Source organism: Engraulis encrasicolus, chromosome 9 (assembly GCF_034702125.1).
Source record: "Engraulis encrasicolus isolate BLACKSEA-1 chromosome 9, IST_EnEncr_1.0, whole genome shotgun sequence".
Taxonomy (NCBI): Eukaryota; Metazoa; Chordata; class Actinopteri; order Clupeiformes; family Engraulidae; genus Engraulis; species Engraulis encrasicolus.
In genome coordinates, this window is record NC_085865.1 from 14,048,279 (window position 1) to 14,190,778 (window position 142,500).

Consider the following 142,500-nt stretch of genomic DNA (forward strand, 5'->3'; position numbering starts at 1 on the left):
AAAACAAACTTTACCTCCAAAGTGTAGATGTTCATCACGACTACAGCACAATTGTGACTCGAGGTACACATGGGCTGACATTTTGCTTGACAGCGTTGCCTGTGGACGAGGTTTCAGGATGGTGTGTAATTGACGTGCTCGTGGTGTTGTCAGCTGCTCAGTGTCTTATGATTGTGGTCGTGTGTCTTTGTGTCTTTGCTCCACAGAGCCGGCCGCAGCTCCACCACCGCCTCCCCCGCCTGCTGCCAGTAAGAACGGGAAGAAGTCAGAGGGGAACTCCATCTTCAGCTGGATCTTTATCTTGGCCCTTCTGGGCGTCTGGACTGGGGTCGGAGTGGTTTGGTTCGACCTTGTTGACTACGACACGGTTGTAGGTATGCCTCATTTCACCAGATCATGTCATTTCATGACGCTCTTCACCCAGCAAACAGACCAGCGTGAAGCAAAAAAGTCCATTCTTAGGAGCTTGTTTCAGTTTGTTGTAATTCACAGGCAGATATTCTAAATGATATAATTATGTCTTGGCTTTGTCAAGATATTTCAGTGAAGCTGGTAATTGTTTTGCTTTTGACTTGTGACCTTTTGACCTTTTCTAACTCTTGGTTCAGGGCGAAACTTTATGTACATGTAAATGCAGTCTCAAGTTCCTGTTAAAATGTTCAATGTCTTAAAATAGTGATTATTCCCTGTATTGATTTTAGGGGAAATCTTATTTATTTCTGAGATAAATATAACTATTGACAAACTATTTATGTCTGGAAAAGCCCAATGCAAATGACTGATGTTTTGGTTTGGAGCTCTATTTATAGTAGGTGGTATTCAAGCAAGGACACCCCATTCACTCAAAAGCTTAAAATAACTTGTTGGACTGGGTGACTTTCTCATGTGTCAAGTACAGCATATCAAACTACACCACCATACGTTTATTACATTCAATATTAAGCTTGTTTAATCCTAAAGCGTATTCAGTTTCTTTAAGCGACAGCCCAGTAGCCTGGAGCGCCAGACTAAAATATGAAAATTTGAGTCTGGAATCACTTGGGTTAGATAGCTGAGGGTGATACTAAACTGTGGGTGGTACTAAACCGTTGTTGTTAATAATGTTGTAATGTGGCAATCTTAAAAGGATCAGGGCTAGACCACCTCACCATTCAAAAATATTACTGCTTGCTAGGCAGGTTCATGTAGTTTGCTAGTCTATCAGTTACACTTAATGCCTTGCCGTCATATGTGCATGTACATTAGGATCTCTTTTGTGCTTCTCCATAGGTTCACTTTCCCCTTACGATGTTGATGGAGATGGACGTGTGGGTCTCGAGGACGCCAAAGTATTACTTGGTCAGTTATCTGTCTTTCTTTCTCTCCTTCATTCTCTCTTTCCTTCTTTCCTCCTCTAACTCTTCCCTTCATCTTTCATACCATAGTCTAAAATCGTTGTCAGTCTGTCCACCTCTTTCATCAACTGAAACACTATAGAGCTGTTAATATGTACACAAACTGAATTGCAGCTAAGCAAACTTGTCACCTGCTCGCAAGGCCTTATACTTATAGTCAACGCTAACTGCTACGCTGCTTCCTGTTAATTGTTTTTGTGTCCAACAGATATAAGAGCAGCAAGGATTAGCTGTAGAAGTGTTTTCATCAATCTTTCTCATTTTGTTCACATGTCTGCATTTCTCTAATGTTTACATTCAAAGCAGACAATCCATGTTGCTCTTGTAACATGTTGTCCCATGTTTGCTCCCCCCATCCAGCATCAACCTTCTCCAATGTCCTCTCCTCTTCTGTCTGTCCAATGTGCCATCTCCCCTCTCACCTCTCCCCTACTCGCTTCCTTTGTCCTTTCCTCTTCCCCCCCCCTCCTTTGCTATTCCTGTGCTTGTAGGCTTGACCGATGAAGGCGATGATGTTTTAGCTGAGGATGGCTTATTGCACAGCATCTCGCTGTTTCTCTCCATAGACATTGGTGTTGCCACAGCGACAGTGGAGGATGGAGTGACAGTGAGGGTAGCAGAGAAGGGTGCGGGTATGTCAGGAGTGCCCAGGGTTTGGCTATTGACAAGGGGGAGGGGGTGGGGGAGAGGGCAGGAGCAGCTTTGTTAGCATGGCAAACAATTGATGTGAAAGGGACATTATTTATTGATATTTGCTTAATATTTGCCAGTATGTTGCACAGATTGTCAGTCATTTCACCTGCAGTAATCCCCAAAAAACACTGGCACAGACACAAACAGTATCTCACAAAAGTGATTACACCTTTCACAAATTGAAGAAAAAACAATAGCTACTCCACATTTTTTTCAAGGGACAGTACTACAGGACTGAGAGTTTCCCATTGTTTCAGTAATCAATGTAGTAGTGCCATGAAAGATCAGCAATACATTTTCCTGATGGCATGCAGTCCAAGAAGATGAATATCTGAAACCACGTCCTGTGTTAGTACAAGAATGTTTGTGTACCACTGACAGTGTTTTAGGTGCTGTTTCCACGTAGCTGGATATTTTTATATGTGGATATTTTTTTCTCCTGCTTGTATTGGCTTTGCATTGGTTTTGGCCTTCCGTTTCCACGTAGCAGATATTTAAAAATCCAGGTATAAAAAGCAGGAGAAAAAAATATCCTGTTTGGGGGGCTGAAACGCATTTGTTACAATGGAGGATTTTTTTATCCACATGTTGCGTTTACACCTAGCAGGAGAAAAAAATACCCTGCTAAAAAAATATCCTGCTACGTGGAAACAGCACCTTAGACCCGTGGAAATATATGGCACATTTCTTTATCTTTATCAATATGTTTAGTTTAACTGCAGATTTGAGTCTGGTCATGCAATTTCAATCTTCTGTGCTTGTTACACAATTTGAGTTTGATATGGATAGGGTGTACTCGATTTTGTGAGATCCTGTATGTCCACAACATACATGTAACTCGCAACACATCTCACCATGAGTATAAATTGGCCTTTAGGAGAATGTTGGAGTGCCTTTTTGAAATGGTTGTAAATGGGCACACCTACGTGTACGGGATATCTAAATTCCCAAAGGACAATCAACTACATGACCTTAGCTGATCTATTGATGTATACAGATTTTTTTCCTCCTAGTATTTAATTGCGTTCTATGTATGCAATAGCAAATCTTTGGATAGTACCAGAGCATGCCAAAATGTAGATTTACTCAGGATGGAAACATTTCCACACCCTTTAGTACTATCAGGTAGCCATTTCGTTTCCCAGACTGTTACGTTTTTGTCTGGCAGGGGTGTAAACATATCCGTAAGCTCATTGTTCATGCAACAGTACTCTGCTGGAGAGGTCAAACGGGCATCCTATTACTTTGCATATGTTCCGTGGCCAAAGGGCAGTGGGGTGTTACTGCAATCACCATCTCATTTTCCCTTTTATACAGGATGGCTGCACTGCAACTTTCTATGTTGTTTTTAATCTTCTCTTTTTCTCTCTCAAACTCAAAATGGCAGACAAGAAAAAGGCAATCAATGTGGCTATTCCCAAAAAAGAAAAGACAGTGAGACTGCAAGGTATTTGTGTGTCTTCTTAGCTTTTGAGTTGGTTAATTTGTGAGAGGAGTGATGCATGGGGCTTCTTCAGAGGCTTTATGGCTTATCTGAGTTGCATTCAATGTCATGTAAAGACAGAATAAAGCACAGAATAAACTTGAAGTAAGGCGACATTCTGCATGGAACTTTATGCATTGGTTTAGCTTCCTCTACCTATAAGAGATACTTCAATAGCTGTTTGGCCTTTGTTGACTTGTATTTTAATGCTTTTTACGGTATGTTTGCAAGCTATTATCTTCAACAAAAGAGTCTGGATACAGCTGTAAGCGATACATGATTTCATTTAAGATAAACTTATCAACTTGAAGGCTACTTTCAATCTATGGTCCCACTGATTTGGTTTTTAGGCCAACCTTTTGATTTGCTTTTTTTTCAAGAAGGTGTCTGGGTTGACTTTTATGCAAGTCTTTTACGTAGTACTCACGGTTCCTAATGACTGCACAGGAAGCATAGATGAACAATACTTCTATATTTGTATGTCTTTTCATGTGTGCATACTATGGTCATAATCTTTTGCATCTGAATGCATTTCTTTTATTTTCCAACTCTCTTAATAAGCGCCCCCTGAGAAAACGGTAGAGGCTATTAAAAAAGAGAAGAAACCGAAAGAGAAAGGTATATTTTCATCTGCGTGTCATACTTAAAAGTGGCTATGAGGTTGTGAATGTGTAGTGATGAGCCGCCCCTGTTGTCTTTTCTATGCTAAGAAACTATTGCTGAGGACTCGCCTGACCTTGACCTTGAAGGTATTTTTGCATCCGTTACAGAAAATATTGACTTTTCCCGAAACTGCATAGAAACTGTGAATGCATGGTCTTGTCTACAAATTTCGACTGCAGTACCGTTCTCACCTTGGTTGTTGCAAGATTTGGTCTTGGTTATTCAAGTTGATTGCTATAAAATGATGTGCATTTGAGTTTGAGAGACACTAACAGAAAATGTTCTGTTTTGGACTAAAGCAGGCTATGACACCATCAGGGTAATATCAAGAGGGCCTTCCTGCCACTTTTAACATGCAGCTCCATTGCTCTCGCTACCCTTGACTTGTCAGTTCCAATGAGCTGTTTTTTTGGTACAGTTCCTTCCAGTGGTGTAGTCTACTTTTTTATGGTAGGTATACTGTATATTTGAGCATTTTTTGAAGTGGGTATACTGTATGTATTTGTGCTATTCAAAACAATGGATCAATCAATTTAAGTGGGTATACTGAAATCCCTGAAATTTAGAAGTGGGTATACTCCGTATACCCGCGTTCTACATAGACTACACCACTGGTTCCTTCCGAGATCCTGGCTATTCTAAAGGGGACATTGTTTGCTTACATTACAATGTCTTGACATACTACAAATATCATCCCCAAAGTTATGCAACATCAGCAGATACCTTACAATATAACAGTAACCTTTTGGGGTGATCTTTGGAGTATGTCAAGATGCTTTTTAGATGCGTTCACGCATCTTTATATGAGGCTTTGTCCGTCCGTTGGTCCGTCCGCCGTGACTCGTTTTCCCAATCATTGCTGCTTCAAACTGCTTCAAAGTGATAATAAACAACTGAATTATGATTGTTTTGCTCTTCTTGAACTCTTGGGATCATATCTGTCCGTAGCATTTTTTGGACGGATCGTTGTCCGCCTGTCGGACTTGTTAAAAATGTAAACAAACCATGCCCCCATTAGAATGACCAGGATCTTGGAAAGGGTTGAACCAAATTGTCATTGGGTGGTAACGTGAGCAGAACAACTGCATGTTGTTGAAATTGGCTGGAAATCGCCTTTGAATGATTGTTCCTGTGGTGTGTCTTGATCACTAGAAGGATATTAGTTCATATCTCTGGTGTAGCCCATTCAGTCAAAATGAATGCTACTTCATGTGTGACTTTGCCGTGTTGTTGTCGTTCTTTTTGTCGATCTGTATCTTTCCAGCATGCTTTTCACAGACTTGGTAAGCTGTAAACATCCATTTCACTTGTGTTGTGAAATTGAAGCTTGTACAGTTGCACTGATATGAAAGAGAGGTCTGTAGGTGTAGCTATGATGGTCTGTAAAGAGCGTTCTCTCTCCAACAAACTTCTCGCAGTTGCCTTTTCTGTTTGAATGAATAACATCACTTGAATCGAACCAATGAGATGGATTGTATTTCATGTGAAATGCTGTTAGCACATTCCCTTTTCTGTGCCGTTACAGCAGCATTTGGTGAGCTTTGCACTGGTTAGCCTACACCTCTTCTACCGGTCACTAAGGGTATTTTCACACCTAGACCTCCGAGTCCTCAGTCCTCTCTAAGTGGACCAGAAAACGAACTGACAGCAAAAGCACTCAGTTCTGTTTTTGTTCATATAGTGAATGTATTACAAAAAAACGGCTGCTCTTTCTGGTTCCGTTAAGCTTTTATAGTGTGTCAGTCCTCTTTTTGGTGTAGTAGATAGTTCGTTTAATTTAATGGTCTGAAGAGTGAGCTCTGTATTTAATATACTTGTGCCAGAGTAGTTGACGAATTCAGCAGCAAATATATAATGGTATCAGATATGTTCTGTCAGTGCAGATGTCTCTGTGTGGAGTGTTGCGCTTTTTCGCATGTCATAAATGAATGAGCTGAGATACCTAAAAGTGGGCTAATCCACATTGTTTGAGCGCTAACTAATACCTACTGTATATACAGTGCCCTCCATAATTACTGGCACCCCTGGTTGAGATGTGTTAAAAGCCTTAAAATAAATTCAGTGTTTATTGGAGAAGAATACTGTCACACTGAAAATTGTAGGAAAATGTAGCCTTCAACTCAAATGAATTGTAAGAAAATAAAAAAAATCCCTGACTAAAAAATATTTATTTTTCATTAAATCACCTGTTCCACAATTATTGGCACCCTTAACAATTCCCAGGAAATAAATATAATTGAAGCATTTCTGTCATTTCTACAGTAGTTTACAAAGTTTACCAGAGTATGTAGGAACATTTAATTAGTAATTCATCACTTCCTGTTTCCCTGGGGTATAACTATGACGTGACACCGAGGCCATTTCTCTTATCCACTCTTAAACATGGGAAAGACAAAGGAACACAGCATACAAGTGAGGCAGATGTGCGTCGACCTTCACAGGTCAGGCAGAGGCTACAAGAAGATTGCCACTCAACTGCAGCTGCCCATATCTACTGTGAGAGGAATAATTAAGAAGTTCAAAACAACTGGAACAGTGGTAAACAAGCCTGGACGAGGACCCAAGTTTATTTTGCCACCACGCACAGTGAGGAGGATGGTAAGAGAAATCAAAATATCTCCAAAGCTCACTGTTACAGAATTACAACAAATGGTAGCATCCTGGGGTCACAAAGTCTCCAAATCAACCATCAGGCGCTGTCTACACGCCAACAAGCTGTTTGGGAGGCATGCACGGAGAAAACCTTTCCTCACCCACAATCATAAACGCAAACGTCTGGAGTTCGCCAAGCGGTATTGGGGCTTCAACTGGGACCGTGTGCTTTGGTCAGATGAGACCAAGATTGAGCTTTTTGGCAACAAACACTCTAAGTGGGTCTGGCGTGCCACGAAAGATGCGCATGCTGAAAAGCACCTCATACCCACTGTGAAGTATGGGGGTGGGTCAGTGATGCTGTGGGGCTGTTTCGCTTCCAAAGGCCCTGGGAAGCTTGTTAGGGTGCATGGCATCATGAATGCTTTGAAATACCAGGACATTTTAAATCAAACTCTGTTGCCCTCTGCCAAAATGCTGAAGATGGGTCGTCACTGGGTCTTTCAGCAAGACAATGACCCTAAACATATGGCCAAATCTACACAGAAATGGTTAACCAGACACAAAATCAAGCTCCTCCCATGGCCATCTCAGTCCCCAGACCTCAACCCCATTGAGAACCTGTGGGGTGAGCTGAAGAGGAGAGTACAGAGGAGAGGACCCAAGTCTCTGGATGATTTAGAGAGATTCTGCAAAGAGGAATGGCTGAAGATCCCTCTTTCTGTCTTTTCCCATCTTGTGAAACATTATAGGAGAAGCTTAGGTGCTGTTTTGTTGGCAAAAGGGGGTTGTACAAAATATTAACAACAGGGGTGCTAATAATTGTGACACACATTATTTGATGTCAAATAATTATTTCTTTATGTGGGATTTTTTCCCCACTGAATAAATGCACTTGTATTGAAGGTTGGATTTTTCTCTTTTTTTCCATTAAGGTCCCATATTATTTAGAGAAAAATAATAATAATTGGAAGCTAAAAAACACATCTCAACCAGGGGTGCCAATAATAATGGAGGGCACTGTATAGCCCATAACCTGATGTCATTTAACATTATTTATAGTTTGAATCCATTAAGGTTTATACCCATTTAGTAATTAATATGTCTCTCAATTCTCACATAAATAATGCATTTTATTTAACTAATTAGAGCTGTATAGAAATGGCCGTAATAAGGCACTTTTACCCTTTACAGATGAAAATCTCAGTCTGCCAGCCTACAGAGCCAAAGGTAGTACTTGCACTCTGTGAATTGATGTGTGAAATGCATGGTATTGCTGCATAATTGTGATTTAATTTGAGGCTGTTGTTTTTCCTCAGTCCAAAAGAAATGTAGTGTGTGCTTTTGTGTGGTGCCTCTAGAATGTAGCCTTGAGTTTCTAACCCAATCAGTCCCTTTGTGGTAGCTATTTATGCATCCATTGTATTCGACATTCATTATAGATGGCATAGCTGACAAGCTAACAAGAAGATCCTTTGCCTAAATAATTGCCTGTTTTGGATGTTTCCACGAATAGTCTTTGTTAGTTGTGTTTTACCCATCTCTCTTGATTGGTAGCTATTACAATGCGCATGCGAGTTCTGTTAAGAGGCCTGTTTGCGGAATTGCTATAAAAACATTTTTGAGCTCTAAACATGTCTAGAGAGCATGCTGATGTCAACCATGCTAATGTCACCCAGTTCAGTTGACAACTGTGAAATCAGTGTTTCCTTGTTCTCAGAACGTATAACCAAAAACCTTGGGCGTAAACTGAAGTCCGCACTAAAGGAGCAGCTAAGAATGATTCACGAGAAGATCGAAGCTAAAAAAATTGCTAAAATGGCTCTAGCTGAAGTACGCACCATATTGGCCCAAGAGGAGGAAGAGAGACTCGCAGCTCGAGCTCTAGAGCTGAAGACACAAGAAGCTGTCCTGAAAGAAAAGGAAGGAAAAGAGAAGGCGGAGAAGGAGAAATCTGAAAAGGAAAAAGTGGCCAAGGAGGCTGCAGAGAAAGAAAGGTTAGCTAAGGAGAATGCAGAGAAAGAGAGGTTAGAGAAGGAGAAGGCTGAAAAAGAGCAAGCAGAAAAAGAAAAGATTGCTAAAGAGAAGGCCGAGAAAGAGAGACTTGCTAAAGAGGAAGCAGAAAGAGAGAGATTAGCTAAAGAGAAAGCTGAAGAGGAGCGCTTAGCTAAAGAAGAGGCGGAAAAGGCGAGATTAGCTAAGGAGAAAGCAGAAAAGGAGAGACTGGCGAAAGAGGAGGCTGAAAAAGAAAGGCTTGCCAAAGAGAAAGCTGAAAAGGAGCGTTTAGCTAAAGAACAGGCAGAGAAAGAGAGAATTGCCAAAGAACAAGCAGAGAAAGAACGGTTAGCAAAGGAGAAGGCTGAAAAGGAGAGATTGTTAAAAGAACAAGAAGAGAAAGAAAGGTTGGCTAAGGAGAAAGCTGAAAAGGAGCGCTTAGCTAAAGAACAAGCTGAGAAAGAGAGAATGGCAAAAGAGAAAGCAGAAAAAGAGCGCTTAGCCAAAGAGCAGGCTGAAAAAGAAAGGATAGCTAAGGAAAAGGCGGAAAAAGAGAGACTTGCAAAAGAGCAAGCAGAGAAAGAAAAACTTGCCAAAGAAAAGGCTGAAAAGGAGAGACTAGCCAAAGAACAGGCAGAGAAAGAAAAACTAGCAAAAGAGAAAGCTGAGAAAGAACGCTTAGCTAAAGAACAAGCAGAGAAGGAAAGGCTAGCCAAGGATAAAGCTGAAAAGGAAAAACCTGCTAAAGAATCAGCGGAGAAGGAAGGGCTAGCCAAGGAGAAAGCTGAAAAGGAAAAACTTGCTAAAGAACTAGCAGAGAAGGAAAGGCAAGCAAAGGAGAAAGCAGAAAAAGAAAGACTAACAAAAGAACAAGCAGAAAAAGAGAGGATAGCCAAGGAGAAGGCAGAAAAGGAGAGACTAGCCAAAGAACAGGCAGAGAAAGAAAGGCTTGCGAAGGAGAAGGCAGAAAAAGAGAGACTAGCTAAGGAAAAGGCAGAAAAAGAGAAAATCGCTAAAGAACAAGCAGAGAAAGAGCGGCAAGCAAAGGAGAAAGCAGAAAAAGAGAGGATAGCCAAGGAGAAGGCAGAAAAGGATAGACTAGCCAAAGAACAGGCAGAGAAAGAAAGGCTTGCGAAGGAGAAGGCAGAAAAAGAGAGACTAGCTAAGGAAAAGGCAGAGAAGGAGAGACTAGCCAAAGAACAAGCAGAGAAAGAGAGGCTAGCTAAGGAAAAGGCAGAAAAAGAGAGGATAGCCAAAGAGAAGGCAGAGAAGGAGAGGCTAGCTAAGGAAAAGGCAGAAAAAGAGAGAATATCCAAAGAACAAGCAGAGAAAGAGAGACTAGCTAAGGAAAAAGCAGAAAAAGAGAGACTAGCTCAGGAAAAGGCAGAAAAAGAGAGACTAGCTCAGGAAAAGGCAGAAAAAGAGAGACTAGCCAAAGAGAAGGCAGAGAAGGAGAGGCTAGCTAAAGAACAAGCAGAGATGGAAAAACTTGCAAAGAAGGCAGAGAAGGAGAAATTAGTGAAGGAAAAGGCAAGCAAAGACAAAGCTGAGAAGGAAAAACCTGCTGAAGAGAAGGTGGGCAAAAAATCAGATAAGGACAAGGCAGAGAAAGACAAAAATAAAGACGATCATAAAGGAAACGAAAAGAAGGGGAAGGGTGCCAAGGAAGAAAAGCTTAATGTGCGCGATCTTTTGAAACCATCCAAAAAATCTGAAAGCAAAAAATAGGCCCTTGGAGAGAACAATCGAACCTTCACAGAGCTAGCCTATCTAATGATGGTGGAACTGGGCCAAGGGGCAGTATGGGATACCACAGACCCTTGAAATGTTCTTTTATCTTCTTGGGAGGTTTTTAAGTTATTGGTTTGTTCGTAGCCTATCATGAAAAATTGAAAAATGAACGTAAAAAGGTGAATTTTACCTCACATCTACACATCATAGCTTTTTCTTTTGATACTCCAGGCTTTCTCATAGCTGATACTATGACTTGATCAACACAGCGGAATGACTTAAGAATATCATAATGTTCTGCTGTTGACCTGGTCTCCTAGTGGAAATATGAACACACATTTGCCTCTAGAGGAGAGGCTGCATCAAACTTAATAGTCTTTACACATTTGGTGAATCATCACATGTAGTGGGTCATACGTGCATGGCTCATGGGGATGATATCTGTTGTGAGGAGTGTAAACAGTGGAGTGCCACAATATGTAGGCCTACATTTTCAATAGTTGTCCAGTAGCTGTTCAAATAGCCTATTAAGGTAGTTGTAGCCCTTGTAAAAAAATGTGTGAACATTTGGGCCTGTTCAGATTAAATTAATTTATTAGTGTGTGTCATCTGTAATCTTTTATTGGATGGTGCATTTGTACAAATTTTGGATAGCATTTTTTGAAAGCTACCTAGAGACTGCCGTACTTCTCAGCCATTTGGAGTTGAGTGTGTTAATGATATCACTGTATTGTGATTACAAACAAACAAACTTAATCTTTCTCACCGTGCCTCTTTGTAGTACAGTGAAGTCTTTTTGATTTAGGGGTTTTCATGAGCATGTTATGTGTGGAAAAAGTTAATTCCACCACAGTAGCTGACATGATTGACTCTGTCAGGTAATTGGGTGTTTTTACTGACATACAGTGTTGTAAATTGTGTCTGTAATAGTGTACATATTACTTCTTTTTTTAGCAATCTGAATTCCTCTTGAGTAACTTACTTCACGATAAAGGTTAAGGCTTCACCATATCAGATAGTTGTGAAACCAAACGGCAGTGGTAGGAAGTATGGCAGTGTCAGCAGTGTAAATACAGTATGATATGAATGTGACTTGTGGAGTGAATCTCATTGCAGCTTAAATTGACATTGGGATTTTAGAGAGTTCTAAGTTCTTGGACAATTTTATCAAATATGTGTTATTTTTTCTGAGAGATTATATAATATAATATAAACAAATGACTTTAAGGTATTCCTTTGAATGCAAATTAAACTCTGCAGTTGGCCTATTTGCCAGCTAAGAATGGAATAAATGTCACAATGTGCTGAGCCTTGTGGTATCAGACCACTGTATAAAGTAATGAACATGATGGAAATGCATTTTTTAAAGGAGAACTTGGAAAGACTTGTGAATTCAATTAGATGATTCTTGAATGATTGTGGTCCTCATTTTTAATAAGAAGGTAGAGAATGCGCGCACATCAGTGGCACAGGTGCTGGACAAAATAAAGTACTGTAACTGAAGTAAATGATAGAAGTCCGCAACACTGTTGATGCCCCCAGTGATTTATTTGCACGATGTTTCGGACCTTAGTCCTTTTTCATTTTTAATGAAACTTATGGAAACAAAACCTTGCTTTACACCTTAATGCCACATCACATTCTACTTTCATAATAATATACATTTATACTATAAACTCTACACATCATAGTTTACATACAATATGTCAAACATTTTATTTTTCATTTTGACATTAAATTTCATTTGAAATGTACTGTGCTTCATATAACCTGATTGCTCAGGACGGTATTTATAAAACATTTTTTTTCAGTATGAGTTACTTGGAGTAGAGTTAGGCGTCCTCTCTTTGGTTATTGATCTTGAAGAATCCTGTGCCATGTCATGAGTGTTGTACTTCATTTCAAAAGCAATCTGGTGCTACATCTTAATGTTTTCAGGGGGATGTACATACGTCCCATTTTTATATCGTGTTGAGCTTTAGCCACCTCTGTCCTTTGAGCCACTTTATGAGCATGTCTCCCTTGAATATCTTTTCATGTTCATACCTTTTTCATTTTCATTTTCTTTTCCCACTTTTCTTTTTTCTTTCTTTTCATTTTGTCTTATTATTACCTTATGTGTGTGTTTGTCAATAGACCAATGATACACAACATGTCACATGATCTGAAAACAAGACTCAGTCTGCAGATATTTGATTTAAATGTATGTAATGCAATAAAAAGAAACGTCTTGACAATGTACTGTACTATGCAGATTCTTTATTTTCCCTCCTACTGTTAATGCAAACTTGGCACTCACAATCTACATCACACATTCACCCATGAACAGGTTTGAAAGAGAAACCAACTGCCAGCGAGCCATCACAACACATGCCAGTAACAGGTAACCAATTCATACATTTTCCATGATCTCTCCAGTTTGGGTATACTATAGCATACTGTTTAAAGGTGCACTGTAATATTTTTAGTAATATAATTTTTTTTCATTAAAGGGACACTGTGTGAGATTTTTAGTTGTTTATTTCCAGAATTCATGCTGCCCATTCACTAATGTTGCCTATTTCATGAATACTTCACCACCATCAAATTCTAAGTATTCATTATGACCGGAAAATGTGCACTTTTCATACATGAAAAGGGGGATCTTCTCCATGGTCCGCCATTTTGAATTTCCAAAAATAGCAATTTTTAGCTGCAAAAATGACTACTTGGACCATACTAGAAAATATTTGTTAATTACTTAGTAAACTTTCATGTAAAGATCAAAGTTGGCAATAGGCAGCCCAGTTTCAATGAGCAGTATAGTTGCAGTACCTTTTTTGACCATTTCCTGCACAGTGTCCCGTTAATACTTACCACCACCATCAAATTCAAGTATCAAGTATTCATTATGACCAGTGATGGGGAAGTTACTTTTTAAAAGTAGTGTGTGCTCGTTACTCGTTACCTATTCAAAAAAGTAGTGCCTTACTTTACTTAGTTACCCCTTGTGGAAAGTAACTTAATGCGTTACTCGTTACTTTTGCGTTACATTCAGAGGCAATAATGAACCCAACAAAGAGGACACATAGATAGGAGAACACCAGGTTTTGTCAACAAGAAAATGGCACATTTTGATGCCATGTTGATTAAATGCAAAAGCCAATAATAAATTGTCAAGTTGCTCATAACTTTGTTTGCAGTCTTATGAGGGTCTTTGCATTCCAAACGAACTATTTGGGGACTGTTTAAAAGTGTGAAAAGTTTATTAAGCAATTCGTTTTTAATAGGCTACCAATAGTTAGCTGCCAGCAGAGCTCAAACACAGTTTGCCTTCATTTGTGTTAGCAACTAGCTACAGCTACTGCTAAACCAATTCGAAGTCCTAACACACTGTTTGCAATCAAATGTGGACCATTACTTTCAAAAACGATGCATAGAGAACTTTGTGAATAATGTATTTACAGGCTCTGATACAGTCCTTCCCTTGTAGTCTACCTCACAACCTCTAATGCCAGCGTCGTAGGTGCTTCTGTCCGGAGCCTGCAGTGACTGACACAATGAGGGAGAAACTGCCTGAGGGGGCGGGGCACGGCACGCTTGTTCCTAGCGTCTGTGGCGCGATTTCAAAATAAGTGCAGACAGCGCGATCGGACAAAAAAAGTAACGTTTTGCCATATTTAACAAAGAACGGCGTTACGTTACCTAATTTCCCAGTAGTAACGCGTTACACTACTATTTTACGAAAAAAGTAGTTACACTACTGTAACGCGTTACTTTGTAACGCGTTACACCCAACACTGAGCATGACTGGGAAAACTGCATTTTTCATACGTACTGTATTTTGGTCATACTAGTAACTTCAGTTTACTTCAGGAATATTAATGAAAATCTTGGCAATAGGCAGCACATTTTCAATGAACAGCATAGTTGTAATACCTACTCTGGCCACAATCCTATGCATCTTAAAGGAAATGTTGGTAACACTTCCAAATAAGAATAATAATTCCAAATAAAACAACTCTAATATAATGGTCCCAAACACCAATATCTATCTATTAATTAACCATTAGTTATCCTCAGCCAACTCTAATATAAGGGTCCAAAACCCCAATATTTCTGTATTATTTATCCATTAGTTATGCCTTACTTTTGTATTAAGTAAGTGTTAATTTTGGTCCTTAGTTAAGTATGACCTGATAGCTACTTAACTATTAACTGTGCCCTTACTTATCTATTAGTTAAATGATAATATGATATTAACTTGTAACGCAAGGTAATAGTTGTCTAATAGTTAAGTAACTGCTTACTAATGTTAAACATATGCATTAATAACAATTAATATGTGTCTATTGTGGCATTAAGTAATGATTATTAACCCTAACTTAAGTATTAGGTTTCAGCTACTTTACTGTTAATTATGGCCCCTTATTTGGAAGTGTTACCGAAATGTTTCTAGCATGAAAGAGAATAGTGTCTAAAATATAGTAAGTAGACCCTCAGAAGCATACACCAGATAAGCTGGCATTGTAATGTTTTAGTGAAAATTGGCCATTTAAAATTACAGTCGAACTTTTAAATGCACTGTATTGTAAATAACATATCTATTATTCAGACACATCCAGTGAAGAGAATGTTATATCAGGTTTAAAGACTGAAGCCGAACACGCTCGAGCAGAAACAGAATTTAGCAACCCACCGTCATCAAATGAAGGTATGCTATTACCATTGGTCATTTAATTCAGTGGTTCCCAAACTTGCTCTGCTGCGACCCAATTTACGCTAGGACCTAAGAATATGTTTGTGACACGCACACAGTGGTCCCAACACCCAGTTTGGGAACCACTGACTTCATTCATCATGCAGTACTAGGTAGTCTGTTGTTGGGCTTCTGAACAACATGAGTGACCTGTGTGTTTATGTTTTTTTTGGATGACATGATAGACTCATTGGACATTGATGAAGGTTTGACAGGTAAGAAACAATGTACAAATAATGCACAACAACTTGACATGAGAACATCCCATTTTGTAGAAAGTGGCTTTCACTTGCACTATTTTACTAAAATATGCAGTTCACAATACACTATAGTAAATTCAAAACACAGTAAATTAAAAAAAAAGACACTTGCATGAGATATTCTAAGACCATAATTGAATAATGCCTTGAAACACCCCTCCTCCCCGTCATACTTGACTGCAGGTTAAATCGATCAAACATGTTAAATCGATCAAACATTTGTTACTTCTATGCCTTCAAAGAGTTCCTCCCTTTATTTTGTAGCTGATGATGCCACCTCTCATTTGGACCGGGAATTTATACCATTTGGTAATATGTATATTCATTATGGTATTTATAATATCCCATTAGACTAAGAGAATTAAATATCTGTGTTTGACTGAACCCTTTGATGGATTAAAACGGATGGATAATGTGTGTCTGTGTCGTGCGTGCCTGTGTGCATGCATGCATACGTGTGTGCATCAGTGTTCTCTGGTGGACCCCCAACGATTTTATAAACTTAACTCTGTGTGTGTGTGTGTGTGTGTGCGCGCGTGTGTGTGTTGTGCATGCATAAGTGTGTGCATTAATGTCAGACGTGTGTGGCCTTGCCTTGTGGCCTTCCAAGGACTTTTACAAACTTTAGTGTGTGTGTGTGTGTGTGCGTGCGTGTAATTGATTATTAATTAATGTATTTCAATCAAACATCAGACTGTTTTGCTCCCATCCGAGGATTTTTCTAAACTAGCTCTTTATTCTGTCTCCACAGATTCTACAGAGATTAATTTTGATAGTGTAAGACAAGGTCAGTATGCATGTCACAGGCTTCCTGTTTTAACACCAGAGAGTGATGAAACATCTGTCAGAAAGTGTATTGACTTAAGCTGTCATTGACATCTGCTTTTAATACATTGATGGTAATGTCATAAGGCCTACAGTAATGTTGAGCGCCATTCCAGTTAGTATAGACACTGTTGTTAGATGTCTATTGACACTGTAATGTACTGTGCAGGAGCAGTAACCCAATCAAGTTCACACCTGCTCAAATAAACAAAAGAACAGCTACTGCCTGTGTATTATTGATGTCATTCTATTTTTATGTTTCTTCTTCTAGATGACAAGAGCCTTAACACCATTGACACTACAGGAGGTAGGACTATGTAAAAAAGAAACAAAAAGAAGGCTGACATTGGTGTTGGAATGAGCTATTTTAGACAGTGTCACCTCTGGCAGGCTAGGCTGCAGCCATATCTTCCCTGTGCATTAGTCTGGCCCTGGGCCTAATGTGTCCCCTGAAATAAGCTCAGTAATTTTCCACCTATGCCTCATCCTTAATGCTCTTCTGATAGTATTGTATGTATGTCTGTTTTTATATTCTTTCACATGTCTGTTTGTGTCTTCTTTCTTAAACAAGTTTTTGTCATTTTTTATGTGTACGCCATTCATCACCAAAATCAACCACACATTTTAAACAGTTGTATGTATTTTGACTTCCTCTCACTTACATTTGGTTAAAGCTTCTCAGTCAGAGGAACTCAAACACAAAAACAACTCAATTTCAATGTTTAATAAATTATTATCAATTAAGTCATACTTTGCATGCAAGCCGCACACATTTTTACAATATGGCCATTATTTTTGAACAAAAAACATCGTCTTATGTTTGGTAGATCTTTTAGTAGCACACCTGTATGTTCAGCTCACTCCTTTGCTGTTCATTCATTTGCTGTCACATGTGATGTAGAGAAGCTGCACTCTCGAGTGTCATTCTTGTATTTCATTTTAGTGTGTTAGCATGACAGACAGATGTTTCGGACGAAACGTCTGTCTGTCATGCTAACCCACTAAAATGAAATACAAGAATTAAACTCGAGAGTAACGTTTTTTTTTGTACAAAAAAATGTACAAATCTGTTCACTTGCACTGTCCTGAAGACCTTGTAAGACACAGTTTGGAGTTGAGGGCTCCTGAAAAGAGACTGTCAGTGTCATGTGATGCTCATAGTAGATGCTGGAATGTCTTGTGTTTCCACAGAGCTGGTGGTGGAGGCAGGCCCAGAGGAAACAGGTCAGTGTGTGTGGAATGGATACTGTGTCCAATGTGGGGTGTGGTGACTAGTGTGCAGCACAGTAGCTATTGTTTGGCCCCTTGCTGAAAGTGGCCTTGGTTTTCAAGCATGAGCTTGTCCAACTAGTGTCTCTGCTTTTCTTTAGGTCACAGCGATTCAACTGTGCTTTACAGTGCTCAGTTTGGCGATCAGCAAATTGAAGAGGCAGGTCTGTATAAGAGCAAACATGCATGCACGCACACTATTGATAAAATAAAGCTATGCCCCTATTGGTCACAGAAGAACTAATGTGGACATACTGTATTACACATTTAGAAATGGACTATTGTATTATCTTAAAAGTCCCTTTACATCATTGGAATATTAACATATAGTACAGTACACAACTGATTTACTCATTACAGTTTAAAACATCACATTTGGGCCCTACCGCCGCCTATGCCAGTGACCCAGGTTCGATTCCAGCCATCATTTGTTGATCCTCCCCCATCTCCCTCCCACTCAGTTTCTGTCGCCTCTCATACTGTCCTATCAAAATCAAGGCAAAATGCACCTAAAAAACCCCAATGCATTTGGTCTTAAGTTTTATTTTTTCCCCCCAACATTTTTTATCCTTTTTCTGATGACTTTTACATGACTGAAACAAAAGAAAACAAGACTAGATTCAACAGTTAAGCATAATGTACCTAATACATCTAAAAATACATCTGATCCAACAAAGTATGGGGAATAGTGCTGATATGAACACTGCTTATACTGTGTCAAGCCGCTCAGCCATAATCATTTGCGTCTTTCACTTTTTTTCTTTTACCATTTACACCATCAGCAGACCCACCTGCTGCTGAGACTGCTCAGGAAGAAACTGGCACAACAGCGCCCCCTGAGCCGGCCCAGGAGCCCCGCACTGCAGAGGATCTACTAGAGGAAGCCCCAGCAAACACAGAGTCCAAACCAGAGACGTCTGAATCTGCCACACAGCCAGAGCCTACAGAGCCAGAGCCAGAAGAGTCTGCAGCCGCCCAAGAAACTCAACCTAAACCAGAAACCCCAGAAGCTCCAGCTGCATCAGAAGCTCCGCAGGACAACACTCAGTCAAACACAGCTGAGGAAACTACAGGTAAAAAAAAACACTCGAGGCTTGGTGTACATTTTAGCAGTGTGCAATGAAAATGAGTACAATACCTCAATACCTAAGAGTTCTGATGCCTTCGTGCCATCAGAAGGGCGGCGAGGCCAGACAGCATTTCCAAACTACTCCTCTAATGGTTTCTCAAATTTTACACAGTTAAAAAGAAGAAACCCAAGATGCTGAACAAGTTTGACAAAACTATTAAGGCTGAGATTGATGCAGCAGAAAAACTACGCAAAAAGGTAATACGTTGTTCCTACATTTTTGTTATGATGTTGATTTTTTTATGTCAGAATCAAAAATCACATTTACTCCTCTAATCAATATAATTCATTCTTAGTAGCTATTGTATATTGTATATTTGTCAAGTAATTCATATTTTATGTTTCTGTGCTTCTGTATCTCCGCCCTTGTTTCTGTGAAGGGAAAAGCCGAGGAGGCCTTGAGAGCATTTGAAGGACTTGTGCAGAAGCACCCTCACAGCCCCAGGAGTCGCTATGGAAAAGCACAGGTGACACAATTTTCTGGATTTTCTGGATCTTTTTAGTGATGGTGGTAGTGTTGAAATCTGTTTTGCATGTGAATATGAACATCAGTGTTATGTTTTTGGATGTTTCCAACATGCATTGTATGATCATATATTATATAGTACCATTTGTATGTATCTTGTCCTGTATAGTGCATCTTATCTATTGTTTATCAATGTGTGTAATATATTGCACTGCCTTGAGCCCAAGCTGTTTAAGGTAAATATCCATACATGCCACAGCTGGTCTTAAAGGGGTATGCCACTATTTTGGGGCTTAATACAGTTAAAATCGTTGGCTGGGGTTTATAAAGGTGATAAAGTGTCTTATTTCAGGCATGAAAATCCCTCACCTTTCGGCGAAATTCGCCGTTTTGAAATCAAAATGGGTCATTTCTGTGAATCGTGTAGATCCGAGGAGAAAATTTTAAAGGGGGGGTGTGGGTCGAGCGAGGAGAAAAGTGTAGCGCCAACTTACTGTATCAATCTGTAGCGCTCTACCGCAGAAAACTTTATAGGCCTACAGTTTCAAGAGAGATTCCACAACTGACATTGACGTTTGGCCAATCACAGCATTTGTTGCTGTCGGCACAGCCAATAACGTGAACGAGCTCAATCTAAGTCCCGCCCTTCATACTTATATTTGAAAGCGTTTTATTAAACAGGTGCCACTTTGGTCTGCGGGGCTGGCGTGGTTGTATCAAATATCTTTCTTTTTAGTTCTAGAACATCTCTGATTAAGAAAATGTCCAAATGATCTGTCTCAGATAGTCTACACGTTTCCCAGAGAGGTAGCTATTTGAGATCATGATTCTTGTTATGAGAACATCAAGACGCAAGCATTTCGATGAGAAGTGAGTGGATGTAGTTAGCCACAGTGGTTAAGCTGTTTTCCTAATAATTTGAAACCGCATTTGCCCTGCCCACGTGAAAAAGTATTTATTCTCAAAAGAGCTCCGTTAATGAAAGCTTGGGAAGGCTTACGGCACGTTTTCCTGACGGCTATTTTAACGGGTCTGTGCGCTACGAAATGGCGAAATAGTAGGCGCTACGGCCGGGGAAGAAGCGCATATACGCGAGGCATCCAACATCATGCTTCGAATGCTGCGGCTCCTTATAGCACGCACGAGAGAGAGGAAGAGGGAGAAAGATCGAAATTAGTCAATCGTTTGACACGGGACAAATTGTTTTAGGAATCATGCCAAGTTTTTTGTAATCCCTTGGTAGCCTACATCTAAATGACATTAAAAAGCTAGTGGAACACGGTCAAACAGTTTTTTGTTCACGGTCAAAGTTGGAGCTTTCCTATTATTATTTTTTATAGGGAAACAGATATACTAGGCGAATGGACTAACATTTCAGTAGTTTATCCAAACTGAAAAGATTTTTTGTATTACTTGTACAAGTTGTCTGAAATATGATGATTAACTGTTCAAACGAGATCACAACCAGACAAGTGTTGAGGGGACATTTGATAGTGTTGAGAGGAGGGGGTGCTTAGTTGCCATTGGGGGGCATTAGTCTATTTTATTTTTAAGGGGGGCATTGGCAGGGTTTTAATGAGGTCAAGGGGGAATTTATTTTTTTTAAAAGGCTGAGAACCAAAATCCATTGTATCCATCTATCCATCTATCTATCTATCTATCTATCTATCTATCTATCTATCTATCTATCTATCTATCTATCTATCCCCCTCATCAGACATGACAGCATGACAATCATGAAGTAACGAAGATGGTTGGCAGTTCTTCTTATGTTCACTGTCCCTGGGTCGCTACAGTATGCTCAAAATTCATAATCTAAAGACGGCTTTAGCTAAATATTCTCCCATGGGAGACCATGCCCCCAGACCCCCCTAGTATGACTCTTATAGCCTACAACACTATCCCCCAAAAATGCCACTGCACACCAGCACATGCGCGCGCACCGCTGCAGCACACGCGCCGCTCCCTGCCACCGCGCCACGGCGCACCTTTCTCACCTTTTTCACCCCTGACCTGTTTTCATGCCTGTATTTTTCATGTTAAGCGTTGTCTTGCTTTAAGACAAGTTGTAGCATTGTAGCATGCTACACGGATCCATTGACTTTCACTAGCTTAGCAACATATTCCCTCTTTTAACTTGTCTTAAAGCAAGACAACGCTTAACATGAAAAATAAGACACTTTACCACCTTTATAAACCCCAGCCAACGATTTTAACTGTATTAAGCCCCAAAATAGTGGCATACCCCTTTAAAGGTTACTACACACAGATGTGTTTCCTGGTCTTAAAGATAAAATGCCATTTGTAATGTTACGCAATGTGATGTATTCTAAAAAGTAATAACTAATAATTACTGGCCCGACAAAAGTACATTAAGTTTTGTAGCCAGATATGTCTATTACTGGTCATAATGAATACATAGAAATTGATGGATGGTATTCATGAAAAATATTACATTTGTAAATGGACAGCATAAATTCTGGAAATAAACTACTTAAGAAGTGGCATACTCTACTTTTGGTAACACTTTACTTAAAGCCAACATTATAAGCGCATTTATAACAAATTATAACGCACATTATAATTACTTACAACGTAATATGACTACACTCATAATGCTCCATGATGCTTTATATTAACAGTTATGAATAATTATGAATCTAGCCTATAATGCTTTATAAATCCAAGGGTGTCATGAGTGCTCATGACTGGCTATAAACTACAGGCTGCCTGATTGGGCTTATAGTACAAACCCCAACTCCGATGAAGTTGGGACGTTTGGTAAACAGTGAATAAAATCAAAATGCTATCATTTTCAAAACATTCAATCTATTCATTAGATGGAGAATAGTGAAAAGACAACATATTAAGTGTTAAAACCGAGAAAAAATATTGTTTTGGGGGACATATGTACTCATTTCTAATTTGATAAATCCAACACTTCTCAAAAGAGTTGGGACGGGGACAATAAATGGCAGCAAATGTCGAGGAAGACTAAAAACAAAACAAAAGACAACGCTTAACAGTTAAATACATTAACCAATGAGATGATTTTATATAAAACACAGTGTTAATCCCTATCTTGGACATGATTTCACCAGCTTAAATGGTGGGTGTATTCCTTGTCATGTTTTGCAGTGTTTTCCTTTCTGTAGTGCTTACAGTGTGACAGGTCTTGACCAAAAACCCACCATTTTATCACCTGCTGGTCCTTATGATGGAGCCAAACTGTTAAAACATAGTAGAGAATGCAATTTGACCTTACTATGAGGCAGTAATCGAAGATCTCCCTTCAAAATATAATGCATGAGTGGCTTTTCATGCTGTTTAAAACCCATTTATACCATTCAGCACTGTATTTAACTCTACAGATGAGTGAGAACATCTTAACCAATGCACTACTGCACCCGCATGCCATCATGGAGGCTGACTTTTGAAGCTAGCACTAACACAAGTTGGATGGTCCATTTTCACTGTAGCACAGGATGTGCAATGCTCTATTATTGTCAAAAAGAATGGACTTCTACAACTTCTGCTGACTTCTGTAAGCAAAGGACAGTTTCCCATGTCTTCTGGGTTTATTTCAAGTGAGCTCAGGTGCTTAGGAGAATGTTACACCCCTGTATCATTTGCACGCATTAAGCATTCTTAATATGGTCAATTTTCAATAGCTCTAGCACTCCAGGAATTAGAGTGAGACTACAGCCAATATATATTTCATGATGTCATGAACCTATACAATGATTTTAGTAACAAAAATATGTCTTATATACACTCAATCGTGGTAAATCAAAGGGAATTCAAAAATGTATGTAATAACTATGGTAATTATTCCCTTTCCATCTTTAATTCTGAGTGACTCGGCCTCTCTGTGATGATCTTATACCTGGACACCTATATTGTCCGTCAGTACAATTCATTTTGAAATGTTCTTCTTTGTTGTTTTATCTTATTTGGATGTTTACTAACTTTCACTGATCCCCGTCCCAACTCTTTTGAGACGTGTTGGATTTATCAAATTAGAAATGAGTACATATGTCCCCCAAAACAATATTTTTTCTCGGTTTTAACACTTAATATGTTGTCTTTTCACTATTCTCCATCTAATGAATAGATTGAATGTTTTGAAAATGATAGCATTTTGATTTTATTCACTGTTTACCAAACGTCCCAACTTCATCGGAGTTGGGGTTTGTACATTATGAGTACCTATACCCCTCTATTCACAGACCTGGATGATAAACTGTCATAAGGGCTCATACGATGCTATAATGTTTCATGTGAGATCATAAGTCGTCAATGTGTGCTGTAAGTAAAGTGAAGTTCATATGGATGCATCTATAATGCACTGTATAATGCACATCTATAATGCATCATAATGTACTGTAAGCCCCATCAGGCAGCCTGTAGTTTATATCCAGTCATGGGCACTCATAATACCCTTGGATTTGTAAAGTATTATAAACTAGATTCATGGTTATTCATTACTGTTAACATAAAGCATCATGAAACATCATCGGTGTAGTCGTAATGCGTTGTAAGTAATTATAATGTGCATTATAATTTGTTATAAATGTGCTCATAATGCGCTATAGATATGGGCTTCATAGAAAGTGTTACCCTACTTTTTAATAAGCTTTCTCTACCATAGCACTGATAAGAGGAGTATGGGAACATCATGTTTCTTTATGCTTGTGTAGTTAGAGGAGAAGCTGCCTTTTCTAAACGGTATTTGCAGGTATATGGCTGGTATTTGAGTGTGCCTTATCATTTGAATGTATTCAGCAGCTTTTTACACTTATATGGATATTTTTGAAAATGTCTTGGTTTTGGCCTCTTATTTACACGTAAACAGAGTTTTACAATGCACATTAGTTATTGAGTTTTCATTATTATCCACATGTCTCGTTTACACACAAACTAATAAAAAATATCTGCATTTAGAAATGTCCACATATGTGTATGCAGCACCTAATAATTGTTTATGTGTGTATGTCTGTTTGTGAAGTCAGAGGATGACCTAGCTGAGAAGATGCGTAGCAACGAGATGCTGTTGAAGGCTGTGAACACCTATAAGGAGGCCGCAGAACTGCCAGACGCACCTGCCGGCCTCATCAAAGCTGCTCTCAAGAGAAGGGCCGACAGACAGCAGTTCCTGGGTATGTACACAATACACACACACACACACACACACACACACACACACACACACACACACACACACACACACACACACACACACACACACACACTGCAAACTGCAAATAGTTTGAGTCAGAATAATTGGTAAAACCTGCGATGTGACATTTTCTATGTCGATTAAAATACAAATACAAGACCCTTAGCTTTAATTTTCTCATTTATTGTATATATGTATAACGTTTTTGTGAGGTCTTCTATCCACTCATGAGTGAGTCGTTTGTCTACCGTATGGTTGTAGGTCGGATGCGTAGTTCGATGGCTACACTGCAGCTGCTGGTCCAAACCTTCCCTGAAGACATTGCTCTAAAGAACGACCTGGGAGTGGCCCATCTGTTGATAGGTGACAACCAGGCTGCCAAAACAGTTTACGAAGAGGTGAGGAAAACTTAAGTTCAGGGTTCCCACGGGTCATGGAATTTCTGGAATATCATGGAATTTCATAAAAGTTTTTCCAGTCATGCAAAGTCATGAAATTTTAAGATTTTGCATGCACAGTCATGGAATATCATGGATTTTTTTTTAAGTTGTGTAGAACCAAAAACATTTGGTGTGTACCATTGTTTCTTACTGGTTATACTAGAACGCTTCGCGAAAGACGGTTTGGTTTCACACTGTAAAGTGCAACATTCTAGAATGAAATGAGCCCACTTCGTCGGCTCTGGTGAAGATAATCTTCAGTTTTCACACTTTTTAAAACTGTTTAATGCCATTTCTTTTTACGGAAGTGGTCATGGAAATTCTGTGTTTTGGGTCTGGAAAGTCATGGAAAATCATGGAATTTCATATCTGAATTAGAGTGGGAACCCTGTAAGTTATTAAACCTTAAATTGGACTGTGTGTTTATAATACTGTAAGAATAGGCCTATTATGAGTTGTGTGGAACCTGGATTCAGAAGTCACATTGTAAATAGTACATACAATAGCAGGTTCTACCTATGATTCACTGGTTAACTGGTATATCTGATGGTAAGCTAATTAGAATGAATGAATTCATTTAGTAAAAGGAATACACAATACCGTTAGGTGCAAGACGAAAGTTCATGGATAACTGCATTGGAAAACAAGGTCCACAGTCAGACCTACGTCACATGAAAACTCTCTCTCTCTCTCTTTTTGATGGACCGGACCACTGACAGAGATGTCACAGAGATGCAGAACACAACTAACAATGCACTACCTTTCTTTCTGTTGCAGGTTTTGGCTGTAGCACCAAGTGATGGATTTGCAAAAGTACACTACGGCTTCATCCTGAAATCAGAGAACAGGATAGAGGAGAGCATTCCTTACCTGCGGGTAACTAACACACACACACACACACACACACACACACACACACACACACACACACACACACACACACACACACACACACACACACACACACACACACACACACACACACACAGTGAGACCCATGTCTCGTGTCACACAGAGGAGGGTCTGGCACAATTATTATATATTCACACACACTTTCTCCTTCTTACGCACAGGCACACACACACACACACACACACACACACACACACACACACACACACACACACACACACACACACACACACACACACACTCCTCTTTCTCTCTCTCTCTCTCTCTCTCTCTCTCTCTCTCTCTCTCTCTCTCTCTCTCTCTCTCTCTCTCTCTCTCTTTCTCTCTCATATCCATTCTTTCTCACCCATGTGTTCATCTCTCCAGGACGGTCTGCTGTCAGGTGCTGAGGGAACAGATGACGGGAGGTTCTACTTTCACCTGGGCGACGCTCTGCAAAGAGTTGGGGACCAGAGTGTGAGTGCACTATTCACTAAGTTGGAGTGTAGTCACAATCACGTGTCTGCTATGTAGAACCTGTGCTAGCTGAAAGTTTATCTCCCATGTTAAAATGGCGGTGCTCGTGGCCATGCAATGTCATGTGAAAAGTGTAAGTAAAGTTGCCTGTCTCTTGTCCGATCTGCACTTCCTCGCAGCTTCGTGAGCTCCACTACGGTGTGTGTTTGGAGCACCACCAGGGGGCTCCAAAGCTAAAAACACACACAGAGGTCTGGTAGAAACCAGGCTATAGACCCCTTTACAGTTTGTAAACAGGTATGACGTAATTTGGCTGCGTGCGCACCGCCGCCTCAAAACCGTCCAAGCTCCGTTCACTTGTACAGAGACTCGACAGGTGTTTTTTCCGAAACAAGATAACGGATGCTCGCAATAATCTCAGATATGCAGTGGGCACCACGGACACGGGTATTCCTGGCGATGTCATCAGTCCAGTCAGTAGTTTAATGTCTTGTAAAAACAAACATCTCCTATGCTTCTGGAACAGCCTCTTCCCTCTCAAAATAGCATAACAAGTGTACTTTTCAGAATCTCTTTTTTATCAATGTACACGCTTCAGAACGACAGTTTTTCTCTCTTTAGTGTCTGCAATGTCACCCAGTATTACGTACAGAATCACCACTCCCGATTTCACCCATGCCTGCAGTTCTCCTAGTGGCCGCTGTCAAGATACGGCTCTGAGCGCAGCAGCCCGTTCTATCTGAATGGAGTCTGCACTCCCCGTAGAGTGCAGTACCACCCAGAAAAGTGGAGTCTCTCATAATATCCTTCCAATATCTCTGGTGTGTTTGAGTCAACGATGCGCACGCATTCATGAGCTCGTCGACTCTGAACGGGTCTATAAGTAAAGTAGGAATAATGGCAAATTGGAGTTTAAGAACGCTTCACCCCGCCATGCTCTACAGCAAGAGACGGGTAGAATGTTTTAAGTATGTATCCAATTTTTCATCCAATTGTTCACTTTTCAAAAGCCCCTCCTCCCCGTTTTCCCCCATGTCAGCATGGTGGAATGTTGACATGACATTCACACGAAATGTCCCGGATGTCTGACATAGTGAATATAGGCCAGAAAATACTGTACATACAAAATACAACTTTCTCTAAAGCACATTTTGGTAATCATTTTTCTAACAGCCCATTTATAGAATATCTATACAGTACACTATGGCGATATCATTTTTAACTCTCATTGCACTGTACCTTAACACTAATGCCCAGTGCTTAGCCATAGTGTTTCTTCTCATAATGTTGAGACAAATACCATAAAAGAAAGTGTGACCAATGTGTGAGATGGTAAATTGACATATTTTACATTGGGGTGTTTTTCCTACACTCACAAAGATAACCAGATAATTTCACAGGTCTTTGTGATGAACTGCCACAATGCCAAATAACTGTGTGCCAACTATGCCCTGAAGCAAGTACATGGCCTAAAAATGGAAGGGCATGCTGTAGCTTAAATAGATTGTGGAGAAAGCGTTTTATTATAGCTGCCCGGACACCTCCAAATGATCTTGCACAAATAATATGCCTAAGTGGGATACATTATAGTCAACAACAACTGGATTATGTGTGTGCATGTGTAGTTTGACTTTTTACAGACTTGCCTCTTCAGTCTATTGGTCACCAAAGTGTGTGTCTGTGTGTGTGTCTGTGTGTGTCTGTGTCTGTGTCTGTGTGTGTGTGTGTGTGTGTGTGTGTGTGTGTGTGTGTGTGTGTGTCTGTGTGTGTCTGTGTCTGTGTCTGTGTCTGTGTCTGTGTCTGTGTGTCTGTGTCTGTGTCTGTGTCTGTGTCTGTGTCTGTGTCTGTGTGTCTGTGTGTCTGTGTGTCTGTGTGTCTGTGTGTCTGTGTGTGTGTGTGTGTGTGTGTGTGTGTGTGTGTGTCTGTGTGTGCGCCTACTGCAGGCCTATGAGTGGTATGAGCGGGGCCATAAGCACGGCCACTTTGCCTCTGTGTGGCAGCGCTCTCTGTACAATGTGAAAGGACTACGAGCCCAACCCTGGTGGACACCCAGAGAGACCGGCTACACTGATCTGGTCAAGGTAACTTAGGGCTTACACGTATTTGCTGCTAATTTTTAAAAATGTATATTATATTATCTTTATTTGTTAATGTAGATTTTTTAAAAAGCAATCCGAACTGTGCATCAATTATTAGGCCTTTTCATTTTCTTAAAGTCTGTGTAGAGTTGAGGGGAGTTTTGAGTGTTGAATAAATGAATGGCTTTCTACAACTATGTAGTGTTGAAATCAAATGGTGGATAGTGGAATTGCAGGTTGACTGAATAGATAACTGGCTGGAAGACTACAGTATCCGCAAAAAGGGGTCCATTTTACGAGGTGCATGTCTGATAAAGAGATATATTGCCAATTTACTTAGCCTCACTGTGCTTTTATTTATAGGAGTTACATGATGAAAGGTGGGTTTCACAGCAGAGAACTATATAAGGTTGCACTTGAAAAAGGACGAACGTCCGAAATGTTGTGCAAATAAAACAACTGGGAGCATTAACAGTGTTGCGGACTTCTATCATTTACTTCAGTTACTTTATTTTGTCCAGCACCTGTGCCACTGATGTGCGTGCATTCTCTACCTTCTTGAACTATAAATACATATCATTGGACTGTAACCAAAGTGTGTGCGTGCGTGTGTGTGCGCGCGCGTGCGTGCGTGCGCGCGCGCGCGCGGGTGTGTAAGAGAGCGAGAGGCGGACAAAGAGACAGAAAAAGAAAATGGTGCATGTAAGTATAACTCTGTTTACACGTGTGTGTGCGTGTGCGTGCACGTCCATGCCTGTGTGCCTGCGTGACTGTGTTTAGATGCTGGAGCGTAACTGGCTGACCATCAGGGACGAGGCTTTGTCAGTGATGAATGCCAGCAGTGGCCTCTTTGTAGCCGAGGATGAGAACCTGAGGGAGAAGGGGGACTGGGGCCAGTTCACTCTGTGGCAACAAGGTAACACTCACTCCAATTCACACACACATACACAGCACACCCAAAAAAACGCTGTAGACTTCAGACTTCAGATGGGGCCCGTCGACTCACTCTTTGCCAAAAACACACAACTGCATCATAACAACATTGCTATGACAATGCAAAGAGTCTTAAGTAACCGATTAAGACTTGGTCATTACCATTTTGGTGATATGGTAATAGCAGAGGCTATGTGCTAAGGGGTTAAGATAAATTGTTTGGAACTAGAGAATCTTGTTTGATTCACCGATGCACACATACACAGATGTACAGTAACATTTCCAATGCTTTTTCACCGGTAGTTTTTCGTCCAGACACAACTATAAAATTGACAACTGTATTATCCAACTACACTTCTACAACAAAATACTACAAAATTCTTCAACATCAAAAATTCTGAGGTGCGCTCACACCCCAAAAAGCAATGGCCGCAGGTGCTCGATATAAAAGAAAGGTTGGGAGAACTGACGAAGACCTTGCAGGTCGAAACATTGTGCCAGCTTATCACATATTAGATCACGACAAGGGAGCTTCTGTGGTGTGCGGATATTTCTTCCCTTTTTGTTCTTAAAACTTCCTCACATCTTCTGCTGTCCCCTCAGGCCGCAAGGTTGCTGCTTCCTGCCGCAGTGTTCCGAAGACGTGTGCTTTACTTGAACGCTATCCAGAAGCCACCGGCTGTAAAAGAGGCCAGGTGAGATGTTAAATGGAGAAGCACATACTGTACACCTCCTTTTTCACATCACAACACCTTTTCATTAACTACTTTAGTTAAAGTGTACTTTATTGTCCCTGGAGGGGAAATTTGTCTTGGGCTTCAACAATCACTGCAAAACATACAGTACTCACTCACATACCCATACAACATAACATAGAGAACACAAAAAACATACTTTCATTAAACATGGCTAAAAAAACATGCTTTCATTAAACATGGCTAAAATAACGTATGTGGTACTGTACCACATTGTCACTTGTGAGATTTTTATATGGCTAGTCTTAGAGCTAGACTTCTTTATTGTCCATTAAACTTGCATACATTTATTTTAGGTATTTGGCACAAAAGACAAACAAAAAGCAAATGCACATCACAGACAAGTGTGCTGTACTTAACTTTTCCAAAACCACTATTCTGCATTACTTCCCCTCCATCTCCACTGCTGCCCGTATGCAGATCAAGTTCTCTGTGATGCAGCCCGGTACTCACGTGTGGCCCCACACCGGCCCCACCAACTGCCGGCTTCGCATGCACCTGGGCCTCGTTATTCCCGCAGACGGCTGTCGCATCCGCTGCACAGATCAGATCAGGTCAGTCCACTGCTGTAACGTAGTGCACTACAGAGCAGGGGTGGGGTTGCAGGTATGACATCACGTTGGGGGAACTCCCCCAGCATTCTAAGGTTCTACATAGACTCCTAAAAGCCTGCGGAACCCCCAACGTGATGTCATAATAGTACATTTTCTTAGAATGGTTAACCTGCAACCCCACCTACACACAGTCAATTTCATATCAAGTGGGCGGAACCGCTAACATTAACAGATTTCAGCTTCATATCTGAATCACTTTACTAGTTAATCTATTTGAGGTGGATGGCTGGGTATATCAAGAACATTGACTGTAAATGGTGAACAGAAAAGGCAAATTTGTCTCAATTAATGAAAAACGTAAACCTCAGACACCTGTAGCAACTTGATATTGATCACGAGATCTGCTTCTTTCCAGGAACTGGGAGGAGGGCAAGGTGCTGATCTTTGACGACTCGTTTGAGCACGAGGTGTGGCAAGACGCAGACCGCTATCGGCTCATCTTCATTGTGGACGTGTGGCACCCGGAGCTCAGCCAGACGCAGAGACAGACGCTGTCGCCCATTTAGACTTAAAAAAGAAAATCACAAGAGGACTCTTGCTCCATAATCTGCTAGGGGCTTGGTGAACCACAAACTGTCATCACATATGCACCATGTGAAAAGTAATTTTTGCAACTCCTGACAGGGAATTGGCTACACACACTTTACAAAAAAGTCCTGCATAGAATAACTTTAAAAAAAAAATGAGGCCAGAACATGCAAATCAGGGTTATGCTTCACAAGTCCATGTATGCTAAGAACATTTATGGCATTGCTAAGTGAAACCAGCATCACAGGATGCAGAATGGAAGGGGTGAAAGTTTAGGGGGGGATGAGCAGGGCATTTGGCCCTGGGCTCAGGGGCCTCTCTTGTTGTTGGTGGGGGCCGTATTATGACTTTGGTAGGCCGTATGGGGGGGGGGGGGGGGGGCTATCAGTGTTTTGCCCTGGGGCCCTGCGTGTAATTGTTCTGCCACTCAAGAGTGGGTCGCCTCATTTTTTTCAACTGACTTCTATGCAGCACTTTCTTAAACAGTGACAGATTTCTGATTTTGGGAGATTCTTTTTCTCGTTATCTTAATGCCTGTGGTACTGATGTGAATGTAAATATTACAATAAGCTTAATGAAGAACAGTGTACAGTAGTTGTACCTCATTAGGGCTTCAGATCAATTTCAACAATTCACCAAAAAAAAAGAAAATGTGAAACATTCCCGTTTCAATCCTGTGGTTAGAGGGTAAGAATTCACCATTCCATTTTGCTGAACTGCAAACTTTGAGTTACGCATTACACTACAAGAATAGTTTTTACATAGGCCAACTAGTTTTTGTTCTATTATCAGCTATTAGGAATAGGTGTTTTTGTGAATTCCAAAGTTTTCCCAGACGTTACTGAGAGCCTACATGAATATTTTTTTATTGACGAAAACAAAATGCTACTTCTGAAGGTGACCTTGTTATGATGTGAGTGTGCTATGCACTTTTGTGTCTGTGAGTGTGTATGTCACTGAGTGTATGGATTTTGAGCCTAGTCTGTAGTTGCGTGTGTGTGTGTGTGTGTGGACGTGTGTGCATCTTTGTGTGTTTATCTGTGTTTGAATGTGCAACTTAATTGAAGGATGGTAAGTTGTAAAATACCATCATGTCAATCCTCACTGAACTGTATGCCTGAATTCAAAGCTAAACAACAAATGTTTTAAAAACGTACTCTGGGGCTGAGTTGAACAAACCATGTCATGCATCAAGAGAGATGGTGCCAAGTAAATCATAAATCTCCGAATAGAAGATGCTTTTGGCTTTATTATTACGGAAGGAAAAGTAATTTGGCTCTTCTATTAGGAGGTTTACCATGTACTCGGAGGGGGTATTGAAGGAAGAAATCAAAACCAGCTTGCTGGAATCCCCCCATAACTTCCTCATAGAAATAACACTAAGCTTTTGTGTTGCGTTTGTGTGTATGTTCGGGTCTGGCCACCAGGGTGCCCAAACCAAATGCTGCTTCCTCACCCCTTAAAGAGACCCTGCCACAGACCCAATTATGTCTGTTCATAGGGCACATATTTAGGGTGCAAACCATTTCCCCAAATACACCTTTTCCCCAAATACACCTTTTCCCCAAATACACCATTTCCCCAAATACACCATTTCCCCAAATACACCTTCGTCTGTCAAAACACAGACACATGTCCTCATGTGCAGCAAGACTATTACAGTTTTTCTCAATTGGTTTTGTACATTTCTCACAACAGAATAATGATTCTCAAAAGTCTTTGTTCAATTGTGACTTCCTGGTGTTACCTGTGCACATGGTCAAATCAGTTTCTCATTGTTTTCGGCATATAGCAAATGCTCTCGTCCACCATGCCATGGCTGTGTACAATTCTCAGTGATTTCTTACATTATCAATTGCTTTTGTCATATCACTCAAAAAGCTTTGTCACTGAATGCATGAAACTATCTCAATCTTATCTGATCAATGTAATATTAAACTGAATTTGCAACATTTCCCATCCAATCTAAACAACATTTCGCTTCAGAAAAGATCCTCAAGAGTGTACTATTCAATTGACACCATTGTCAATTGACGAAATTGATTTGACTAGCTTGTCCATACACTATGACACAATGACTAACCATTCTGCTGGCGCTGATACGTTCATTGACACAAAAACTTGGTTTTTGAAAGACAAATAAGGGTTTTGAGCAAGAGACTCGGTTTTGCAGGTTATCCACCGTGTTTTGCCATTTGTTGAAGCTGTTTTGAGAATGAATATTATGTTTTGCAAATTGCGAGAGAGATTCGAGAAATGTACAAAACCAATTGAGAAATACTGTAACATGCATCATGTACATATTTTGAATGTTATATGAATATCCAATTTAAAACTGACTAAAACTGACCCAGGTTGACTTAGCAAAAGGTTGGAGGACAGAGGAAAGGATGAGTTTGGGGAAATGCTTTGCATGCATGAGTTACTGCTATTGGAGTTTTGTATTGTTCAAAGCAGATGATGTATCCCCTAGTAAATATTGGTTGAACCAAAATGTTATCATGGTTGTCCAATAGCACTGTGCATCCTTCCCTGCTGTAGGTCCATCATGTGTTAATGCACCACATTCTTCTTTAGAAGTTAGGGTTTACTGAAGAAGATTATTATAAATTAATGTATTGCCACGTCTAGGTGACCGAGTACGGTCGGTGGCAATACAAGGCCAAAATATGTAGCTAATTACATTAATTAATTAATTAATGTAACAGTAGCTAACTGTTGCTGACTGAATGGGGCATAATGAGTAACTTTCAGTTTTACTTTCCTATGCCCTGCGCAGTTGGTTTTAACTACTAGTTTTTCTGTCTTACATGACTTGTTTTTGTTCTTTTCCCCTATCATTCCTACCGACAACATTCGAACAACAGGGCTGATTCCCATCAGACTTATCCTGAAAATGAACAGGTCTTCCTGATGACTGTTACCTGCTAGTAGTGAGATCCTTGTTTGTAACCTGATGGCTAGAAGTTTATCCTTTATTGCAGTGGTTCCCAACCTTTTTCTTCAGGGACCCATGTTTTTACTATTGTAAGCTTTGGTGACCCAGCGCCCGCATGAGAGGAAGTCACTTGATACGCTCTGTCTCCTCACTCATTTTAGTCATCATTTTATTCCTCAATTCGTCTTTGTTCAAAGACAGAATAAATGTTTAATGCACTTAAATTTTGTTGCTTCTATGCATTTGTCATTTATTCAACATGGGCTACATATGGTATTAAAATGAAACCCCTTAAAACTCAAGAGGGCTTCGCGACCCCCCGTGGATCTTTGGCGACCCATAGGTTGGGTCCCGACCCATAGGTTGGGAACCACTGCTTTATTGTATCTGGAAAACCTTTTCCTGTCAGTGAACAACAGAAAGTGCCTCTCAGGATTATTGAGCTGCTGTAATAAACTTGCCAACTTGTCTCCTTTGGTTCTTTGCTGCTGCACGGGACATTCATGAATGATTGCCTATTGCCTTTTTTTTCTTCTCAGTAAAACCATATCAACACTGTCACACATTTATTCTCTGGACACCCTCTTTGGAGTTTAACGCATGAGCAATGTTTGGGCCAACATTTAGGTACATCATTCTTCTAGTTTCAATTTTTAAATAGTTCGGTGTACTGATCCACCTCAACAAATTACTATATGGTGAAAAAGGTTATGTTCATTAACCGATTAAGTCATTCACTTAATTATCTGTTTTACATTTGATTATTGTTTATAGTAGATTAACAGTGTTGGACACCATATTGATGTGCAATATTGTAATTTATTGAGATGCACCGGCAGTGTTTATAAAAGGCGCCTTTGTGTAGTTTTAATGTAAAGGAGTATAGACTCATTCATGTATTACAGTATAATGTGTCTGATGACTGAATCAGATCAGACCTGCTGCTGCAGGGGTCACTTGACATCTACACTGCCCTACAAAGCAAAAAGGCAGTAACTGCGCAGAGCTCCAAACTGAGTAAAATGACTTTTAAATGATATTGCAATCCAGTCTAAGTAGTTTTGGTGACATAATTGACAATCGGCAGTTTTGTTACCTCACATTACCACCTTTTGTGCAGATGAATCATTTTATTTAAATTTAAACTTTGATATATATGTCATTTAAGTCATAGTAACTAATGTTCCACAACAACGCAGTTAGGCTACTGCCTTTTTGCTTTGTAGGGCAGTACAGTACCAGAGAGAGTAGAGAGAGAGAGGTTCCATTGGCCCATTGTTTCCGGGTTCTATTATTGGGGGGGAATTCCCCCTTTAGGCAGACCTAGGCAGACCTGAGGACTGTTCTATTCAATGCTAGGAGCATTATGACACGCCCCTTTAGGCAGACCGGAACCTGGTCATTTTAGGTGCCCATAGCAACCTATTATGTTGGCATATCTCTATACTTAAAGAATCTCTGACAGTACTCTTTGGGACATCTCCGGTCTGTGTTTTTGAAGTGACTGAATACACACCAGCTGTTATGCTGCATGCCATTGGAGGCATTGGCATTTGTGACGCTCACAACACAGGATACTGTACTCTGACCTTCCTCACATTGGATCCTACCCAGTTACAGTTGTCACGGCAGTAGTTTCTTTTCATTTGGACAGTTTGTCAGTTTAGAAATGTGTTCTGCCTGAATCTTAACCTCATCCAATTAAACAGAAGCATTATAATCTGAATATATGAATATTAAAAGGTTTATTTTAGTCCACCTGAAAACTATTAAGTGTTTGGCATCAGGGTGCTTCACCTTCCCTGCTGTAAATTGCCTTTGGGTTGGTCTCTCATGTTAACACACATGTTGTTTGTGAGTAACAAAAATAACACCTTAACAGAGGCAGTAAATGACCCATATGACACAAATAAAACGCAATGAACAATACAATTGAAAATGGACATGACTTTATATCACACACTGTACTTTATAAGACAAATATGACAGAACAACGAAAAATTGTGTTCTTTGTGACCAGCATAGTCAGAATTTAATGCACAAAATACAGACCGGCTATGGCCACCTAACCAAGCATTTCATAAGTTATAAAGTTCCTTAAAAAGTGAAGTGACACACACACGTGATTTTCAACAAAGATGAAAATCACACACAAACACACACCTTGTCAAATAGAAAAATAAAAATCAATTTTCATTAAATAATGAATTCTGAAGGAATCAAATCATTATCAAGCCCACATTGTCAAACCCACCCTAAATACACAGATTGAAAATACACAAAGACAATTCGAATAAAAAACATGGTACAAATGCAAAGGAAAATATCCCTTTGTGACATACAATCAGTAGCACAACCCAGCAAGGCACTAGAGAATATTTTTGAATCTGATATGATTGAGTTATGAAGAAAATAAAATGTTATTGACAAAACTTAAGTGCGGATCACTGAGGCAAAGAGCCCTGGTGCGTGTAACATGAAGCCAATTGGGGGGCACTGTGGCAGAGCACGCTGCTAAACCCCCCCATGTTAGGGCTTGCATGCCCATAGAGACCCAGGTTCGAATCCAGCTTGGGTCATGTCCCAACCCTGCCCCATCCCTCTCTCGCAAGTCACTTAATGTCATAATCTCCGCTTATTAAAAATAAATAAATGAAGCCAATTAACTCTGTCTGCAAAGATGATGCAAGTACTTGCTGAATCAAAACATCTTTAAACAGGTCAGTTAGGCATACTACCACATTCCTTAGTCTGGGCCTTCCTGAAACCAACTCAGAGGTCACAGAAGGTGCTCCATGTTGTTTGTTGTATTGATTTTTTTGTCAGTGCAGAGGTATACTCTAGTGCAAGAATATATCGTTGCTGTCCAGCAGAAACCTTGTATCTCAACTATTTTTGTTATTATTATTTTATATTCACTTTTTTGTTCATTATAAAATATAAATCCCATTCGCTTAAATCCCATTCACTAAATCAGTACTACTGGCCAGTCTCCATAAGTACAGGTCCTTCTCAAATAATTAGCATATTGTGTTAAAAATGGGAAAATAAATTACTTTAACACAATATGCTAATTATTTGAGAAGGACCTGTATATGTGCATGATAAATTATTTAGTAGCCAACTTTTAATGTTGAAATAATTATTTGATTAGAAAATAGTGATTACTAAAATAAAAAGTAAAAAAAGACAATGAAAAGTGACGATAAATAATTCTCAATCTTTCAGAATATATTATACAGGCTGACAGGTTGAGAGGGATGACCCTGAATTGTCAAGTGGTACTTTTTTTTCTACCTGGACTGTAAACTGGCCTTAAAGTTCCTACTCAAAGAAGTAGATCTGTTGGAAGGTGGAGGCCACTCCAGGGAACACAGGGTTGTAGTTGTAGATCAGGTGTCTCTCTTCCTCATCTAAGCTGGCAAATGAATGAAAATTCTTCTTTGCTGAATGAGAGAGAGAGAGGGGGAGAGATGTATCTGTTAGATTTTTCAGTCCATGCTTTAACTTGGAATTGAATTCTCTTGTTAGAATAGTAATGGATTTATCACAAACAAAAAAACACCAACACAGCTCCAACACTCCCTCATGCAACTGATTGTGTGATTTGAAAGGAGATTGGCTAATTCAGGGAGACACATGTGCTGTGTGAAAAAGCAGAAAAAAATGCATTGCCAACTCATTGTCATTGTGAAACCCTCACCCGTGCAAGGGGCAGCCCCCAATGGTGCCCGAAAGGGAGCAGTGCAGTGGGGCGGTACCATGCTCAGGGTACCTCAGTCATGGAGGAGGATGGGGGAGAGCACTGGTTAATTACTTCCCCCACCAACCTGGCGGGTCGGGAGTCAAACCGGCCACCTTTGGGCTACAAGTCTAATGCCCTAACCGCTTACCCATGACTGCAGGGGCAGTGATCTCTCAGTCTCTTAGAACCTGCTTACACGTACTATGTGGATATTTTTGAAAATGTGTTGACTTTGGCCTCTCGTTTACATGTAAGCAAAGGTTTAGAAAGTACATTTAAAACTCACCTGTCACAATGGAGTTTTTAAGTTTTTAGTTTTACATGTAAATTCATTTTTTTAAATCTTCATTTAAAAATGTCCGCATATGTGTAACTAGCACCTTAGCTATTGAATATGAAGTGGCAACAGCATAGTACCCTCATTGACGAAGAAGTTTGCCATGTAGAAGGTGGTTTGAATAGCAGACGGTGTGTGGGTGTAATACGGTTTGCTCCACTCAAAGGCATTCTTCTCTGGGTGCCACTGCGTTGCATACACAGGGTAACTGTAGGCTGTTCAGAGAGACATTTATATTATTATATATCAATGAAAGCATTAAACACATTAGACCAACAGATACAGTAGACACAGCATTTGACAAAAGTGATCTGACTGGTAAATCAGCATTGATGCATCAGTAGATACTCAATGAAATGCAGCATTAGAGATTTACCCAGGTATTTTGGTAACAGTGGTAAGTAAAACATGATGCCCCGGTGAATTTCATAAATAAGGATTGATTGACAAGGGTGGTGCACACACCATTCTCTCTCTATCTCCCTCGCTCTCACTCTCTCATTGATTCACTCACACACTCACACACCCGTCCTCTTACCCTCCATGGTCGACACAAACTCGGTTTCTCCATCAGTGTTAGTGCTCAGAATTTTGTAGAATTTCTTTAAGGCCTCATTCCTTAGAAAATTCTGAAAACAAGACAAATTGAATAACTAAAAACCATTGTAGTGGTTGATAATGTTAAGCATTGGGCTATTGTGCAGTGGAATTGCCTTATAATGTTCTAAACAGAGGGATAAAAATATAAAGCTGCCATGTATTTCTCCAATTTTCACTAATTAGCAGTTCTACTGCAGGTCTATAATAATGTGACTGCTCATTGGTTAATTGACATCATCAGATGGTTCAAAATGGCTATCAGGTATATTGTGTTTATACTCTCTGAAGTGGAGAGTGCCAGCTCTGTTGGTAACACTTTTTTGTAAATGAGTGGGAAATGTTATATTAATATTTTTTTTGTAAATGAGTGGGAAATGTTATACAGTATTAATATTTTATATCAATTATTTACAGTTTTTTCTAAATTAATACAAAAACATTTTAAAATGTTTGTGTTGTGTCCTCAAGTGCCACTAGGTGGCAAACGCGGCACCTAAAGGACTGTTCAGTGACATTGAACCTCAGAAGAAGACTCTTCACTACAGATACCGGTCACGGACCTTACGTGCTCCTGCTGTTCTATAACTTTGCAATTATTTAAGTAAAGTTTATATTTTATACATTACGCCTCTTCCTTCCTACTCACAAAAACACAACAGTTTGTAAAATCTTGAACATATTATTTGTAATAAACTTTGAAAAATGTTTTGTTCATCATTAGTTAAGTATTTATAATGTTTTTTTTATGCATCCATTATTATAAAGCGTTCACCGCTCTGTTCTGGACTTTCAGACCTCTACAGAGATGCTCCAGGTATGGGAATTCTCAGTGATGTTTTCGGATGCCAGAGCTTCCATCAAACTTGGTGGAAACGATCGGAATAGTCTGCTTTCGGCTGCATCTGCACAGAATATTTCACAAGATGGTGCATGCCCTTTAAATTCCACTGTAGAAATAACCATTTCATAGCTGCCTTGACAATATTATGCAAAAAAGGAATATATCTTAAGAAATAAATGATCTGATTACACTTTGTCATATCTTTATCACTGTTAATCTACGTACATTAAGTTTTAGCCTGAGAAAGTTTGGTACTGGCACTGATAGCAGCTGAAGATATGCTGCAGAATATGTGTGTGCATGCACTTTTTGTGCATGAATGCGTTGCCGTGAGAATTTTATGTTAATTTGGTGCACTGTAGACTAGAGCACAGAACTCGCGCGCGTACGCTGCAATATTGACAAAAGCGCGAGGGGTGATCTTCCGAACTTCCATGTTTTCACTTCTATCTGCCCCCCAGATGATACCTCCAGTATCATGCAAAGTGCTCCAGAGGTCCTGAAGCAAGTACAGTATATGTGCACTCGGCCGCATGCAGTTTTATGCATAGTTTTAGGCACACAGGAAGCCTTAGTGTCATTGCTATTGTTGGCATTTGTTTAGTCAAACTTTTGCCGATAAGCCATTTGCTTGTCATGTCTAACGTCTGACTCATTTTACATTTTCCAGCCACATTTATTTGGACTATAGGCTGGACTTTATGTACTATAGGACTATAAGCACTTAAAGGTATTTTTTTGTGGGGGAAGAGGGAAAGCATGTCCCTTTTACCTCTAATGCACTTTACTTGGGAATCTGTTATTATTACTGAGTGTTGTATGCCATATACAATTTTGTTGCCTTTTTGACAATGACAAATAAACTCTTTAATCTTGACTTACCCTTTGTGAACTTCAGTGGCAGAGAAACCCCAGTAGTGTTGGTGTGAGACAGAAGGTCCTCGCCACACGTCAGGAGCAGCAGCTGTTCAAAGCCCAGACATGTCCCCCACACTGGGAAGTAGTCTCCCTGGGACGCAGCCTGGTTAGAAGATAATGACTTATTTTTCGTAAAAGCAGACACAACATGGGTAGGAGTATGGCCAGAAATGGTATGACAATCAAAAAGGTGAAATACTTCAGCAGCAGTATGATGAGAAATCAGTGTTTCAATTTCACACAGTTCATTTTCTTTCCTAGGATGCTGCCTAGGTTTAAATTCAATTTTGTGACAATGACATTTTCTTGAGTATGGCTTCACATTTTACTTTTCTTAAGGATAGAGTATGTCATTTAGTAGTTTATTTCCAGAACTTATGCTGCCCATTCACAAATGTTATCTTTTTTTGCAAATATTAGCCACCACAAGTATTCATTATGACTTGGACATTTACACTTTTCTACATTAATAGGTGGATTTTCTTCATGTCCACCGTTTTGAATGAACAGTAAGAGACATATTTGAGAGCAAAAATGAATGTACTTTGATCAGACCAGTAAATGTTAACTACTTCATGAAATAAACATTCATGAAAATATAAAATTTGTGAATAAGCAGTATACATAATTGTATCTTGTATCTACAATTGTGTCTTTCATTGGGCCAAATCTTAGCGGAGGTGTCAAAAGTAAAAGTAAAAGTAAATTCATGGTACCAGTCAAGCACAAGCACATGTGTATTACATAGCTGTTACACCATTTTACTGCATTACACCCAATGAGATCGATAGACTGTGTTACTGGAAAAACACATAAAACTTAACAAGGACCAACCACAAACTTGATCCAACCAGTGCCGAGTCGCCTGATCATAAGACAAGTACACAGGCCAACTGCTTACTCAGATAACTTTTGACACCCCTGAATGTTAGTAAGCTGCCATTGTAACAACAGTATGAACAACAGTGGTGAGGGGAGGTCTAAATTACCTCCGCCAAGGATGTCAAACTCAGGCCCGGGGGCCAAATTTGGCCCGCAGAGCCATTTTATTTGGCCAACAAGATCATTTCAAATGTGTATAACAGTTGGCCCACATACACTATAACTGTATAGAGTATTAAGATTTGAACATGAAAATTCTTATATCACAGGAATATGAGTGGGCCCAGGCCATTGAAACAACTCACACTCAAATGCAATAGAATATGCAGACACATTTGAACTATGATGGGAATCTGTTTAGACATCAATTTAAACATTTTTTTTTTTTTTAACAAAAATGGACTAAAAATGCTGGAGTTTGGCCCGCGACTTCGCTTCAGATTATGATTTTGGCCCTCGGTCAATTTGAGTTTGACACCCCTGACCTACGCCAAGGAGGTTATGTTTTCGGTCACGTTGGTTTGTCTGTCTGTCTGTCTGCCTGTCAGCAGGATAACTACAACAAATTGTATGAAACTCTGTGGAGTTGTTGGTAATGACCCAAGGAACAAGTGATTAAATTCTAGTGGTGATCCGGATCACGAACCGCAACCAGAACCCCGGAACCCCAAGTGACCGCAAATTGAATTGCGGACAGGGCGAATTTTGACATTGCAGTTTCTAACTCCACAAAAAGAATGCAGAAAGTCTTAAAATAAAACTAGGGTGTAAATGTTACGATAGGAGAGGTCAGGGAAAAGTCAGTGCACTCAGATTAGACACAACACGACCATTATAACACATCTCCCTCAGCCCCAGGTGAGGAACAGCATTGACTTTTTGGGGCTGAGACCGCCCATATAAGCAGGTGGAGGTGAACTCTGGGGGTTGAGGATCACGCCGGGAACAGCAGGGTGAGAGCCTGCCAGTGAGCGACGTGACCTCTTGCACTTGGACAACTTTGGATAGTTCTGTTATTGCTGTAGGGTCAAAGACGTCCAAAAAGGAACTGTCATTCAGTGTAACAAATACCTTCTGCTGACTGTAACTGTAAGAAACATGTCTCTTTTTATTTTATTTTTTTCCAGTGAATTCATGAAAGCCTCGGCTGTCATCCATTCACTTGAAACAATTTAAAAATCATGTTTTTTTACAGTTACAGCCAGCAGAAGGTATCCGTTACACTGAATGACCGTTTCTTTTTGGACGTCTTTGACCCTGTATTACGAACACGGTCGCATGAAGAAAAGGAGACCTACTCCTATTGCCTGAACGGACGATGGGAAACGCATGGCTTGCAGTGGTCGGCAAGCAAGAGCTAGGGCCCAGTTGGTCACCGTGCAGGGGGGTGACATGCAACATGACATGCAACACCACACTAGTATCTCTCATACTCTTTGCCACGCTATTGCACTACACCAGAGTAACCAGGCAGGTAAGGGTGATAACCGGTCGCGCCATATAACAGAACATAGTCAAATGTTCTCTAAAACAGCTTCCTTGACGGAGGTCTGCACTCTTCAAGTGCATTTCTAGTTCTATTTCTGACAATATAAAGCCAATAACTGTATTCCTTCATTGGGCCAAATGTTATTACTGACCTCGATGGCAAGCTTATAAAAGATTCCAGCAGCTTTGGCATAGCCTGAGGACACAAGGCTAACTCCACCGCCGGGAAACAGGACACTGAAAAATAAAATAATGCAACGTTGTTAAAGTGATGCCCTACAAGTCGCCCTACACATTGGAAGAATGCCATACACGCAACAAAACACAGAAACATGTCTGACAAAAGCCCAAATCTCTGTATCAAATACAGTATGTATATTATATACATTTTATGATCATTACCCATTTATGGACTTGAACAACTGAGTGTATTCCTCTTCGGTTTGATTGACCCTGTAAGACATTAAGGTTGTTATATGAATGTAGAGTAGAACTGTCACTTGTCAGATTGAGCTGCATACAGACAGTCATCATTTTCAAATAGCCTCATACAGTAATGCATGCCGTTTTGCCACTGCAACACTGGACTGGTCATTGAAAAGACCTAACTACCATAGTATTACACTACTATGACATTACACAGTCCTAACTACCATAGCATTACACTACTATGACATTACACAGGCCTACCTACCATAGTATTACACAATGCATAGATACGCTGCCAAGAGCGGTCATGTAGACATTAAGCCTATGCTTGGCAGTGCCGAGGAAAGGAGAAAGCCATTCAAGTGTTTCTACATTTATATGCAAACGTGAAACCGGAGTTTTTAGAAAGATTTGTTTTCAGAGGAAATATCTCCATTTGTGTGTAACCAAACAAAGGGAAAGGTCTTTGTTTTTGAAAATACCCGGTTATGTGTAAATAGTGTGCATGTCTCTCTTACATCACAGGGACCACTCGGGCTCCGGCTGCCTCCAGGAATTTGACATAAGATGCAGCGATGTAGGAGTTCTGCTTTGGCTGTGGTTTATACACCTCTTGGGCCAACACACCTGGGAAAGAGAAGAGTAGAGAAGAATAGAGTAAAGTAAGACTAGAGTAGCATATTTATACCGGAGAAAATTAAAGCATCTAGTAGCATGCATGAACAAATGATAGCCTACACAAGACATTACACTGCACAACTTTAAGCATGTAAAACATACAGCACACATTTACATACATTTAGCCATCGGCAGATGACACACACACACACACACACAGCTGTGGTTTAAAGAGAAAAAGTAGTGGGTCATCGAGCCATCTATCTCACATTGCTCCGTGGCTGAGGACCCTGAGACTCTGGCCGAGGTTGAAGGTAAAGAGAGGAACTGACAGCCACTCACGTGACTTAGATTTTCAATTTTTCATTCAAGCTGATTCAGCTAAATTAGGGCCTACTTTAGGGTACATTACACTTTGCTGACGGTTGCTTGCTGGGTTATGGATGCTGCACTAAACTGCATTCAATTCCTTATGTTTCCGATGTTCGAACAAGTCAAAAAGGTCACCATTTCCAATCCAGTAGTAGGCTAAACGCCAGGCAGCCAAAGTAGACATAACCAGCGGACTGAGTCACACGTACTGATCAGTGATCACACGTCGTAATGGTGTCACCAAAAGCATGCATTAATCGATAGTCACACAAACATTTACATTTACGTTTACGACTCAATTGTCACATTGCAGACATAGCAGCAAATTTACCAAAACAACATTTTGCGCTGTGCGTCCGAGTGACCCACTCACCAATAATTGGCCTGTCATTTCTCTTATTGGAGATCCTCGTAATAGAGGCTGCGGATGTGTCATGAATAAAAAAACAAAATAACAAGAGCTGAAGTAGGCTCATAATTGTTGACAATATAGGCTACGGCACAACAACAAACTTTGTGAAGGGCACCACACACACGTCTGCCATCAGATCATGCTTGTGTTATGACACAGCTGGCAGTAGGCGGGGCCGTCACAGGGATCCAATGACTGGTCCTGACCAGAGCCGCTCACTCCTGACGCCATACATGGCTCCTCCTACTTACCATGAGTGGCACAGTACAGCACATCACAGCAGGTAAGTCTGAATACAGTGAATACAGTGTGTTCGCTCCAAGAAGCATATATATTTTAAATTAAACCAATAGAGTTTGAAATTGAAGTTTCTAAAACTCTGTTTGTACATGTAAACAAGAAGCCCAAACTGTTGCATTTCCAAAAATATCTAGCCTATGTGTGTGGCCTAAACAGCATTTTAGGGTCATTAGCACACTAAAAATAAGGGGAACACCAAAACAACCAGCAACAAATTACAAAAGTAGGCTTAATTAATTACTGTAATCCGTTCATTTTTGCTGTAACGCAGTAAGGCATTTCAGGAGTGAAAGCTGTAATATTGCCAATAAATGCTAGGCCTAGTGTTTTTACTGTAATCTGGTGGCCTAAACCAGACTAAATGTGAGATTAAATGTGAATATTCAGTCTGGCCCCGATCAATGAGACATTAGAAGATTGCTGATGGGAACCACTCATTGTTTTTCAAACTATGTCTGTGCCTATTGGCCAAGGCTTTGTCATCACTCCCTCAAAACCCTGTCCGCTTTGCATGCAAAGATTCAAAACAAATCTCCTGCGTTGTGATTGATCTGCGAGTTTCAGGGCCTGGGGCATTGTCCGAGGCTAGACCCACTCGCAGGCAAAAATAATTCAGTGTTCAATGTTCCAATGTTCAGTGTTCAATGTTCAATGTTCAGTGTGGTGGGTCAGAAAGAAGTTATTCCTGAACCTACTTTTTAGTCTCCATGCTGCTGAAACACCTCAGTAGTGTAATGTCTTACATACAAACAGATCCCCCCCCCCCAAATGCCCCCTTCAACATTTACCCTAAGACACACCTTATACCAAAAAAATGACAAAAATTGACATGGACATGGACATTGGACATAGGTATAAAGCCATCATCAATCATCAGCAGTCCCAGTATATCCCATAGCACAAGTGCAAAATCAGCAAGGGGTAAAATCAACATGGCAGATAATAACTACACAAGTGTAATCCCTTCTCAGACCTACTGAAACAGGGTGCAAGATCAAGATGTCATTTTTTGTTATGTAACCGAGTGGAGGTACACTGATCAAACAATTTGACTAGATCCATCAAAAAGTGACTACGCCAGTCTCCTTAAAGGGACACTGTGCAGGAAATGGTCAAAAAAGGTACTGCAACTACGCTGCTCATTGAAACTGTGCTGCGTGTTGCCAAATTTTATCTTTACATGAAAGTTTACTTAGTAATAAACAAATATTGTCTAGTATGGTCCAAGTACAGTCATTTTTGCAGCTAAAAATGGCTATTTTTGGAAATTCAAAATGGCGGACCATGGAGAAGATCCCCCTTTTCATGTATGAAAAATGCAATTTTTCCAGTCATAATGAATACCTAGAATTTGATGGTGGTGGTAAGTATTCATGAAAAATGTAACATTAGTGAATGGGCAGCATGAATTCTGGAAATAAACAACAAAACATCTCACACAGTGTCCCTTTAAGGGTGAGACAACCCCTTTGGTATTTTATCAACAATTTCCCCGACAGGTTCTGGATGAACTTGAGGACACAGCTGCTTCAAAATACATAATTCTCTTTATTTTCTCTCTTTGTCACAATGACTTAAAATGTGGAAATCTAACAGAGACAGGCGGGTCAAGGGTCATCACAGTTTCACAGAAATGATAGACAGAACCAATTTCACCGGCTGAGTAGCTAAATGGTGTAAACTAGTAGTAGGCATAGGCTTAACCAACACTGGTGGTTATCAGTAATATTGGGAGGATACACACACACACTACACGGTGAACCCCAGTACACAGCAAACCAAGATTAACACATCTAAGTAAATAAATAAAACAAACAAAAGGAATAAATATAAAAAAACACTTCACTCAAAGAAACAAAGACAGCATCCAATGGTAAATGAAGACGTTCACAATGCACAGTATCCTAGCCAAGCAGGCTAAAAGCGTTCATGATATGTTCACCAAACCAGGTAGATACACCACAGCCCAATGGGCCCACACCACTCTGCTATCCTCACTGGGTTAACGCTCCAGTCACCCACTCCTTGCTCCCCCAAGGAGTAAATGGCTGGGGCAAACAGCGTGTTCAAGACCACATCAACTAGCCTACAGCATGTCTCTGAGAGCTCGACATGCACACATCAAATAAAACAAAACAAAACAAAAACAACGTATGGGAAAGACGACGGTGTCCCCCCGCCGCTGACAATGGTATGTTCCACTTGAGACACACTGATGCTGTGTTCCAATACTCGTACTGTCCGCCCTTTCCGCACTGTGTTTGGGTACGCAGGGTGTTCCATTTCTAATCGCGACGGTAAAGTGTACTGTAAATTACCCGGATAACGCCCCCAAAACGGCCATTTTTCGAAGTGTGGTGTTACTGTACACTTTTCGCACTCAACGGCCGCCATGTTTGTGACGTAGTTGAGTGTCAGATCTGTCAAACGGTTGAATCTCCGTGATAACAGCATAGTTTTGATTCCAAAGACAATCGCCATGTGTATTAGAGGCAGGGGTAACTTTAAAAAGTGTTAGCATAAGGAACAGTGCCTTCCGTGTTGAATTGCATATTGGCGGTTGGTAAACTTGGATGTCACGCGACCAACCGTCATTTCCGTTAAGTGTATCAGACAGAACGGGAATCGGAATGTACTCGCCTCGTGAATTGCGGAGGGTGGAAAGGGTACTTCACTGCACTCAAACAAGGTACACAGTACAGAGGGTGAATAATGGAACACAGCATGAGTCTTTGACCCTCCGTGGGTACAACAGGACGGGCTGGACGTTTGAGAACGCTCCTCATGTCTCCATGGGCCCAATCAACAAGCTTCCACAATAGCTTTTGGCCACCAGCAACAACCAAATTATCTCTCCACCACTGCTGCAATGATGAACAGCAAACAAAGGCCAGGTAGCCCCATAAGCTCAGGTGAACCAAACAGGAAGTGAATTTATGCTGCTTGCACGGGCTGTCACCTCTGGGTCCTAATGCCCCATCCTGCCAACCCACAGCAAACTCATGCAAAACATAGGATGGGCACATGTCTCATACCATTATGTAGGCCTATTACAGGTCCCACTGGCTACAGTTAAAAAGGCAGATAACCTGTGGAATAAAAGAGTTCTTCGTCCTGTTTTAAAAAATAGCTGGATATCTGGATCTGTTGCCAGATGGCAGCAACTCAAAAGAATTAAACAATGGGTGATTTCGATCCATTAAAATTGTGTCTATTTTGTCAAGTGACCGTTCGCGATGTATGAGATCCAGACCTTTCAAGTGTTGGATTTTAGCCATTCTGCTCCAAACTTTGTAAACCCATTTAAAAATGATTTTTCAAACTTAATACATGTTGGCTAGAATCCAGCGTGTTTTTTTTTAAAGAGTCAGAGAGCATGGTGTCCAATTCTTGATTTTAGCGGGTTTATTTATCCAAAGCATCTGGCATGAAGTTACAAATAATTAAAGCATTTTGAATTCTGGACTCCTGTGACCTTACCCTAACAGCAACAGCCGAGACAATCATGTGTGTCTCTTGTGAATCTCCTTTTTGTAGTTGAAACTGACCATCCCCCGTCTGTCTCCAAGGTGTGGGGGTTCGCATTAAGTGCATTCGATTTCTCATCAACGCATGCATGCGCATGTAGACAGCAATGCACTCTGGATGAAAATACTGCATGACGGTTAGATTTCCTGTCAAACTTCGAAATTTCGTCGATGTTGCGTTGACGAGGTGACATGTCACATGGTGTCAAATTATCGCGGGATGAATGCGGCTGCAGTCAGATCTTGCAACCTCTGCAGTTGCTTATCCCCTTCAACGCTCGTCTGCGGACTGCCTCCGAGGTCACGCGCCCATGAACTGGTTGGTCAACAACTCACTCACGTGTGTATATGGGTCTTGTCTCACACCTCTACACAAGTTTGCGCAGGTCCCCACTTCAGCTCCTCCTCACTGCCTGTTCCCCCACTCCTAACACGTGGTGTGTTAGTAGAGCAAACCGGTGCAAGCTCATAGTCTCGTTCATATTTGTGGCCGACTGTAAATGCGCTGTATTTTAATAACACCCACATCGTGACAAGTTCTCGCTCACGTGCTTCCGTCAACGTTGGTCGACAGCAACAAAGTCGTATGGGCTTAATAAGTACATTCGACATGACATCAACGCAGACATGCACATACAGACAGCAATGCATCCTGGATGAAAATGCTGCATGACGGTTAGATTTCCTGTCAAACTTCGAAATTTCGTCGACGTTGCGTTGACGAGGTGACATGTCACATGGTGTAAAACTATCGCGGGATGAATGCGGCAGCAGTCAGATCTTGCAACCTCTGCAGTTGCTTATCCCCTTCAACGCTCGTCGGCAGACTGCCTCCGAGGTCACGCGCCCATGAACTGGTTGGTCAACAACTTACTCACGTGTGTATATGGGTCTTGTCTCACACCTCTACACAAGTTTGCGCAGGTCCCCACTTCAGCTCCTCCTCACTGCCTGTCCCCCCACTCCTCACACGTGGTGTGTTAGTAGAGCAAACCGGTGCGAGCTCATCGTCTCGTTCATATTTGTGGCCGACTGCAAATGCGCTGTATTTAATAACACCCACATCGTGACAACAAGTTCTCGCTCACGTGCCTTTTGCAACATCGACGCTCGCAACAAAGTCGTACGGGGCTAGTGTCTCCACGTTGACTGTTGGCTCATTTCATTCCACTGATAGGCCTAGCACGATAGGCCAGACCTCCTGTGGTGTGTTCTTGAAAGTCCACAAAATTAACCACACAGAGAAAGTGGGTTGGGTGTGGCTGATAAAACCTTCGCAAAATATACATTATATGATTATGACTTTTAATAAAAATTCTCAATGGCAATTTTCTGAATTTATGCCAATATAGTTTCACAAGTTAGTTCTAGTTAACTTGCTAGAAGTTGTTACAATTTTTCTGAGTCTGCCTTTTTGTGCCTCTGTTGTGTTACCAACCCAACTGAGGATACCAAAGGTTAGGACACTCTCCACAAAGGCACTGTAAAACATATTGGCGATTTTGTGGTCAACTTCAAATGACACCAATTTCTTTAAAAAAGAAATTTGATGTCCACACTGAATAATACTGTTTTTCTCTTCAACATTAGACTAGGGTCTTAGGTATTTAAAAATTATATAACATTGCGTAAAACATTTCCATTTCAAGAGAATGTGTAGGGCATGTTGAATGAGTAAGGGGCATGTGTGACTGTGGCCATGTCCATTGAGTGCGGATGAGTGTGAACACATACAGGCCTATGGCTTGCAAATATGCTATGCTAACAGCGAGCATGAGCCCATTTGTGCTGGGCCATACCTAGGCCAGTCAATCTAGCTTTAAAAAGGCATAAACCTGGGACAAATTGCAATAGTAATGGTTCCTACTTTTAAGTGATCCTTAAACCCCCTTGTATCACATATTAAAAATCTACAGCTTTATATTTAGTGGAACATACTTTTTTTCAAGGTCAAAGTTGGCAGATTTTCCATTCATTTCGCCATAGGGAGACAAAATAGGAGCTACAAGGTGAATAGGGTAAATTGTTAAACTATGACCTATTCATTTGAAACTTTCACAGTTGGTAACTCACAGAAACTATAACCAATACACCAATACATAACTGTTAGTCACTTTGGATAAAAGCATAATGTACAATGTACCATCGATGCTAACATGTGTAGGCTACTTCAATGGCTATACTTATTATCTAAGGTGGAAGTCTTAAAGGATTAGCACAGTATGCAGGATTGTGAGTATGTATTGCACCTATGCTGCCCATTGCAATTATGCTGCCCATTCCAAGATTGACTCTTTTCATGAATATTTACAAAGTAATTAACTAATGTGCTCTTGTGACCAAAGAGTCACAAGAGCACAGTGACACTGACAGTCAAATAGCTTATGGCTATTACTGGAAATCCAAAATGGCTGTGGAGAAGCCAGCATTTCATGTATGAAAGTGTACATTTTGAAGTTACATTCAGCATACAGCATACATTCTGGAAATAAACTACTAAAAAATTACATATTCTACCTTTAATGATATCCTGTATTAGGGGCCATGTTTAAGAAACCGCAAAAACACACGATGAAAGCTCTACCCAGACGTTTTCTCTGACCACTTAGAAAATGTAAGCTGTACCTCCTATCTGCTAGGTTACATACAGTATGTTATGGCTGCAGATTGTGGTTTAAGCAGTTTAGTATTTATGGAAGACTGAAAGCAGTGAGTTGTGAAAAGCAGCGAGTTGTTGGATAATGTTGTCCAATGTGAATTATATAATAATCAGGCAAAATGGAGGCAAAGATTTCAATAGCACGTGCAGATATCGTTTTATTATTGTTTTACTGTAGTAAAGAAATACTTTTGGAGGAAACATTTAGATAAATCAGTGAATATTGGAATGTGGTTGTAGATCAAATGCTTCTCTTCTTCCTCTTTAGTGGCAAAGGAATGGAAGTTCTTCTTGGCTGTAAGTACAAATCAAGAAAAGGTGGTTGACTCTGCATATTCACATATTCACCCACCTTGAGCAGTAGGTTTGGTTGGCATTTAAGTCATAACTCTAAAATCGTTTCACTGCTAGCTCCACCAAATACAATTGTAACTAAACACGGGTTATCACACTTCATCCCAGCTCCCCAGGGATATATCCTGGTGTGCCCCAGGGATCCCTTCTAGGCCCAACACTTTTTCTGTATACTCTGCTGACCCTACACAGTAAAAAATGCAGTGTTAATTCAACACTTAGAGAGTGCTTTGGGACCAAAAAAACTCTAGAAGGTGTTAAATCGACTCTGTTAGTGTTGCATTAACACTCCAGTTTTTACTGTGTAGGTAATAAGTCAATTCAATTTCATTCTAGTCTCCACAGATGGTTCCCATGTACATCCTACTCAAACCTGACCCTCTGACGCCTCTCTGTATGAATCTAAATCATGAATAGCAAATATCTTGGGTAGTATACATTTCATTTAAACATGCTATATAGATAAGTATAGGCTACTCATTTAAAATTGCCATACTGATCTTAATTACAATTACTGAAACTCCTAATCCTAAAATGAAATAAAAAACATGTAATTAATTTAATAGATATAAATACTATACCCTCGTTAACAAGGAAGTCTGCCATGTAGAAGGCCGTTTTGATGGCAGATGGTGTGTGGGGGTAGTACGACCTTCTCCACTCAAAGGCACTCTTCTCTGGGTGCCACTGGGTTGCATACACAGGGTAATTATATGCTACAAAAAGAGAGCATTCATTCGCATAAGATCTCTCATCCTCTCTCTTGTTCTTATGTATTTCTTTCTGTCAAACACACGCACGCACGCACGCACGCACGCACGCACGCACGCACGCACGCACGCACGCACGCACGCACGCACGCACACACACACACACACACACACACACACACACACACACACACACACACACACACACACACACATCCTCACCCTCCATTGTAGAAATATACTCTGTGTTCCCATCCATATTGGTAGTTAGGATTTTGTAGAACTTTCTCAGCTCCTCATTCTTATTGAAATTCTGTGTGAGAAAAAATCAAATCAGGTGAACTACACTGTAAACATGTATAAAACATCTACAGGTATAATTGCTTCATGGTGGTTAAATGGTGTACATTGTAGCAATGAAGAGATAAACTTAACACACTGGTCAAGGTTTTGATTTGCGTTGATAAAGTACATTTGACCCCTTGTCTTTCTCCTTGTCCAGTTTTACCCACCTCTACCGACATGCTCCACTTGTGGTAATTTGCTGTAATGTTTTCGCTGGCTAAGGAGGTCATCAACTCTGGTGGAAAGTCCTTGAACAGTTTACTATGCTTGGCATCTGTGGGATAAATGACATAGTTATTTAGCAATAAATTGTTATTGTCTATTGCTACGTTTACATGCAACATTTAATTCTGAATTAACTGACTTTAATTCGGAATAAAGCTTAAAGGGGCATTCCACCGGTGGAGACATGAATATGTATTGAAAGTGGGTTATATGTAGTAGAATAGTAGCATACATTTCTAGTTTGGTGCCTACTTGGCCGAGAAAAGGCAGAAAATTACTTTTTAGTGCTTTTGGATTTGTGACAACAATCCCCATAATGCATTGCAATGCTCAAGTTCCACAGGCCACACCCAGGCAGTTCTGCCAGTGACTTCCTGGAGCCTCAATAGGTGCGATCGACTTGTCGTCAACGCATGCATGCGCATTTAGACAGCAATGCACCCTGGATGAAAATGCTGCATGACGGTTAGATTTCCTCAAACTTCGAAATTTCGTTGATGTTGCGTCGACGAGGTGACATGTCACATGGTGTCAAACTATCGCGGGATGAATGCGACTGCAGTCAGATCTTGCAACCTCTGCAGTTACTTATCAACTTCAACGCTTGTCTGCGGACTGCCTCCGAGGTCACGCGCCCATGAACTGGTTGGTCAACAACTCACTCACATGTGTATATGGGTCTTGTCTCACACCTCTACACAAGTTTGCGCAGGTCCCCACTTCAGCTCCTCCTCACTGCCTGTCCCCCCACTCCTCACACGTGGTGTGTTAGTAGAGCAAACCAGTGCGAGCTCATCGTCTCGTTCATATTTGTGGCTGACTTTAAATGCGCTGTATTTAATAACATCCATATCGTGACAAGAAGTTCTCGCACGTGCTTCGTCAATAGGCGAATAGTCGACAATATGACTGAAAATATGAAAATACAGTTTTGTGTTTATTTGATTGCTATTCAAGACACTTTGTAGCCGCCTACTTTAACAATAGAGTCATTCTTATCAGAGAATAATTTGTTTTCATTATTTCATAATTTTTGGTTGGTGGTGTGCCGCGAGATTTTTTCAAGGGAAAAAGTGTGCCTTGGCACAAAAAAGGTTGGGAAACACTGCTCTAAACTAAAACAGAGGTGTCAAACTCATTTCAGTTCAGGGGCCAAATACATCCTATTTGATCCGAAGTGGGCCAGCCCAGTATCGCGATTGCACTTAGCTAAAAGTCTAAAACAGGATGCATTCATAGCTGCAGTCTCCACTGACCTGGTCTGAACTCCAGTGGTAGAGATATTCCGGTGGAGTTGGTGCGACACAGGAGATTTTGTCCGCTTGTGATCACCAAGAGCTGTTGAAATCCAAGACAAGTTCCCCATATCGGGAAATAATCACCCTGGTCATTAGCCTGTCAACCCACACACACACACACACACACACACACACACACACACACACACACACACACACACACACTGCCATTGTCAATACATTTGGTCCAAAGATGATATTCATGCTTCAGGTTTCATGATTCAGTGAAGAACTTTTTTTGCCCACTTCCACAAAATCCTCATTCTATAAAAGATATGTATTCTGTTATGTAGCCTACTTCAAGCATAGAGACCATATAGACATTTTCTTCAGTCCTCTAATTATCATTTTATTTTATTGATTTATTTTGTACTTCTACTTCTACTTTATTTAACTCTGCTCATACTGCACCTCTAAAGCGAGTCTGTAGAAGATGTTAGCTGCTTTAGCGTATCCAGAGGTCATAAGGTTAGCTGCTCCACCTGGAAGAAACATTCTGTACACACACAACGAGAGTCATCACCCTTAAAAGAATCATGACATCCAGCTACAGTATCTCTATGGAATACATGTATTACACACTGTTTTACTGATTGCATAACAACTCGCCAACGTACGCACATATCTCTGAAATGTTAATGGTATGTTGGTACTATTATATGCAGCACAGCTCCAGCTGATTACATTTCGGGTTCTATTATTACTTATTATTGTCATCATCATCATTTGCAGCATTATTATTGTTGTTATTATTATTGTTGTTATTATTATTATTATGAGCACCCATTTATAGAGTGGAACAACTGACGGTAGTCCTCCTCAGGCTGATTCACCCTGTAAAAGTCACACACACACACACACACACACACACACACACACACACACACACACACACACACACACACACACACACACACACACACACACACACACACAGAGGGAGGCCGTGTTAGAAAATATTTAAGAGGTTTCATGTATTTTTTCTACTAGAACACATAATTCTCAAACAAAGCGCTTACATCACAGGAACAACTCGTGCTCCTGCAGACTCCAAGCTTTTGACATAAGATGCTGCTATGTAAGAATTGCCATGAGGATTAGGCTTTTTTATCTCTTGTGCCAAAATACCTGAGGAAAGAAAGAGAAGGAGAGAGAGAGAGAGAGAGAGAGAGAGAGAGATACTATATAATATCCAATGATAGAGTTGCCTACCTCTGATTATTTTGTGAGTGAACGCACAGCTAGGCCTACTGTACGTGCCTCATTTTATGAAATCTGTGAGCTCAAATGAAGAACACAGACTTCAAGATTTGAAGCCTACAATCATGCTGTTGAAGATTTATTAAATTCACTTGTACTGGCACTCACCTATGATTGGCCTGTCATTTCTTCTATTTTGGGGTTGTGGGGGAACATCTGCAGGCGCTGCAGAGTGCAATACAAAATGTTTAACTCGTTGGCTGTCAGTCATTTTCACAACAGAGTAACCCAGATTGCCAGTTTGTCAACCTAACCCCAGTCATCAATCGATCAATGCCCCAAACACCAGTAAAGTTCCCTTCTGATGGTTTGCCAGCCTAACCACAATCATCGGCAAACGCAACGCTTTGCAGATCATTTGAAGACCCCCAAACCGAAAGCCCAATGTCTACTTGCTTTCACCTACACAGTGCAAACTCAGTTTGAAATCATTTTGGTTGGCAAGGGAACTAACATTTAGTTTTCTGGACATCGCGTAGACCTACTCAATCTTTTTCAAGATAAAAACATTTAATAAATTAAGTTGCTGAAATGCTTACCTGCCATACTGTCACTAGAAGGATCTCATGAAGGCGTCTTCTATTCTATATCCAACTTCACAAATGCCCTATGGCCTGAAAACCAGTTTGAGGAGTAGCCTACCGTGTGTGTTACGCCCCTTTTTGGGGATAACATTGGTGGACAAGTCAAGGCAAGGCCCTGTTGGTGTTGAGGAAGAACAGGAGGAAGACACGCACCTTTAGACTAGTGTTGTTCACGTTCAACATGCACACATCACACCCTTTACACCAGGGCTGAAAGTAGTTTTATACCTTAATAGAATTTTCAAATGTGGGTTTTTGGCCAGCATTAACCTTATTCTCTTATCGGTACTGCGCACTGGCTATAAATGTTACGGCGCTGCCTACTTTCACCACTACTTTACACCCTCAGTGTTAGGCCCTATATCCCCATTTTCCAACTTCAGATATTTGAAGTGAGATTAAAATGATATGTCATCGCATCCATAGTAGCCGTTATTATACCGGTAAGTATGCCAAAGACCATTTCTCTTTTTTCATCCTGTCTGGCTGATTTTTTTGTTTCATTCACACACCCCTGTGTGTACCACAAGGTGGCATCTACTGTATCTCCCATTGAATTTGCTTATCCAAGATGATATTGACACATCATGGTGCGCTGTGGCATGGTTTTCTGTGTCCCCCCAGCATAGCTCTAATTTCTACACATTGCTTTTTACATTTGCACAAGGTAAATTGGGACACAAAGAAACCACTTTAAGTTTTAGACACATTTTTAATTTTTAAAAGTACAATATTTTAAAATCTATTAACATAACATATTTGAACAGACAGTGAGACGTCATACTTTGGTATGATGTGTTCAGGTAAATTGGAGCACCCTGTTTGATTAGCATTATTTTTGTCCACACTGAAGAATAATACTGTTTTTCTCTTGTAAACATTAGGGTCTCCAGCCTATTTAAAAATGATATAACATTGCTAAAACATTTCCATTTCAAGAAAATGTGTAGGGCATGTTGGATGAGTAGGGCAGGGCCGGCCTGAGGCATAGGCAAACTATGCGATGGTCTAGGGCCCCCATACCAATTAGTAATAGTTTTAAGGCGAAACTAAGATATTCTATCGTGATGAATGGCTTTCTGTTTGAGAAATGTTTCTCCAAGGAGTGCACTGTGAAGGCTACACGATCTACAGACAGCCTACCAGCCTACCTGCCAGGATTATATCTCGCACAAAGCGGTGGCCACACATCACTCCCACACTCAGACAGCTTCCCTGGCTCCCAGTGAAGTCCCGTATTGATTACTTCTTTTGACATATAAATGATCTCTTGCTCCTTCTCTGAACTCCTACCACCCCACTCCCAGTCCAGGTCTCTGAGGTCCTCTGGAAAGGACCATCTTACCATCCCCCGAGCCAGACTTCGTACTGATGGGGACAGCTTTCTGTGTTGTTTGTGAAGCCTCTGATGCTGACTAGGAGGTGGTATGGGGGACCCAGATGAAATTATGTTTAGGGACCCATAAAGGCTTGGGCCAGCACTGGAGTAGAGCATGTGTGACTGTGGCTATGTCCATTGATGGCATTTGTGAATGGGCAGCATGAATTCTGGAAATAAACTACTGAAAATATTACACAGTGCCCATGTGGGATCGTGGCACATGTGGGATGTGGCCAGAGTAGGGGTATTGCACCTATGATTCCCATTGCAAAGATCCGGGATCTTTTCATGAATATTAACAAAGTAATTAACTAATGTGCTCTTGTGCGACCAAATAATGGCACGTTTGGCATTCAAATAGCCTATATATGTTTTATATATATATATATATATATATATATATATATATATATATATATATATATACAGTGCCCTCCATAATTATTGGCACCCCTGGTTGAGATGTGTTTTTAGCTTCCAAATATATATATATTTTTCTAAATAATATGGGACCTTAATGGAAAAAAAGAGAAAAATCCAACCTTCAATACAAGTGGGGAAAAATTCATTTTATTCAGTGGGGAAAAAATCCCACATAAAGAAATAATTATTTGACATCAAATAATGTGTGTCACAATTATTAGCACCCCTGGTGTTAATATTTTGTACAACCCCCTTTTTGCCAACAAAACGGCACCTAATCTTCTCCTATAATGTTTCACAAGATGGGAAAAGACAGAAAGAGGGATCTTTAGCCATTCCTCTTTGCAGAATCTCTCTAAATCATCCAGAGACATGGGTCCTCTCCTCTGTACTCTCCTCTTCAGCTCACCCCACAGGTTCTCAATGGGGTTGAGGTCAGGGGACTGAGATGGCCATGGGAGGAGCTTGATTTTGTGTCTGGTGAACCATTTCTGTGTAGATTTGGCCATATGTTTAGGGTCATTGTCTTGCTGAAAGACCCAGTGACGACCCATCTTCAGCTTTCGGGCAGAGGGCAACAGATTTTGATTTAAAATGTCCTGGTATTTCAAAGCATTCATGATGCCATGCACCCTAACAAGGTTCCCAGGGCCTTTGGAAGTGAAACAGCCCCACAGCATCACTGACCCACCCCCATACTTCACAGTGGGTATGAGGTGCTTTTCAGCATGCGCATCTTTCGTGGCACGCCAGACCCACTTAGAGTGCTTGTTGCCAAAAAGCTTAATCTTGGTCTCATCTGACCAAAGCACACGGTCCCAGTTGAAGCCCCAATACCGCTTGGCGAACTCCAGACGTTTGCGTTTATGATTGTGAGTGAGGAAAGGTTTTCTCCGTGCATGCCTCCCAAACAGCTTGTTGGCCTGTAGACAGCGCCTGATGGTTGATTTGGAGACTTTGTGACCCCAGGATGCTACCATTTGTTGTAATTCTGTAACAGTGAGCTTTGGAGATCTTTTGATTTCTCTTACCATCCTCCTCACTGTGCGTGATGGCAAAATAAACTTGGGTCCTCGTCCAGGCTTGTTTACCACTGTTCCAGTTGTTTTGAACTTGTTAATTATTCCTCTCACAGTGGATATGGGCAGCTGCAGTTGAGTGGCAATCTTCTTGTAACCTCTGCCTGACCTGTGAAGGTCGACGCACATCTGCCTCACTTGTATGCTATGTTCCTTTGTCTTTCCCATGTTTAAGAGTGGATAAGAGAAATGGCCTTGGTGTCACGTCATATTTATACCCCAGGGAAACAGGAAGTGATGAATTACTGATTAAATGTTCCTACATACTCTGGTAAACTTTGTAAACTACTGTAGAAATGACAGAAATGCTTCAATTATATTTATTTCCTGGGAATTGTTAAGGGTGCCAATAATTGTGGAACAGGTGATTTAATGAAAAATAATTATTTTTTAGTCAGGGATTTTTTTTATTTTCTTACAATTCATTTGAGTTGAAGGCTACATTTTCCTACAATTTTCAGTGTGACAGTATTCTTCTGCAATAAACACTGAATTTATTTTAAGGCTTTTAACACATCTCAACCAGGGGTGCCAATAATTATGGAGGGCACTGTATATATATAAACATGGTGTTGTGAGGAGGGGCAAGATACTGGCAGTCAACCATGTGAGCTAATTTTTTGACCGACAGCGGTTTCCAACAATCAGAGGTTGAGTTGTGCACAGCCAGGGTTGCGCAGCCAGGGAAAAACAAAAAAAGAAAACCCATGTATTACTGGAAATCCAAAATGGTGGCTGTGGAGAAGAGCCACCATTTTATCTATCAAAAGTGTTCATTTAAGCTCAAATGAATACTTAGAGATTGATGGTAAAAAGATAACATTTATAAATGAGCAGCATACATTTTGGAAATGAACTACTAAAAGAATCGCATACTCCACCTTTAATGACATCCTCTATCAGGGGCCATAGAGAAATTTCAAAAACACACAATGGAAAGGTTAACACAGAGGTTTTCTCTGATCACTTAGAAAATGTATACGTTCTATTTGCTATCACAGTACAGTACAGCATGGCTGCTGATTGAGGCTTAAGCAGTTGAAGATTTATGGAAGACTGAAAGAGTGAAAAGTAGTGAGTTGTTGGATAATGCAGTCCAATGTGCATTATATAATAATGAGGCAAAATGGAGGCAAAGATTTCAATAACACATGCAGATATTGTTATATTATTGTTTTACTAGTAGTAAAGAAATACTTTTCCCTGGCTCCCAGTGAAGTCCCGTATTGATTACTTCTTTTGACATATAAATGATCTCTTGCTCCTTCTCTGAACTCCTCCTACCCCACTCCCAGTCCAGGTCTCTGAGGTCCTCTGGAAAGGACCATCTTACCATCCCCCGAGCCAGACTTCGTACTGATGGGGACAGCTTTCTGTGTTGTTTGTGAAGCCTCTGATGCTGACTAGGAGGTGGTATGGGGGACCCAGATGAAATTATGTTTAGGGACCCATAAAGGCTTGGGCTAGCACTGGAGTAGAGCATGTGTGACTGTGGCTATGTCCATTGATGGCATTTGTGAATGGGCAGCATGAATTCTGGAAATAAACTACTGAAAATATTACACAGTGCCCATGTGGGATTGTGGCACATGTGGGATGTGGCCAGAGTAGGTATTGCACCTATGATTCCCATTGCAAGATCGGATCTTTTCATGAATATTAACAAAGTAATTAACTAATGTGCTCTTGTGCGACCAAATAATGGCACGTTTGGCATTCAAATAGCCTATATATGTTTTATATATATATATATATATATATATATATATATATATAAACATGGTGTTGTGAGGAGGGCCAAGATACTGGCAGTCAACCATGTGAGCTAATTTTTTGACCGACAGCGGTTTCCAACAATCAGAGGTTGAGTTGTGCACAGCCAGGGTTGCGCAGCCAGGGAAAAACAAAAAAAGAAAACCCATGTATTACTGGAAATCCAAAATGGTGGCTGTGGAGAAGAGCCACCATTTTATCTATCAAAAGTGTTCATTTAAGCTCAAATGAATACTTAGAGATTGATGGTAAAAAGATAACATTTATAAATGAGCAGCATACATTTTGGAAATGAACTACTAAAAGAATCGCATACTCCACCTTTAATGACATCCTCTATCAGGGGCCATAGAGAAATTTCAAAAACACACAATGGAAAGGTTAACACAGAGGTTTTCTCTGATCACTTAGAAAATGTATACGTTCTATTTGCTATCACAGTACAGTACAGCATGGCTGCTGATTGAGGCTTAAGCAGTTGAAGATTTATGGAAGACTGAAAGAGTGAAAAGTAGTGAGTTGTTGGATAATGCAGTCCAATGTGCATTATATAATAATGAGGCAAAATGGAGGCAAAGATTTCAATAACACATGCAGATATTGTTATATTATTGTTTTACTAGTAGTAAAGAAATACTTTTGGACAAAAGAAGAATTAGATGAACCAGTGAATATTGGAATGTGGTTGTAGATCAAATGCTTCTCTTCCTCCTCTTCAGTGGCAAAGGAATGAACGTTCTTCTTGGCTGTAAGTACAAATCAAGAACAGGTGGTTGTCTGTGCATATTCACATATTCACCCAACTTGAGCAGTGGGTTGGCATGTCACTTATAACTCTAAAATCGTTTCACTGCTATCTCCACCAAGTACAATTGTATACACAGGTTATCACTCTTCATCCCAGCTCCCCCAGAAATACACCCTGGTGTGCCCCAGGGATCTCCTCTAGGCCCAATACTTTTCTGCATTTTCTGCTGACCCTAAGTAATAAGTAAATTCAATTTCATACCAGTCTACGTACATACGTAGATGGTTCTCAACTGTACATCCTACTCAAACCTGACCCTCTGACGCCTCTCTGTATGAATCTAAATCATGAATAGCAAATATCTTGGGTAGTATACATTTAATTTTAACATGCTATACAGATAAGTATATTCACTTAAAATTGCAATACTGTTCTTAATTGCGATTACTGTAACTCCTAATCCTCAAATGAAAAAAAAAATGTAATTAATTCAATAGATATAAATACTGTACCCTCGTTAACAAAGAAGTCTGCCATGTAGAAGGTAGTTTTGATGGCAGATGGTGTGTGGGGGTAGTACGACCTACTCCACTCAAAGGCATTCTTCTCTGGGTGCCACTGTGTTCCATACACAGGGTAATGATATGCTACAAAAAAGAGAGCATTCATTCACAAATAAGATATCTCATCCTCTCTCTTCCTCTTATGTATTTCTTTCTGTCACACACACACACACACACACACACACACACACACACACACACACACACACACACACACACACACACACACACACACACACACGTCCTCACCTTCCATTGTAGAAATAAATTCTGTGTCCCCATCCATATTGGTAGTTAGGATTTTGTAGAACTTTCTCAGTTCTTCATTCTTGGTGAAATTCTGTGTGAGAAAAAATAAAGTCAGGTGAACTACACTGTGAACATGTATGCAAAGACAATAAAAAATATAGTAAAATGCAAAACAGATATTCACTTTCAGTGTCATACATCTATAATTTCTTCATGGTGGTTAAATTGTGTACATTGTAGCAATGAAGAGATAAACTTCACACTTCACAGGTTTTGACTTCAAGAAACAATATTTTTTGAACAAAAATAATTTTAGCTTAAAATATTTTTATTCTTGTTAGTAATTGGCTTAATGAAACATCTATGTCCAACTTGTGTCTTTCTCCTTGTCCAGTTTTACCCACCTCTACCGACATGCTCCACTTGTGGAAATTCACTGTAATGTTTTCTCTGGCTAAGGAAGTCATCAGCTCTGGTGGAAAATCCTTGAACAGTTTACTCTGCTTGGCATCTGTGTAAAAAATTACATAGGTTACATACATTCAGGTAAATTGGGCCATCAGGTAAATTGGGCCGGATAAGCATTGGGTGTCTCAGTTCTTTTAATTCTACTGACCAATCACCAGAAATGTTGTTGCAACATTACTACTCTATCTGTTTAAAGTAATTTGAGTGGCATAATGTGTTTTTGATGGGCAGGGGGAACCCTCATATGGAGAGTGACAGAAGAAAGTACATTTTCAATCTTGCCAAAATAAGAAATCGTCTAGATAAAATAAGGATGATACGGTTTTCAGATGTGATAAACATTAGAAAATTGATATGTTTCTTAGGTTTGGATGTGTGTCTTTAATCTGGAAAAACATAGTTGTAGCAACAATGTGATGTTTGAATACCAAAAAATGTCAAAAAACCCATCGGCCCATTTTAGCTGAACATGTTAAGGTAAAATGGGCCGCCCCTTTCAGGTAAATTGGGACGTTTTTTTATATGGGAAGTTCCATTAATATTTTTTACAAAAACAATGTGACCATTATTGAATAGGGGGGTGTCAGGGAAGCCCTTTTAAAGAAGTTGTGATATCTTTTTGGGAACAGATGTGTTGAAAACAAACAAAAAATGGAAAAAATATTAAAATCATCACTAATTTTGTTTTTCCTCTGTGAAATTCCATTGGAATTAATAGGAGGCCCAATTTACCTGAATAGGTGGCCCATTTGACCTCAAAGCATTTTGTTCCATGCAGGATGACACACATGCCACTAAAACTTGTAAAAATGTATCATTCTTACATGAATCACATTGTTTTTTTGCCATCAAATGGAAGATTATGAGTCACTTTATGCAATCAAACTAAACTTTGGGTAACTTATTGATGTTCTTCCTCGGATTTCATCAGTATTTCTGAATTTGCCAAAAAAGTGGCCCAATTTACCTGAATGCACCCTAGTTCTTTATCAATACATTGTTATTGTCAAAAAGCAATTAGTAAATAAAATAGATATCAACGAGATGGATGAACAAAGGTTTTGGTGGACAAATATGTATCCACCTCTCTAAATGGGTGTTAACTCATTTCAGTTCAGGGGCCAAATACATCCTATTTGATCTGAAGTGGGCCAGACCAGTATGGCAATTGGACTTCAAAGTCTAAAACAGGATAGGCATTCATAGCCTCAACTGACCTGGTCTGAAGTCCAAGGGTAGAGATATCCCGCTGGTGTTGGTGCGGCACAGGAGATTCTCTCCAGCGGTGATGACCAAGAGCTGTTCAAATCCAAGACAAGTTCCCCATATCGGGAAATAATCACCCTGGTCATTAGCCTGTCAACACACACACACACACACACACACACACACACACACACACACACACACACACACACACACACACACACACACACACACACACACACGCACACAGAGCGGAGTATGTTTCACTCTTCATTTAATGTTTACAATTTAACAATTATCTATACATTTAGTGCCATTATCAATACATTCTATCAATTCCATCACAGGATGACAGGAATAAGTCCAAGGATGACATTCATGCTTTGGGTTTCCTGATTCAGTGAATAACTTTTCTCTCACTTCCACAATGACAAATAAAATATATTCCGTTGTGTACTTTATTTAAATCTGATCATACTGCACCTCTAAAGCGAGTCTGTAGAAGATGTTAGCTGCTTTAGCGTATCCAGAGTCCATAAGGTTAGCTGCTCCACCTGGAAGAAACATTCTGTACACACACGAGAGTCATCACCCTTAAAAGAATCATGACATCCATCTACAATATCTCTATGGAATACATGTACAATATTACACACTGTTTTACTGTTTGCAAAACAACTCGCCAACGTAAGCACATATCTCTGAAATGTTGATGGTATGTTGGTACTACTGTATATACAGCACAGCTCCAGCTGTTCTGATTATCCCCAATTCTCAGCTCTATGATTATTTATTATCATCATTATTATTTGCATCATTATTATTATTATTGTTATTATTATTATTATCATCACCCATTTATAGAGTGGAACAACTGACGGTAGTCCTCCTCAGGCTGATTTACCCTGTAAAAGCACGCACACGCACACGCACGCGCACGCACACACACAGAGTGTGTTAGAAAATGTTTTAGAGGTTTCATGTATCTATTCCACTAGATCGCATAATTCAAACACACAGCGCTTACATCACAGGAACAACTCGTGCTCCTGCTGACTCCAAGCTTTTGACATAAGATGCTGCTATGTAAGAATTGCCATGAAGATCAGGCTTTTTCATCTCTTGTGCCAAAATACCTGATGAAAGAGAGAGAGAGAGAGAGAGAGAGAGAGAGAGAGAGAGAGAGAGAGAGAGAGAGAGAGAGAGACTATATTATATTTTAATTTCCAATGATGTCATACGTCTTATTATTTTGTGTGTGAACACACGGCTACTGTATACGTGCCCTGTTTTATGAAATTTGTAAGCTCAAATGATGAACACAAAGACTGCAAGATTTATACAGTCATGCTAAATTCACCTGCACTCACCTATGATTGGCATGTCATTTCTTTTATTATGGGGCTGTGGGGGAACATCTGCAGGCGCTGCACGGTGCAATACAAAATTATTTTTAACAAGTGTTTAAGTGTCCATTGATTCTTTTGTGTAAACATATGTGCTATGTGGGTGGCAGATTTCATGAAATACACATCAGATCAGATGAAAAAACAGAAAAGGAAGAAGTAACTTATATGCAATCATGCTTTTAAAGAGACACTGTGTGAGATTTTTAGTTGTTTATTTCCAGAATTCATGTTGCCCATTCACTAATGTTACCTTTTTCATGAATACTTACCACCAGCATCAAATTCAAAGTATTCATTATGACTGGAAAAATTGCACTTTTCATACATGAAAAGGGGGATCTTCTCTATGGTCCGCCATTTTGAATGTCCAAAAATAGCCATTTTTAGCTGCAAAAATGACTGTACTTGGACCATACTAGAAAATATTTGTTTATTACTTAGTAAACTTTCATGTAAAGATCAAATTTGGCAATAGGCAGCCCAGTTTCAATGAGTAGCATAGTTGCAGTACCTTTTTTGACCATTTCCTGCACAGTGTCCCTTTAAAGATGTATTACTCTTAGAAGTACTGGCACTCACCTATGGTTGGCTTATGAGCCCTTTCCGTGTGGTGTTCATTTGGGAGAGCTGCTGAATGTATGCTATGCAGTGTGATTAACAGGAGGAATAGAACAAGTATCCTCATGGTTTGGGGTAGCAGCCGTTTCTCTGTTAATGCTCCATGAAAACAACAGCATTTCTATTATGAGACTACACACTGGATGGATGTGAATGTTAACTTGAATTTGTAAAAGGGAAAAAAGGTGTTTGTGGAGATATACCAGAAGTTACATGTAACGTTTGAGACTAAACATTTATTGCACAAATCTGATATTCACTATTTGAATGTGCACCAAGCTTTATGACATTCCATGGGTGAGTGGTCCTTCATTAGAAGTCCACAAAAAACTAAACCAGCATTTAGAATTGATCGATAAATGCAAAAAAAAATCTGCTTCTGAAGTATATATATATATATATACAGTATATATATACAGTATATATATATATATATATATATATATATATATATATATATACAGTATATATATATATATATATATATATATATATATATAAGAATATAATGTTCCAAAGAATGCTGGAAATGCACAGTAGACTCTAACACAAATTTGTTATCACATACTTCTATCTCAATTTCCACACAGCTATAATATGCATATGAAAGTGATTCGTGTTCATGTGACTAATGATGGTGTATTTAATGGTACCTCATGCATGAAAGTAACCTTTCATATTTCAGTGAAAATGTTAAAATACAAAAAAACTTAGTAGGCAAATATCAATACCATCAATACCAAATATCAACTCCAGAGTTCAGAGCCGCTATGGGGTACATGTAGTTTGACCTACCACAAGTCAGGTGCTGTTATGGAGTCCTCTATCCTTAGTCTTCACACAAGAGATTATCTTCAGAGTCAGACCGTCAAAAGATGGCATCTACGAACAACAAACTTTGTACAGTGTAGGTCGAGACAGACTTAGACCACAAAATGTGCAGTAATTGTTAGTTGGTCAACGTCACTACTGGAATAGCCTTTTGGTTTTGTGGATGCAGGGGGGCAAAGTCCAGTGGTATTTACATTTGTATACAGCAGCGGCTCTACCAGTTTGGGGGACAGAGTCGAAATATAGACATGGGGCCCTTTTGAATTACCAGGATCAAAAAATGAGAATAAATTCTCTGACTAAGGCACTCCAAATTAAAATGTCTTTATTAATATGACAGGTCCTACATGGACATATTAAAAACAAGGCCCACGCGTAGCGGCATGAGTGCCTTCTTCAGGGCAGTAACACAAAAAAACGGAGTAGTGCATTTGTTAGGGGTGTAGGTAAGGACAGGTGCAGACAACTAGATGATTAGTGCTGAGCTTCTCCAACTGCTGAGCCCGCCTCTCACACAGCTCCCAGCAGTAGAAATCTGTCAATCAAACTGGCAAAATAAACTTTGGGCCCGCCTCTCACTCGGTTCCCAGACAGTAAACATTCACAAAGTCAACAAAAGGATACTTATTTTACATGTTGTAAGACTACACAATCTACATACATGTACATGAAGTAGCCTATAAATAGATCTAAGCTCCATATTTACTTAAAAGACCATAGAATGCTAAAAACAGTTACAGGAAAGGTACATAATCTATTTCTTCATTCAAGCCTGGAAATTCCATTGCTTTTAGTTTCCAAATCCAGAATGTTTCTCGTTGCTATAATAACTTGAGTCTATCACCACCACGTATTGATGTTTTTACAATTTCAACCCCTTGAATTTTCAGCCTTGAAGGATCACTGTGGTGTACATCCTTGTAGTGTTTGGCCATAGGGTAATCTTCATTCTGGACTCTAATTGCATAATTGTGTTCATAAAAACGCTCTTTAAGTTTTCTTTTCGCCCTTTTGAATTACTTTGCCATAGTCGGGCTGACTGTTTGGCCACCCGCTACAATGGGCAAATTTGGTGGGGCCCTAGGCAACTGCTTAATCTGCTTATTGGTAAAACTGGCTCTGTGTGTAGCAGTCAATGGGAGGCGGTGCAAATAAAGTTGCACACAGGGATGGATAATCTGTGATGGTTTCAATGTCTCACAGAAGTAGACCTCTGTACGTGTCAAATTCAACAGGACATGCGAGCAATTCAAAGTAAATGTGAAAAATCTTTCTAAACTTTCACAACACGTTTTGATTTTTTCATTTTAAGCTATATAATGCTGAACTCTAATACAAATATATCAAATATACAGTAAGCATGCGCAAAATAGTTATGCTTAATTTCCCTAGAAATGTAATGTTTTGTACACTCTAAAAAGTATTGTGTCAGAAAAGACACAAAATGTGTGCGCTGAGGGACAACACATTTGAATGTGTGTGCTCAGGGACAACACAGTTTGTGTCACATGTTAGATGTGTGTAAGAAAGGGTTAATAAGGGGTGTAAGAACAAGGAATCAAAGAAATAAAAACTATTTTTGTATAATATTCAAACCACAGTCCTGGTTTGTGAAGAGTTTTTGGCTACATTGTAAATTTAAAATATATTTACAATAAGAATTATTAATGTAAACATTTTTACACAAAATGTGTCAATCACAGGAATAATACACATGTTGTGTCATATTCCACACACTATGTGTTAAAATCACCTTAACACAATAAGTATGTTAAAAATGACACATTCCTTCTTGGAGTGTATGCCGTTAAATAAAGATAAGCACATAGAAACTGGGGTAAAAGTAATACAAGTTTCACAGTGTTCTCAAATGAAACAGCAACGATTTGGAAATTTGTCAGGGGTTAAAATACTTTATTGGCTCCACAAACACATCAGTAAATGCAAGTGAGAGTAGGTGGATATTGGTCCTGGAAACAGCCAACCCCTCTGCCGTGCCACGCTTCTCCCCTTCACACCCCTGACAGCATGGAGAGGCCTTGCCTTCGTATAAATAAATAAACAAACATCTGTCCTTCCAGACATCAAGGAAACCATTAAAACGTCTCTTTCATTAAAACAAAATGACAAAAAGACAATCGTTTCACATACAAAAAAATGAGAATGCACAAAACAACCATGTGCCATGATTTAATTTAAAAAAAGAGATCACTTCTATGGACATTGCATTACTGGACTATGTACAAAACTACAACATGATATGCTCTGCATTATTTGAGTGATAAAATGGTTGATGAGGTTGCAAACATTTTAACATACATGATGAGCCTATATCAATTTCAAACACCTAAACCTTCAGGTATGCCGGTAGGCTAGGCTCTCTATTCCTCATCTACTACAGGATTGCATACTGCCTTTTAAATAAGGTTTGAAACGCAATGGTCTCTGTGTGCATACACACGCCTGTAATTATACAGAGTAATGTCTGTCAAGAAAGCAGACAAAGGGCAATATCTACTTTAACTTCTGTCTGAATGGGTTTTCGTTTGTCTGATTGTGTAGATAGTATAGGAGCATTTTTAAAAGCATATTTGCAACAAGGTTAATAACATTCAATATTTGTTATCATGGTAACTTCTCATGCACAGGACCTGAATGAACCAATATATTGTATGACTGCAGAAAGCCAGTACTGTATTTACGTATACCGGTAGGCTAAATCTTTTATATAATATTAATAAGCATCAATGTACACTTGAGTTCTATGCTGTCTATTACAGTAGTGACAGCTTGCGGTCTTTGTCTTTGTGTGTGCATGTGTGCGTGCGTGCGTTCGACAGTTACAGGCTTGGTCTTGTAGCATTTCAACCAAACATTTGAAGATATTAAGGCACATTTTGAAAGAAACTCCTGATGTACAATTGAGAGTACCGTAGTACCGTACACAGTAACATCTGAAAACCCACTAGCACACGGACAGCACTAACGTGTCAATATTGAACATGGCTACTCAGTAAAAAAAAGTGTATGTCAACCATGATGGGAACAGTATATCTCAGTTACCCTTCTATTGCACCACAGATTGCATTTAGATTATCAGCCCCGCAAGTCATCTGCAATGTGTGCGTGTGTGCGTGTGTGTGTGTGTGTGTGTGTGTGTGTGTGTGTGTGTGTGTGTGTGTGTGTGTTAATACTGTGGTTTCCAAATCATGATCTGTTTGTCCTCTCCACCAGTGATGACTGTGCTGCACTGTTCGCTCATCCAGATGACAGTGACGGCACCTAAAGACACATATACAGGGGTGATAGTGAAAAAAAATCCTGAACCTGAACTTTTCCCCCTGTACTGCTCTAACGACGACGACAAGATGCTGCATAGTGACGTAACGTAGGCCTATTTTGACACATTATTCAAACATTTAATAGCCTGTGTATGACCATTATTCAAGCCTGATAGTAGAAGAAAACCCTGAACCTGTAACACTCTCTGAGATGAGAATAACCTAATGGCTAATTGTTATCAATGTTTTTATTTTTGCAAACTCTGTCAAGCCTGAAATCAGGTATGGGGCCTGAATACTGTCAGCCCTGCATATAAAGACAGAGGAGAGAGGGCTTCTGGTTGGTTGGTTAAACCATCAAACTGTAAATGGGTCAATGACATGTTTTTTGGGCTCAGAAGTCAGGTGCTACAACCTAATGCTGTTGCTGCTCACCGATTTATTGAACACAACGTTTCGACCTCAGGCGGTCTTCGTCAAATGTCTGACCTATACACCTGACGAAGACCGCCTGAGGTCGAAACGTTGTGTTCAATAAATCGGAGAGCAGCAACAGTATGCAGATTTTACTTTCTTCTTTTACGCACGTTTGTTTGATCCCGCACCTGTTTTACTGGATGTGCGCGCATGACTTGCACTACTTTTGATACAACCTAATGCCCATAAATTAATTAGTAATCACACTGCAATGAATATGCTTCTTAAAAGGTAACACTTCCAAATAAGGGGCCATAATTAACAGTAAAGTAACTACAACCTAATACTTAAGTAAGGGTTAATAATCATTACTTAATGCAGGGCTCCAGATTGCGACCAATTTGGTCGCATATGCGCCCATTTTTTTCAATGGTGCGCCTAAAAAATATTTTTAGGCGCACCGGTGCGACCAGCCATCAGTAGAACAAAACAATTACCAAACAACCGTTTTAATGGACATGAAATTAATAGTCATTCTACAGTAGTGGCCCATCATCACACAATAAAACGTGTCGATGCGGTCATTTCTTCAACTCCGCTGAACTACCGATAGCTTTCTCCCACAGACTTCTATTATACTATACAAGTCAGTGCTTTCTCCCCCTTCCTCGTTCACAGGCAGCCCGACGTTTCAGAGTACCGGTAGAATGTTCGACTTCGCTCAACTATCCGAGTTCACATGTGCCAGCGAGTTTTGTGTTCTCAACCATTCGAGTTTTGCAACGGACGAGAGAGTTACAATCACGGTAAAAACAGCAAAATGACTTGAGGATATTTTAAACACGAGAGAGTCACAATCACGGGGAAAAACTAAATGGCTTGAGCGGATATTAAACATTGCCACACAAAAACGCAGACGGGTGCGGATAATTGCCCGTTTCAGCCGTGTGCAGAGCTGGCCAAACAACAGGTGACGCGCTAGTCTGTCGGGACCTCTGTGAGAGTTTTTTGATAGCGACTAGGGCAGGCTACATACTGCCTATCAGTCGGACTCGGCAAGGCATCGTTCATGCACCTCGAGACAGCACGAGAGAGAGGGGGAGAGAGAGCGAGAGAGTGAGCGAGCGAGCGCACTAGTCTGTTCGTATCGCTTGCTAAGATACCACAATCATTATGCAGAGGGAGAGCGCTCCAAAACGGGGAAATAGACAAAACCCAATTCACCTCAGATTCCACTGTAAACATAGGCTAGGCTATTTGTGTCTAATGATTTTAAAAATCATGACATTTTTAGCAGGGTTTGTTTAAAAAAACCTATCCATCCATCTATCCAGCCATCCATGCATCCATCTATCTATCTATCTTCATATTGTAACTCTGTGCTTGTGCCGTGTGCGTAGCCTTATTGCAGAAAAGGCTGGTATGTTGATCTTACTAGTCAAACACATAGCCTACTGACCAAAAGGCTACTAATTTGGTCTTTTCTACCAGCCAAACTGCTTGTAGCCAAGATGTGTTAGTTAGGTAGCCTACTGTCATGTCTTTTATAAGGAGCACATTTGGAAGACTAGCCTATAGCACATAAAAGGCTCCAGGTCTTTTAAAATATAGCAACAACAACAACAACAACAATAATAATTATTATTATTATTCCATTATTGTTGCTATTATTATTGCTATTGTTATTATTATTATTTATTTATTTTTTATTTTTTTAAAGCTGAGGTGCGTGTGTGTATGGGGTGGTGAAAACATTTGGGTGCACCTAAATTTTGTGCTGGTGCACCTAAAAAAATATTTTAGGCGCACCAGTGCAACCAGTGCAAAAAGTTAGTCTGGAGCCCTGTAATGCCATATTAGACACATATTAATTGTTATTAATGCATATGTTGAACATTAGTAAGCAGTTACTTAACTATTAGATAACTATTACATTGTGTTACAAGTTAATAGCATATTATTATTTAACTAATAGATAAGTAAGGGCACAGTTAATAGTTAAGTAGCTATCAGGTCATACTTAACTAAGGACCAAAATTAACACTTACATAATACAAAAGTAAGGCATAACTAATGGTTAATTAATACTTAAATATTGGGTTTTGGGACCCTTATATTAGAGTTGGCTGATGATAACTAATGGTTAATTAATAGATAGATATTGTTGTTTGGGACCCTTATATTAGAGTTGGCTGCGGATAACTAATGGTTAATTAATCGATAGATATTGGTGTTTGGGACCCTTATAATAGAGTTGGCTGAGCATACCTAATAGTTAATTAATTAATCTACTGTGATATCTAGTTTTCGGTCGTTCAAATCACTGTAATAATGGCAACAGGAGCCATTATATAGCAAGGATTAGACGTACACTTCTCAATGATGGTGGGGTGATGAGATGTAATTTTTTCATGTACCACTTATTAGTTTTAATGGTAAAAACCCTGCAATAAATGCAGAACATTATGAAGAGTAATAGTTTTGAAGCGAGACTAAACCATTCCTCTGTGATAATTAGGTTAATGTTTGAGAATATTAGCTCCAAGAAGAGCAGTGCATGATGGGTACGCAATCTACAGACAACAATATTTCGGTATTATTTAATCATTAGATATGCCTTGCTTTTGTATTAAGTAAGTGTTAATTAAGGTCCTTAGTTAAGTAAGACCTAATAGCTACTTAACTATTAACTGTACCTAATCTAATGATTAAATAATACCGAAATATTGTTGTCTGTAGATTGCGTACCCATCATGCACTGCACTTCTTGGAGCTAATATTCTCAAACATTAACTTAATTATCACAAAGGAATGGTTTAGTTTTGCTTCAAAACTATTACTCTTCATAATGTTCTGCATTTATTGTAGGGTTTTTACCATTAAAATTAATAAATGGTACATGAAAAAATTACATCTCATCACCCCACCATCATTGAGAAGTGTACGTCCAATCCTTGCTATATAATGGCTCCTGTTGCATCTATTACAGTGATTTGAACGAGTGAAAACTAGATGTCACAGTAGATTAATTAATTAACTATTAGGTATGCTCAGCCAACTCTATTATAAGGGTCCCAAACAACAATATCTATCTATTAATTAACCATTAGTTATCCTCAGCCGACTCTAATATAAGGGTCCCAAAACTCAATATTTAAGTATTAATTAACCATTAGTTATGCCTTACTTTTGTATTAAGTAAGTGTTAATTTTGGTCCTTAGTTAAGTATGAACTGATAGCTACTTAACTATTAACTGTGCCCTTACTTATCTATTAGTTAAATAATAATATGCTATTAACTTGTAACACAAGGTCATGACGTTATCTAACGTTCACAACTGCTTGCTAATGCATTAATAACAATTAATATATGTCTAATGTGGCATTAAGTAATGATTACTAACCCTTACTTAAGTATTAGGTTGTAACTACCTTACTGTTAATTATGGCCCCTTATTTGGAAGTGTTACCGACTAAAAACAACAACAAAAAAACATTTGATCCATACAATAGTGGCATTAGCTGTGGATGCACCACCCTCATGCGTGTTACTACAGCTAAAACGTCATTGCCCCACATGCACAACAGAAACCATATGTGCAGAACAGAAATGACCAAAGCTATGATGGAAGCTATTCATTCTCTTTGGAGGGTGAGCAAATTGGGCGAGCTAAGGTGATACGCCGGGATCGAAGTGAATTGGGCCACCAACCAGAGTGGATTCCAGACATTAAAAATCAACTAACTTTATAGTAACAACCTATGACACGATTCAGCGAAAACCCAATTTGGATTGAATAAAATAGAGGGGATACAAGAGGGGGAGCTTAGATTGTAGTTTAGTTAGATACAGTCCTCTTGCAATTTACACACCTCACACAGCAGGGGGAGCGATAGCTTCCTGGTAGTGTGTCTACACCAAAGCTAGTCTTGTAGACGAAGATAAATAACTCAGGGTACACATGGTTTTTCATGTACTCCCTCCCCGACACTGACTGACTGAAAAGAACACACTGATACCGCTTGGGCTGTTTAGCCGGGAACCAACTATTGTGTTAGTCCTTCCAGGCACACCCACCCACACATTAGCCGCGGACATAACTGACTCATCTATTGCAAGCAGTCCGGGTCAGGACATGTCCTCTGTAGACAGACAGGGCTATAATGATTTACCCTCGCTTCAAGAGTTTAGGCTACCAGGAGCCAGAGCAGCTCTGCGATTGGTTGAATCAAACATTGCAATATCATGTGGTGAGCAAATTATGCAAATCCATGCTAAGGCTTCTTCAACGACTTTAGCCATCTGATCAATTTGGCCTGCCAGACCACCACAAAACAGGATAACATCTTGTACTGGAAACACATACCTGTGTGAGCAGCCAGTTTTTCAGTCACTTTGCTACTGAGCAGATCCCACACTCGGAGATCCCCCGACTGTCCTCCCGAGAGCACCGTGTTACCATCCCAACAGAAGCACCTGTTACCAGGGAAGAATCATTTGACAGAGGTGTTCTTAGTAAAGGAGCAAGGGATAGCAATGTCATAGTATTGATGAAATGTATTTATGGTCATGTTTTTGTAGCAGGCGTTGTGGTGTTTACCTCTGCTCCTCCTCTGCTGCGATGGTGGAGATGAGCATCCCTGTCTGGACGTCTGTGACCTTCAGGCTTGAGTCCTCTCCCATGCTCAGGATGTGTCGACTGTCTGCAACGAGCCGATACAGGTGACATTTAGAGAAGAACGGTGTAGGATGGTGGCCAGAGTAGGTATTGCAACTATGCTACTCATTGCCAAATTTGATCTTTTCATGAATATTTACTAGGTAATAAACTAATATTTACTAATATGGCCAACGTATAGTATGTTTTGCAGCTAAAAAAATGTCTATTTCTGGAAATTCAAAATGGTGGACATGGTGATCAACTTTTTCGTGTATGAATACTTAATTTAATGTGGTGGTAAGTACACATGAAAAATGTAACATTTGTGAATGGACAGCATGAATTTTGCAAATAAACTACTTCCAAAATTCATTTTGCCTGAAGAAGGTCGGATGACCGAAACCTGTCCAGTATCAAGACCGAAACTTGAATGACAACCCCACTGGGATAACATCCTACGCACCTGCCCAGCTACAGAGGTGAGAAAAAGCGCCTTTGTTGGGAATTAACTAATAAAAGTATTACACAGTACACCTGTAAGTCTCTGTCTAATTGCAGAGAAGTCTTCACCCAGTCAGTTATGATCTGTACATTTCACTAAATATTATCTAGAATTTCTTGTCCGTCACCCACTGTAGCATGATAAAATCACAACAAATATGAGTATGAGATTAATTGTTGGTGCTCGCATGTTTGAAGAAAGGATGGGAATCTGGACCACTGCACCAATGCAGGAAAATAAAAAGCTCTCTATAGTATCTCACTGTATCTCTGGTTTCCACTACCAACTCAATAGATGGAGGATCGCTGTAGCACTATATTGCGTAGCCCCATAACACAAGCCATTCCACTACTGGAACAATATTGTAATAGTCATTGGAAAAACAACTTTACTACCATAGTACTACTATACCACTATGACAGTGCACAGGCCTTTAGAAATGAATTACGACTTGGTCATTGCCATTCTGGTAACATCTTAATTTTTAACAAGGACCTTTACTGCTTTAGAACATTTGTGCAGAAACAATATAACAATCTCTTACCTGGGCTGAAGGAGACCTGGTGGATTTTTCCTGAGTGGCAGCTGGGCTGATGCAGGGGGGAGGCATTCTCTATGTCCCAGATGCTGAGAGTGCCATCTTTGGTGCCACTTGCCAGCAACGTGCCGGCAGGATTGACAGCAATGGTATTCACCTGGAGTAACAGGAACATAGTCACGATTCCAGTTCATCACTACTGCTGGCATTTTGATTTCATCACATTACATTACATTACACTTATCTGACGCTTTTATCCAAAGAGACTTAGTTATTATTTTTCAAGGTATTGGGTACAATGCCTGGAGCAATGTCGGGTTATGTGTCTTGCTCAAGGGCAATTCAGTAGGGAGAGGTAGGGATTCGAACGTATAACCCCCAGATTGAAAGATTAACTCCCTAACCACTAGGCCAAGGCAGCCCCACTGATTGACACTGCATGAACTGTCTTTTGTGAAAAGTGCAAAATGCAATGTGGCCATCATGACATACCCCTGCATCATGTTCAAACTCCCCCAGTAGCTCAAACTGACTCCTTTTGTTGCTGTTGATGTCAGCTGCCACACATCGCCACACCTGGGAGGCACACACCAAAACCATTGACACATAAAACAAAAAAACATACAACATACACAGTGCATACGTAGAGGGCTATGAATTAACACCAGCCAACTGGTCAAATGCTGGTGAAATTTCAGTTTGGCTGGTAGAAAGCACTCACTAATGGGTCAAGTGGCTAGTAAGTTGGTATGTTTGGCTAGTAAGATTAATATCTACTAGCCATATTGGCTTATGGTAAAAAAATTAAGGGCTTAATTTAGGGTTCTGCTTACATACATAGAGTAACAGCAGAATTGCTGGATTGATTGAATTGAAGGGATGACAGTTGTACCCATGTCAAAATTGAGGATGTCTTATAATTCCCCATTGAAATTGTTATCAATATGGTCCCATAGAACAGTGGTTGTCAGCCTAGGGTACATGTACTGCACTACTAGGGGTGAAAAAGGATTAGGGGGCAAGAGAAAAAAGGTTGAGAAACACTGACATAGAACACCATACATACAAAAAAACATCACATGGTAGTTGAATATGTCTTATATTTATCGGAAAATGCCAATATGTCACATCCTGTCAATATGAGAAAATAAACTGAAGGAAAAAAGAGAATTCTAAGAAGTGTGCAGACCCCTATTTTCTTAGAAACTACTTTTAAAAGAAAGGCCAAAGTCTCATTGCACGTCAAACGGTTTGACCTCTGACCTTGACAGTGGAGTCCCATGATGCCGTGTAGAGCTGGTCGTCCTTCCAGCACATCTGACTGATGGCATCATCATGGCCCATCAGAGTGTCCTGCCGTCTCCCGAACGCTACCGAGTAAAAGTAGCTGTGGAAATGAAATGACGCGGAAAGACAGAATGACAGTTTGTGAGAGTTGCACACAAGTCAGATGAAATTGGAGAGGTAATGAGACATATTATGTTCTACACACAATCAGGGCCCTAAATTAACATTTTTCACCACCAGCCAAAAAGGCGAGTAGATGAATATTTCTAGCCAAACACATACTCATTAATGGGTTAAAGTGGCTGGTAAGCTGGACATTTTTACCGGCCAAAATGAAATTTCACCAGCATTTGGCCGGTTGGCTGGTGTTAATTTAGAGCCCTGCACACAATATATTGGCCATAGGGATGTATTAGGCATTGTTTATAGATCTTAAGTATATCTCCCTATATATAGTCTGAACAGACAGACTGGTCTGTACTTTCTAAACAACTGACTTACACATTATTGTCCCATGAAGAGCATACTACAGTCTGATCCTCTGGTAACATCAGGCACGAAGACAAGGCCTGGAGAAAACATGGCAAGTCATTAAAAAACTGACAAGAGACAACGACAATGGCATGAGGTACAGGCAAGAATGATAAGAGTGAATTCAGAAGTAGAATTACAGAGTTTCCCTGTGCTAGCACCGTATGTATACGTTTTGAAATTAGGCTATGTTATGATCACTTCCAGACTAGTCTTTTTTTTTTTTTTACTATTGCTACTATTTGTGTGTGTGTGTGTGTGTGTGTGTGTGTGTGTGTGTGTGTGTGTGTGTGTGTGTGTGTGTGTGTGTGTGTGTGTGTGTGTGTGTGTGTGTGTGTGTGTGTGTGTGTACTTTATCATGTCAACCCCGGACACTTGGCGCCATATGGCAGCCTCCAGAGCTGGTATTTGAATGTGGGAATGTGTACAGTATGTGTATGTGTCTGTGTATTTGAAAGCACTTTGAGTCAACTTCATAGCTGTGACACTGTTGCTATATAAATACACATTGTATTGTATAGTATTGTAAGGGTCTGTGAGCCACTAACCATGTTTGAGAATGAGACACTCCTTTGCAGAGCTTGTGTGTCCCTGGAAAACATCTTCACAGTGGAATCTGAAGAGAAACAAGTGTGCAAGAGCAAATGTGACTAAAGTTAAAGACTGAGTTAGGTCTGCCATGTATTTGCTGTAGAACTCACAGTAGAACTTTTTGGTTGCCCTCGGGCAGGCACTAGAGGTCAATAGCAGCCAGAACCAAGAGAATGAGGAACAGCTTCTTCCCCAAAGCTGTCACTATACTATACACACACTTGCAGGACTGTGTTTATCTATGAAGGACTCTGTGCGACTCCTAGGGAAGCTCAAATCTCATTAAACTTCGTATAATGACGATAAAAGGCTTTGTATTGTATTGTACTGTATATGGTACAGTGTCTTCGTGCGCTGCGCCACAGCACGCCCACAGAAGAACTTCTTTAGTATTTCTATGCATGTGACAAGTACAACTCCTTGTATCCTTGTAGAACTCGGTCACTTCTACTGATGTTGCTCACCTTGCGACGTGGAGAAGATGGATGCTCCACTGCGCGTAACAGCAATTCCAGTTACTGCCCTAAGTCACCATGGACACAAAAGAAGGCAGGTGCTATTCTTAAAGCAGTTACTGACCAAAAGTTAGTTACAAAAACAGTGGATGAAAGGAGAAGAAGAGAAAGAGAGAGAATGTAATGACTGTATCAACACAATAAAAGGGGAAAATAGCTAAACCTGCTGAAGAATCTCATCACCTTACTCATTCTAAATGGTTTTGTTCATCCATACTGGACATTGGACTATTTGACCAAGCTCACTTTGGCTCATTTAGGTGACCTTTGGTGTTCTGAGAGGTGCCATGTAACAAATAAAATGTATTATTAGTTAATATTTTAGTTTGGTTATCCTCAGCCCAAGTGACCTGATTATCTCAACGATATGTTGAATTTAACTTATTTGTCATCCTTAGCAGAATAATGACGGACTATTTTTCCGCTGTGGTCACATCTGTTGTGTACACGCAGTGACAAAGACAGGGAGGCAGAGACAAATAGAATCGTGTTTCAAACTTACTCTTTGTGAATTTTGTGACTGGACTGCAGGGTTAATTTGCTCATATTGCCCCAAGCTAGTTTCTTGCTCTCTTCTGTCAGATCTTCAAATGAAGAATCCTCACTGGGAGACACTGAATAGGAGAGAGAGAGAGAGAGAGAGAGAGAGAGAGAGAGAGAGAGAGAGAGAGAGAGAGAGAGAGAGAGAGAGAGAGAGAGAGAGAGAGAGAGAGAGAGATTAACACTTGAATGTAAAAATGAGAATTGAAATATTGAGTGACTCTACCTTGACATTTATTTTTGGTGCTTTAAACATACGCGGTGAGAGTTCACTGGAGGATGTGTTGGTTGTGGTGGAGATGTTGTAGAGCCTGGGCGTGATCCTCTGGGGATGGGCCGTGGTGAAGAGCTGTCGTGGTGTCTGACCAAACTCGAGGATCTGGGTCAGCATGGCAATCTTCTGATCGGGATCCTCAATGCTGTTTAACCCGTTAAAACACAGCGTTATAAATGTCTTGTTACCAGAATGACAATGACCGAGTAGTAGTGCATTACTAAACGCCCAGTGTTACGTCATAGTTGAGTGGTAGTATGGTTATTAACCTTTCAGTGACTATTACAACGTGCCTCAGATGGTACGGCATGCATTAAGGGCCTACCAGACACAGAAAACAAACAAAATGTAGCTCCCTCCTTAGCTAAATAAAATACCCTAGGTTGGACAGGTCAGAGCGTTCAAGAAGTTTTTTTCCCCCCACATTTCATGAAATTGCCTGTGTCTAGTTTACTGTGGGGCAGTCATGGGCTCGGCATTACATAATTAGGTCACAGATTCCATTTCAAACCAGCATAACATGAGAACATTTGTCAAACAATACCAGACTGAGGCAATAACATTTGAGATCTCTAAGCTATGGGAAAAGCCAACACTAGTGCCAACCAACCAACCAACGCATTCTGGAAGGCAAGAAAGGGCCTGAATAGAACTGACCGGATCTCCTTCACTTGACACTGTCTGCAGTTACATGCAAGCTGTTATGATTTTAAAGCATACAGCAAAACTAACTTATTGAACTTATAGAAAAATACTGAAATACTTGAAATCTTTTCACTCATTCTTCAGAGTGACCACTTAATCTACACACTATACTAACTAAAAGTATTGGCTAACATGTCTTGACTCACATATGAACTTAACTGCCATCCCATTCCAATACCAAGGATACGTAGACATTTTGGACATTTCCATGCTCCCAACATTGTGGTAATATTTTGGAGCGTGCCCCTCCTCTCCCAACATCACTGTGCACCAGTGCACAAAGCAAGGTCCATAAAGACATGGATGACAGAGTATGGTGTGGATGAATTTAACTGGCGTGCTAAATCCTAATCTGAACCAAATAGAACACCTTTGGGATGAATTAAATCAGAGACTGACAGCCAGGCCTTCTCAACCAACATTAGTGTGTGACAACACCGATGCGCTTTTGGAAGAATGGTTAAATATTTCTATAAACACACTCCTCAACCTTGTAGACAGCCTCCCAGAAGGAGCTGAAGCTGCAATAGCTACAAAAGGTGGACCGATATCATATTGAACCCTAGATGTTATGAATGGGATGGCAGTTATGTTCATATGCGAGTCAAGGGAGGTTAGAAAGTACTTTTGGCTATATAGTGTATGGCTCACTATTTCATCTGGATGGTGCTGACTGTTTTTTTAACACAGAAATTCTCACTCTTTACTGTATTTAATGGTTTAATAACAATGCATCAATGTCTCACCTGTCAACGTCAATTCCTCCTTCATACGTTAATGGATGAAATACTGGAAAACAGAGACATTAATGTGACAAAACCTTATAGATTAAAGATAGTCAAATAAACTTCATTTACAAACAACTGTGAAAACAAGTTACACTCAAGTGCCATATGAAGTTACAAATAAGTGTGATACAAGTTTATTTACAAACAAGTGGGATACCATTATGTGCTGCGATGGCCTCACTGCCTTTCTGCTTGTAGCCAAACACCAGATCAATCCACTCGTGCAGGTGCTCTGAAACGTATTGACTCTCCAGCGCACTGCGCATCTTCTCTAAGAAGTCCTCAGCATCTGCAGCAGAAACACATGTTGTGAGTATGTGTGTGTGTGTGAGAGACAGAGAGAGAGAGAGAGAGAGAGAGAGAGAGAGAGAGAGAGAAAGAAAGAAAGAGAAAAGAACAAGAAAAAGAAAGAGAAGAGGAAAATAAAAAGAAAAGGAAAAAGAAGAACAAGAAGAAGGTGCATACAAAATTACGAGAGTTGTACCTGTTGCCCAGGCAGGTAAGAGCACATCACCAACGATGCAACCCCCCTGCTTTTTACCCAGGTTGAGATTCAGCTCATTCTGCAGGAAACTTGGGTCCTTCCCATAAAACTCAGGAATCAACTATACAAAGAGTAGAGCAGAATAAAGTAGAGGAGAGTAGAGTAAGGTAGTGGGCTTTACAAATCCCAAAGGGAAATGAAGGTGTCAAGTACACATAGTACACATTGCAAAACAGATCAAACATAAACACATACATTATAATCACATTAAAACAGATTTAACATGTTGCACAGCATTAACTAAGTCCAAGCTCAATGTAAGACGTGTCCGGATAAGGTTCCTTGGTTGTCAAACAAGATTAAAGTGACCAAAAAAGCTTGTCCTGTATTAAAGTATTCTCAGCACGACTGAGACTGTATGAGGCTTTGGGAGGTAGGTTTACTAACGTTCTACACTGAACTCTGCAAGTTGCCATCCCTAAGGGCTTCCGCACACCAGCTCCGACAAAGTGCTGAGCACTGCTCAGCTAAAATTCGATTCCATTGTTTTCAATAGAATCACGCATACTGGCGCCGATATCCACGGACATTCGCCGATGTCGGATAGCAATTAGAGACAAGTTCTAATTTGTCTATCAATGCAATGTTCGTGTGAAATTGGGTTTGGGGGTCCGAATTCTGTCGGAAGCAAAAGTGCGTCGCACTTTGTCGGAGCCGGCGTGCGGCCGGCCTAACAGTATCACTTGCGCCCCTAAACTTCACTCCCATCTCGGGTCTATGGCACCACCAGTGTAACTGAGGTCATCTGCGCTAGTTCGCAACTCGAGGCTCGAACCCGTGACCTGCCAGTCAACACTGCAGTTTTGGCACGGGAGGAGGACCAGTCCAGACCGATAGCTCAATGCTACTGATGCTGTATGAGACTTTGGGAGGGAGATTTACTGTCAAGTGCAAAGAAATCCCGCACACTGTCCATTCCACCAACACACCTTAATACAACGTTTCGGTCATCCGACCTTCTTCAGCTGTATTAAAGTTTGATGGTGGAATGGACAGTGTGCGTGATTTCTTTGCACTTGACTGACAACCCCGCTGGGATAACATCCTACACACCTGCCCAACTACAGAGGTGTGCAAAAGCATCTTTGTTGAACTGATGGAGGGAGATTTACTAACATCGTATGCCACAGTCTGCTAACTGGCATCCATTACACGTACAGTGTTAATTATATCCCCGAAACGCGGAGCGTCGGGGATGTAATGGTTTTGCGTGCACCGCCGCCGCCGCCGCGTCCGCCGCCGCCGCCGCGTCCGCCGCCGCCGCGTAAGGTCTTTCGTGTTAACGCGATAACTTTTGAACGGATGTTTGGATTTGTCCCAGATTTGGTGTGTGAATGCTCTAGGGTAGGTTCATGAACTGATTCGAGTTTGGAGGTCAACAATTTCAAGATGGCCGAATTCAAGATGGCCGAATTTTTGTTTGGCCCATTACTTCTGACCGGGTGGATGGATTTGTCCCAGATTTGGTGTGTCAATGCTCTAGGGTGGGTTCATGAACTGATTAGAGTTTGGAGGTTAACACTTTCAAGATGGCCGAATTCAAGATGGCCGAATTTTTGTTTGGTCCATAACTTCTGACCGGGTGGATGGATTTGTCCCAGATTTGGTATGTGAATGTTCTAGGGTAGGTTCATGAACTGATTCGAGTTTGGAGGTCAACAATTTCAAGATGGCCGAATTCAAGATGGCCGAATTTTTGTTTGACCCATTACTTCTGACCGGGTGGATGGATTTGTCCCAGATTTGGTGTGTGAATGCTCTAGGGTGGGTTCATGAACTGATTAGAGTTTGGAGGTTAACACTTTCAAGATGGCCGAATTCAAGATGGCCGAATTTTTGTTTGGTCCATAACTTCTGACCGGGTGGATGGATTTGTCCCAGATTTGGTGTGTGAATGTTCTAGGGTAGGTTCATGAACTGATTCAAGTTTGGAGGTCAACAATTTCAAGATGGCCGAATTCAAGATGGCTGAATTTTTGTTTGGCCCATTACTTCTGACCGGGTGGATGTATTTGTCCCAGATTTGGTGTGTGAATGCTCTAGGGTGGGTTCATGAACTGATTACAGTTTGGAGGTTAACACTTTCAAGATGGTCGAATTCAAGATGGCCGAATTTTTGTTTGGTCCATAACTTCTGACCGGGTGGATGGATTTGTCCCAGATTTGGTGTGTGAATGTTCTAGGGTAGGTTCATGAACTGATTCGAGTTTGGAGGTCAACAATTTCAAGATGTCCGAATTCAAGATGGCCGAATTTTTGTTTGGCCCATTACTTCTGACCGGGTGGATGGATTTGTCCCAGATTTGGTGTGTGAATGCTCTAGGGTGGGTTCATGAACTGATTACAGTTTGGAGGTTAACAATTTCAAGATGGCCGAATTCAAGATGGCCGAATTTTTGTTTGGTCCATAACTTCTGACCGGGTGGATGGATTTGTCCCAGATTTGGTGTGTGAATGTTCTAGGGTAGGTTCATGAACTGATTCGAGTTTGGAGGTCAACAATTTCAAGATGGCCGAATTCAAGATGGCCGAATTTTTGTTTGGCCCATTAATCTCTGGACCGGGTGGATGGATTTGTCCCAGATTTGGTGTGTGAATGCTGCAGGGTAGGTCCATGAACTGATTCGAGTTTGGAGGTCAACACTTTCAAAATGGTGGAATTTTGATTGATTTGCCCGGTAACTCCTTAATTGAAGGGTTCACCATTTCAGTGAATCTACCATATCAGGTAGGCCTACAGTGTAATAACCAGTCTAACAATATTTAATACCATGTAATACTAGTGTAATACCTGTGTATCAATATGTAATACCATGTAATACTAGTGTAATACCAGTGTACAAATATGCAATACCATGTAATAGCACTTACACACAAATAGCCTACATGATATCAGTACAAAATTGGTACATGGTGTCACACTGGTATGACGTGGTATTAAATATTGTTACACTGGTTATTACACTGTACCTAATGTGGTATATCCACTGTAATAGTGAACCATTAAAACAGTGTTACCATTTGCCCCATTTTTTCCTTCATTTTCACAATAGTCATTTGGTTTTAAGCCTATGCACGTCATTGATCTATGTATAGATATTAAATATATTTATTTTATATTTTGTATTTATCATAAACGTTCATGAAAAGGTGGAAGGGAGTGGTAGGAATGATTGGGGACTGGAAGCGTCGCGTTTCGGGGATATACCTTAAGCAGTCGAAGGCGACTGCACAGGCAGTCTAGTTTAGACTCAGGTTAGCTGCTGTACACACTGTATTAACAGAGAGAGTAGGGAGAGAGAGGTTCCATTGGCCCATTGTTTCCGGGTTTTATTATTGCAAGGGGGGGGGGGGATCCCCCTTTAGGCAGACCTAGGCAGACCTAAGGACTGTTCTATTCAATGCTAGGAGTATTATGACACGCCCCTTTAGGCAGACCGGAACCTGGTCATGTTAGGTGCCCATAGCAACCCATTACATTGGGATATCTTTATCTTTAAAAATTGGGAAACTCCAACTCCCATTGTCATTGTGACACAGCACTCCACAGCACACAAGTGAACACTGCACACAACGAAATTGCATTTGTGCCTCACCCGTGCAAGGGGGCAGCCCTCAGTGGCGCCCCATGGGGAGCAGTGCGGTGGGACGGTACCATGCTCAGGGTACCTCAGTCATGGAGGAGGATGGGGAGAGCGCAGGTTGATTACTCCCCCTCTGGGATGCAAGTCTGACGCCCTAACCGCTCACCCATGACTGCCCACCCTCTCTATATATCTCTATATACTTAAAGAATCTCTGGTATTAATTTAGGCTGATTAATTTAGTCTACTCACCTCCTTAAAGTCTGTGGCGCCCTCTAAACAGTTCTTCCATGTTTCTGAAACACTGTTGGAAAACATGCAGAAACAAATCGCGTGTGAAGAAGTAAACATAACCTCGGAGCTTAACATAACCTGGCAAGACATTCATACAACAAATCACCAATTGCTTTATGGAGCTTTGAATTTGTAGGGCGAGAAATCAAATAAGTATGTACAGATTCCTTTCTGAACAGCAGTAAGGAGTAAAGAGGATTGGTGTGAAAGTATGGCCCCACGCCTGCTTAATACCAAACCTTGGCTGAAAGTTTGCTCCGTCAGCTCACCTGTTAAATATTGGGTCTACATCGCCATTCCAACAAACTCCCAACTTTTTTGAGACATGTTGGTAGTTTCAAATTTAAAAGGTTCATAAGTATACCACCAAAACAATATTTTTGCTTGGTTTTAACAGCAAACGGTGAAAATGATAGCATTTGTTTTATTCCCAATTTACCAAGTGCCCCGACTTCTTTACATTTAGGGTTGTTCATTCTGTATGTATGTTATTTAGCTGACAATCAGACTTGATTTTAAAGTTAGTCATTATGAATGTTGTACATCGGCATCTTTTATGCACGGATAGTTTTGGCTGAAAGTTTGCTGTGTGTACTCACCTGTTAAACATGCGGTCTGCATGATCATAGCGTCCATTCTGGAGGCACAACATGTGCTCTGGAGCTGAAACATTTGAATTGAGTACCAAATAAATTTTATATGAAACTGACATTACATTGCACTACATTGCACGTAACTGATGCTTTTATCCAAAGCGACTTACAGATATTACAGGGTATTGGATACAGATACAGTCCCTAAAGCAGTGTAGGATTCAAAATCAAGATATTGACTTTTGTACAGTGTACTGTACCATCATAACATATGCAGATGTTAACGTGTGCGTATGTACGTTTATATAACCAATGGGCATGAGTGTGTGAATGTGTCCAATACATTTAGCAAAATATACCCACCTACTCTGACCAGATAGAAAAGGACGTATCCGGGAGAGGAGTAGTGGCTCCCGTACATGAAGCGAGGATCCGGCATGTCTCTGTAGCGCGTCTAATGCAAAACACATTTCACTTGCACTTAGTTATCAGAGAGAGAGAGAGAGAGAGAGAGAGAGAGAGAGAGAGAGAGAGAGAGAGAGAGAGAGAGAGAGAGAGAGAGAGAGAGAGAGAGAGAGAGAGAGAGAGAGAGAGAGAGAGAGAGAGCAATGCACAAAACAATCATCACATACACATGCACAGTCCTTGGGCCATGTGCCAATAATATATAGCATACTGGCATCATCTGGTGGGGCAAATTCTAGTTGTGGTTGCTTAATACATCCCTAGTTTATGCTTTGATATGATAGACCTCTGAGAAGCGAGACAGAGAGGCAGAAAGAGAGAGGGAGAGAGAGACAGATAGAGACAGAGAATAAGAGAGAAAAGGAGAGAGGGAGAAAGGGAGAGTGAGAGAGATAGACAGATAGAGACAGAGAGGGAGAGAGGGAGAAAGGGAGAGAGGGAGAAAGGGAGAGGGAGAGAGAAACAGACAGAGACAGAGAGGGACAGAGGGAGAAAGGGAGAGAGGAATATGTTATCTCCACTCACCAGTAGTCTCTCCAATCTCTCTGTGTTCAGCGCACCAACAGGCTTGCTAAGGTCCCGGAACGAAGCTGGATTCATCAGGTCTGATGGAAAAACATGGTAATCTCACTTACTATATGCATCTTTAATGACAGAAATCACATTGTGGAACAGGATTGCCTGACATGCCAGTGTGTCTAATCCTAGTCATTCATTTTATATCAGTGACTTGTTTTGTGATTTGCTGGCCTCTTCAGAAATCAGAGGGTTAGACCATCAAAGTGTCCCAAATAGCTCCTGGTGGCAGGGTGGTACCAGAGAGGATCTATGGGTAATACGAGAGAGGAATCTCGCGACTTTTTCCGGGTGGTACTGTCCACTAAGTGGCGCCATCCAGACAGCGCAGAGGAGCGCCAAGGAGCGCAGAGGCTGTTAGAATGAATGGGGTCCCATGGAGCTCAACCACAGATGCTGCCATTGCTTTGGGAGAGAATTGGTGTCATCGTTTCATTTTATTTTTCCCAAAGGCAGGATAAATTATGCTTTCAAACAGCACTTAGTTTGAATGTTTAAACTCGCTGGATCTTTGTAAAATACGTCTTTATTGTCAATATGACGTCACGAGTGGCTTCACACACTGCGTTTGGATTGATCGGCCGACTGCATTGCTGTGATCACGACGGCCGTAAAGCAGTTTTGTTAGCAAGATGCTAGCGGAGCCTGACTCATAAATGCCAAAGCTGTAAGAAATCAGAAGGACATAACTCCCAGGTTATTGTGCATTTCATTTAAATCCACATTGGTTTCTCAGAACTTACAGTAATATCGTCAAGTTTCAGCCGACAGCGAGCACAATTGTCAGTTATTAGCGCCAGCCTTATGGGCTCTGCTGTCTCGACAGCGCTCCCTAGGTGAACTGCAGGCACGGGTTGGAGGGCGAGATTGGACACTGTATGTAAACCCACTGTGGTGGTACCCTGTGTGGCAGCCGCAGCCACTACCACCGGTGTGTGAATGTGAGTGTGAATGTGAGACATACATGTTAAGTGCTTTGACTGCTCACAGGAGTGGAAAGATGCTATATCAACACAGTCCATTTGCCATCCATTCCATTTACAACCTAATGCTACTTGTCCTCACCCAGCTCCTGGTAAATTGGCTCAAGCTTTTGACCTAGTCAAGTCAAGTCAGCTTTTATTGTCAGTTTCTTCATATGCACAGGTCATACAAGAAAATTTAAATTATGTTTTTCTCTCTATACCATGAAAGGACATAGACATACACAGGACTGACATTTACAGATTGACATCAAAGTGCAAGATAGGACAAGCAGAGAGAGTAGAGAGAGAGAGGTTCCATTGGCCCATTGTTTCCTGGTTCTATTATTGGGGGGGAAATCCCCCTTTAGGCAGACCTAGGCAGACCTAAGGACTGTTCTATTCAATGCTAGGAGCATTATGACACGCCCCTTTAGGCAGACAGGAACCTGGTCACATTCGGTGCCCATAGAAACCTATTATGTTGGCATATCTCTACACTTAAAGAATCTCTGGGACAAGTAATAGTGATGGACCTATAATAGTAAAGTAAAGTGAAGTGATACATAATGACCTAAACAAGGTTTCAAAACTAAAACCACATATTGTGTCAACTAACTGGGAGCAGAATGTGGACTTTCCTTTTTTCTTTCCTTTTGGAGCTTACCACCCAATTATTGGTAATTTTTAACACTTTTGGTCATCTTTGACACAGCATTTATTTGCAGGTTCCTCACCCAGCCGTGCGCTGCTGTAGTCGCTGATGAGCCAGGGGAAGACGGGGTACTGGGACAGGTCGTTGACGCTGCGGTCGGCCAGGTTGTTGAGGTGCAGCAGGTACTGGTAGTTGGACAGGTGGCCCTTCTGCCACTGCAGCATGTAGCTCTCCGCCGTGTGCTCCGCCATGTGGTTCTCTATGGGATCAAGAGGAGCAGGTTGAAGCTAGCACAGTGGTTCTCAACTGGAATAGTCTTGAGAACCACAATTTCCCGTGGTCAATACGTGGTGACCCAAACTGTGTGTCGCACTGTCAGATTCTTTCAATAATAATAAAAAATATTACCATGCATTTCATAGTATGCATTATTATTTGCTTTGTATGCTGATTTACAACGCGTCTTATGAAGTAGTGGAGAGGAAAAGGCCTATTAACCATGTTTTACTCATGTTTTAATCATAGTCATTTTTAGTGCATTGCATCACAGCTCCGCGACCCACTTTTGGGTCCCGACCCACCAGTTGAGAATCACTGAGCTAGCACATCCAAACGCTTGACCTGGGACAGACCCGTCTGCAGGACCAAGTTGTTGGACAGGCATTTGATGGAGTGGCGGGTGGTATGGGGGTCCTCCCCCAGAAAATTTTGTATTTCTTGAGGAGAATCCTGGTTGAAGTGGACATTTGTCTTTTGATCTGGTTCTCTCAGGGACACACACAACACAACAGCAACAACTTCACCATGGAGCTGTGGTGAAGCCAGCGTGTGGATACATATACAAACACAGCAGCCACTTCCAGTCCCTTTCTCTTGCCTCAGTGTCTCCATTTCTCTACAAGTTCAAGTCTGGAGCATACAACAACTTTCAATTCAGTGTTTCTCTTCCTCCATGTCAGTGGTTGTCAACCTTATTTGAACAAATGCCTTGTAAACCAACTTATTTCATGTATTTATTTCATTTTAAATGGCAATAAACAAATGAACGAACAAAAACAAATGCCCCCTTGATGTCATCATAAGCCTGGCAACGTCCCCTTGACCTTATTATAAGCCTGCCAACGTCCCCTTTAGTATTTCAAAAAGCTAATGACCCTCAATTGCAACTGAGTACCGCCCTCTTTTCAGTTGTAACCTTCTCAAATGCCCCCCAAGCGCCTCCTAACAGCCCCTGGGGGCCAGTAGAGCCTTCGTTGAGAAACACTACTCTGTCTGTTCATGCAACATACTACAGTCACGTCTTCCAGTCATTTTATATCAGTGGTTCCCTTCCTCTATGTGTTCAAATGTACAAAACAGACAGGTTTTCCAACAAGGCAAATGCATTTCTATATAGCCTAGGCCTTGGGTGAAATGGTTTCAATGGGACTAGGACTGCAATATACAAGTTACAACAAACATTCCACATGCTGCTTGTTGTTGCTACTACTATGATTAGCTGACCAACCTGACTGCCCTGCCCTGTATTGTACTACAATGTGTCTTGCACACTGGTACTGTTCTTCTCTTAAGCCTAGAACATTTCAAAATAGGTAAATGTCTCAAATGTTTAATGTTTCAAATGTTATGTATTACTTGATTATTACGTATTACTTACACCATGTTATTGGTCCCATATGTTGATATGAAGTTTCTGCTTCAAAAACTCTACCAGAGATAAACCTACCTAATGATTTTCCAAAAGGGTGCCCAAACTTTCTCATACCACTGTAAATCCAAATTGTAATGCAACAGTAGTGCTTGTCAGTCTTATACTATGCTGCATTTCCAAAGTCGCTTCGGCAGTTCATCAGCTTGTAACAGAGCGAAAAGCAGTAAAAAAGTGTATGGAAAAGCAGAGCATTATTTTGTAATTCTCCATGATGGACAATTAGCAGTACGCTTCCAAGCTGCTGGGATAATCTAGATCAAATCTAATACCACAGCCCTACCGTGGCTCTAACGGTGGGTGGGGTATTGGGCTGCTATGCTGGCGACCCAGGTTTGATTCCAGCCCAGGTCATATGCCAATCCTTCCCTGTCTCTCTTTCCCCATTCGTTTCCTGTCTCTCTCATACTATACTATCACAAAGTCATAAAAGACCAAAAAAATATCTATTTTAAAAAAAGTGAATCACACTGTTTCACTGTAATATGCAGATACTTACCCAGGAAGGTTGCGATGTAGTAGTAAAGCTCATCCCGGTCTTTGGTGTAGTAGAACTTCAGGTAGATGTCTGAGCAGAGGTCTGTCTCGGAGCAAAACACCTCCAGGCCCTGAACAGAGAACACAAGTTTTATATACAGTGAGTCCAATATGTATTTGATCCCTTGCTGATTTTGCCGGTTTGCCCACTAATAAAGACATGATCAGTCTATACATTTATGATAATATGTATTCAAACATAGAGAGACAGAATATCAAAAAGAAATTCCAGAGAATAACTTAAAATAATATATTTTAATTAATTTGTATTTAATTTAGGCCAATAAGTATTCGACCCCTCTAGCTAAAGAAGATAAAGTGCTTTGTGGCAAAGTCCTAGTTGTCTAGCACTGAGGTCAGATGCTTCTTTTAGTTGATGACAATGTTTGTGCATATTGTAGAACATATTTTTGCCCATTTTTCTTTGCACATTGTCTCTAAAACATTAATAGTTTGTGGCTGTAGCTTGGTAAATGGGAGGTTCAGTTCTCTCCATAGAATTACGTAAGGGTTAATATTTGGAGACTGTCTAGGCCACTTCACGACTTTAATATGCTTCTTATTGAGCCACTCCTTCGTTGCTTTGACTGTATGTTGTGTATTATTGTCATGTTGGGAGATCTAAAATGACCCACCCTTCAGTGTAGTGGTGGAGGGAAGGACGTTTGCACTCAGGATTGCACATTACATGTCTCCCTCCATCCATTCGTTGACGATGTGAAGTTGTCCTGTGCCTTGGCCAGACAAACACCCTCAAACCATAATGATACCACTTTCATGCATGATGGTGAGGAGGGTGTTCTTGGGATCATAGACAGCAGTACTCTTTCTCAAAACACATTGAATTGTGTGATAATGCCAAACAGCTTGATTTTGGTTTCATCTGACTACAGCACCTCCTTATCATATCCTAAACCAGTCTGATGTCCGTTGGCAAACCTCAAGTGGGACTGCACAGGTTCCTTCTGAAGTAGAGGTACCATGTGTGCATCACAGGATTTTAAACCTCTGTGGCATTAGTAGTTTTCTCAGTGATTTTGGTCCCAGTAGCTTTGATATCATTGCCTAGTTCATCCCGTACAACTCTAGGGTGATTTCTTTCTGTTCTCATGATTATCAAATCCCTACAAAAGGTCAAATCTTGTATAGAACCCCAGACAGGCTGATGGATAGTCATTTTGTATTCCTCTCATTTTGGAAGAAATGCATCAACAGCTGGGTCATTAATACTCAGTCTCTTTCTTGTGGCTTTGCAGCCCATTTAATCTTTGTTCAGGTCTAAAATCGTGTCCCAGATATCATTTGACCACTCTTTGGTCTTTCCCATGCTGGTGAGGTTGGGGTGTGACTGATTCACTCATACTATGGACTGATTCTGCTGATTCAATGTGTCTTTTATGCATGTTAGTATGTACAGGTGTCTTTAATTCAGATGACAAGTTGATCGGAAGTGCCCATCTGGTCTGTGGGCCCGGAACTGTAATTAGTTGGCAGGGGATCAAATACTTATTTTGCTCGATGAAATGGAAATAAATTAATATATATTCTCTTCAGTTAATTTCTCGATTTTCTTTTTGATATTCTGTCTCTCCATATTAGAATACATATTATCATAACATTTATTGACTGATCATGTCTTTTTTAGTAGGCAAACCAACAAAATCAGCAAGGGATCAAATACATATTGGACTCACTGTATATATATATTTGGGGGCTTTATACCTTTATATTTACAAGTCAGATTGGCACACTACCACAGATTGCACAGGTGACAGATTGCACCACACTACCACATATGAAAATAGTTTAGCGTGTTGCAATTTCACACTGAACTGAGCGAGTCTCTCCAACATTTGAAGATCTGATATTTGCATGTAACAGTAAAGGTGACAACAGAAAAGCAAAGAATATGAACTTTAAGATAACACACTCTCTAAGCAAAAAATAAAATAAAAAGCAAGATTCAGGAACAAGAACTTCTCAGAAACTAGCAAACAGCAATGATTGGATTTCTTACCAAAGGTCGTAAACCATGCCTCCTTTTGTAGATGCGTCTAACATTGTGAAGACTTATCTGCACCACTGAATCCTGAATGAGAAACATCATAATTAGGCAAGGACACAATGGAGGGGAAAAGTGACAAGACACCTCTTTATTTTATATTACATTACATTACACTTAGCTGACAGTCCCTAGGTGCCTTGCTCAAGGGCACTTCTGCCATGGAGGGATTGGTAAGGGTTGGGATTGAACCTGCAACCCTGTGATCTACAGTTCAACTACATAACCACTACACCACAGCTGCACATTTTTTTATTTCTTTCTGAATACTTTCTACAACTTCAACTCTAAAAGGGGTGTCGGCTTCATTCCTAGTTGCTACAGAAAGTGACTTTCATTACGGTCATTCATGAAGACAAATTAAGACTCATGTGTTGGCTGCCAATAACCGAATGGGGCATAGACACAAACTTATGGTTTAATTTCTCCATAGCCCATGCATTTGATTCACACCTAACAAACTTCTTTAACAGTCAGATCCATAATTACTGTAGAGTGGATAATCTTAAACTTCTGCCTCTTCTGCTTTCTCAAATGAGACAAGTTATACATTTATTTAGTGCTGGGATTTTCTCAGAGAACAGTTGAACTGAACGAATTTGCTCTTGCTCTTGCTGCACAAGCGATGCCCATTGTTCATGTGCAGTGATGAGGTTGGGTGCCAAGTTAGTGGCTTATTGTGAGCAAGGGGTTGGTTTAGTTAAACCTCCTGGTAGGAGATTCCTCTGCCCTCATTCTCCTCGAAAGCTATTGCAGGGAACTTTCAAATGTAATATTCTCGTGTGTCCCCACACACAGGCTGCGCAATGCACATCATAGTAATTCCTCTATAGCTGTTAAGGTAAATAATGGATTTCAACGAGTGCTGCCAAAATGGACAAACATTGGGCCAAAAAATATGTAACTAACTTTTTTCAGGCCCGAGCACTGAGGACATATTACTACAAAGCTTTTTTTTTTTTTTAACCTCAACACAAACAGGAACACTAATGCTATAATCTAATTATTATCCTCCGCTTGCAACGACCAACAAATAAGTGAATCACTAGTTCAAAAACACACGTCTGGTGAAAGCAACGTTATAAGTTACTGATTGTATGACTAAGATCGATACAGGGTGATGTAACCCTGGAGGCCACTGGAGCTACAGTGCCAATATCACCCACCAGCTGTGGCCTTCTCAGGGGATTTGCTACTTAATGTGGCCAACCAGGGCCACTGACAGAGTTGGCTGGGCCCAGGACAAAGTCATCTGAAAGCCACCCCCCTCCCAAGCCCAAAAAAGTACAATGTAATGAGGAACCACTTCTGGGCCCCCTTTCTCACTGGGGTCGGGACACCTGTCCCCTTTGCCCCCTCACTGTTGGCACACCTGTGTCCAACAACAACAACAAGAGAGATGATAAACACAAGTTAAGAGAGAGAGCCTACTGTGGGACCCAATACATGTGTTACCCATCAGATGCTGGCTTTATTTAGAAGGGGCCTGAAACAGAACTTAAAAATCAAGGTCAAATTTATTGCCACACTATGTGTGGGATTTCAGATACCCTGGGATTAGCCCTTGGGCACAAGAAGGAACACATTTTACAGTTCATGTACAATCAAAATCATTCTTTACTTAATGTAATCAGATTTTTACCTCTGAATATGTAAATCATTTGTGATCATTGTTCAGTGAGCTGATATATTCCTTGCATTCCCCATCTACTCTGCCCATACTGATTCTTGTTTCATTACCATGCTGGAACCAGCTTCCTCTTCAAGTAAGAACTGCCTCAACAGCATTATATTTCAAAAAGAAATTAAAAACAGCTGCCTTTCATCTGCCTTTGGTCAGTTAGTTAGTCATCTACTCCCTGTAGTACTTCCTATACTTTTCTATTTTCAATAATATTTTTATTCTTTCTTCTTTCTTTCCTCTCAAGCACATTGAATGATGGTTACAGTATGTATGATAATGTGCTTTACAATTCTTATTGCTATTGCTGCCATCAGAGCCGTTGCAGCCACAGATAAGCTGTGAGGGCCTGGCATCTGTTTGAGCACGATTAAATCCAAGACGTTTGGTCTGCACGCTTCTCAGAATGACAAACCCAAACATGCCACATAGCCTTCAGATTCACAATGGGCAAAATATAATTCTGCTGTATTCCACACACACACAAAAAGCATTACTGTACATTTCATTTCAAAAAGCAGGTGTCATTTTGACAGCAGTCTGGATTGCTGCTTAGATCTGTGGGCATGAAAAGAAGCAGGTGCTCACCGGGTAGCCGTTGAGGGGCTGGAAGTAGAGGTTCTTATCCGTGATGCACACGTGACCGGGGTTGGTGACCAGAGGTGACACCATCTCCGCCTCACACTCCATACGAGGCAGCTCAGACACACTCTGGAAGCTGAGAGGCACAAGGCACAAGGCAAGGTTAATTTAACTGAGTACAACAGAGTTCAACTCAATTTGCTTCTAAGCGAATATTTTGTTGAATTCAGTTGAGAATGCAATCATTTGATTCCAAAGGGGAGCGTTTCGCCCAATGCGTCATCAGGTTCGCTCTATGATATGATCCATAGAGCGAACCTGATGACGCATTGGGCGAAACGCGTTGTTCGCTCCAAGAAATAAAGTAAAGAAAAGTAAGCAGTGTGCGGTGTCTCTTGAATTTTGTTCATTGATTCACCTTCTCCTGCCTCACACCTGCACCTGCATTGCTGAGGGCTTGTGCACAAGGACTCTCTTGTACTTTGATCGTTAACTTACTTCCATGTTTTTGCATGCTTTAGAGGCTGATGTATATAGGTTTTTATAGGTGGAAGGCACCTTTTCCCAAAAAAGGCTTAGGCATTCAGCAGGCGTTATTTTGCAGGTGCCTTAGGCTTAAATGGGTTAACAAAAGCACAGAGGAGTAAGACAGGGATCAAGTGTGATATTTGTTAGCCTAAGCCCACCCATCCTAGTGTGATGCAACAGCTCGCAAGGCATTGGAGGTTCTGACAAGCAGGCAAAATGTAATGTTGCAAAAGTAAATTGTATGACAGCTCATGTTTTTTTTAAGAAAGGAGGATGACATATCATATATATTATTAGGCTACAGTGCCACAGATCAGAAACGGTCTGTTGAGGAACTAAAGAGGCCTGCAAACCAAAGTCACCTTCCAGTTCAGAATCCTGCAAGCTGAAGGTGATGCTAAAGTAAGGATAAGACAAAAACAGTACTAGGGCTTAAATATTTAAGAACTATGTTAAGACAAAACTCTTAGCAAGTTTTCTAGCTTAGTCTCACATACCTAATATCAGACACTATGGCCCTGTCCCATTTCTACCATGTTCGCACATACACCACCACCCCCACCCCACCCAACACTTGCTTTTGCGGCTGCACATGAATGTGTAGTGTGTCCCAATACTTTCAAGAGCAAGGGGAAGTGCCTGAGATTCCTTCAAACTTCCCCTTAAATCGCAGTGAGGGTGGGGCCCCACTATGAACAGAGAGGGAGATTACACAAAGTGAAGTGTGAGCAAAGGGTGAGTGGGGAGAAAAAGGATGCAATCATCCGACTGAGAGCTTAATTCCTGGATGGCACACTCTAACAAGGTCTCTGTTTAACAACACAGAGTAGCAGGGCCCGTTCTAGACAATTTGGTGTCCTAGGCGAGCCCCCTCTCTCCTTTTTGAGCAGAAAGAAATTGGCATGTATTACACATAGTGTTGCACAGCTGATCGAGTACCTACATATAAACTGAGTGCCCATGAATAATCATGGTCAACGTAAAGCTAAAGCTTTATTTTGCCCAAAGTTGTAATTCTGAGGGACTTGGCGCCCCCCAACACATTTGGTGCCCTAGGCAACCACCTGCATATGCATATCGCCGACATTGCAGAGCAGTACAAGACAGAAACAAAGAAAAGTTTTCTTCCATACCTGTTTTTATCGAATGAAGTCCTTGCCAGCCTGGACTGGAGAATTGCAGCAATCTATAAAACACACACACATACACAAGACACCATAAGGCTACCACACAAATAGTTTTTTTTCTGTGGAAAATAAATGTATCAGACTCTGAACATGGACGTGCCCTTCCATCAATATATTATAGTGTCACCTCTCACCATAGCTGTTTGGTCGCCCAACTTGTCTAAGCAGGATGCTCTGTGTAACTAACAACAAAGAAAGAAAACAATATGTCAACAACATCTTGCTTAAGGGGGGTGCCACTGTGCCACAAGTCTCCATCGACACACTCACTACCCTTGTGGACCCAGGTTAAAAAAAAACACAACAAAATATGCTCATTACTGCACATTCACATTATTCCATTCAGTATTCCCTAACCTGCCTTGACCCATACTGTATATAAACAAAATAGGTTGCATGAGATAAGTTTTAGAACTTGAGACTTCTGACTTCACTGACGGCCAACATACCTGCAGTATTGTTTGCACAACGTCTTCAGTTTTCCTGGATATCTCCAATTGAAAGAGGAAGTCCTGGTCTTTCTGTATACACAAAGCAATCAAAAGGCCGAGTGCAGCTTGCTTAGTCATCAGCTGATTTTGGCACATCACACCTCATATCAAATAAATACAACTCTTCACAGAATTCAATGAACACTTACCCTTTCAACTTTATATGGGGCGACGACATTCCCATCTTTTATGTAATTAACCTAAAACATCAACCCACATATTCTTGATTATACATGAACAACAAACATACAAGCAATTAAGTTGATACAATGTCTGACTTTTGATAGACACTCACCTGTCTGCTCTCCAGAGATATACATGGGGGTTTACTTCTGGAATGAGCAGATGTATATGTTATTTAAAGAAACACATTTTAAGATAAACATGTTCACACCTGCATTTATCCTTATAACATAAAGAACTACATGGTAAACACAACGAGCGCGAGAGTATGGACTAGAAAGCATAATAGAATTCATCCCTGCTTATTTGCTTGGCACAGATAACAAAAAAGCGTGCACTTGTCCCACACACCTCTGTTGTCAGTCAGGTAATGTGGACATTACAATTAGATGACAAACTCACTGTGGTACGAAATGTTCCACATACACACTGTCCATTCCACTAGCGAGTATCATCTAATTGTTTGCTTGTGGAATGGACAATGTGGGGCATTGATCTATTATTGTTTGACACAGAAGACATAACCATGTGCAATTGGGTCAAAGACGTCCAAAATGAAATTGTCCTTCAGTGTAACGGATACCTTCTGCTGACTCTAACGGTAAAAAAACATGATTTTTAAATTGTTTCAAGTGAATGGATGACAGCCGATAGAATAAAAAGGGTCATGTTTTTTACAGTTACAGTCAGCAGAAGGTATCCGTTACACTGAAGGACAATTTCATTTTGGATGTCTTTGACCCAATTGGTTTGGCTGCAAAGGGTTTCTCCGCTTACTCTGTAAAAGGATTCCGATCACGGTCCTCTGTGGCTTCAATTCTCCTACATTCTTTGAGGGGAATCTGTGGGACAAGATAAGGAATGTGAGACGTGGTGGAAGCATAGCCTATATGTGAGTAGAGGCTGATACATTGATGGAGAGCAGAAAACATACCTTCAGTACAGGTTGGAATCCGTCATCAGGTTCAAATATGATTGATTTGGAACAGATTTTAAAGGATCCTCGCAACTTTCTGTGGACAAATAAAGGCAATGTCATTGCAGTTATTTCCCACATCTATGACATTTTAGAAGAGGACTTGGCTAGACAGATTTCTATTTCCCTTGTATATTGTGTTGCATTGCTTAGCTGCAAACTGGAAACATGTTTCCAGATTCGGAGACAAAAGTAACAATGTGAGTGACATGACATGTTGCCCTCGTGACATCCGAGTTTACCTGTTTTGGGAGGAGCATCCCGAGGTCATCTGATATGCTGTGTGTTGTTCAAAATAATACTCCTCCAGATCCAACAGCAAGAGCGAAAATCTTTGGGTAGAATACACAGACAAGGGGGAATGTCATCATTGTGCCTGTGTAGGGTAGCCTATTCAGGCCACATAACTTTCGAAAATAAAAAACACTTCATTGTACAACAATGCAGTGAAATCTAGAGGTCTACCAGGCTATCTAACATCCAAATGACCGCTCCAACTTCCATTGAATAAGAAGAAAAAACAATGTATCGTGAGGGCCTTTCATGCGCTGTCATGTAGCCGCGCAATGCCTTTCTTTACCCCAGACAGCACGACTGCACACATCATTAGACTACATGAAGACCATTGACATGCCAGGCCTACAAAACACATGATCCAGCGACCTCAATTCACAGTTTACGCCCGCCGCCAACGCTGTCGCTCGGACGAGAAGGCAGACCGTACCCAGTTAAGTCCACACAGGGAAACAGCACAGCGGTGGTTGACACAAATAAAATCAGCAAAACATTGCTTCGTTTCCACAAGGTATCACAAACGCACACGGAAGGTGTAAAGCGGTTTTCTGGTAGACGAACCTTTCTTTAGAACGCTCCTTTTTCCTGATGAAAGCCATCGCGCTTCGCTCACCCAGTGGAGAGAAGCGCGTCAACTGACTTCCGTAAACACCGAAATCTCGCAGAACTGGAGATGAAGCACGCAGGATCTTAATGATTATCCAGGCCTGCCGTGCATAACACCACTTCTTCTTGTTGTGTTTTATTTATTGGCACGTAACACCACAGGAGCAGCAGGCACCTTAGGAGTCTTGTATTTGTCTAGTCTCCTACTTTTGCCAAAATATTATGCATTCTTGCTGTTAGAATTATTTGCATGTAGGCCACAGGCCTGTTGTTATGGCCATTTTCACTCCATTGCTAAAACTATTACATTTTAACTACTACACTTGGGGTACGCTTTTATCCACAGTCATTGTTTAGTTTTTATTAGGCTACATTGGTTTACAGTCCCAGGGGCAATGTGGAGGTGTGTGTCTAGCTCCAGAGGCGCATCTTGTCACCAGGCTAGGCAAGTAGACTTTTGTTCAATATTGGTACCTGGATCATGAACATCATTGATTGGGAGCTGGATTTTAAATAGCATATTGCAAGTGGTTTTTCCTAGTTGTGTTGTTAATATGGAACATTGTACATCTGGGTTTTTTGTTGCCATTTTTGCAAATGGTTTTTGCTTCACAAATAAATTGGTTTTGTCTTTGTTTTGAACATTCAGGCAATTTACACAAGTATCTTCCAAGTGGTAATGGTAAGAGCTAAAGATACAGCATTCAAGTTTCATTAGAGGTTTTTTTTCTTCTACAAATGCAGTTCATTTATGGTCCAACCAGAGGTTATATCAGTCCCTGGGTGGGGCATTCATAAGACAAACTACGTAGTGTGGAACCTGCATAAAAGGACCTGTCCCTGTTGTGCAATTGCACTTTCAACAGAAAGTGTATTAGAGTGTTATCAGCTGTTTTGGGGTGAAGTCATGCAGTTGCTCTCTCTTGCCTGGGTGCTTATCGCACTGTGTGCAATACCAGCTGTTCTCCCACTCCATGAGAAAAGAAGAAATGACAGGCCAATCATTGGTGAGTGCTAATGTACTGTAACTAAAACAAAATGAGCCTACTTACATTATAGCCCTCTTGTTGCAACCTTTAGGCTTTCATACATGTTTCACTGATTTGGATTTGCATTTGCATGCATGTGTATTTCTTTGCATATGTTTGCATTGCTCATTTGTGTTGACATACATGTTATATTATTTTCTTCTATATCAATATTAATATTGTAACTGTTGTATTATTATTAGTATTACACACACACACACACACACACACACACACACACACACACACACACACACACACACACACACACACACACACACACACACGCACACACACGCACACACACACACACACACACACACACACGGCACGCACATTTGTCAGACTGTCAGAGCTGCTCCCAGTCATTACACACACATACACACTACAGCAGTTATATTACTGTGTTTTTGTAGTTTTCATTTTCAATGGTCTATGCTTTTCTTCTGCCTTCTGTGTTGTCCTCAGGGGTTTTGGCACAAGAGATGAAGACTCCTGAGCCATATGGTTCTTCCTACATTGCGGCATCCTATGTGAAGACCTTGGAGGCTGCAGGAGCACGAGTCGTTCCAGTGAGGTGGGAACTGAGGAGCTGTGGGGCTGGAATTAAACCAATTTCTTATCACTCATAGATGTATTACGTCAGGGTTTCCCAAACTGGGGTGCGTGCACCCCTGGGGGTGCGCGACTTGCTACAAGAGGGTGCACGAGTTGAATAGAGCAATGGCTGAGATGTTTGTTTTTATACAAACATTACATAGTTTATAATTGTTTTTTGGTGAATTGTATGCTGGAGGGATCCAGCTGAAGTGTCATTTATAACTGCTAGACTTGTTATGCAACAAGTTCCATTAATGATGGCAAAAAAAACGTCAGGTCTATTGGAAATGAAGATTGCCCAAAATATGTGGCTGTGCAACATTTACTTAGGGGGTGCGCGAACCACATTGAAATGTAAAAGGGGGTGCGCAGGGGGAAAAGTTTGGGAACCGCTGTATTAGGTGATAACCACTAAATACCTACCAATCTCAGCGGTATATCATACCAATGCCTAAATTATGAATGTGTAGGTATTTTTAAAAAAAAATCACAACTAGAAACTTTGTGTGCATATGTAATGATTGTTTTATGTATCTCTCTCTCTCTCTCTCTCTCTCTCTCTCTCTCTCTGTTACAGGGTGGTGAATCGAACTGAGGAGGAGTATCATCAGTTGTTTAAGTCATTAAATGGGTAAATCAGTTCAGAAATAGAATAATAATAAATAGAATAATAATCTCAACAAAAGTCCAACAGCAAAAGTAGACTGCAGTTGGAAAGTTTTATGTCCATGGTGTTTTTAAGAGTTGTGAGTCGCACGTTGTGTTTGCAGTCTTCTTCTTCCAGGTGGAGCAGCTAACCTCATGACATCCGGATACGCCAAAGCAGCTAACATCTTCTACAGACTCGCTTTAGAGGTTTGGAAAACACATTTCAGCCTTTACATTCTCTGCCTATGTACTGTTATGGATTAGATGCCTGAATTGCTAGGAGTAGCCATTGTTTGCTTTTAATTAGGCCTAATACAATACAGCATCACATTATAATTTACCCCATAATTACATGGCAATTTGGCCAGCCTATATATGAACATTTTTCAGTAGAACATTTTTCTGCCCCTGTCTGTCTGTCTGTCTCTCTCTCCCTCTCTCTCTCTCTCTCTCTCTCTCTCTCTCTCTCTCTCTCTCTCTCTCTCTCTCTCTCTCTCTCTCTCTCTCTCTCTCGCATGCTCTCTCGCTCTCTCTCATGTCACAGGCTAATGACCAGGGTGATTATTTTCCGATATGGGGAACTTGTCTTGGATTTGAGCAGCTCTTGGTCATCACCGCTGGAGAGAATCTCCTGTGCCGCACCAACACCAGTGGGATATCTCTACCCTTGGACTTTGTACCAGGTCAGTGGAGTGCAATGAATGTCTGTCTTGCTTATCCTATTTCAAATTAAAACTAATATTACAATTAATAGCAATCCCAAATCATATTGAGATTATTTTCACTCCAATTTTAATACAGTCCAGTTGAAATAAGGGAACAGTAAAGTGTGATTGAAGGCTCACTGTACGGTATGTGAACCAATATTTAGTAAATATTTTACACCAAATAATAAAATCTAATTTCTAACATAGATTCCGCCAACAGTAAGCTCTTCAAGGATTTCCCAGAAGATGTGATGACATCTCTTGCTACTGAAAACATTACAGTGAATTTCCACAAATGGAGCATCTCTACTGAGGTGGGCGAAACTGTTGGCCAGTGGTTCCCAAACTGGAGGCCGGGACCCTTGGGGGAGTAGGGGTCGCGAAAGTACTGCAGGGGGGGTCGCAGATAAAAGGGATTTTGTATAAAAACAACAAACCCCAAAGTTAACAATTAACATAACTCTATAAATTGGTTAGTTACAGGGTTCACTTGTATGATTATTATCAATGCATTTACTGTTCCTGTGACCTTCAAGTTAAAACTTTTTTTTAAGCGACCTTGGTGTTTTGAAAGGCGCCGTATAAAACGAAAGTATTGTTACTGTTATTATTATTATTATTATTATTATTATTATTATTATTATTATTAATTGACAAAAAAGTTTAGCGTTTGGAATGTAGGGCACTAGGGGTGGGGGTCACAAAAATATTCTTAGGTCCAAAAGGGGGGGGGGTCCAAACATAAACAATTTGGGAACCACTGCTGTAGGCCACCCTGTCACTTGGCACAACGGGGTGTTTCTCGGCCGTGAATCTGTTTTGATTTCACTCACGCAGAATTTCACCAAGAGCGAGGAGCTCAGGACTTTCTACAAAATCTTGAGCACCAACGTAGACGATGGGAACATAGAGTTCATTTCTACCATGGAGGGTAAGGAGGATTGCAGTGAAATTGCATGCGTGCATGCTTGCGTGCATGTGTGCGTGTGCGTGCGTGCAGGTGTGCGTGCTCGAATGCATGTGTGTGTGCATGCACGTGTGTGTGTGTGCACATGTACTTGTGTGTGTGTGTGCGCGCCTTCGTGTGTGTGTGTGTGTGTGTGTGTGTATGTCCGTGTGTGTGTGTGCGTGTGCCTGCGTGTGTGCGTGCCTGTGTGTGTGCTTGTGTGTGTGTGTGTGTGTGTGTGTGTGTGTGTGTGTGTGTGTGTGTGTGCATGTTCATTTCCGTGTCTTCCTGTGTGTGTGCTTGTGTCTGTGTGTGTGTGTGTGTGTGTGTGTGTGTGTGTGTGTGCATGTTCATGTGTGTGTCTGCCTGTGTGTGTGCTTGTGTTTGTGTGTGTCTGTGTGTGTGTGTGTGTGTGTGTGTGTGTGTGTGTGTGTGTGTGTGTGTGTGTGTGTGTGTGTGTGTGTGTGTGTGTGTGTGTGTGTGTGTGTGTGTGTGTGTGTGTGTGTGTGTGTGTGAAGTGAAAGCTTGCATGTGTGTGTAATAATTTTGTCCTTTTGTGTAGCCTATGACTACCCCATCTACGGAGTGCAGTGGCATCCTGAGAAGAATGCCTTTGAGTGGAGCCGGGATTACTACCCCCACACCCCCTCAGCCATCAAGATGACCTTCCACATGGCACACTTCTTCGTCAATGAGGGTACTATGAATATAATAATAACAACAACCACAACAACAACCGTAATAATAATACATTGATATTGTATAACACTTTTCAAGGTACTCAAAGATGCTTATATTGGAGCTCCTTATATATATACGTATGTGACTTTCACATCTAAATTAAATGCATCAAATTGACCTTAGTTTCTTTGTTGCTCCAGCTAGTGTGGCTTTGTGTCTGTCTGATGGTTTGATTTGTCCACTCACAGCTAAGAAAAGCTTCCATTCCTTTGCCAGTGAAGAGGAGGAGAACAAATGGCTGATCTACAACCACCATCCCATATTCTCTGGAGCCGATGGCTCTTCGTTCATACAGAAGTATTACTTTGATTGATTTCATTCCATGTTTTAAACTTTATCATTAAACATGAAGTATAATCATTAAACATCATAATACTGTTTTTTCCTGTATTATGTGGCTCCTTTGTATTTGAAGGCCATGTCCATCCAGGTAACAGGCAAAAGTTTTGACATCTGACACTTAAAGGTGCACTGTGTAAGATGGTGGTCAGAGTAGGTATTGCAACTAAGCTACTCATTCAAACTGTGCTGCCTATTGACAAATTTGATCTTTTCATGAATATTTACAAAATAATAATAAACTTATATTTACTGGTATGACACAGCACAATATTTTTCAGTGGCTCCGGTTCCAGTTTGCCCACCAAATGAGATTTGAGCGCTTAGAAAGACAGAAGTGACGTCAAGTGAAACCCAGCTATTTCCTTTGTAATAAACTAGTATTTCCTAGTATGACCAAAGTATGTTTTGCAGCTAAAAATGTCTACTTCTCGAAATTCTAAATGGCGGACATGGGGAAGATCCCCCTATTCATGTATGAAAAGTGCAATTTTCCCAGTCGAATACTTAAGATTTGATGGTGTTGGTTAGTATTTGTGAAAAATGTAACATTTTTGAATGGGCAGAGTGAATTCTGGAAATAGACTACTACAAATATTACACAGGGCACCTTTAAGGAGCACTATATTTTATGTTGTTGTTGTTTTCCAAAATCTATTTCAGTTTCTTCTCATACTCTGGGACCTATGCCCAATCTGCATAGCCAGAATAATCTCTCCATTTTAATCTATTTTAGTGTCTAAAATTTTTGATCTATTAATCATTTCAGTTCGCGTGACACTTGTTTGTATACTCAGACTGGAGTGTAATTTCCATAGCAACAACACAGAGCTGTCATTAATATGGGACGCTCCCAGTGCATTGTGATCACTGCAATTTTCCTCATGTAACTACAGGTGGTGGTATTTCTTCCAAAATGGCCTTATTCATTTAAACTACTGACAGTTGTAGCAAATAGCCTTAAAACTGTGTGTACATGTGGAGGCTAATGCAAAAAAAAAATCTTAATAAAATGAAGAGTTAAGATTTTCATGTCAGACAATTCACCAAGATATTATTTTGGGATAAACTTTTATGTTATATATTAGCAGGCCTACTGTATTTTCATTGTTGTCGTTAAACATTATAGATTACTCATGCCTTGTCACCTGGGACGATGTTTTTCTTAAGTGCCACCTAGTTTAAAATAGTCTATTGGACACACTTGCATGTATGCAGTGCCATCTGCAAAAATCAATAATTGGGCTTTGTGTTATGGTAAATTCATTTTTTTTATTGCAATACACTATTTCAAAATACATAAATGACAACCATGAAAGCTTATTCTTTATGTAGCATCCGCACACACACACACACACACACACACACACACACACACACACACACACACACACACACACACACACACACACACACACACACACACACAAGTTACAGTTATCATACAGGGTATGGGTTACAGTTCCTGCAAACGTCTAGTATCAAGGCCAGCTCCCCTCACCTTCAGGGAACAGCTGCCCAGAGAGAGAAGCTATTGATACGGTAAGTTAAAGTGCAGATTCAGTTACAGATAACAGTTTGAAATGGAATTCCATTCATGTAGGCCTAGTGAAAAAAAGAGGGAAAATATATTAGTCTTCCTCGAGTGTTTGGAAATGAGATTCAAGGGGTGGTAGCTCAAGGAGGGGGTTCTGAATCAGGCACACTTTCAGGCCCCTCAGTAGGCAAGCTCTCAGGCCCCTGCAAGCTCTCAGGCCCCTCAGTAGGCACGCTGTCAGGACCCAGGTCCTCAGTAGGCACACTTTCAGATCCCTCTGTAGGCAACATCTCAGGCCCCTCAGTAGGCACGCTCTCAGGCCCCTCAGTAACCTCCTGATGGAGGTCACAAAGTACCAGACTAGAGGATTTGTCCACCAGAGGACCAATGCTGAAAACTGGCCTCATCGTCTGACCGTGATGAACCGGAAATGTGTGCAGGGCAGCACCGGTGACCACATTGTAAAAGCGCAAGCGGTGTTCATCGCAGTCGAGGAGGATGCCGAGGAGGGAGAGGTCTTCCTCGGTCACCTTGTACGAGTCGCCATTGGATTCTGCCGACAGGACGCCAGATTCTGACTCCAGAGTCCAAGACGGTGCACCATGTTCCAGTGGAGATGCCTCTTGGCCTGGCTGGACTTGTAGTACCCCCGTCGCCCAGGTGGGGCACTCTCTCACGTCCACCTCCCAGTAGTGCTTACCAGCTGTGAAACACTGCTCTGCCAGGACGCTCAGAAAGCTTTCACCGTTATGGTGACTTTTAATTGTTTTCTTACTCGACGTGCTGTTGTTGATGGAAAATGTCACTTGTCTGTTGTCCTCGGATACTCTCAGCCTTTCGTCTGCCATGTTTTTATCAAAAGTGATGAATTCACTGACTGTTTAGAGGAAGGTAATAACAAACAAATTGAATATACACCAGGCGATATCAAACAAGTCCCAGTCACACAGTGTACTAGGCCTAGAGAAAGCGACAACAAAATTACAACAGTAGGCTACACAGAAGGCCAACCTTCAGTGATTTTGCGTGTATTAAATCACAGTTATCACACATTCTATACTGTGTACTGTTTTGTCAAGGGGAGCCTCACTCACTCAAATGCCACATTAGTATGTTCAGTCTATTAGACTATAACTCCAATCACCCCCCATATGTCAATATAGGACTCAAAGCTATGAAGAGGTGAAAACCAGTTAAAAACAGTATGGGCAAAGTAGCAGACAGGGCAGGGCTACTGGCATGCAAAGTGCCATGGTTTGTTTTAGCAAATTAGCCAGATCCCATCAAACTATTTAGACATTTGTGATTGAACAAGACAGTGAACAAATGAAAATAATCACACAATATGTCATGGGTGACCTTAATTAAGCAATGCGCCATTGGGTGGGTGTTGACATCCACTCCATCTAGCCTACTTAATATTCCGATAATGATGATTGACAGATTTGTGAGTAAATATGTATTACTGATAAACAATAGTGGGTTTGAAACTTACATTCCCATGGGCATGGTAGAAACTCTTTAATCTTCTCCAGGATTGTATTGACAGAGCTCACCAAAGACTCCAGCCTGAGGTTATCGAACTTGTAACTACTCTCCCAGTTTACAAACATCTCCAAATCTTTCATCCTGCGAACGCCAATGTTACAGTAAATGAGTAACACTGTAACTGAGAAACTGAGTAAAAATAATTATTGTTTTAGACTAGATTTCAGTGATAGTACAGATAGGATACAGTATAATGTACGTAGAATAATAATGGAAGCCTCAATGCTGTACAGTTTGACGTATAAATACCTACCTTTCTTCCAGTTCCTTGTATTGTTTCTGTAAAAGAAAAGAAAAGAAAAGTTGTATATCACCAATGGTGTGAAAATTATACAATGTTTGTTGCAGACATCATAATTAACGTTATGTAACAACTAGAGCTGGGACTCAATTAAAACATTTAATCGTGACCCAGCTATGGCTCAAGTCAACAGAGCAAAACAATGTTTTAGGTATAGGTAGGCTATAGGTTGACAACCTCTGTAAACTATAACATTGTTTTTTAAAAACACAATGTTTTCAAGTACATCCGAACATGTAAACCCTGACTATTAGAAAACATCTCTTTGTTGCTTCGGAGGCTATAATAGACTTTGTTGATTTATCAACAGTTGATTACAAAAAAGAAGAGAGATATCAAATCAATTTCAGCAGGCTGTACTCAATCAGGCGTAATGCTGTGCTCCACTGGTCTTATCCAAAATTACATAACATAACTATATTGTAGTGCGATTAAAATGTGTTATTGTCTTATAAATGTGTTAATGTTTGTGTAGTTAATTCATTGTTATTAATTGAATTAAGTCCCAGCCCAAGTAATAATGTTATGTAATAACGTAATTTAGAAGTGCCATGTGGATGTCTGCCAAAGGTTTTGTGGCACTGTTAAGATGGAACTGTAGGTATGCATCATTATAATGCCAGGTTCCTCTTTGTAGGACAGTGACACTAAACACTAAACGAGGGAGCTGGAGCACACTGCACCTTAAACTGTTTTATTTAGTGCAAACAAGAGACCAACACTTCGATGTTGCCGTCACATCCTTTTCAGGGTCACTCAAAGTTTTGGGGGTTTTGACTGTATCACAGGACTGGTACTTACCAGAGTGTCAGCAGTGTTCTGGTCAGTTTCGTTTTCAAGCTCTTGCAAATCGTTTGAGATGTCTGCCATTCCCTGCTGTATTTCTTCCGCCTTCTCCTCAACATCAAGGAGTTTGTCGCTCAGCTGTTTTTCCATGGCATCTAACAGTTGGAGTGCCTTTTTCTTATTTTCCTCCACAATGACGTCAAGGTCCTTATACAGCTTGTTTATCTTATCTTTAGATTTAGTAAAGTTATTCTGTGGAGAAAAAAAAGGAGGGGGTGATTCCATCAGGGTACCACCAACATTCGATTGTGAAAATGTACGGTAGCAGTACAGTAGTACAGTGGTTCCCAACCTATGGGTCGGGACCTACCTCATGGGTCACCAAAGATCCACAGGGGGTCGCGGAGCCCTCTTGATTTTAAGGGGTTTCATTTTAAATATATATAGCCCATGTTGAATAAAAGACAAAGCATTTAACTAATAAATGCATAGAAGCAACAAATTGTAAGTGCTACATTAAACATTTATTCTATATTTGACCAAAGACGAATTGAGGAATAAAATAACTAAAATTAGTTTTCGCAGGAAACAGAGGGCATCTTGTGACTCCGTCTCGCGCGGGCGCTCGCGTGGTTGGGTCACCAAAGCTTACAATAGTCAGAACATGGGTCCTTTAAGAAAAAGGTTGGGAACCACTGCAGTAGTATACTGTACAAGTCCATCATATCAACCTATTGTTATTGGGTTCTTCTCTCCATTATCCTAACTCCCATCCTCCCTTGTGCTTGTGGCTTTGTGATGATGTCACTGACAACAGAAGTTTAATTCAATCTCGCAAATGCACAATTGAAAAGTTATTTTCTCATTTGCAGTCGGGATGTGGAATGGGGAAAAGTCCCCCAAAGGTTGTTGAGGCTAGGAAGCTTTATTGTTTTCTCCATGCATTTGGGCATCAGCGAAGCGCAAGGTCAAAAGCAAAGGTCGCGGGCGGGAGGTAATGGAATGCACCCATAGTCATTTTTCCTCCAGACTTGTAATTCATGTTATGGTATAGGCCGAACATTTGTATTTGCATGGTGTTGTCAATGTTTGAGGTGTCTCCTCCAGCTTTGGATTACTTATTTCCATCAATAAATCATACATGAAATGAAATGAAATGAAATGAAATGAAATAAAATGAAATATAATATAATATAATATAATACAATATAATATAATAAAACAAAACAAAACCAAACAAAACAAAACAAAATAAAATAAAATAAAATAAATTAACATATTCCTCACCTCCAAACCAGTCAATATTGGTTCTAGTGCTGGGACGCTGCCTAGCTTCCTCATTTTTCCCTCTAAATCCTTCGTGCTCTTTGCTAGATCGGCCTGAAGAGGGGCAAAAAAACATTCATTTAAGTCACTAACCTGGCTTTACCCAGAGCCGTGTGTATCCACTCAACTTCGTGAACTACTCACATTCAGATTCATTGTGTGGTTCAAGTTATTAAGTCACATCCCACCAGGTTGGTTAATAAATCCATTCTCTATCTATACAATTGAACTGTTTCCTACATTTCATTGCAGATTAAAACAATTTTTTTGTTTATTGTGATCACAATTTTCTCTTCCAACAACCACAGTCAATTGACTTGTGGTAATATTTTTGAATGTACTTCGTGTATACTTACAAACCCCAACTCCAATGAAGTTGGGACGTTTGGTAAACAGTGAATAAAATCAAAATGCTATCATTTTCAAAACATTCAATCTATTCATTAGATGGAGAATAGTGAAAAGACAACATATTAAGTGTTAAAACCGAGAAAAAGTATTGTTTTGGGGGACATATGTACTCATTTCTAATTTGATAAATCCAACACGTCTCAAATAAGTTGGGACGGGGATCAGTGAAATTTAGTAAACATCCAAATAAGATCAAACAACAAAGAAGAACATTTCAAAATGAATTGTACTGACGGACAATATAGGTGTCCAGGTATAAGATCATCACAGAGAGGCTGAGTCACTCAGAATTAAAGATGCAAATGGAATAATTACCATAGTCATTACATACATTTTTGAATTCCCTTTGATTTACCACGATTGAGTGTATATAAGACATATTTTTCTTACTAAAGTCATTGTATAGGTTCATGACACCATGAAATATATATTGGCTGTAGTCTCACTCTAATTCCTGGAGTGCTAGAGCTATTGAAAATTGACCATATTAATAAGAATGCTTAATGCGTGCAAATGATACAGGGGTGTAACATTCTCCTAAGCACCTGAGCTCACTTGAAATAAACCCAGAAGACATGGGAAACTGTCCTTTGCTTACAGAAGTCAGCAGAAGTTGTAGAAGGCCATTCTTTTTATATAATAGAGCATTGCTCATCCTGTGCTACAGTGAAAATGGACCATCCAACTTGTGTTAGTGCTAACTTCAAAAGTCAGCCTCCATGATGGCATGCGGGTGCAGTAGTGCATTGGTTAAGATGTTCTCACTCATCTGTAGAGTTAAATACAGTGCTGAATGGTATAAATGGGTTTTAAACAGCATGAAAAGCCACTCATGCATTATATTTTGAAGGGAGATCTTTGATTACGGCCACATAGTAAGGTCAAATTGCATTCTCTACTATGTTTTAACAGTTTGGCTCCATCATAAGGACCAGCAGGTGATAAAATGGTGGGCTTTTGGTCAAGACCTGTCACACTGTAAGCACTACAGAAAGGAAAACATTGCAAAACATGACAAGGAATACACCCACCATTTAAGCTGGTGAAATCATGTCCAAGATAGGAATTAACACTGTTTTTATATAAAATCATCTCATCGGTTAATGTATTTAACTGTTAAGTGTTGTCTTTTGTTTTGTTTTTAGTCTTCCTCGATATTTGCTGCCATTTATTGTCCCCGTCCCAACTCTTTTGAGACGTGTTGGATTTATCAAATTAGAAATGAGTACATATGTCCCCCAAAACAATATTTTTTCTCGGTTTTAACACTTAATATGTTGTCTTTTCACTATTCTCCATCTAATGAATAGATTGAATGTTTTGAAAATTATATCATTTTGATTTTATTCACTGTTTACCAAACGTCCCAACTTCATTGGAGTTGGGGGTTTGTAAGTGATTTACACTACACTCTTCATGAGAGTGAATTGGTTGAAAATGGAAACCAGGGGAAGTTTCAATGTTCCAACAATATGCATAGTTACAATGTTTGAGACATAAAGGTAACACATGTTAACAGGTACATGTGACACATGTTACGATGCTTTAGGCACACAGGTAAGAGAAAAAAAACTATGTTGCAATGCATAGTCTTAAGTGTAACACAGACAATCAGGTATTTTCCGTCATAAAGATAACACAATAAAGACACAGTTACAATGTGTAGGCTTAAATGTAACACAACAATAAAAACGTGACTTACCATTTGCTTCTCACATGCATCTTTGAGAGAGGAGCGGGGATGGCCCCTGTGTTCCTTGCTGGTCAAGCACTTGTCACATATGGCCACATCACACACCGTACAAAAGATGAGCACGGGCCGATCATGGCCATTGCATTTGACCGACGAGGACATAAGTGATGTGCTACAGGTGTTGAGGACGGGAGCGGAGTGAGTGACGACTCAGAACCGAGGAATAAGAAGAAGGGCAGAGAGAGGGCTAATGTTAATAAGATGCAAGGAATGCAAAACTACCAGTAGTCAACACCACCCCCAAATGGAAAGAACACATTACGTAACTGACACAGAAGTGACAGAAGGAATTCCTTGAAGTCATCAAAATGGTAATTTATGGAGGAACGGTAGCACACCGCACTAATACACCTGCACCATACATGTGATGGAAGGGATGACTGGTAGGCCACACCCTGGAGGGACAGTTCTCTATTTCCTTTTGCATTTTATGTTAAAAATCACACTTTTAGAAACTGTACCTCCAACAACATTGAGCCTTTAACATCTGCCCTTAAACTTAGAATTTTTTGCAAGCTTTTAACATCCATTGAGGGGGGTGGGGGTTGTTTTCTGGCCCAGGGGCCCATGGAATCACAACCTATTCCTGGCCCTTGGGGACCCAGGTTCAAGTACAGCCTGGATTGTGTTCCAACCCTACCCTATCTCTCACTATACTGGTTGCCCAATCCACTCTTCACTATGTCATGATCAAGCAAAAAGCACTAAGAAAATGGAATTGTATTCATTGACCTCTTCTAATTAAATGCCTTTTGCTGTATACCTGTAAATCAGCCATAGACTGAGCGGCGTGTGCACTCCTACACAGAGGGGTGTTTCCGGTCTTGGCCTTACCAGGAAATAACCTCAACATAGCATCACGGTTTTCCTGAGAAATGCTTTTCCCAAATTAATTCATTTCCTCATTTGAATGTACACTGAGTCATCACAGACAAAAAGATGACGAAACAATGTTATGGAAACAACATGTAGGCCTAAATGACATTAAAGTCAAAACAGCATGAGACACAGTGGCAATAAAGAATATGCTGCATTCCATAAAACCTTTTGTTAGTATGGCTGTGAAACAGAATGCAGGAAGGCAGATGTGATGATCTATTTTATTTCTTTCTATATTACACTGGTTGACATGATAATTAAAACAAAATTTTAGATTAGGTCTGTGTTTTATTATACAGCTATAAACCTATAATATATGACATGCTTATTGTGATCACAATTTTCTCTTCCAACAATCTCAGTTGTCAAACAATGACTGACTTGTGGCAACATGTATTTAACATGTATTTAAGTGATTTGCACTTTTTTTAATTGGTTACAAATGGTTTCAGGGCATTTCATTAAAATAATTTCATTTTATTAGGCTATACATTAAAACAATACACATTAATAATGAATTGTGTTAAAGTAACTGACTTACATTAATGTGACCCACAGTACACACCTATAGCATAACAGTACAGTAACTCTGCCTTTCACAGCTGGCTGACTACTTGGAATTCTTCTTTAGTTAGATTAGGAGTGGCAGGAGTGAGGTGCTTTATGAATAAAAGGTCAATGTTCAGATCGCGTGCCACCATTTCTGAGCCCATATTACTGTACACATTTTCCCTATAAAGTTCGGAAAGGTTGGCAAGTTTCACCCAAACAATTTTTTCTCTTCTCTCAGGGTGCTGCCCAAAACAAGGAATAAATGAAAAATTAGAAGGAAAGGTCCCAGCATGCATCAATTTTGTATTCATTTTTTTCCGGCCTAAATAAAAAAGTGTGACTTCTTTCCTACACAGGGTATTACTAGATTCAATTAGGTTCTTTTCACAAAAATCAAGGTCTTTGCATTGCTTCTTTGCTTTCAGAATGAGTTGTTTTGGTCTGCTGGTGCTATATGTTATCAGCTCAAACAGATGTCTCAATTGATTATGTTTTCCAATATTGCAGACTGTAGCCGAGACCTTGTTCAATAGGACAGCCGAAGGAAGAGACAGGTAGTAATTGGGAGTGAAATACAGTAAGGCCAGGGCCGGCGCCACGGGGGGCATTGGAGGGCATTGCCCCCCCAGCCAAGCTGCTGTGCCCCCCCAGGGCTTATTCACCTAAACATGCTGATATGGTCATTAATATGCAACAAATGAGTATTTTTTTCTGAATACAGTAAATATAAAGTATAAGATAAAATTCCACCTTTGCTTAACCACCATAGCCCTAATAAACAAATAAATTAATAGGCTACACTATTTAGACATTGTCAGTAGACCTAAATGTGAAATAATAAGTGAACAGTGATCCTTTGAAATAATGGGATTGTCCCATATTTAGAAACAAAAGTACTGTTCCGTAGAGCTGAAACTGAGCCCACAATTTGGTTAAAATGCAGGAAATTGCATGCCCGTCCAACGACTTGGTTCTGCAGCCGGGTCTGAGTATGTCAGTGTACGGATACCATCAGGGTTGCGTGAGTACACTCCAGGGCGTATGGGGGGGGGGGGGGGGGGGGGTACAAAGTCACATTAGGAGGATAGAGGAAAAGATACAGAGGGATTACACAGGATATGACAAAAAATACTACGGTGCGGGTACGCGAGTCAAAAAAGGTTAGGGAACCCTGCAGTATATGAGATTGAGATATGACCCATGGCCGTACTTGAACATGGGTCTCCATGGGCATGCAGCCCATCTATGACACTGGGTGTTAGCACATTAAGCCACAGTACACCCTATGGTAGGACATAATAATAGATAAACCCACAGATGAAAGTTTGAGGTAGGCCTACTTGGGGTGTTTATTGGATATTTTTTGTATGATATTTCCATTATATATGGCCTTCAGTGATATTGGTGTATGTGTAATTTGATAGTTTCAGATGCCCCAGGTCAGGTGCTGAACTGCTTGTAAACTCTGTGTAGATAACATCAGTCAAGGATTTCATGCTTACCTGCGCTTCCTTCAAGTAACTGTTCTATTTATAGCAAAAACTGTTCATTCACTTTTTTGTAAATAAAAGATAAAAGAAAGACAAGTGCACGTGTGTGTGTGTGCGTGTGCGTGTGCGTGTGCGTGTGCGTGTGCATGTGCGTGTGCGTGTGCGCGTGCATGTGTGTGTGTGTGCGCATATGTGTGTTTGTATGCGCGCACGTGTGTGTGTGTGTGTGCATGTGTGTGTGTTTGTTTGTTTCTACGTTTGTATTTTTTCAAGGGGAAACTTTCCAGGTAACAATAACAATCAACAAAGCACATCAGATATGTTGATTCATGTTTTAACGCTGAACAAAGTAGATGCACTTGTAGTTGACCTTCAAAGTAAATCAATTAGATAGGCTGGGTGATACCGGTGACACCTAATGTGAGAAGGAAACCAGGACAGTGCATGTGTGTTCTTTGCATTAATTTGGCATTTATAATTATATTCATTATGATTCATTTCCACATTCTTGGGCGTGCCTGAAAGCCATTTAACCGGTCAGACAGGTACAGATTAATCATGAATATTCAGATATGTTTTTTCCCCTGCATACATTAACTTCCAGTCGTCACTGCTGTGAAACTTGTCACACAGCAGATGCCTTAAGGGAGCGAGACACTGGTAAAGAAATCTTGCAGGTGCTTGTAGGCAAATCAGACTTTGGTGTTTGCTTAAACAACTGAGTGACAACTTTGAACAGTTTGGTCAGAAATCCTTGATGTATATTGTCCCTTAGATGTGGTTTTATAATCTAAACTGGAATATAATGTATACATACAGCTTTTGTATATGACTGAAGTGAATCTCACACCACATCAAACAGATTCCATTTCACATGCAATGCTTGGCGATTTTGGCAATAAGTGGCACTAGAGGGCAGCATTTCCCTTGTCCAGTGGTGTAGTCTACTTATGTATGGGGGGCATACTGTACATTTGAGCATTTTTTGAGGTGGGTATATACTGTATATATTTGTGCTATTCTAAATGATGGATCAATNAATTTGAAAGTGGGTATACTGAAATCCCAGAAATTTTGAAGTGGGTATACTCCGTATACCTGCGTTCTACGTAGACTACACCAGTGCCCTTGTCCTCTCGGAAATGTTGCCATCACAAAACAATTCGAAGGACAAACCCTCCCCAAACTGCCTGCTTTATTTGCTACATTCGATGCATACAGTAGGATTGTAATTGAGAAATAGAAAAGTGGGGAAATTGGGGAAAACTGTGTTTTTCTCAGGTAAATTTGACCATTATTATTATTAAGTGTTTTACAAGTGTCCTTTCTGGGTCAATCACTGTCGTTGTGTCTTGCTTGGACTTACAATGCTAGTCAGGACAAATGATATGAACTGTAGGCCTATAGGCTTACTTTTGATTGTATGGCAACATAAATAATTGTGATTCCAGGCTGTGGGATGTCTGGGGAGGGAAATATAACTTGCTGCTGCTTTACAGTAAAAAAAACAAACAAAAAAAAACAAACAAAAAAACATCTACAGTATTCTTGGTTAAGGTTCACGTCTGTGTACTGTAATTAAGTATGTAAAGTGGCACAAAAAAGTAATATGACAACTGACAAACTCTACTCTCTGACACGTTACAACACTGTACAATGGCTGTACGCACGCACTGTGGCTATGTGAGAGTTGAGGCCTCTGCCCCTGGACAGACCTGACTGGGCTCATTCACATGCAGACTGTTGCGTCTGGTGGTGCACTTTGCTCTGTCTGCTCGTCCCCCAGAGCCTCATGGCCGCACCCCAGGAAAACATGGCAGCTGTCATGAGTGGCACTAGAGGCAAATGGAGTCACAGCTCTGAACATCTCTCTTCTCAGGGAGCAACTCAGACTGCAGGGGAAACATAGAAAGATGGGAGGTGCAATTGTTTTTATTTTTTGTCTGTGAAGTTAAATGGTATACCACAACAGCACATTTAACAACACCCTAAAATATAGTGTGACTTATTCATGTCAAAGTGAGCTATATAAGATCATAAAATCATTAAATTTACATATTCCTGGGGCTCAGCTGGAAGTCACAGGTTATGCTAGGTATACAGTAGCCTGGTCCTGACCATCCCGTAATACTACCATTTCATTTCGTATTTATGGTCTGGCATTTGTTTGCTCTGAAGCGATTGTAGGAAGCAGGAAGTTTGTACTCAGTTATGGTTTGAAATTATTGGACACCTCTCACCCAATCGCTGGCAATTACTCAACAACAACATAGCGCAAACCAATGGCTCTGGCGCAGATGTGTACGTCATTGTCACGATCGTCCTCCCCCTTTCGCCCCCACGTGGGGGGCGTATTCGATTATTGGCTGTTTTCTGGGGGGGGGGCGTTGCGATCAAAATTCTACTGCTCCAGACACTCCACAGAGAAGCACGGCCAGACTACAGTTACTGGAGCCAATCCTTTGACGGAAGTACGTAGGATGGCTCGCGAGGCTAGTCAGTTGTAGCAAATAGCCTTAAAACTGTGTGTACATGTGGAGGCTAATGCAACATTTTTTTAAAGATTTTCATGTCAGACAATTCACCGAGATATTATTTTGGGATAAACTTTTATGTTATATATTAGCAGGCCTACTGTATTTTCATTGCTGTCGTTAAACATTATAGATTACTCATGCCTTGTCACCTGGGACGATGTTTTTCTTAAGTGCCACCAGCGCGAGGCTAGGTATACAGTGCAGATGAAACATTTTGTGGAGAAAGAGAACAGTAGCAAACTGGAGGTCAGGACCCCTAGGGGGTCACAGAGGTCCTGCACGGGGTCACTGACAGAAGGAAACACTTGCATAAAATCTACATACAATGACATACGGGCAAACATATGGTGGCAGTATTTTGCAACATTAGTGGACAAAAAAAAATGTTTTGTATTTTGAATAGGATGTAAGATGTGGGAGGGGGCATTGCGAAAATCAACCACTGGTCTAAGCAGGAAAAGTGAGGCGCCAGATAGACCTATAGATAGGGAGAAGGGGTTCAGGTGAAGGCAGGGGCGGAGCACTGGTATTGGGACAGGGGGGGCGGGAGATGTGTCAGAGGCGTTGGGCCCACGAAATATCGTAGAATGGGGCCCCTACAAGATGTTTGGCAAAGCCACTGGCAGGGGGCCCCCTTAAGTGGTGAGGCCGGTGGTTCCTAGCCCCTATGCACCCCCCCTCTGCTCCGCCCCTGGGTGAGGGCTTGCAGTGCACCTCACATCTATACCTTTGTCATGCCTCTGGTGTTCCCAACCCTTGCTGAGAGACACATCAAAGTGTCATTGGCAGGCCTTGGCTGTGGCATGGTGCAGAATGCTTTATCAACAAAGCTCACGTTGGTCTGGAAGTGACCGCTAGGTCACCACTCATATCTGTGCCTCCTGTCAGTATAACCATTAGCCCAGCCAGGCATGGCAGAGGAAACCAAGGGGGCTCATACACACTTTTCACAACAAGAAACATTTTTGTTATTGTAGCATTCTTCGAAGTACTTCAGTAGTTTGCATGGTTAGGATCCGTTACAGTAGTCTGTGAATCCTTCTCTGGTTCATGAACTGACTCACTGATTCATGGCTAAAGTTACTGTAACAACTACCACTAGTTCATGGTTCATTGATTTAATCATGAGCCAATTTATTCATGAACCAGTGGACCAGTGAATCAGTGGTTCATGCATTGGTTCATTGGTTCACTGGTCCATGAATGGATGAACAGTTCAATGTTTCATCAATGCCAAATCAATGCTGTTACACTGCTTTCATGAACATCCCTTGGTAACAAGGCAATATGCACATCATCCTGTAGGGGACAGTAAAGCATCATCTTAGTTGATGAAGTGAAAACCACAAGACCAGTGCCCAGGGCTGGCCATGCCAAAAGACTGAACGTGACATCTAGTGTATCTACTATATCTATGGAAACTGCCCCGTTTGCCTACTCCTGGTACCCTGTGGGTATTAGTGAACTAATGAATCTGGTTCATGATTATTTAAATCGGTTCATTGATTCATGAACCACTGATTCATTGGTTCATTGATTTATGGACCTCCAACATTGAATTTGTTTGTTTAATTGGTTGCACTGATTGGGTCTTTGATTGTTGGTTCACTGGTTCATCGGTTTGTTGACACCACTGGACAATTCTGCAGCATTACTAAGCTCATTTTGTAGCCCACTAGTTTGCCTCATTGACTCATGAACCACTGGTTTATTGGTTGGTCAAAGATTCATGAACCCCTGGTTCACTGGTTGATATATCAGTTCAATGGCCACTCGGTCATAAATTGACTCATTGATAAACAATATGTAGGGCATTATACTCAATTGTAAACCTTTTAGTTGCCCTGAGAGATGTCAGGCCATTCAGCTTCTTCCACCATTCTGCAAAATGTGTTCACAGTAAATTTCTACTTGACTATTTTAACTTCATTGTGCAGTGTAAATAAATCATCCGCAGTCATTCACTTTACATTTGAGTTATCTGTAAAGAGTAATATATAACATCGAGCTGGCCAGATAGCCTACAGATTGGATAAAATTATCGGTAACACTTTACTTAAAGCCAACATTATAAGCGCATTTATAGCAAATTATAACACACATTATAATTACTTACAACGTATTATGACTACACTCATAATGCTTCATGATGCTTTATATTAACAGTTATGAATAACTATGAATCTAGCTTATAATGCTTTATAAATCCAAGGGTGTCATGAGTGCTCATGACTGGCTATAAGCTACAGGCTTCCTGATAGGGCTTATAGTACATTATGAGTACCTAAACCCCTCTATGCACAGACCTGGATGATAAACTGTCATAAGGACTCATATGATGATATAATGTTTCATGTGAGATCATAAGTCATCAATGTGTGCTCTAAGTAAAGTGAAGTTCATATGGATGCATCTATAATGCACTGTATGATGCACATCTATAATGCATCATAATGTACTGTAAGCCCCATCAGGCAGCCTGTAGTTTATATCCTGTCATGAGCACTCATAATACCCTTGGATTTATAAAGTATTATAAGCTACATTCATGGTTATGCATTACTGTTAACATAAAGCATCATGAAACATCATCGGTGTAGTCGTAGTGCTTTGTAAGTCATTATAATTTGTTATAAATGCGCTCATAATGCGCTATAGATATGGGCTTCATAGAAAGTGTTACCAAATTATCTTTGCCAAGCCATTGAACAACACTGGGCACCTTGCTAAGTGCAGGCAGATGCTTATGGCATCTCGGCTACATTATACTAGATGTGAGATGGTCTGTCTCTGGAGCACATGCAGTACTGTACGTCAGTTCAGGTGTCCTCATTTGCAGATTTTCCATCACGGGCCATTTCCTCCGCCGGCCTGGCCATCTGTTCATGGAGCTCCACTCATGGCTTGAGTACTTTTCCTGACCCACCTACGTGCACATGAGCTTCACCAAGAACAAAGCAAAGAAAAGGCTTAAAGACACCAAGGTGATTACAAATGTAATTTTTAAAAAAACGATGCCATTTGGAAAAATATTTTGATGGACTTTGATGAGTATCTTCCATTTTGGCAGTTTCTTCTTTGTCTTTTCGATATACTTCGATATAGTCTGAAACATAAAGGTGTGGCCCCCAGTCTACTTGGTCGTGTGCTTATGGCATATCAGTGGAGTACGGAAGACCATGTCCTTGTTTCCTACCTGGTATGAGTATTTTTGAGTATTCTCTTGGGGGCTGGGGGTGGGGCTGGCTGAGCATGTGGGAAGGAGAGCATAGCCTGACCAGAGAGTGCCTTCTCTCCTCCCTGATTGGACAGAACAGGGCTGGACTGGACTGGTAATCTGCCTTACAGGGCATTCCCCGGTGGGCTGACAGTCCTCAGGGGCCGACAATGTTGTTTTGATCGTTCTTTCCCAGAGACCAGTCCTCAATTTAGATCTGGCGGCCTAGATTGTGTGGCCCACTGGTCTATCTTTCAGTACAGACAGTGGACTGAGCCAGTCATCATAGCATCGTGAAAAAGCAGGGGGCTCTTATGTGTGAGGGGTTTGTCTATGTCAAAAATGGCCGGGCTGTTTTTCCATCCCAGTCCAGCCATGATAGGTCGGGGTCGGACCACTCTCATTATTCAAGGTAGATAGAGCTCAGGCCCATCTGTGGCTCGACTGCACTGCATCCTCCTGTCCATCTGAGCCCATGCAACCATACCAGACACTCAGCAGTGGTACTACCCATTTGGGGGCCCTTGGCAAAATATAGACATGGGGCCCTTTTGAATTACTTGTGCTGGTTTTTAACATGGCGGGGCTGACTGTTGGGGGGGGCCCTACAATGGGCAAATTTGGTGGGGCCCTAGGCAACGGCCTTGTCTGCTTATTGGTAAAACTAGCTCTGCACACACTTAACCCGAGGATATCACAACACCCCCCCACCCACCCCCGACCCCGCCATGAACTTTGTCAAAACAAACATCATAAAAACGGCTTTTACATGTTTTTCCCATCTCACTTGATGTCCATTTGTTTTTTTTTGTTTTTTTTGCAGTGCTGCTGTTTTCCAGCTCTTTCTGCAAGGACAGCTGGCCTCTCTCCCCTTAGTGGGTTTTATGTAGCTGACGCTTTTCTCTGACAAATCACCTTGTATTGATTTCTCCAACCTCGTCAGTGGAGATAGAGCCCCCTCCAGCCTTCCAAAATAGGTACAGGTGGACATGAAGCTCCTCTCAACAGCAACTATAATAGAACTGTTCCTAAAAGCCAAAAAGCACACGTTAGACTGAGCTCACCACAGGTTCTATTGATTGAGCTTGACCGAACACCACGTGTTGAACAGCGTTCACTGAGTGATAAAGCTTAAGTGGTTGTATGAGAGAACGCACTTGCTGTGATGTGCATGGGAGGGGGAAATGGGGCGGGTGCGTAAGGATTCTGGGTAAGACATGGGAGAGGAGGGCAACACCAGTTAGATAGTCAGATAAATGGAACAGTGATCACTGCGTTGGGGGGAAACTGTAAACTGGGGGAAACAGGAGGGAGAGATGGTCTGCCTGTTCACTCCCCTGGTAGAACACTTACGTTGGTAGAATTTTGGAAGTAAAGACTTTAAATTGACCTTGTTAAAAGCTCCTGCAATTATATGAACACCTTTGGTGTGTATCAATGGTGTTCAGCTGGAGAGAATGTAATTTTTAAATTCTTATCTGGTGGAATAGAAAACCCCGAAATGATTACTTCCAGACTCAAAACCACAACTTCAAACCAACTTTGGATTGAGAGGAAGAGAAGACATTAGTTAAGCCATTAGTCTATCTACTCGAGGGAGTATATTTGATATGATATGATAAATGATATTCAATATATAGTCAATCCGGAAAGTATTCACAGCGCTTCACTTTTTTCACATTTTATTATCCTACAGCCTTATTCCAAATGCTACAAATGAATTTCTGTTGTCAAAATCCGACACAAATTATTCCATTATGACCATGTGAAACACAAGTTGTCTTGACAGTTTTGAAAATGTATAAAAAATAAAAAACAATTCCATATCTCATATTTACAAAAGTATTCACAGCCTTTGCTTAATACTTTGTAGAACCACCTTTGGCAGCAACTAGATTCATTTATTTCGTTTCGAAATGAAAAGGGATTAAAAGGGAGGTCATCGGTGTGTGTTTCAACCTTTCAGTACATTGAAATTGTACATTTTGAGTCTGCACCTGGCTAAAATAGATGGGTGTGAGTTTTGAATGAAATCCTATGGAGAGTATCATGATCTGCTTCTGTAGTCACAGTGCATGTTGACATGCATGCTTCTTTAGGTGTAATTCAGATTTCCAATGTTGACGGCATTCATGCATCCCCAAACCATGTCAGTCCCACTACCATGCTTGACGCCATCTAAAGCAAATTTGTTTATCTTGGTCTCGAAAGAGATGAACAGACCAAGGATATGGATCACTGGAACCATGTCGTGTGGTCTGATGAGGACAAGATAAACAAATTTGCTTTAGAGAAGTCTGACACCCAAACCTTACCCAAGACTGGCCACTTCGCAAACATTTAATTGTCAAGTTCACTAAAAGACCAAAATCTAAATGTCTATTGAAACATTGTGGATTGTGTGATTATAAACCAGTAAGGGCACAGTTTAATCAGGATGGCAACATCTGACAGCTAGAAAAAAAACTTTCATAAACCATTACCTATTAACCTGCTGCGAGTGACTTTGAAGTACTTATTGAGATAGGGAACTATATAATATATGTAGCCTACGTATAAACCTGTCAATTTGTCTCATGCACACAGTCAAGGGCAGTTCTGGTGCATCCATTGTCAGTTCAAGTTAGTGTCTCTGTATCTCTTTAATCGGTGAAGAGGCTGTGGGGAACAGTTAGCAGCTAATTAAAAATAAAAGACATTTGGCTAACGAATGAATCCCAATGCAAGAGCTCCCTCATTTAACATTTTTATGCCCCGTGGCACACCCCTGAGTCATGTGATTCTCTTGTCTTTATTGGTAGTAGACCAAGGACAGAAAGGGCATGACTGGAAGACAGAGATATGATGGGACTGGGAAATGACCCAAGCCAGATCCAAACCTCGGTCCAGATGGGCACTTGCTTGTTGCCAGTATGTGGACTGAAGCCAATGTGCCACAGCAGAGCAATTCATTTTTTTACTGATGGCTTGAGCTCATGGCTTGTTCATGTTGTTTATATCATATTGGTTTTGTCGACTGGATGAAACTCAGTTTGTGAAACTTTGCATACTGGTTCAAACCTCACCACACAAGCAAATCACAACACAACATTGTAAATCATTCACACCTGCCTCACTGAAACTCCCTCTTAATATATATATATTTATATTTATATATAGGGCTTTTTATACCTTTATTTTTGACAGGACATTTGACGATAGACAGGAAATGAGTATGGAGACACGGAATCAAACCCAGGTTGTCGGTGTAGTAACCCAGTGCCCTACCGTTAGACCACGGCAGAGCCTGGCCCTCGCTGAAACTCTTGAATCAAATTGGGCCCATTTCTAGTTCCTGTTACACGGCACAGAATGGGCAGGGGCTTCAATTTCTCTCTCTCTCTCTTTCTCTCAATTTCTTTCTGTTTTTATTTTCTCAAAGCACCGTGAGATTTTGGGTCATCATGCTTTTGTTCCCTTATCTCATCCTCTGTCTAACCTTCTCATCCTTCTCTTCCTGTTCCTCTTGCTTCTTCTCCTGCTCTTCTCCATCTTCTTCCTCTTGTTCGCCACCACATTCTCTTTCTTAGCCAACTTTCATTTTAACTGTCACTCTTTCTTCTCCCTCTGTGAAACAGCAGAAACGTTACACATGGCTTGTTCCTCATGTTTAGGCTGATTGCAAAGTACACAAACTAATTGCAGTATGTAAGACAGTTTACAAACATGGACAGTGTGTGGCCAGACAGCTGGCAAAATGTTGTATAATTAGCAACAATGTGTGTAGTTCTTTTTTTAATGAGAGACGTGTTTATCGCTTCTAAATTGAGCGAGAAGTGCTGTGTTACAGTTCTGGAATATTGTATTGTGCAGTGCAGTAACGTGCGGTCAGCTTTATGGCTGGTGAGGCAGTGACTTATCAATATTTGCCAAATACCTATAAGTTTCATATGTCGCTTTCTGAACATAAGGTAGGCCTACATATTAAAACATACTGCATTTAGAGAAAATGCAGTGTTTCCCGTACATTGAGTAAACTATGGCGGCCCGCCATAGTTTAAATTTGGCCGCCATAGTTTCCGAAAATGTAAAAAAAAAAAAAAAAAAAAAATTTTTTTTTTTTTTTTTTACTTTTTTTTACTTTTTTTTTTTACGATTGCCGTTTTTGTTAAAAACGATTTGAATTACGATTTCCTTCGCATTTTCCTCCTGGAGTAAATACATCCTATAGAGAAAACTACACCAAGTGCTTGAAAGACAGAGGGATCAAAAGCCTAGTCAAGTTGTTGTAGTTAACTTGGGTTTGGGAGCAATAAAAAAAAACCTTCAGAGAAGGGACAGTTGGGATGAGTTTACTAACACTCCCCAGGCTTTGTTTTACAGTTGTAATGAGTTAGGTGACAGGCCTTAATTGACAAGGCAGAGGAGACATCGGGCTGCATATAGAAATTAATGTGTAATGAATGAATGTGATTATACATAAATGTGTAATATGTTGTTCAGCCCTTTTAATGGGAGGAATTTTGAAAAACTGGCCCTGTGACCAGCACCCCTCATGTAGAATGTGTACGCCTATGTGTGTGTGGGGAAAAGGCATAGTCTACCCTCTTAGAACTTTTTGTTTATGCGTTAACAATTTCACAGTAATCTTAAAATTCTTATCTCTGCTCTGCTCCTATTTAGTTTTATAATTTTTTTCATTACATAGACCCCTGCATGTGTATTATGTAGCCTTATTTCTCAAAATATAAATGGCTGAAATGTAGGCCTAGGCCTATAGTTTCTCCATGCGCCAATGTCATACTGTACTCATTGTTTTGCCATTTTGCATTTTAAAAAAAAGGCCCGCGTGAAAAGACCCCCCCGGACAAAAAAAAATCCCGGCTGCCCCCATAGTTTCCAAAATTTCTGTGGGAAACACTGAAATGCCATTAGAGATATCTCTCTCTCACTCACTCACACACACACACACACACACACACACACACACACACACACACACACACACACACAGGATTCAGTGGTCCAGACTCGGCGTTGGCGCAGGGGGCGTGGGTAAACAACGGTGGGACAGTGCCTTTAACAAGTTTGAGTCAAGTTCACCATATAACTGGCGGCAGAGTCACGTTTAGTTCTACCTAGGCTACCTACTGCACAGGCTGCGCTACTAGGCCTGCTAGGCCTACTCCTCCTCCCTACACCAATATGTCTGTTAGAAAGGTGGACACCACATTCAGATCAGACGCGATATGTGTCCAGGATTATACTGTATTTTTATAGGCCGTCAAGATACAAGGCCATTCTCAGTGTTTTCTGGTCTTTGAAAGAGGGGACGCTGATAACCCCAAGCCACATGAGCATTTTGGACAAAAATGCTCTTATGGTGAATTTTGAGGTCTGCTTATCAGCGTTCCTTTCACTCCACCACTCGAAAATAGGCCTACAGATCCGATGCTTGCGTTGTAATAGGCTACCGCTTACACAGCAACAATTCACATTATGCATTCAACAACAGAATATCACCCCACCGGGATGATCCTTCTGGTAGCCTGTGAAATAGATAATGAAGCCAGACGTGGCCGTGATCGTGGACAGCTACCACCTCCGGTAGAAAAGACTAGAGTAGACAGAAAATAGGCACGACATGGTGCGTCATTTGAGGACACTCCTCCTGAGAACCGTCAACTATCCCACTCATCCACATCATACCACTGCGGACCCAAACTCAACCTAGGCTAAATACTATAGGCTAAACAATAGACAATGACGCTGAAATATTCCACAGTCGTTCATCTCGAGGATGGACATTTCAAAGAATGTCAGACGAGCCGAACCTCAAAGCGTGTATTATACAGCGTTTGATTATTATCATTTTAAACTGCCTCGTTAGGATAGCAAGCAACGTTATCACTTGGGCATACTGGGACTGGCAAAGTGAACACACAGCTGCAAACCAAACCAAAATCCAGGAACCCACAACCCTAGTTCGTTCTGTTGCCAACATCACTCGTGATGAATTATTCTTTGAGACATGTAGCCATTGCTATGTCATTCAAAACATTCTCACTAGTTGCAGGTTAAGATTACGCCTGAAATGCATATGTGAAACATAGCTACTGTAAAACCAATGCAACCGAACTATTTTTTTTCAAACAACTCTTCCTTCATCTTGACAAAATCAAATAAAACTTAGACCCAAGTCAACGCCACGGCGGGCAAATGTAATAATCAAATTTCCTTACCTTGAAATGCTGTCTTGATTACAGGGCTTCTCGCAATAATATTCTCACGGTTTGACATATCCAACCCAGCTAGCAAACTGCTAACGTTGTTTTGCTTGTTGCCCCCCACTCCACATAGCCAGTCTTTTCGGTTGTACCACTCACTGTGAAATAATCAAATAATATTCTGTCCAATCTCCTGAAACAATTTCCTCAGCTCTGGTGTCGGTCGTCCATTCTTTATCACGTCTTGTTTCCCTTGGAAATCCAACTTTGAGAATGATCTTAGTTTCGTTATGAAATCCACTTCGATGGTAGCAGTCAACGTGAACAAGCTAGCCAATTGAACTTCATATAGTGGCGCTATGACGTCACTGACAAAGCTAGACCAATCTAAACTCTCTCTGGCTAGACTCAACGGCAGAATGAGGGTGAGGCCAATGTGTTGCTCGCCGCACTACTCTATTTTTCACATGGGGTTATGCCAAAGCGCTCAGAGTAAAGAAATGATAATCACACGTAGAAAATAGTGAAAACAAATATCAGGAAAATGTGGGCACACCATACATATTTCTGTTAAGTGTATAAAAACGTTTAATACAATATTACGAATTGCATACACAGAACGAGCAAAATGGCGCATGCGCTGAAGCTTGTTACTGAGGGATTGCGCAATCTGCGTTGAGGCCAACTCGGGAGTTGCCCCAAATTCAGTGTATTCGGAGCAGGAGGTGGGAAAATAGTGCGGTTTTGGCCACAAAAATGATTGAAAATGATTGAAACTGTTTAAATACTGCACAAATGGTAGTTATGGTAAATATGCTCGAAAACAGTAGTTATTATTGTTACTATTATTCACATTTACTGCATCTCATCATTCTCATGAAGTCTAGAAGAGACACGTGAGGCACAGCCTCCCCTGCCGTATTGGAGTGCACGTGCCTGGTGCAGTGTATATAGGCCTACGTATGTATACATATAGGCCTTTCGGATCAGGAATGTGCTGTTACAAACTAAATTGAATTATATTTCCAGGCATTTGAAGCATACAGTACAAGTAAACAACTTCAGAGATGCTATGCTCTCAAGCCTTCCATTTCACCAGCGGCCCGAAAAGAACTAGAGCAAAGAGAGGTGTTAGGGAAATGCTTTTCTCTGCCAGGAGCTGTTTGTTGTTCTTTTTTTCAGTCAGGAAGACCATAAGGTCCTGGGCTGTGTTTCCCAAAGCCCTCATAAGTAAGCCCAAGTAGGTTCCCCCTTGGGAATTTATTACATCACAAGAATTTCATACATACAATTAATTCATAAGCCTACAATATTGTTTCTTTCACATGCAAATAAAATGCAAAGTGTTTGTGCGAAGTAAAATAGTGTGTATGTATAAACTAAAACTAAGTGATGATGCGAGACCTATTTCTGATATATTGCCAAAGGCACGCTGCAACATGATCTCCAGAATTCCGTGCTCCTGGACACGGATCTTTGGGACACGAAATCCGTATCAGTTTCACGGATTTTGCCAAAATTCTGTGCTCCTGGACACGGAGTTGCTTTCCGTGATGGACACACGGAAGTGCTCTCTCTATACTCCCACAGCACTATGTTTCCACAGTCTTGTGTTTTTTTCAGGATTTTTCTAATTTCAAATATTTTTTCTCAAAAAACATTTCTTACTGACAGGTTATGGTTAGGGATTGTTTTGGTCTGGGCACAGCTAGTATTCTTTTGTTCATTATATTAATTTGATAGCCTATCAACCAACTGGAAAAGGTATTTCTCAAAAATGTGTTTTTAATGACAGGTTAAGGTTAGGGAATGTTTTGGTCAGGGCACAACTTAAATTGCTATAGCATTATTTTGTGTAGGATTAGCATTTGTATTTTCTAATGATCGAGTTAACACAGTGCTGTGGGAATATAGAAAGCACTTCCGTGTGTCCATCACGAAAAACAATTCCGTGTCCAGGAGCACAGAATTTTGGCAAAATCCGTGAAACTGACACGGATTTCGTGTCCCAAACATCCGTGTCCACGAGCACGGAATTCTGGAGATCAGGCTGCGCACCTCATACTTAAGTAGGCCCCACTACTTAGGCTTAAATACCACTCAAGAGTTTTTTTGTGAAGCGCAGCCCTGTTCTGTATTGGTCTGCAATGGCAAAGGCCAGTAAAAATCACAGGACTACACATACTGTACAGTGTGGTTTCGTAATGTCCTTGGCTGTCAGCAAGAGGCAGCTGTTATCTCATTAAGCCAGTGCAAAACAATAGACCCTGTCTGGCCTCAGGACGCCTCCTGGACTTCTGACAGGTCCACTCGTCGTTAGAAAAAGACATCCCATTTGAGGTGTACGACAGCACATCAATCATCATTACAAACGCTCAGCATTTTGAGGCAGGAGTAGGATGTGTAAAAAATGTTGAGGTATGTCTACTTGAAAAGAAATGTTTAGATACCCCCTCTCCCCCATTCTATTCATTATTTTAAAATGCTGTGTGTCTTGAAATGTTTTAAATAACTGTGGTTATATGTGTGTTTGTGAAATGGACTACAGTACCACTGCAAAACAATTGCCCATTCTGGGACAATTAAAAGCTGCCGCGACTACTGTACTACTACTAGCCTACTACTAGGCTACTTCATCTAACTGTAGGCCTACATGTGTGGATGTTGATATCACAACACTGATCCCTGTTCCCATGCAGCCATAGCTCTGATGAAAGACATAGAATTGTACCGTATCAGATTTGTTTATTTTCTTATTATATCAGGGTATTAAGGCAGGTAAGCCATCTAATATCCTGTATTCACTGTCAGAGAACAGAAACTTTTTCCATCTAATCTGCTGGAACAATGTCATATGGTGCTCACATCAGATAGGCGCTGCAGGTCAAAAAACACAATTAAAAAATATTACTAGAGTACACTAAACAGGTACAAAATTACATCTACAAATTTACTATGTTCGTGTAAGCCACTCACACCATCCTGGTCACTATGACCGATGATACGGCTTTGTTTGGCTTGTCACAGATCATGCTTGATCAGTTTCTAATTGTCTTCAGAAGTAACTCAGACTTATTGCACCAATCTGAAGAGCCCTATCTTTGTCATTTCGTGAAGTATTCACGAAAACAATGACTTTAATTTTTGTGGTGCATTCACGTTATTGCCCGTTTTTCGTGGTTGGGCAATGAAACGCTGCCTATTCATTTGAATTGCCCCACTGCTGCTATGGTTATCCAAGCGTCTGCAGGGGCGGGGAGGGGGTGCTGACAGAACACTGCTGATACACTCGGGACTCACTAATTCGACGCCCTTTCGGTACTTACGCCTTATGTCATACGACCCTCAACCTAAACCTAACCTAACCTTAACCCTAAACCTAAACCTAACCTTAACCCTACTTAGCCCTAAACCTAACCCTAACCCTAACCTTAACCCTAACCTTAACCCTAAACCTAACCCTAAATTGCTTGTTTGAAATGTTTGATGTGATGGTAGCCTACCAAAAGGGCGTCAAACTAGTGGGTCGCTAGGCAGCAGGCGGGCAATTCAAATGAATAGGCAGCGTTTCGTTGCCCAACCACGAAAAACGGGCAATAACGTGAATGCACCACGAAAATTAAAGTTATTTTTTTCGTGAATACTTCACCAAATGAAAGAGATACGGTTGATCTGAAACAACAACTGATGGTAAAATCACAAAATATGCCTGCTAATGCGAAGGAACACCTCCCTTGACAATATAGACAGCTACCCGTTACATAATTACAATAGAAAATTATGTTTGTTATTATGTTTGTTATTGAAAGTTATGTTTTTACATACAAGACACATCTGAATGATTTATTCATGGTTTCCCTTTTACTTTTCGGTATATGAATACAATGTGAAGATTAATTTAAATGACATGTACCCCTTTCATGTAGATGGGACCGCCAGCGATCCCATTCACTACCGGCTGTAAAAAGCACAACATCTTACCAACATTGGCATGACATTGCCGGGAGTCAGAGATTAAGACATGGTCATTACCATTTTAGTGACAATAAGGTTATAACAGTACCTCTACATGAGAGGGTTAATAACAGAGGATTCGTTAGGCAAGAGAACTTGCAAACCAACGTGTCATTGTGCTTCCTGTTAGCATCACAACAAACGCTACAAATGTATACTGATACGTGTCATTTATAGACTACTAGGTCTGTGCATAAATATGTTTATTTTTCTGGCATGCGATATTTGTCACATTTACTTCACATTTTACATTTACACATTTACTTGTGTCTTTGTGTGGATTCGGTTACACTTTACTTGACGCTGCCGTCATATGTATGCCATGACCGTGTCATAGCAGTGTCACAACAGTGTCACGACACAGTAGGGATGTTAACCGGTAACCGTTTAACCGATAGTCGACCGGATCAACTTTCACCGGTTCAAATTTTCTGCCACCGGTTAACCGGTTGTAATAATAATAATTATAATAATAATTTCCTCCCAAAAAGCCCCCCAAAAAACGATAATTCAGCATTTTCCATCTGGCAACAGTGGCTGGACATGGCAGGTCCTGTCTGCGCAGCAAAAAAAGGCTTATGTGAAATTTAACACAAAAAAAAAATCAGTGCTGTGCATATCAGGCAAGCGAACGTTGTAGAATTTAAGATTACTGGTTAACCGTTTAACCACCGGTTAATGAGTCTCAGTAGCCGGTTAAGAGTTTTTTCAATGTTCGCCATCCCTATGACACAGTCATGGACACCTCACAAGCGATTAGATCAACATCCATGACTGTGTTACGATACAGTTACGACACTGTCATGTCATATGTATGATGCCGGTGTCTAGTTAAGCGTCACCGAGGATTGTCATTCATGCTGGTCACTAGGGCTGGGTTTAATAATCAATTTAATCGATAATCGATCGATTTCATTTAAAATTCACATAATCGATTCACAGGTCACAAAATCGTTTTTTTTTTTTTTGTTCCTTTTCTTTTTGTTCTTTTTGTTTAACTATGGAAAATACCCAGTAGGTATTAGTCAATTAGGCCTAGGCCTACTTATTACAAATTAGCAATCTGTTAACACTGTCAAGCCACAGCCCTTTGACATTTTTATATAAGAATAGGCAACAGCATCTTTTGGGGGAAATCCTTGCACCAAGAAGGGAACGGATTGAATAGATTCGGAATGAATCGAATCGAATTGAATCGAATCGTGATTAATTTATTCGAAGCCCTAAGAATCGAAATCGAACCGATACAGGAACATGGCTGCAATACCCAGCCCTACTGGTCACATGAGTTAAGTTGCATACAGCTGTTCCTCTTCTGTTGCATGAGACAGTCATGTTTCATGCCAAAGGCTTTTTCAGTTATGGCCTGATGAGGGGGAATAAGAATAACCAACTGTAACATCATTGCACTCACAATGACTCTCACTCCAAATATTGACATACGAATGACTCCTTTGTCACATGGAGAGGGGTGTTGTCTGGTCTACAAATTCACTTCCTGTTGTCAAAGATATGACGCCCAGCTTTCCACAACATTGAGTGCATCTTAATATGGGACCTTGCCTCCTCCACTTGCCTCCTCCACTCGCTTCTCGTCATGATGACATCAACGACAACAGCATTATATTTCAATATCTTGCAAAAGCTCAATTGTAGAGTCTTTTTCTCGTGTGAAATTGTTATGGTGAATGAAAAACAGTCCCTCAAAAGTTGTTGTGGCTAGGCTGACAGCTGGGAAACTTTATCGTTTTCTCCACGGAGGAGGGGCCAGGAGGCGGGGCGAGGAGACAAGCGCAAGTGGAGGAGGCAAGGACGCATATTAAGATGCACTCAATGACTCGAAGCTCCAAGCTTCAAGCTCCAAGAGGAAGTCCAGTTCCCCCTAACTGTCTGGGAAATGTAAAGACAAGCTGGGCTACTTCACAGTGACTAGACCCAGAGATGACTGGAGCACTCAGCAACCTTTTTAGAGGTTTTTTATTATTTTGGTGCACAAAATGACTGACGTTTCGGCGCACCTGCACCTTCCTCAGAGTCAAAAGAGTTGTTTTGACTCTGAGGAAGGCGCAGGTGCACCGAAACGTCAGTCATTTTGTGCACCAAAATAATAAAAAACCTCTAAAAAAAGTTGCTGCGTGTTCCAGTCATCTCTGGGTCTAGTTACTGTGAAGTAGCCCAGCTTGTCTTTATTATACTGCTGTCCTCGACGGTGAGCACCACCTAGGCTGAAGCGCAGACATCCCCTCTTCGAAGTGTCTGGGAAATGTGTTTGCTGTGCATAGATGCACACTGCAAAACACAGCACAAAATGTCCACGGTCCAGGGTAAAACATAATCTGTCTTCACCATCAGAGTCATTGCCAGGGTCCTGTGGAGTTAACAACCCTTACTCCAACTTCATGTTAAAGGGACACTGTGCAGGATATGGTCAAAAAAGGTACTGCAACTATGCTGCTCATTGAAACTGGGCTGCCTATTGCCAATGTTCATCTTTGCATGAAAGTTTAATAACCAATAAACAAATATTTTCTAGTATGGTCCAAGTACAGTCATTTTTGCAGCTAAAAATGGCTATTTTTGGAAATTCAAAATGGCGGACCATGGAGAAGATCCCCCTTTTCATGTATGAAAAGTGCAATTTCTCCAGTCATAATGAATACTTACAATTTATTGGTGGTGGTAAGTGTTAATGAAAAAGGTAACATTAGTGAATGGGCAGCATGAATTCTGGAAATAAACAAGTAAAAATCTCACACAGTGTCCCTTTAACAAAAGATAATGAGGAACTCATGTGGCTGGATCTCTTTTGTTGCATTGGGTGTTGTCGTATTCAACTCACAGATCCGCAGATTCAGATTTCAAAAGATATAGCTCCTGGTTCCTCGCCATCAAACAGAACTCAAGGGACATTTGGATGATAGGGAAAACATTACAACATTGGATATAATTCAATATCGATTATATCTTCACATTCAAAGCTGGGTAATATGCGTAAATGCCTCTTCCCTTTGGTGTCAGACTACGAACTGTGAAAATCAACGATAAATAACACAATTTAATTTCCTTCGGTTTTGAAAATATGAAAAAGATGAAAAATGAAAACGATAAACAATGCTTCAAGCTTCAGTCATAATATCATAGTGACACAGTGGTTGTATAGTAAATATCTTACATTGGCCCACAATAAAATAATTAGACCACAGTCCAAAATATGAAGAAAAAAACAAAAACAATGAGACTTAAGAAGAAGAGAGAATTCACGCAGCAGTCTCTGGTTTTCAGAGAGGACTCTCTGTGACCACCACAGCACAACTGTCCATGGTGTGGTATGCCAGGTCATGATTGATCTCCATGAGTCAAGCCATCATGTCCAGGTCTGCAGAGGACAAAGCTCTGTGGTTCAGAAGTGCACCATGTCAATTCTCCAAACGTGTCGCTTCCTTGAGCCTCTTTGCCTGTGTTTGAGACTTGGGTAGTCAATTGAGTCAATTCTATACTGGGCATTAATTTCAGATCCAAAATACAAACATGATTCAAAAAAGAAGCCCTTTTGGCACATAAGGACATTTGATTATGTTTCAAATTTTCAGATATTAGGCTATATCACGTTTTTGAATGTTAAATGAATGCCCAATTTGAAGTTGATAATACCCAAGTGGACGACAAGGTGCAAGGTCGGGGGACGGAGGACAGGATGCGAGTTTGGGGAAAGGATTAGTACAGGAAGTCACACCATGGTGGTCTCCGTCTGCAGAAAGGACTGAGCGCGAGTGTTGCGGCGGAACATCGCTGTGTTCTCAAGGCCGTTTCGGGATACAGACGAACTGTGCTGCCGGTGGCCCACGTAGCGCTTCAGACACACACTTCGCCACTTCCTTTTCAGTTCACCCTGAACCTGGAATGAAAAATAAATGATTTAAAGATCAATGTACGTATGTGGGTCATGAAGGGGTATTGTCCACTTAAAGCGATACGGCACCACAGCCCTTATAGAACAGCCTAGCCACTCGCTATTAAGCCCCATTGTACCAGTTGTTTGTATTAGTTTGTATTAGTTCTATGGTTCGGAGACCAGAATGAATGGGACCCAATGGAGCTAGATGCTAAAAATCTTAATTTTCACCCAGGTCTCATCAACAAAGCTCAGATTTGAATGTCGTTCTGGAGATTTCAATAAGGGTTTCACTCAACAGTATAATAAAAAAGCACATATGTCCGTTTGATTTGTTACAGGAGGCGTTTTTGTTGCTCACTACTCGCTAGCATTTTGCTAAGGATGTGACGTCATAGACACTTAAAAATCACTTTTTAAGCATATGCGTGGCTCAAAAGATCTAAAACTCAGCCGTGGGTATTTTCTATATATAGTCTTTCGAAAGCAACATCCGAATTACACGAGAAAAAATCATATACTGAGATAAAGGCACCATGAGGGGTTTTGCTCCATAGGACTCCATTCATTCTGGTCTCCGGGCCACCACATGGATAAGGGTGGTACTGCCCCTTCAGTTCTAAATCTGCCATAGAACTAATACAAACCTGCCTCGTTTCGGAAACCGGAAATACACCGTGAAATCAACCAGTGGCGTATCTGGTCTCTTACAAAATCTGTGACGGCACCATTTCTGGAAATAAACTCATTTTATACCAGTTAAAGGGACACTGTGCAGGAAATGGTCAAAAAAGGTACTGCAACTATGCTGCTCATTTAAACTGGGCTGCCTATTGCCCAGTTTACTAAGTAATAAACAAATATTTTCTAGTATGGTCCAAGTAGAGTCATTTTTGCAACTAAAAATGGCTATTTTTGGAAATTCAAAATGGCGGACCATGGAGAAGATCCCCCTTTTCATGTATGAAAAGTGCAAGTTTTCCAGTCATAATGAATACTTAGAATTTGACGGTGGTGGTAAGTATTCATGAAAAAGGCAACATTAGTGAATGGGCAGCATGAATTCTGGAAATAAACAACTAAAAATCTCACACAGTGTCCCTTTAAAAAATGGGTTTAGCCTTTCTTCTGTTCTTTCAGCCATTCATTTAGTCTGGTGATGCTACTTCTAGTTCCAAGTTAGCAATTATCATGGAATCTTATGGGCCCAACTAGCTTCTAGCTGGACCACGATTCAATGATACATAATTGGAGGTACAATTTGCACTGCCAGACTCAGAGAACAGCTGGAAGTAAAGGAGAAAGGTCAAAGTCAATCATTTAACTCAAGGGGAGGTATAAAATGAGCTTATTTCTAGGAATGGTACAGTATCACTTTAAAAGGAAATCCATTGTACTGTTTGGAGAGATTGGTAACACACACAGACAACCTCTGTCTCCATCACAGAAAAGCTTAACTGTGATGTGTCTATAAGTATAGCATATACTCTCCATGGAAGAATTTCCAGGAAATCGCCGCTCAGATATGAGATCTTTTACCTTCCCTTACACATTTTTTGTTAGATGTTTCACACAATAACATACTGTGCAGTACAGTCCCTTCCAAACGTCTTGGAACAGCAAGCCAAATTCTTGTGACCAAAAGATGAATATGAAACAAAAGTTCAGAATTTCAGCTTTCATTTAAATTTAGAGCTGCTAAATATTTTTTGATTAATTGCCATTTGTGTTACACCACAGTATTTATTAGGTGAACGAAAGTAGGCTATTGGAACATTATAATCAAAAAGGAATAAAAGGTTCCAAGACTTTTAGAGGGAACTGTATTTTGTAATGTGGACAGCAAGGAAAGACTTTATGAAAGTGAATTTTGAACTTTAAAGGGACACTGTGCAGGAAATTGTCAAAAAAGGTGCAATTATGCTGCTCCTTGAAACTTGGTTGTGTATTGCCAAATTTGATCTTTTCATGAAAGTTGACTAAGTAATAAACTTTCTAGTATGGCCCAAGTACAGTCATTTTTGAAGCTACAAATGGATATCTCTGGAAATTCAAAATGGCGGACCGTGGAGAAGATCCCCCTTTTCATGTATGAAAAATGCTGTTTTTCCAGTCATAATGAATACTTAGAATTTGATGGTGGTGGTAAGTATTCCTTAAAAAGGTAGCATTAGTGAATGGGTAGCATGAATTCTGGAAATAAACAACTACAGTGTACACACACAGTGTACCTTTAAATAACACACTGTAGAACCACCTGTATAGGTGTCTAACTGGGTACTGTTAGTTTCATGGACCCTAATGTCTGGTACATTATGTGCTGTTTTAAATTGCATTTAATCTCGATATTATGTGCTTGTGTAACTGAAATGTTTACTCGGTTACAGTTTTAGAGCAAGACAGGAATGCTTGTTACGTGTGTTCACTAGGCACTTGCCGCTAACAGTGCACTGGTTGCCACAGAAACAAGGCAACATCATTAAACCTTTATAATCCATGAAGTCTATGTTGAGCATCTAGAATCTTAAAAAAAAGTTTTGAATGCTTTTACAGGCTTAAAGGCCAAATCCATTTCTCCTTCTATAGCACTCAACTTGGTCTTGAAAGCCCTCCAAAATGACACATCCCCGCCACTACAACAAAGTGAAAAAGTATTAAATGGAATAAACTTATCCAGCCCAGCCAGTATGCACAGCTTGAATGCTTAGGTTGTGCATAAAATGTGTCAAATAAAGTAAAAGTGTCACTTTCTCTACTACCGTATGTCATAATAGTGTAAAAATGTCATAATAGTGAATGAGTCATAAACATAATGTCAATGTCATAAATGTTTCATGGTCATGAGAAGTTGACGTTGTCAGGCCTGTCTTTACCATAACCAAATTTCACTTAATGACAAAGTCATAAAATGTTTATGACATTGACATGTTTGCATGACTGCATTATGACAATGTTATGACACTGTTATGTCATACGTATGACGCCGGCACCAAATTAAGTGTTAATGTATCATATGACATGATGTGTCAATAAAGAAGTGTTTTTTTACCATTTGGCCTTTGAGATTTGCACAATGAAAGTACCGCAAATTCTTATTATATATAGCATCAGACTCTGTGCGTATTATATAGTTAAAAACATTTTAAAAAAACCACATATTCACTATTTATTTATCACTAGACATACTGCTGGTATGACTTGGTTTCACTACAAACAGACACTTAAAGGTGCACTGTGTAATACTTTTAGAAGTTAATTTCCTGAATTCATGCTGCCCATTCACAAATGCTACATTTTACATGAATACTTACCACCACCACCAAGGTATTCATTTATGACCTCAGAATGTATATCAGTAATATACAATCTATGATCATGACTGAATTTTCAGAAATAGTATAGCAAAACTGGTACTGTACTTTGGTCATACTACTAAATATTAGTTAGGCCTAATTATTTAGTAAATATTCATGAAAAGATGAAACTGGGCAGTAGACAGGACAGTTTGCAGTTTCAATGCGTAGCATAGTTGCAATAGCCCTACCTACTCTGGCCACCATCCTACACAGTGCACCTCGATCATGGGATCTACACACTTCTAAACATGAATGTCATGAATGCCTCACTTACCTCACTGTTCAAAAAGCAATACAGGATAGCAACAACGAGACCCTGGAGAAAACAACACACGTTTGAGCAGGGGAATATAAAGGTTCCTGAGATACTGGATATACAGTAGCCTACATGCAGACCAATGTGGTGAGCTAGCAAGGAAAATACTAGTTCTTTAAATGATGAAAAACCAAAATGGCCTCAGACATTGTATGCTGACATTGTAATGCTCTTAATTATCTGTGATGTCTATGTTTATGTGCACTAGTTACATATTTGCTAACCATGCCATGCGTCAGAATTGAAGATAAGTTATTGAATAAATGACTGTGATGTCGAAGAGAGAGTGAAAAATGCTTCATTCTACTCTCCACTGTAGTTGATAGACATGTTATATCAAAGCAAAGCAAAGCAAATACTGATTCACATTATCAAATGCCTGGATATCTTTTTGATAATTATTTGAAGATTCCGAAGGCGGGACAAAATATTGGGTCACCAAATTCTGGGTCCAAACAAAGACTATTCTAGTTAAGGACCACTGTCCTAGATGATCCCTCCAGTAACGTCCAAAGTGCACTGGTTGCATTGAAACAAGTATGTGCACTCCACTCGGTCACATACACAGTTGCATGCGTAATTTTAGGCACACAGCATGTCCCTGGCCTGACGCATAGGACTAAAGGGATTTCTGACACTGCCAGGTGGGTGGGGAGTAGATGAGAATTTTCGGTTAAAAAGGGAGAATAAATGCGGCTTATCCTCACCTGAAATGAACCGATGCCCAAGTCAAAAAAGATCTTGTACTTCTCTAGGGCATCACTCGCCTTCTCCATGATGTAAACAAACACAACGTAATTTACTCCAAATAATGGAATCAACAGAAGTGTCGATTTTGCCAGTCTCCTGAAGAAAACAAAATATGTCATTATTAAGAGAGAGATTGCAGGGAACACAATGTGCATGTTGAGCTAGAACAAAACATAAAAATACATACATACACATCCAATTGCCCAGTCTAGCTATAACAAAAGGTCTGCAAGTGACTTTTTTCTGCTGTGGAAAATTATCCACAATATGCTCTGCAAAAGTACAAAGAGCAAGACAACACAACAGTCTGTGAGCTCTCAAGCCTTTTCACCTGTATCTTCTTTTCTGAAAACAGAATAAAATCTAACTCATTTTAAACCTTCTGAGACCCTGACATATAGAAATAAACCATTTGTTAAATATGACATAATAGCACGGAACACAATTTTCTCTGTGTAAATGATTGACTGACAATTTTAGCAAAACCTTTGTAAATGCAGTTCTTTATTTAGCAAGAACATTGTGCATTTTCTACCTACCTATCCACATGCTTACAGTATATATATATGTGTATATGTGAGCACATGTGCATGTACAGGTACTGTATCGAAAGTGTGACCAGATAGCATTTAGAAGTATGTTTATATGTTGTTGATGTTTTAGGTCCTGCCAAGGACTGCGGATGCAAATTAACCTGAGGCTAACTCTGGCACCATGCACAAAACGGCAACATTTATGTTTTAATTGAACATGGTCCCTAATACAGTAAATTAATAGAACTGAATAGTGAACTGCGGAGGAGCAGAACTGACTTGTACTGAGACTGGTCAGGTCCTGCCACATCTGGACATCTCAACTTCTCAATGAGGATCCGTATGATACTGATGAAGAGAATGAAATTGATCTATATAAAAAAATAAAACAAAAAATATTACATTAGTCGTCATCATATTGGGATGACACAAGCACCAAATTACAATACATACAGTATGTACGACACATATGCACATATCACACGTATCACATACACACACAAAAAATGCCATTATATCGTATCAGATCACATTCCTGTAAACAATAAATGCTAATGAAAAGGTTGTAAAAGGATATCTGAAACTTTTTACCCAATTCATACAGTTAAAAGTAATTTATAGCAAAATTGAATGAAATGTACATTAACGTTTGACCTTAAAGAAAATATAAAATATTGTCTATATTCTCTCTCTTGGCAGAGGTCATACAGATTAAAATGCCATGCTTCTTTTCATTTTGTGCACAGTTGTTACTGCTTAACAGGCCCACTGAAAACTCGTTGGGCTGTTGGTGCAGCTTGGTCCAAAAAGCCTATGCACCAAGGTTAATGAAAATTGGTTAAAAAAAAAGGTTTCTGCTGGACCAACAGACTGACCAACCAACTGACATAGTGTCTTATTGAGACTGTAGAGGTAGAATCCAACGACAGAGAAGAGTTGTGAACCAGCAGATTGGCCTGACTGATTGAACATGAAAGTGATCAGTGTGTTTGTGTGTGCAGAGTGGGTAGAAATAGGCTGGTAATTGCGTAGAGGTGCACATGGGCTCAACTGAAATCCACAACAACATCATCCTTCTACATCTCCTGTGGGGTATTCCAGAGTTAAAGGTGCACTGTGTAATATTTGTAGCGGTTTCTTTCCAGAATGTATGCTGCCCATTAAACAAATGTTACCTTTTTCACAAATACTTTCCAACACCATCAAATTGTTAGTATTCATCATGACTTCCTTCAACATTTTTACTACACATCATTTCTTCCTGCAACACTTCTACTATCCAACCATCATAACTATGTTCACAGCAGTACATGGCTATTTATCTGTATCCTCCGTCTGTCATTGTCCCTCATGCCCGCATCCCTGCTGTAGAGAACTGCTCTGGCTGAGATGACAGCGTGTGCATTCCCCCCAGTTTTCTGACTTCCATATTTATGTTTAACCGGATCCCACCGCACTCTCGATTAAAAGGTGCCAAACATAAACAAAAACTGTGTAAAATTGAAAGAAAAATGTCTGCACACTTAAATCCCCTTTGTGTTCTTTTTAATGATAGGCCAAGCTTTCAATCTACTGACCCTCCTCCAGGCTTTGGCTTCCATATTTATACAATTCATTGATGGGCCTAAAAAATTGGCTTTAGACACGTATGTTCAATAGCAAAAGAGGAAAATTCAGGGACACGTGTCTTTGAGGATGCTTACTATGATAGAGGCCATTACAGGCCAGTTGATCACTCTCCATGGGATGACATTGTCATTTCTCTCCCAACACCTAGCAGAAAGAGGAAACGCAATACAACATTAAAGGGACACTGTGTTAGTTTTTATTTTTTAGTTGTTTATTTCCAGAATTCATGCTGCCCATTCACTAATGTTACCTTTTTCATGAATACTTGCCACCACCATCAAATTCTAAGTATTCATTATGACTGGAAAAATTGCACTTTTCATACATGAAAAGGGGGATCATCTCCATGGTCCGCCATTTTGAATTTCCAAAAATAGCCATTTTTAGCAGCAAAAATGACTCTACTTGGACCATACTAGGAAATATTTGTTTATTACTTAGTAAACTTTCATGTAAAGATCAAATTTGGCAATAGGCAGCCCAGTTTCAATGAGCAGCATAGTTGCAGTTTTGACCATTTCCTGCACAGTGTCCCTTTAACCCATGTGGAACACAGAGAATGAAAACAGGATAGAACTTGAAAGTTAAGTGTCAAT

The 142,500-nt window shown here is 40.5% G+C and overlaps 9 protein-coding genes and 1 long non-coding RNA gene across 17 annotated transcripts in view; 2 read left to right on the top strand and 8 right to left on the bottom strand.

Annotated features, from left to right (window-relative positions):
* unm_hu7910 (un-named hu7910) overlaps positions 1-31,132 on the top strand; it is a 36,536-nt gene extending 5,404 nt beyond the window's left edge. For 2 of the 5 annotated variants that reach the window (XM_063206587.1, XM_063206586.1), the window contains exons 2-8: positions 207-374; positions 1,270-1,338; positions 3,475-3,534; positions 4,132-4,188; positions 4,281-4,319; positions 8,020-8,055; positions 8,546-12,797. In XM_063206587.1, the coding sequence (XP_063062657.1) occupies positions 207-374; positions 1,270-1,338; positions 3,475-3,534; positions 4,132-4,188; positions 4,281-4,319; positions 8,020-8,055; positions 8,546-10,548 (2,432 nt within the window). In that variant the 3' untranslated portion in view covers positions 10,549-12,797. Of the gene's footprint in view, positions 1-206; positions 375-1,269; positions 1,339-3,474; positions 3,535-4,131; positions 4,189-4,280; positions 4,320-8,019; positions 8,056-8,545; positions 12,798-12,880; positions 12,935-15,145; positions 15,245-15,474; positions 15,505-15,813; positions 15,859-16,300; positions 16,337-16,645; positions 16,682-17,565; positions 17,599-17,744; positions 17,808-18,425; positions 18,717-18,884; positions 18,971-19,152; positions 19,240-24,246; positions 24,398-24,678; positions 24,816-25,634; positions 25,734-26,135; positions 26,226-28,168; positions 28,307-29,083; positions 29,220-29,839; positions 29,932-30,411; positions 30,546-30,960 lie in introns of those variants that run through there. The other 3 variants (XM_063206590.1, XM_063206589.1, XM_063206588.1) reach the window with 3 other exon arrangements.
* Positions 31,133-31,284: 152 nt separating this feature from the next.
* On the bottom strand, positions 31,285-33,143 carry LOC134455500 (uncharacterized). Its single transcript, XR_010036115.1, has 2 exons — positions 32,742-33,143; positions 31,285-32,690 (listed from the first exon to the last, which is right to left on the bottom strand). It is a non-coding gene; the product is annotated as an uncharacterized LOC134455500 (long non-coding RNA).
* A 2,860-nt stretch (positions 33,144-36,003) lies between these two features.
* LOC134455502 (gamma-glutamyl hydrolase-like) lies at positions 36,004-44,904 on the bottom strand. Of its 2 annotated transcripts, XM_063206591.1 has the most exons (9): positions 44,675-44,901; positions 43,830-43,938; positions 43,285-43,335; positions 43,035-43,119; positions 40,477-40,615; positions 39,549-39,655; positions 38,692-38,782; positions 38,234-38,368; positions 36,004-37,517 (listed from the first exon to the last, which is right to left on the bottom strand). In XM_063206591.1, the coding sequence occupies exons 1-9, from the start codon at positions 44,775-44,777 to the stop codon at positions 37,396-37,398; spliced, it is 942 nt and encodes a 313-aa protein (XP_063062661.1). In that variant the 5' UTR covers positions 44,778-44,901; the 3' UTR covers positions 36,004-37,395. The 2 variants fall into 2 exon arrangements, with proteins under 2 accessions (XP_063062661.1, XP_063062662.1); XM_063206592.1 differs by lacking the exon at positions 38,692-38,782 and having other exon boundaries at positions 37,380-37,517; positions 44,675-44,904.
* Positions 44,905-51,345: 6,441 nt separating this feature from the next.
* LOC134455503 (gamma-glutamyl hydrolase-like) lies at positions 51,346-56,042 on the bottom strand. Of its 2 annotated transcripts, XM_063206594.1 has the most exons (10): positions 55,931-56,042; positions 55,500-55,556; positions 55,151-55,259; positions 54,915-54,965; positions 54,543-54,627; positions 54,090-54,228; positions 52,776-52,882; positions 52,486-52,576; positions 52,135-52,269; positions 51,346-51,494 (listed from the first exon to the last, which is right to left on the bottom strand). In XM_063206594.1, the coding sequence occupies exons 1-10, from the start codon at positions 55,935-55,937 to the stop codon at positions 51,361-51,363; spliced, it is 915 nt and encodes a 304-aa protein (XP_063062664.1). In that variant the 5' UTR covers positions 55,938-56,042; the 3' UTR covers positions 51,346-51,360. The 2 variants fall into 2 exon arrangements, with proteins under 2 accessions (XP_063062664.1, XP_063062663.1); XM_063206593.1 differs by having other exon boundaries at positions 55,500-56,042.
* Positions 56,043-61,229: 5,187 nt separating this feature from the next.
* Positions 61,230-67,373, bottom strand: LOC134455504 (gamma-glutamyl hydrolase-like). 2 transcript variants are annotated; one of them, XM_063206596.1, is made up of 11 exons: positions 66,688-67,373; positions 65,854-65,991; positions 65,236-65,292; positions 64,893-65,001; positions 64,720-64,770; positions 64,349-64,433; positions 63,877-64,015; positions 62,596-62,702; positions 62,192-62,282; positions 61,892-62,026; positions 61,230-61,377 (listed from the first exon to the last, which is right to left on the bottom strand). In XM_063206596.1, the coding sequence occupies exons 2-11, from the start codon at positions 65,957-65,959 to the stop codon at positions 61,235-61,237; spliced, it is 1,023 nt and encodes a 340-aa protein (XP_063062666.1). In that variant the 5' UTR covers positions 65,960-65,991; positions 66,688-67,373; the 3' UTR covers positions 61,230-61,234. The 2 variants fall into 2 exon arrangements, with proteins under 2 accessions (XP_063062666.1, XP_063062667.1); XM_063206597.1 differs by lacking the exon at positions 66,688-67,373 and having other exon boundaries at positions 65,854-66,208.
* Positions 67,374-68,814: 1,441 nt separating this feature from the next.
* nsmaf (neutral sphingomyelinase (N-SMase) activation associated factor) lies at positions 68,815-100,342 on the bottom strand. The gene is made up of 31 exons (XM_063206598.1): positions 99,818-100,342; positions 99,205-99,294; positions 98,921-98,999; positions 98,764-98,828; positions 98,099-98,135; positions 97,953-98,003; positions 97,762-97,833; positions 97,447-97,494; positions 97,259-97,311; positions 95,604-95,733; positions 93,290-93,361; positions 91,235-91,343; positions 89,110-89,286; positions 87,360-87,439; positions 86,733-86,823; positions 86,376-86,439; positions 85,735-85,786; positions 81,839-81,959; positions 81,512-81,643; positions 81,313-81,355; positions 79,846-80,006; positions 79,550-79,661; positions 78,997-79,055; positions 78,490-78,557; positions 77,912-77,979; positions 77,387-77,510; positions 76,616-76,699; positions 76,130-76,280; positions 75,024-75,126; positions 74,790-74,899; positions 68,815-70,005 (listed from the first exon to the last, which is right to left on the bottom strand). Exons 1-31 carry the CDS (start codon positions 99,853-99,855, stop codon positions 69,911-69,913), a joined length of 2,739 nt encoding a protein of 912 aa, XP_063062668.1. The 5' UTR covers positions 99,856-100,342; the 3' UTR covers positions 68,815-69,910.
* A 167-nt stretch (positions 100,343-100,509) lies between these two features.
* Positions 100,510-104,912, top strand: LOC134455506 (gamma-glutamyl hydrolase-like). Its single transcript, XM_063206599.1, has 9 exons — positions 100,510-100,869; positions 101,359-101,467; positions 102,068-102,121; positions 102,261-102,345; positions 102,683-102,821; positions 103,053-103,159; positions 103,683-103,776; positions 104,354-104,488; positions 104,721-104,912. Exons 1-9 carry the CDS (start codon positions 100,614-100,616, stop codon positions 104,843-104,845), a joined length of 1,104 nt encoding a protein of 367 aa, XP_063062669.1. The 5' UTR covers positions 100,510-100,613; the 3' UTR covers positions 104,846-104,912.
* A 1,364-nt stretch (positions 104,913-106,276) lies between these two features.
* On the bottom strand, positions 106,277-108,031 carry LOC134454999 (ret finger protein-like 4A). The gene is made up of 2 exons (XM_063206074.1): positions 107,904-108,031; positions 106,277-107,285 (listed from the first exon to the last, which is right to left on the bottom strand). The coding sequence occupies exons 1-2, from the start codon at positions 108,019-108,021 to the stop codon at positions 106,549-106,551; spliced, it is 855 nt and encodes a 284-aa protein (XP_063062144.1). The 5' UTR covers positions 108,022-108,031; the 3' UTR covers positions 106,277-106,548.
* A 174-nt stretch (positions 108,032-108,205) lies between these two features.
* LOC134456116 (RING finger domain and kelch repeat-containing protein DDB_G0271372-like) lies at positions 108,206-112,661 on the bottom strand. Its single transcript, XM_063207549.1, has 4 exons — positions 112,483-112,661; positions 110,331-110,423; positions 109,059-109,295; positions 108,206-108,235 (listed from the first exon to the last, which is right to left on the bottom strand). The coding sequence occupies exons 1-4, from the start codon at positions 112,633-112,635 to the stop codon at positions 108,206-108,208; spliced, it is 513 nt and encodes a 170-aa protein (XP_063063619.1). The 5' UTR covers positions 112,636-112,661.
* Positions 112,662-134,465: 21,804 nt separating this feature from the next.
* Positions 134,466-142,500, bottom strand: part of vipr2 (vasoactive intestinal peptide receptor 2) — a 38,567-nt gene continuing 30,532 nt past the window's right edge. The window contains exons 9-13 of the mRNA XM_063206075.1: positions 141,979-142,048; positions 140,555-140,646; positions 139,700-139,838; positions 138,951-138,992; positions 134,466-135,323 (exon numbers count right to left, since the gene is read on the bottom strand). Coding sequence (XP_063062145.1) covers positions 135,156-135,323; positions 138,951-138,992; positions 139,700-139,838; positions 140,555-140,646; positions 141,979-142,048 — 511 coding nt within the window. The 3' untranslated portion in view covers positions 134,466-135,155. The remainder of the gene's footprint in view (positions 135,324-138,950; positions 138,993-139,699; positions 139,839-140,554; positions 140,647-141,978; positions 142,049-142,500) is intronic.

Coding starts and splice junctions, on each gene's coding strand:
- LOC134454999 (XM_063206074.1), bottom strand. CDS start 108,021: ATGTTTGTAAACTGGGAGAGTAGTTACAAGTTCGATAACCTCAGGCTG. Junction 107,286..107,903: donor TCTACCATGCCCATGGGAAT/GTAAGTTTCAAA, acceptor TCCTCTAAACAG/TCAGTGAATTCATCACTTTT.
- LOC134455503 (XM_063206593.1), bottom strand. CDS start 55,602: ATGACTGACAGCCAACGAGTTAAACATTTTGTATTGCACTCTGCAGCG. Junction 52,883..54,089: donor ACCACTGGAGTTCAGACCAG/GTCAGTGGAGAC, acceptor TTTATCCCACAG/ATGCCAAGCATAGTAAACTG. Junction 52,577..52,775: donor AGTGGAGCATGTCGGTAGAG/GTGGGTAAAACT, acceptor TTTCTCACACAG/AATTTCAATAAGAATGAGGA.
- LOC134456116 (XM_063207549.1), bottom strand. CDS start 112,635: ATGTCCTCGTCGGTCAAATGCAATGGCCATGATCGGCCCGTGCTCATC. Junction 110,424..112,482: donor ATGCATGTGAGAAGCAAATG/GTAAGTCACGTT, acceptor GCCCCTCTTCAG/GCCGATCTAGCAAAGAGCAC. Junction 109,296..110,330: donor CAATATTGACTGGTTTGGAG/GTGAGGAATATG, acceptor TTTTCTCCACAG/AATAACTTTACTAAATCTAA.
- LOC134455502 (XM_063206591.1), bottom strand. CDS start 44,777: ATGAGCCTACTTCAGCTCTTGTTATTTTGTTTTTTTATTCATGACACA. Junction 40,616..43,034: donor TTTATAAGCTTGCCATCGAG/GTCAGTAATAAC, acceptor TCTTCTAACCAG/GCTGCGTCCCAGGGAGACTA. Junction 38,369..38,691: donor GTTTGTGTCGACCATGGAGG/GTAAGAGGACGG, acceptor CTCTCTGAACAG/CCTACAGTTACCCTGTGTAT.
- LOC134455506 (XM_063206599.1), top strand. CDS start 100,614: ATGGTCCAACCAGAGGTTATATCAGTCCCTGGGTGGGGCATTCATAAG. Junction 101,468..102,067: donor GCACGAGTCGTTCCAGTGAG/GTGGGAACTGAG, acceptor TCTCTGTTACAG/GGTGGTGAATCGAACTGAGG. Junction 104,489..104,720: donor ACACTTCTTCGTCAATGAGG/GTACTATGAATA, acceptor GTCCACTCACAG/CTAAGAAAAGCTTCCATTCC.
- nsmaf (XM_063206598.1), bottom strand. CDS start 99,855: ATGGCTTTCATCAGGAAAAAGGAGCGTTCTAAAGAAAG. Junction 95,734..97,258: donor ACTTCATTCGATAAAAACAG/GTATGGAAGAAA, acceptor TGTGCCTCTCAG/CTTCCAGAGTGTGTCTGAGC. Junction 86,440..86,732: donor TTTCTATCTGGTCAGAGTAG/GTGGGTATATTT, acceptor CAAATGTTTCAG/CTCCAGAGCACATGTTGTGC.
- LOC134455504 (XM_063206596.1), bottom strand. CDS start 65,959: ATGAGGATACTTGTTCTATTCCTCCTGTTAATCACACTGCATAGCATA. Junction 65,002..65,235: donor AAATGACATGCCAATCATAG/GTGAGTGCAGGT, acceptor CTCTTTCATCAG/GTATTTTGGCACAAGAGATG. Junction 62,703..63,876: donor ACCCTTGGACTTCAGACCAG/GTCAGTTGAGGC, acceptor TTTTTTACACAG/ATGCCAAGCAGAGTAAACTG.